The sequence below is a fragment of the Protomyctophum parallelum genome, assembly GCF_964188405.1.
Source record: "Protomyctophum parallelum genome assembly, chromosome: 15".
Lineage (NCBI taxonomy): Eukaryota > Metazoa > Chordata > Actinopteri > Myctophiformes > Myctophidae > Protomyctophum > Protomyctophum parallelum.
Window position 1 is genome coordinate 31,370,536 of NC_139710.1, and position 144,179 is coordinate 31,514,714.

The 144,179-nt window shown below is 43.8% G+C and overlaps 5 protein-coding genes across 8 annotated transcripts in view; 2 read left to right on the forward strand and 3 right to left on the reverse strand.

Annotated features, from left to right (window-relative positions):
• LOC310871801 (uncharacterized protein) overlaps positions 1 to 22,374 on the forward strand; it is a gene marked incomplete at its 5' end in the record, with an annotated part of 153,098 nt that extends 130,724 nt beyond the window's left edge. Inside the window, 17 exons of the mRNA XM_083783436.1 lie at positions 91 to 144; positions 260 to 313; positions 1,032 to 1,139; positions 1,687 to 1,794; positions 1,918 to 2,025; positions 2,155 to 2,208; positions 4,357 to 4,419; positions 10,264 to 10,317; positions 10,848 to 10,883; positions 13,631 to 13,648; positions 14,468 to 14,503; positions 14,613 to 14,639; positions 14,832 to 14,897; positions 17,385 to 17,562; positions 18,769 to 18,878; positions 20,809 to 21,027; positions 22,184 to 22,374. Of these exons, the coding sequence (XP_083639562.1) occupies positions 91 to 144; positions 260 to 313; positions 1,032 to 1,139; positions 1,687 to 1,794; positions 1,918 to 2,025; positions 2,155 to 2,208; positions 4,357 to 4,419; positions 10,264 to 10,317; positions 10,848 to 10,883; positions 13,631 to 13,648; positions 14,468 to 14,503; positions 14,613 to 14,639; positions 14,832 to 14,897; positions 17,385 to 17,562; positions 18,769 to 18,878; positions 20,809 to 21,027; positions 22,184 to 22,336 (1,446 nt within the window). The 3' untranslated portion in view covers positions 22,337 to 22,374. The remainder of the gene's footprint in view (positions 1 to 90; positions 145 to 259; positions 314 to 1,031; positions 1,140 to 1,686; positions 1,795 to 1,917; positions 2,026 to 2,154; positions 2,209 to 4,356; positions 4,420 to 10,263; positions 10,318 to 10,847; positions 10,884 to 13,630; positions 13,649 to 14,467; positions 14,504 to 14,612; positions 14,640 to 14,831; positions 14,898 to 17,384; positions 17,563 to 18,768; positions 18,879 to 20,808; positions 21,028 to 22,183) is intronic.
• Positions 22,375 to 29,927: 7,553 nt separating this feature from the next.
• Positions 29,928 to 40,415, reverse strand: LOC310872213 (3-oxoacyl-[acyl-carrier-protein] reductase FabG). The gene is made up of 8 exons (XM_083783958.1): positions 40,294 to 40,415; positions 39,727 to 39,897; positions 38,397 to 38,575; positions 36,613 to 36,706; positions 35,943 to 36,012; positions 35,713 to 35,749; positions 33,383 to 33,446; positions 29,928 to 30,217 (listed from the first exon to the last, which is right to left on the reverse strand). The coding sequence occupies exons 1-8, from the start codon at positions 40,315 to 40,317 to the stop codon at positions 30,059 to 30,061; spliced, it is 798 nt and encodes a 265-aa protein (XP_083640084.1). The 5' UTR covers positions 40,318 to 40,415; the 3' UTR covers positions 29,928 to 30,058.
• Positions 40,416 to 42,920: 2,505 nt separating this feature from the next.
• Positions 42,921 to 47,209, reverse strand: ppil3 (peptidylprolyl isomerase (cyclophilin)-like 3). Its single transcript, XM_083784712.1, has 6 exons — positions 47,178 to 47,209; positions 46,920 to 46,994; positions 45,570 to 45,663; positions 45,102 to 45,169; positions 43,611 to 43,729; positions 42,921 to 43,479 (listed from the first exon to the last, which is right to left on the reverse strand). Exons 1-6 carry the CDS (start codon positions 47,178 to 47,180, stop codon positions 43,353 to 43,355), a joined length of 486 nt encoding a protein of 161 aa, XP_083640838.1. The 5' UTR covers positions 47,181 to 47,209; the 3' UTR covers positions 42,921 to 43,352.
• A 7,523-nt stretch (positions 47,210 to 54,732) lies between these two features.
• On the reverse strand, positions 54,733 to 80,230 carry lrrc8ab (leucine rich repeat containing 8 VRAC subunit Ab). 4 transcript variants are annotated; one of them, XM_083784913.1, is made up of 9 exons: positions 80,083 to 80,230; positions 76,952 to 77,052; positions 69,205 to 69,349; positions 64,802 to 65,383; positions 61,421 to 61,770; positions 60,706 to 60,964; positions 60,075 to 60,268; positions 56,266 to 56,881; positions 54,733 to 55,176 (listed from the first exon to the last, which is right to left on the reverse strand). In XM_083784913.1, exons 3-9 carry the CDS (start codon positions 69,340 to 69,342, stop codon positions 54,901 to 54,903), a joined length of 2,415 nt encoding a protein of 804 aa, XP_083641039.1. In that variant the 5' UTR covers positions 69,343 to 69,349; positions 76,952 to 77,052; positions 80,083 to 80,230; the 3' UTR covers positions 54,733 to 54,900. The 4 variants fall into 4 exon arrangements, with proteins under 4 accessions (XP_083641039.1, XP_083641038.1, XP_083641041.1 ...); XM_083784912.1 differs by having other exon boundaries at positions 76,929 to 77,052; XM_083784915.1 differs by lacking the exons at positions 76,952 to 77,052; positions 80,083 to 80,230 and adding an exon at positions 76,482 to 76,501.
• A 1,214-nt stretch (positions 80,231 to 81,444) lies between these two features.
• hscb (HscB mitochondrial iron-sulfur cluster cochaperone) lies at positions 81,445 to 96,489 on the forward strand. The gene is made up of 7 exons (XM_083785015.1): positions 81,445 to 81,449; positions 87,292 to 87,634; positions 88,292 to 88,388; positions 91,022 to 91,111; positions 93,469 to 93,613; positions 95,143 to 95,190; positions 96,354 to 96,489. The coding sequence occupies exons 2-7, from the start codon at positions 87,366 to 87,368 to the stop codon at positions 96,446 to 96,448; spliced, it is 744 nt and encodes a 247-aa protein (XP_083641141.1). The 5' UTR covers positions 81,445 to 81,449; positions 87,292 to 87,365; the 3' UTR covers positions 96,449 to 96,489.
• The last annotated feature ends 47,690 nt before the right edge of the window (positions 96,490 to 144,179 follow it).

The window sequence follows — 144,179 nt, forward strand, 5'->3', positions numbered from 1 at the left end:
ATTTATTAATTTGTATTTGTATTTGACAGTGTAGATACCTGCTGCTGTCAGAACAATTACAAAAACAAACAATCATGACTATCATTTCAGGGACATCCTGGACCGAAGGCACATACAGGACCCAAAGGATCCAAAGGTGAACAAGTAAGGGCAACAATAATAGTACATTTTATTTGCGTCCGCCTAGTTCAGGTCATACGGAATGTTTTGATGCTGCTGTGATGTGAGCATGTTGGGTTCTGAACTGTCTTCTCTCCAGGGACAGAAAGGAAACCCAGGGTCGAGGGGCGCGACGGGAACCACAGGACCACCGGTCAGTGCAACACATGACTTTGATCATTTAAAAAAAGACTAAATGAAACAGAATAAAATGTGACTAAATTTGACTGAGGGACTGCCATTGGATTTTTTTTACATTTTAGTTTTTTTCATGTCATGTGAAAGCAGGGAATCATAGCTTCAAATTGGTTGTTCAGTTTGACCCACCAGTTCTGGAGATATGGCTTATAGAGTAATGTCTTGCAGAGAAACAGAGTTGAGAAAACAGGCTTGAAAGTTTCACTTCTGTGAACATTACACCTAGCTAACATGTTTAAGCATTTATTTCATATTTACATGTCGATTTCAGCTCTGGCATTTATTTCAGACATGCTCTAGTATGCGAAGAGTCTGCCTGTGCTATTAACCCGGTGCCAAAATTAAAATAGCTGTAATTTGCGCGATGGCAGTCTCTCAGTCAAATCTGGTCACAAATGGTGTAAAAAAAAAAAAAGGTCAACGTATTTTCTTGAACAAAATGTCTTTATTGTGATACCGATAAATAGGAACGTCAAGTATTACTATGTTGGTTCCATTGATCCAAGTTGGAACATCAATCAATTGATTAGTCATTCAAATAAACCCGTGCTTGTGGTCAGGTTAGGGTTGGAGGTACTGTAGGTTGTCGGTCTAATGACAGTCGGACCAATAGTAGTAATAATAATAATAGTCTAAACTAAAGCCTGTACGTGTTGTTGATTCCTTTTCCTCAGGGTACCGAGGGTCTTCCTGGCCCAAAGGGGGTGGTGGGCCGGGAAGGACTGGAGGGTCAGCATGGAGTGGACGGACAGCCTGGTAAAGACGGACACCGAGGAGTCCAGGTAAATGTGGGAGCAGTGGTGCTATTCCTCAGGTCAAAGGTCAAACCAGCGGTGGCTGTGGAGTCACCACAGTGGTGCTAAGGTCACTAAGGTCAAACCAACGGTGGCTGTGGAGTCACCACAGTGGTGCTAAGGTCACTAAGGTCAAACCAACGGTGGCTGTGGAGTCACCACAGTGGTGCTATTCACCACTAAGGTCAAACCTGGGAGTCACCACAGTGGTGCTATTCCCCACTAAGGTCAAACCACCACCACCCATCTCTCTGCCCCCGGTGGCGACTGTGGCTCAGGAGGTAGAGCAGGTCGTCCAATGATCCATGGGTCGGTGGTTCGAATCCCGGCTCCTCCTCCTGTCTACATGTCGAAGTGTCCTTGAGCAAGACACTGAACCCCAAATTGCCGGTGCTGGTTGGTACCTTGCATGGCTTCCGCCGCAATCAGTGTGTGAATGTGTGTGTGAATGGGTGAATGTAATGCACAATCTATGTAAAGCGCCTTTGGATAAAGGCGCTATATACTGTAAATGCACCATTTACCATTTATTCAGGGGGAGCAAGGAGCTGACGGAGAACTCGGCTTGCCCGGCAAACCCGGCCAGCGAGGTGACACCGGCGTGCCAGGACTCCCCGGGAGTCAGGGCTCCTTCGGACCCAAGGTGAGACATGTTGAAGTTCTGGTTAGAAATCGAGCTCTTATGTCTGACTGCGGCTGCCGACCGGAACACATCAAAATGGATTCCCACACTCCACCTCACTCAACTTAACCTCGCCCCATCCAGGGTGAGAGAGGACCGCAAGGCCAAACCGGACCCTCGGGAAACAGAGGCCATGTTGGTGTGATGGGCCTGCCAGGGGGGCAGGGGGACCAGGGACTCAAAGGGCAGCCGGTAAGTAATACTAGTTCAAATGCACCAATCGTAATCCATGATTATATTATTTTGTACAAAAAAAAAGGCATTATTTGGTAGTTAATTTGCGGAGGATGACGATATGCCTTTACTGTGTTTGTCTGTCAGGGTGATGCTGGTGGACAAGGACTTCCAGGGTTTCTGGGGATGTTTGGGCCAAAGGTACAGTACTATCTCCTACTGTACAGTACTATATCTCCTACCCACTGATAGTTAGTTATGTTTGGGCCAAAGGTACAATACTATCTCCTACTGTACAGTACTATATATCCTACCCACTGATAGTTAGTTATGTTTGGGCCAAAGGTACAGTACTATCTCCTACTGTACAGTACTATATCTCCTACCCACTGATAGTTAGTTATGTTTGGGCCAAAGGTACAGTACTATCTCCTACTGTACAGTACTACATCTCCTACCCACTGATAGTTAGTTATGTTTGGGCCAAAGGTACAGTACTATCTCCTACTGTACAGTACTATATCTCCTACCCACTGATAGTTAGTTATGTTTGGGCCAAAGGTACAGTACTATCTCCTACCGTACAGTACTATATCTCCTACCCACTGATAGTTAGTGCCAGCATTAGGATGCATTAAAACATTTATCATTAGTAAGAGATAGGCCAGTGTTTCTGAAGAAGCAGCGGCTGAAGGGGCACCGAGGTGTTCTTGGAGGTAGTTTGTGTTGCTTTCTTATTGTTTCATATAGTTTAACCCATTCTGACCTGAGATCAGATTCTAAAAATGTCTTCTATGTCAGTCGTTCTTCGATTTTTCAAAAATAGCAGACCTACAAGCTCGTGCGCTATGAGCTTGTAGATCTGCTATCTTTCAATAGCTAAAGCATAACATAATGCTAATACCAAAATGGGTTCCCGTTCAGAATGGGTTAATAGATTGATACTGATATGATACTGATGATTATTCAATGAGGTAATGAAGAAAACAGAATATATAAAAAAAAAAACTCCCCCATTTTCCTTCTATGTTCCCTCAGCCCAATGTTACTTTGTTATGACATAACAAATATTATAGGCTTTAAAATGTGCAAATAAATGTAACGTCCTACCCTGGATTTTGAAGCCAGGTCTTCCACATGTCTCAAATGTCTAACTAGCCTGGGGTGTTATTCAGGCAGTGCACCTTGTCAAGCAGTAATTCTAAAAACGGCCGATTCTAAAAACGCCTTTAAATCCTGACCTAAGGTTTCTGAAAAACTTCAAATATTGATATAGCAGAATCAAAATTTTTACATTTTTGAATACTGTACATACTGTACAGAACCCAAATATGGGTGCCCGGCCTGAGGGGGTAAGATACAAATAGGGGTTCCCGCCCAGAATGGGTTAAAACAGTTTCTGCACGTAAAACGTCCCTAAGCGTCTTAAGGATTAAAACCGAGCTGAGCCTTAAACGTCTAGGGACGTCCTAGCGCATCCTCAATGATATGGGGAGAGATAAGAATATTCAGAATTTTTCCTCTTTTTTCTTTGGCCCGTTCGCCTTTCGGCTGCCGTACGCTCTGGGCTCATATTAGCTTGCCATTGACTCCCATGTTAGCGCGGCGGAAAGAATGACTCGTATCTCCTAATCCAGGGCGCTCTCCGTGGTGATGAATCGATCGATATGCTGGCGCTTCATTTCTGCTCCTCATCCGTCTCTCCCGCAAAATATGAACGCTTTTTGGATCTTATATCGTATAAATTAAAATGATCGCAATGTAAGCTAGCAATGTAAAGTCAACTTTTTTTAGTAGATTGTTTCCGGGTCATGGCTTTCAGAGTAAAAGCGCTGAGACAACCCCGGCCACCCAGAGCTCCTATTTTGAAGCACTTCCGGCACTGATAGGGTTTTAAAGAAGAACAAAAACAGATTTCCAGGTAAATCATTCCATTGACAATTAATTCTAGTGGAATTCAAATCTCTGAAATGATCTAAGGCCGGAGATATTCATTGTTTTATGAAGGCTGTTGGATACTAACTATACTGAGTCGTGTGTCTGTGAAGACTTCATTAGTTTATTTACGACGCACGATATTAAGCCAATGTCTAACAAACAGTTGAGCCTTGCTGTGTGCAGTAGAATGTGGTTTAGGTGTTCCAAGTCAGTGTGTGGCGATGATTAAGAAGCAGCCATTATATTTCATCCATATGTGCAAAGTTTGCCTGCCAAGAAATGACATTTGCATCGAAACTAGACAACAGGAAAACAACAGCAATTCCCACATGATTTTTGCTGAATTGAACTTTTTATTATTTATTCTGTACTCCCGTTGAGCTGCTGTTGTGTTGTGTGTCTCTCCTCCAGGGGCCTCTAGGGGACTTTGGTACCGCAGGGATACAGGGGCCCAAAGGACCGCGCGGCTTGAGGGTAAGATACAGACTCTTGGACACATTCAGGCCTGACGTCGAAATTTAAAAGAATGTATTCTAAATCCTGACAGTTTTCTGAAATACCTCATGTTTCTATATCAGTGGTGCTCAATATTTCATGTCCAGGACCCCAACAATTATAATGTAATTGGCCCCCGTCCCGCATCTGAAAATATGTTGTTCCGGGGACCTCCGCAGAAGCAAAGATTTGAGTTAAACACGTATGCTGTGAAAGAATATATATTCAAAGATTTGCGCGACATTTTCAAGATTTTTCAATAATAGCAGACCTACAAGCTCGTAGGTCTGCTATTTTTGCCGGATGTGGCTGTAGCAGCTAGATGTAGCCCAAACACTCTAATCCATAAACAGGGGGGGGGGGACATTTTCGATGACGTCCCACTGTTGCGCAACATGGAGTGTTGCACAACAGTCACTCCCAGGCTGTGGAGCGATGCGATCAGCTTTGATATCAATAACCTCTGTCTTTTTGATCAATCTTCGTCCTGTGGAAGTTGAGGAATGAGACGAGCAGACGGAGAATGTGAGTCTCTGAACTTTACTTCCAACAAAACAACAACCATACACAGGTACATCACTTCCCTATATCACTTCCTACATCCTCCCGTTACCACCCAGTGCAATGGTGCTCAATCTGAGGTGAGGTCCCCATTCAGTGTCCACCACACAGGACCCCCCAGAACCTTCAGAATTGACATGCAGTGCAAAACATAATTGTACAATGCCCCAAACACAGTGTCTCTAGTGTCTTTCAGGAGGTCTGACCATGCGGCCATACCGGCTGTATTTCGCCGTCCCAGGGAATGTGGAAGGGGCAGGGGTAGTGGCATGGGCAGGCGGTCGTCCACGCCGACGACGAGGCTTCGTCGGCGGAACAGCAGGCGTAGCCACGGATGGGGGGGGCGGGACAGGGGCAGACTTTGGTGGACGACCCCGGCGTGGGGGCTGCGCCAGCTCCACCGGCTCGTCCGGAACCACATGAGCAGGTTTAAGACGATCCACTGAAATCTGCTCTTTATTGCCCCCCATGTCTACCACAAAGTACTTGGCCCCCGCCTCGAGGACTTGGAAGGCCCCTTCATAAGGAGCCTGCAGTGGAGAGCGGTGGGCATCGTGACGGATGAACACATACCGGGCCGCCATCAGGTCCTTTGGGATGTAGGAGCGGGGAAGGCAGTGATGTGCAGGAACAGGGGCAAAAGCTCTTCCCGCGCCCCGACCGGCAGAATGATGAGCTGCAGCGGACCAAGGGGCAGAAGGCTCAGCGAGGAACTCCCCCGGGACCCTCAGCGGCTGCCCAAAAACCAGCTCGGCTGACGAGGACTGCAGGTCTTCTTTGGGGGCCGAACGCAGGCCCAACATGACCCATGGCAACCGGTCGATCCAGTTGCTGTCTTTGAGCGTGGCCCGGAGAGAAGCCTTCATGGAACGGTGAAACCGCTCACACATCCCGTTGGCCTTAGGGTTGTACACCGTGGTGCGATGGAGTTTCACTCCCAGGCTCTCGGCCACGGCGCTCCACAGCTCTGAAGTGAACTGGGCCCCCCTGTCCGAAGTCAAGTCCAATGGGGTGCCGAAACGTGTCACCCAGCCGGAGATGAACGCACGGGCCACCTCTGCAGATGTGCTAGCCTTCAGGGGAACCGCCTCCGGCCACCTGGTGGTCCTGTCCACCATGGTGAGAAGATATGTGAATCCTTGGGACGGGGGAAGTGGGCCCACCAGGTCCACGTTGACGTGGTCAAACCGCCTCTCTGGAATGAAAAACGGCTCCAGGGGGGCCTTAGTGTGACGGTGTACCTTGGATCGCTGGCATGACACACAGGATGCTGCCCACCCCTTTACGTCCTTCCTGAGGCCCGGCCAGACGAACTTGGCCCCCACCAGCTTAACCGACGCCCTCACCCCTGGGTGTGAAAGGGAGTGAATGGCGTTGAAAACGCGGCGGCGCCAGCCAGTTGGGACCATGGAGCGGGGCTGGCCCATGGAGACGTCACAGAGGAGTGTAGCGCCACTGTCCTGAAACGCCACATCCTCCAGCCGCAGTCCCGTCACGGCCGTCCTGAACGCCTGGAGCTCCAAATCTGTGAGCTGGTCAGCGGCCAGTGCCACATAATCGATGCCCAGGTGCACAGGACTGATGTGCCCCCGGGAGAGGCAGTCCGCCACCCGGTTGTCTTTACCGGCCACATGCTGAATGTCCGTCGTGAACTCTGAGATGGCAGAGAGTTGGCGCTGCTGCCGCCCTGACCATGGCTCCGTAGTCTTGGCCATGGCAAAAGTCAGGGGCTTATGGTCCACAAACGCGGTGAACTCTCTTCCCTCCAGCAGGAATCGGAAGTGCCGTACAGCGAGGAAAAGGGCCAGCAGCTCCCTATCAAACGTGCTGTACTTCCTCTCTGTGTCCCGGAGCTTCTTGCTGAAAAAAGAGAGGGGCTGCCATGCACCGGCCACCCACTGCTCACAAACCGCTCCTACTGCGTAATCGGAAGCGTCGGTGGTCAGGGCTATAGGAGCAGCAGGGGACGGGTGGGCTAGCATGGCAGCTTTGGCGAGGGCCACCTTACTGCCCTCAAATGCCTGGACCCGCTCCGGGGACCAGCCCACATCCTCATTGTCCTTCTTCCCCTTCAACGCCTCGTACAAAGGATGCATGAGGTGGGCAGCGTGTGGTATGAACCGATTATAAAAGTTCACCATGCCCAGGTACTCCTGCAAAGGCTTGACTGTGAGGGGGCGGGGGAAAACAGCAATGGCCTCCACCTTGGTGGGCAACGGCACAGCCCCCTGGGGGGAAACGTGGTGGCCGAGGAAGTCTATAGCCAGCAGGCCGAAGTGGCATTTAGCCGGATTCACGATCAGCCCGTGCTCGTTGAGTCGCTCAAAAAGCTGCCGGAGATGTGCCTGGTGCTGGTGTGCCGACCCGCTAGCCACCAGAATGTCATCCAAATACGTGAATAGAAATGACATGCCGCGCAGCACAGAGTCCATCAGCCGCTGGAATGTCTGCGCTGCCCCTTTAAGGCCGAATGGCATCCGTAAAAATTCAAACAGCCCAAACGGAGTGATGACAGCAGTCTTAGGCACGTCCACCGGATGGACCGGCACCTGGTGGTAGCCACGCACCAAATCCACTTTAGAAAAAATGGTGGCCCCCGCCAGGTGGGCAGAGAAATCCTGTATGTGTGGTAATGTTATTCAAGCGGCGGAAATCACCACACGGCCGCCAATTCCCATCTGCCTTGGGGACCATGTGCAGAGGAGAGGCCCATGGGCTGTTAGATCGGTGCACAATCCCGAGCCGCTCCATTGTAGAGAACTCCTCCTTGGCTATTGCCAACTTGGCAGCATCAAGACGGCGCGCTCGTGCAAAAACGGGTGGCCCAACTGTGGGGATGTAATGCTCCACACCATGCTTAGCGACGGCAGCCGAGAAGGTGGGCACCGTCAGGGCAGGGAACTCAGCGAGGAGGCGCTGGTACACGTCCCCCGTGGCGAGCAAGTTGGCCAGGGCAAGCGGCCCTGGCCCCCCCAGTGTGCATGGATAGGTGGCAAAGGAAACAGCGTCAATCAGCCGACAGTTGGAAATGTCCACCAATAGCCTGTGAGCACACAAAAAATCAGCACCCAGTATAGGCACTGACACAGAGGCAATGACAAAGTCCCAGCAAAACTTACGTCCATGAAAACGCACCGTTACATCCCTAGTGCAAAACGTGCCAATAGGAGTGCCGTTAGCAGCGTCGAGCGGCGGCCCCTGTCCGTCTCCCAACGCGTCCGCTGATGATGCAGGCAGGATACTCAGCTGGGCGCCAGAATCCACAAGCAGGCGCCTACCCGACAACGTGTCCTCAATGAACAACAGCTTGTTGTTGCTGGTGCCAGCGCTCAAATCTGTTAATGAGCGCTGGCTCGTGTGTTACCCTGCTCCACCCAAGAGCATGGCTGAATGCACCGCTTCGCCTTGTGGCCAAAACGGCGATGATAATAACACAGTTCGCTACTATTACCATCCCTCCGACGTTCAGGCTGAGGCACCGCCGCCGCCACGTATTGTCGTGAGTCGCGGGACGCCAGTAGTACTCGGTCCGCCTCTTCTGCTAACGCGCGATAATCCTTGGTGCGCACCAGTGGAGAGGTGGCCAAAGCCGTGCGCACTGGGGTGGGAAGCTGCCGCAGGAAAAGTTGGATGAACAGGAATGTAGTGTCACCTGTACCGATCAGTGCCAGCATATTCTCCATTTGTTCCGTGGGTTTACTGTCTCCTAATCCATTCAGAGACAGTAGGCGCTCTGCGCGCTCTTCGTCGGATAGCTGAAACAACTGCAAGAGTTTATCTTTGATAGCCGCGTATTTGCCGGCCGCTGGAGGGTCCCTCAGAAGTCCCATCATTCGGCGGGTGGTGGTGGAATCCAAAGCCGCGACGACATGATAATATTTCGTCTCATCTACCGTGATCCCTCTGAGGTGAATCTGTGCCTCGATATGCTGGAACCCCGGGCCTGGATCGTGCTGCCAAAACTCTGGCAGTTTAACTGTCGCCGCATACACAGCGGGAGCCGGCGCAACAGCATCCATATTAATTAAATTACAAACGTCAAGGTCACCACTGTGGAAGTTGAGGAATGAGACGAGCAGACGGAGAATGTGAGTCTCTGAACTTTACTTCCAACAAAACAACAACCATACACAGGTACATCACTTCCCTATATCACTTCCTACATCCTCCCGTTACCACCCAGTGCAATGGTGCTCAATCTGAGGTGAGGTCCCCATTCAGTGTCCACCACAGTCCGTCCATTACACTCCATAGACATAGACCCTCTATTACCCAGATGCTCTGAGAAGCCAGTGTCTGTGATTTGTTTTTCCCCAGTCACATGATCCAAATGTGTGACGTATCTTACTTAGAGTGTCCAAAACAAAACCTTGTATGCTTTAAAAGTTAAAAGTTCTTGGGAGGGAAAGAGGGTCTTTATCAATGAACTCGGGTAACCCACGTGAATGGTGGTCAAAGTCTTAAACCTCCTAATATACATTTCGGCAATTTGACAATAGCCGACTTACAGGCTCACAACAGGTCCTCTGATCTGACATGTGTTGTGTTTCTCCTGCAGGGTATGGAGGGAGCCATGGGCCCGGTGGTCCTCTGATCTGACATGTGTTGTGTTTCTCCTGCAGGGTATGGAGGGAGCCATGGGCCCGGTGGTCCTCTGATCTGACATGTGTTGTGTTTCTCCTGCAGGGTATGGAGGGAGCCATGGGCCCGGTGGTCCTCTGATCTGACATGTGTTGTGTTTCTCCTACAGGGTATGGAGGGAGCCATGGGCCCGGTGGTCCTCTGATCTGACATGTGTTGTGTTTCTCCTGCAGGGTATGGAGGGAGCCATGGGCCCGGTGGTCCTCTGATCTGACATGTGTTGTGTTTCTCCTACAGGGTATGGAGGGAGCCATGGGCCCGGTGGTCCTCTGATCTGACATGTGTTGTGTTTCTCCTGCAGGGTATGGAGGGAGCCATGGGCCCGGTGGTCCTCTGATCTGACATGTGTTGTGTTTCTCCTGCAGGGTATGGAGGGAGCCATGGGCCCGGTGGTCCTCTGATCTGACATGTGTTGTGTTTCTCCTGCAGGGTATGGAGGGAGCCATGGGCCCGGTGGTCCTCTGATCTGACATGTGTTGTGTTTCTCCTACAGGGTATGGAGGGAGCCATGGGCCCGGTGGTCCTCTGATCTGACATGTGTTGTGTTTCTCCTGCAGGGTATGGAGGGAGCCATGGGCCCGGTGGTCCTCTGATCTGACATGTGTTGTGTTTCTCCTGCAGGGTATGGAGGGAGCCATGGGCCCGGTGGGCATCGTGGGACCAGGCGGTCACTCTGTATGCATCCTCCTATCTCATCCTTTATGCCACTAGCACTCAATCTTTTCCGTGTCACATTGATTTATAATTGGCTGCGGAGTGCCGTGGACCCCCATTTGAACACGTTTTGTGCCAGGGACACCCCCCCCCTCCCTTACAAAATAGCAGATGTACAAGCTCTTGCAAACTTGTGGATCTGCTTTTTTCTCACCCATTTTGACCTGAGGACAAATCTCCTCTAAATCCTGACGGTTTTCTGAAAAAAAACTCCTGTTTCTATATTAGTGGTTCTCAACCTTTTGCATGTCAAGGACATTCGCTCTGAAAGAACTGTATATTCTTTCAGAGCGAATACATTCAATGCATTCATTCTAGTAACTAGAACTAGTTACTAGAATGAATGTGATGCTCTGTTGACTCCTTTAGCGGGGGACCCCCCCCCCCCCCCCCCCCCCCAAGGACCCGTCTGTCTGTCTGTCTGTCTGTCTGTCTGTCTGTCTGTCTGGCAGCCATGCATTGATCATCTTTTCCTCCTCTCTATTCTTCAGGGACCCCACGGTGACAAGGGGACCCACGGAGATACGGTGCGTTTCACCTTTGACATGGGTCAAATGCGGAGAACAAATTTCACTGCGGTAACGTGTGACAAATCGTATGACTTTTTTCCATCATACGTCCTGGAGCAGCTGAAGCTCTGTCATGAGTCAAACGTGATGCGGAAGTGGACCCTCCTCCCCACTTCCGTTTCGTCTTTACAGCCGCGCACATTCAATTCTAATCATCTAAGCATATATTGCTTAGCAGAAAAGGAAATTTAAAAAAAGTCAAGATATTTTAAACACGGAAATAGCAGCTTCCTTACTCTGATTTCGGGAGGTGTAGTTCCAGACTCGATGTAGCATTCTGAGATTGTGGAATAGTTGTCTCTTGTCTACACGAGACTACCCCACGCCCATCTACATTCTGATGATATATATTTTTGTTTTTCTAACCCTGTAGCCCTTATATTTGAATTACAATCGACTGAATTATCTTAACCAGCTAGGTCCAATGTTATAGCCTACTCGTAAAATAGACGATCATGCTGATATGGAGACACAATGACCACAGTGCGTTATTGACCCAATGACCAGTTCCATGGAGACACATTGAGTTAATAAAATAAAATAAAGTCTAGAAGGAAAGAGCACCTCAGCACCCCCATTATTGTTATTAAAGCGATTAACTCAGTTAAATTGATTTGTTCAAAATGGAGCCAAATTCATGTTGTTTCCACTCGTAATCTCAGAGTCTAAAGGCTCATACATAGTCTGGATTGTCGGTGGTTAGGTGACCACCGAACTACAACATGACGTCACTGAGGTGACCACCGAACTACAACATGACGTTACTGAGGTGGACCACCGAACTACAACATGACGTCACTGAGGTGACCACCGAACTACAACATGACGTCACTGAGGTGACCACCGAACTACAACATGACGTCACTGAGGTGGACCACCGGACTACAACATGACGTCACTGAGGTGACCACCGAACTACAACATGACGTCACTGAGGTGACCACCGAACTACAACATGACGTCACTGAGGTGACCACCGAACTACAACATGACGTCACTGAGGTGACCACCGAACTACAACATGACGTCACTGAGGTGACCACCGAACTACAACATGACGTCACTGAGGTGACCACCGAACTACAACATGACGTCACTGAGGTGACCACCGAACTACAACATGACGTCACTGAGGTGACCACCGAACTACAACATGACGTCACGAGCCGCGGTGAAGAGCAAACCACCACCACCGCTCCAGCCCTTCTCTCTGTTTTTACTCACCACCGCTCAACGTTATTTCAGCTCCGGTGGTCAGCTCACCACCGGAGCGGTGGTCACCTCACCACCGGAGCGGTGGTCACCGAAAATCCAGACTATGAATAGGCCTTTACAGAGGATCCACGTATACATGGATGGAAGTCGTTACAGATGACTGTTGAGATGATGAAAGTGAGATGCTTTTGGCTGAGGAACAGAGAGTGCTCAGCATTGACGGAGCAGAGAAAGACTATTTTTTTCCCCCCCAGCGTTTCTTCATTTCTCATTATTGTGCAACCAGTGTTTGATGTCGTCCTCACTATGACACTTAGCTGCTGCACTGGAGCTCATTTCAGGTTGATGAATTAATGCTCGCCGCCTGCCGGTCTTTAAGCTTTCGAGAGTTCCAGCAAACCCTCCGGCGCACGCTGGCATAATTCACCCATACACGTAGCTCAATCTCACAGGGTCACAGTCACAGGGATCTCCTAATGTGGAAATAACGCATCGCAGCGCTGTGAATGAGCGCAGGCTACTTAACCCTTTTAGACCTGAGATCAGATTCTAAAAATCTGATTCTAAAAAATTAAAATCACACCCATGTGAACTGAACTCTCTCATTAGCAGCACTATCCCTCTCTGTTTCTGGCGCCCCCTACTGGTACTACTAAGTCATATATTCGTGCTCATGGCCACATAGGTAGGTAGACACATAAATAGACACGGACAGCTGTAGGAGTGGTTGCACCACTCAAAAACTAACTAGTGTTACTCACCGAAATCAACACTGATACACAACAGTAGTAATTAATTAATTTCTAATTATCTCAGTCAGCCTGACAGACCTGGAGGCGACAATCTGTTCAAGCTGCCAACACGTGGGCCCGTTGTGAGCTTGTAGATTAGTTATTTTCTCCGTGAGTAGAGGTGTGTGCCACGACGTTGTGGTCTAGATAGAAACTGAACGTACAGTGTGAGAATCTATTTAACCCATTTTGACCTGGGAACGATTCTACAAATGTAGAAACATCACATATTTCTATGTCAGTTGTTCTCAAACAGTTTCATGTCAAGAACCCCCAAGATTATATATGTAATTGGCCGCCGACCCCCCCATCTGAAAATATGTTGTTCCAAACTTCCAGGGAGCCCCCCAGAAGCAAAGATTTGAGTTAAAAACTTTCGCTCTGAAAGAAAATAATATTCAAAGATTTGCGCCACATTTTAACGATTTAAAAAAAATAGCAGACCTACAAGCTGAGCTTGTAGATCTGTTATTTTTCAATAGCTAAAGTAAAACATAATGCTTAAAACACCAAAAGGGGTTCCCGCCCAGAATGGGTTAATAATCCATTGGAATAGGGGGAATATACTGTACATACAGTAAACAACATATCCAGTGTACAGTATTTGCTGCAGAATGCTGTCACATGAATTCCATTGTTCTGGAACACAAAGGTCCACTTCTGAATATCGCTTTCCGTTTCTCTTCTGTTCTCCAACAGGGACTGCAAGGACCGAAGGTAAGCAGGGTTTTATTATTTTATTTTTTGCCAAATACGAGAATTATTTATTGGGTCTAAAATAAATCGGTAGTTCTCAAAACTTGTTTTCGTGCACATGAACCTCCAAATGGACCCCCATCTAATAATAATAATGGATTTTATTTATAATGCGCTTTACATTCCTCGGAATCTCAAAGTGCTACAGTAGTAGGCAAAAATATGAAACAATAGGTAAAAGCAGAAAAAAACAACACACAATTTAGCATCAAGAAACCATCAAAAAAAAACCAACAGTTATTGGTCAGGGAATAAAATCAGTGGGTTTGGGGGAAGGTAGGTCTTTAGTCCTTCCATCTGTGTGTTTTGTGCTACAGGGACCCCCCCCCTGTCAAGACTTGGCCCGGACGGTTAGCTCAACCATCTGGGCACCTAGGCTGTCAGACTACTTTCATCCTATGAATAAAGGCAGAAAAAGACCCCAAACATATCGTAAATAAAATAAAAATAAAACACTGTCAAGACTTAATAAATACTGTACAATGAATACATACAAATAGCAGATGAGCTTCTGTATCTGCTATAAGCATAAAATGATGGTTAAAGTGGTTATAATGATTGCGATGGCATATTAACTCATTTTTCTCAGGACCCCCTGGTATAACCCCCCCACACCCCCACCCATTTTGATCCGTGCCAAAGCGTAAGTAAGAGAAGGGAAAAAGAACACAGCGGTACTCCCTTTCCCTAAATAATGATCTTGGTTAAACAGCACATGCTTTTGTAGTCTTAACACAACGCTGTGTCATCATGTTTTTTTCTGTTTTTTCTTCTTCTTAGGGGCCTCCTGGTCCCCGTGGACCCCCCGGACCACCTGTGAGTTCCTCGTCGTTTTGCAAACATTTCAATAAAACCCACGTTCTGGTAAACAAAAATCCCACCAGACCTATAATAATGCTATACGTCTATGTCTATATTTCTCTAGGGACTTCCCAGCTCTCTGCCTTCATTAGTAAGTATGTTTCCATTTATTTCCATGTTTATGGGACTTCGGGGGGGTGTGTGTGTGTGTGTGTGTGTGTGTGGGGGGGGGGGGGGGGGGGGGGTTGGTAGGTTTAGAGGCAGCATATGAGACAAATGAGACAGAAATGGAGTGTTCTTCGTCGTGCCCCTAATTGCGTTGTTTTCTTTGTGCGGTCGGTAGAAGAGGGAGGCTCTGGGCGCTGCCTTTCAAGTCTTCATAGACTCCCACACGGCGCTGAGGTCAGAGGTGAGTCCCAGAAGAAGCTACGACGGCGCCGGCGCCGCCCGCGGCAACGGAGTCGCTCATATTAATCATGCTTAGTTACGACTCTGCTGATGTGATCCTTATTTGCGGACCCCCCTCGACAACGGGTTTCTGCTGCAACCCAATGGGGCTTATCCTCAAGTGAAAAAAATAAAGTAAAAAAACCTTGTATCTTGTATGATGATATAAAAAAAAACCCAGACACTTAATTTATGTGTACTTCACAACAGCTGTCTAGTAAGAACTCCTCCAGACATGTGTGTGTCTGGAGCTAATCTCACAAACGGCAAATGTCTTAGAGCTGCCAGTGGGCCAAGGAAGAAACTCCACACATGTCTTTCCCGCACAAGAACATATGTTTTAGATTGTTTGTTTGTTTGTTTGTTTGGCCGGGGGGGGAATTAAAAAACTTCAGTGCACTGTGCCTAAACATGTTGCGACCGCACGTCGCAACATGTTTAGGCACAATGCAAGGAATAAATGCAATCGCCATGTATCTGAAGGACGTCTGATCCAATCATTTTTAGATTTCTCCAGTTTAATCCTGCGTTTAGGTTTTGTTGTGTTCAAGATCTGATTTTAGGCATGTTTAAGCCTCCAGGGAAATCCGTGTTGAGGTTCTTAATCCACTGTTTTTCATTAAAACGTCTTTGTCCTACTGTCCAGTTGGGATTGTGTTGAAGTCCAGCGCATTTTAGAGCTTCAATGAGCCATGAAATGTTGCACAAATCTTGTGGTTGTCTTTTTTCCATTGTTAATATTGTATCTGTGTTGTCCCAGCCTTGTACCTATTGTTTTACCCGTTTCTCCGACATATTGTAAACCACATTTGTTACATGTGATTAAGTAAATGCAGTTGCTGGTTCTGGTTGTTATTCATTGTTTAATCTCTAACACGCGTTTTGTAGTTCTATTTTTGACTAATTGTTTGGGTTTGAAGTATTCTGGTCCCTCGCGTGCTGGTGTGTTGATTTCTTTTAGCTTGCTGTGTACTAGATAATCTTTAAGGTTTTTGTTTTTTCTGTATGCCGATATAATTTTATAATCTTTTAGAAGATCATCCGTTCGGTTCTCAAAATTCCTTTTTATTCTGTTGTTGGCTAGTGTACTCTGTGTTGAATAACTGGTTATCAGGGCCAATTTAGGGCCTGGATCTCGCACTGAGGTTAAAGTTAGACAATTCTACAAAATAATGCCTTCTAAATCCTGGCAGTTTTCTGGAAAAAACCCATGTTTCTATATGTCAAAAACCCCATGTTTCTATATGTAAAAAAACCCATGTTTCTATATGTCAAAAACCCCATGTTTCTATATGTCAAAAAAACCATGTTTCTATATGTAAAAAACCCCATGTTTCTATATGTCAAAAACCCCATGTTTCTATATGTCAAAAAACCCATGTTTCTATATGTCAAAAAACCCATGTTTCTATATGTCAAAAAACCCATGTTTCTATATGTCAAAAAACCCATGTTTCTATATGTCAAAAAACCCTTATGTTTCTATATGTCAGTGGTTCTCCAACAGTCGGAAATAATATCTGCATTTGGCCGCCGACCCCCATCTGAAAATATGTTGTTCGAGAAGCAAAGATTTTAGTTAAAAAGGTTCGCTCTGAAAGAAGATATATCCAAAATCTGCGTCACATTGTCACACTTTTTCAAAAAATAGCAGACCTACAAGCTCGTAGCGCGGCACCGAGCTTGTAGATCTGCTATTTTTCAATAGCTAAAGTATAACGCTACAAACACCAAAAGGGGGTTCCCCGTCTAGAATGAGTTAATTAAAGTGCTCAATTATTGCCGCGTGCGTGTCCAGTGAAATGCCAGATTGTTTGCTAATGCAATGAGCACTAACTATGAGACCTAGCAGAACATGTCTGTCTGTCTGTGTGTCACGCTGTAACACCACCCGCCCGCCACCAGAGGGTGCAGCTGTATCACACACAAAAACACACACTCAATTCAATTCAAAGGGCTTTATTGGCATGAGAAAACATACGTTTACATTGCCAAAGCAGAAAGAACAATACAACAATACAGCAATACAATCAAAACAAAAATGATGTACATTTGAAGATCAGGATCTTCAATAGATCAAATTCTATGTACCAAGGTCACTCGATGCAGGTACTGTATAGTGCAGGAATATACACAATGATTAGTCTTTAGGGTGGTTGTGTTCCATTTGATATCCTTCTCCTATCACAGCAACTCACAAATCTTGCTGCACACACACACACACACACACAAAACTTAAAAAAAAAAACTTAAAAATAAAAAAATATATATATATATTTTTTAAGAAAACGTACAAAAAAAACACACGCACACACACATACACACACTAAAAACAAAACATAACTTTAAAAAACCCACTAAATTTATGAGCTGCGTTCGCGTCTTACTTGTATTATTATGACTCTCCTCTTTGCATCCTTAATTGTTCTCTTGCATCCCAACAACCCAGAAGTACCAGAACCTGGAGAGGCCCATGTTGGACCAGGGAGCGGAGATCTTCAGGACCCTGCAACACCTCAGAACCCTGGTCCAGAGCCTCAGGAAGCCCCTCGGGAGCCGAGACAACCCGGCGCGCGTCTGCCGAGACCTCCAGGACTGTGAACAGACCGTCATCAGTGGGGGGAAAAGTACTGTTTCACTGAAGTTAAAAAGTATCAATACTGCATATGTAGATGTATTACTCCGTTAAGTAGAAGTACAAAATGTAGTAGGTTAAAAATATAAGTACAAAAGTCTTGGCATCAGAATGTACTTAAAGTACTAAAAGTAAAAGTGCTCATATTTTGCAGAATTTCAAAATGTGTACATTATCTTTTGAAAATAGCTGTTCTACAAGCTCGCATCGCGACACATTGTGATTTTTGACAATGTGTAAAACTAAGGACATTCTCTCTATGACTTCAGTTAGAAAATTAGCTAAATAAATCTGCAAAATAAATGCTTACCACTAGCTTTCTCCACACATGTGTTGATAAAGGTGTCTACTATCACATACACAATTGAAAATTCCCAAATTTCCATTATGCTTTAAGTAGCATGTCAAACTAGGGGGTTTTCATGATGCTGAATCCCAACTGTGCCCAAATGTGCTGACCTCATCACATTTGTGATGACGGCTATGGCAATTGTTAGTGTTTTTTGTGCAAAACTAATGCTTGCAATGGATTCAGCATCATGAAAACCCCCTAGTTTGACATGTCACATGCTACTTAAAGTATAATGAAATGTTGAATTCTTTGCCTTATATTGGTTGGTAATGGTACCCCAACTTTCAGCAGCTGTCACAAAGTTTCCCAAGGGAGTTGGGTTGGAACACATTTTTCTGTGATAGTAGACACCTTTATGAACACATCTGTGAAGAAAGCTAGTGGTAAGCATTTATTTTGCAGATTTGCCACACATTTAGCTAATTTTCCCTTATTAGTCCAAGGCCAATACTTAATTGAAATACTGTTTGAGGACCACTGATGTAGTTCTTGTAAAGCAGTGTTAGTTTTGTTGACTAAAACTATGATGAAAAATGTGTGTTGACTAGCGTTGTTCACAACGAACACTGAATAAAAAAGATGTGCTGTTTTTATAGTAGTATAAAACCGTATAAATCGGGCATTACGATGCCATCAAGGCCTGCCAAAAATACCTTTTAGTCGACTAAATCAACTGTACATTTAGTCGACTATTACAATCTTATATTTAGTCAACTAAAACTATACTAAACCATTTTGGCTGACTAAAATGCGACTAAAGGAACATCTAAATTAGCTGTCAAAATCAACTAAAGAGCGGTTTTAAAGAGCGGTTTTAACTCTTCCCCTCCCACTGCGCTTTGAAAGGCACTTATTGGATCGACCCGAATCTGGGCTGCTCCGCCGACACCATCGAGGTGACCTGTGACTTCAGTACCGGAGGACAGACCTGCCTGAAGCCCATCAGCGTCTCCAAGGTTAGGACCACCTGCTATAGAGCGTCGCAGTCCCGCCCCCTTTCATGACGACGCCAGGGCCCAGGAAATAGTTCCCAATGCATTTTCCCATAGACATTTCAAAAGGTATTTAATTTAAGACCTTTTAAGCGTCGTACGAAGCCAACTCGACTCGTGAAAAAAAGAAACACAATATTTTGGACCAAACAAATAATTACAAAGAAGAAAAACAACAAAAGAAAGTGTTGTAACCTGCCGTTTTCTTCTTCTTTCTAATTATTTGTTTGGCCCGAAACATTGTGTTTGTTGTCATGCTTTGTCACGAGTCTCACGACAAAGAGTTGGCTTTGTCCGCAGCGTAAACGTTTTTAAATAAATACTTTCTGAAAAGTCTATTAGGAAAATGAACTGGGATTTATTTTCCGGGTCTTTCTTTTACTTTTTTTAAAGTAAAAGAAAGAAAAAAACTAAAATACATAGTAGTATTATTTGCCTTGTGAGTGCCTTGGGGGTGAACTTGAACTTTTCTCTGTGATATGGGAGGTTTTCATTTAGGGTATCTGGGCAGCCTCACTACCCATTAGTAGAATCTGCTTCCAGATATTCTGCCACTATAACTACCATCTCCTTTTGAAGTTAGGGAGCTTAGCCTTAATTTGTAACTGGGCTGTCATATTATATATTCCATCTTATATATCTGTTTAACTTTCTGTAGACACTGATCAATAGTACCTGATTTATGAATTTTTTTGAACATGTCTTGAAAGTGAATTTAGAATTTTCAGATGGGGGAGGGGGGGGTGTCCAAATATATATGCATCTGGGAGTCCTTAATTGACATGACAACGTTTGAGAACTACTGATTTAGAACGCGTTATTTTGTAGAAATCGGGTCTTAATTGGTGAAACATGCGATGCTAGTTCTTTCAAATATTTATTTTGGTATCTCACTCATAATTGGACTTGGAAAAGGTTTGATAACCACTGCCTAAAGGCTCATTCATAGTCTGGATTTTCGGTGGTGAGGTGACCACCGCTCCGGTGGTGAGCTGACCACCGGAGCTGAAATAACGTTGAGCGGTGGTGAGTAAAAACAGAGAGAAGGGCTGGAGCGGTGGCGGTGGTTTGCTCTTCACTGCGGCTCAGTGACGTCATGTTGTAGTTCGGTGGTCACCTCAGTGACGTCATGTTGTAGTTCGGTGGTCACCTCAGTGACGTCATGTTGTAGTTTGGTGGTCACCTCAGTGACATCATGTTGTAGTTCGGTGGTCACCTCTGTGACGTCATGTTGTAGTTCGGTGGTCACCTCAGTGACGTCATGTTGTAGTTCGGTGGTCACCTCAGTGACGTCATGTTGTAGTTCGGTGGTCACCTCAGTGACGTCATGTTGTAGTTTGGTGGTCACCTCAGTGACGTCATGTTGTAGTTCGGTGGTCCACCTCAGTGACGTCATGTTGTAGTTCGGTGGTCACCTCAGTGACGTCATGTTGTAGTTCGGCGGTCACCTCAGTGACGTCATGTTGTAGTTCGGTGGTCACCCCAGTGACGTCATGTTGTAGTTCGGTGGTGTCCTCAGTGACGTCATGTTGTAGTTCGGTGGTCACCTCAGTGACATCATGTTGTAGTTCGGCGGTCACCTCAGTGACGTCATGTTGTAGTTCGGTGGTCACCTCAGTGACGTCATGTTGTAGTTCGGCGGTCACCTCAGTGACGTCATGTTGTAGTTCGGTGGTCACCTCAGTGACGTCATGTTGTAGTTCGGTGGTCACCTCAGTGACGTCATGTTGTAGTTTGGTGGTCACCTCAGTGACGTCATGTTGTAGTTCGGTGGTCACCTCAGTGACATCATGTTGTAGTTCGGTGGTCACCTCACCACCGAAAATCCAGACTATATGAGCCCTCACAGACGGACAAACAGAAGTGAACTGTGGCTCTCTCTCGCCCCCTATAGCTGCACATGGGAGTGGGCCGCATCCAGATGAACTTCCTGCACCTCCTGAGCTCCGAGGCGGTGCAGCACATCACCGTCCACTGCCTGAACACGGCGGTGTGGGCGGCGGGGGCCTCGCTGCAGCCCTCCGCCCAGGCGCTGAGCTTCAGGGCCTGGAGCGGGGAGGTGGTCCAGGCCGGAGACCTCCTGGAGCCCCTCGTACCCACCGATGATTGCTGGGTGGGTAATTATATGATGACCGTTATGATAATAATGATTGCTGGGTGGGTAATTATATGATGACCGTTATGATAATAATGATTGCTGGGTGGGTAATTATATGATGACCGTTATGATAATAATGATTGCTGGGTGGGTAATTTATATGATGACCGTTATGATAATAATGATTGCTGGGTGGGTAATTTATATGATGACCGTTATGATAATAATGATTGCTGGGTGGGTAATTATATGATGACCGTTATGATAATAATGATTGCTGGGTGGGTAATTTATATGATGACCGTTATGATAATAATGATTGCTGGGTGGGTAATTATATGATGACCGTTATGATAATAATGATTGCTGGGTGGGTAATTATATGATGACCATTATGATGATAATGACACTTCAGTGCCGTGGGTTGACCCTGTGGTGCAGGAGACATGTCCTGTAATGTAATGTAACGTAGTTCCCATCATGCAACACTTCAACCAGCACTCCCTGAGTCATCAAACTCCCATTCTGACCCCTGACCTCAATATTGAGCCGTATTATTCAAGTTCAAGTTCAATTGAAAGATATATTGAAAGGGATATTTCACATTCATACATTTTTGGGGTAATTTTAACCCACTTAATGCATGCATGTATATATGAGTGATATGTATGTAGGAGAATAATTGGAGGTATACGAATGAATTTTCGAGGGCAAAAACGGACTAATATTTATGTTGAATGTTCGTTTTAACGAACAATGGAAGGAATGTGAATGTAAAAAAAAAAAAAAAAGTTGTATAATTATATACAATATATTTATGTGAGTTTAAAATATGTTAAAGAAAATGTGACATGTACAAAGGACAGGCATCAATAAGCTTTGAGCTTCAACCGATGCCTTTTCCATCATCTATAAGAGAATGTGAATATTTAAGGTACTGATTTATGTTACTGTTGAGTTGATCGAAATAAACTAAACTAAACACTTGGATTTAATGGATTAAATAACCCCGGGGGCCCTCAAGGTGTTACTGTATTCCCACTGACAATGAATGGACAATTTAACGTCATAGTGTTGACGTCATGCTGATGTACGACGCGAAGAGCCTCACTTCACACGGCGCGGTGTCGTCGTGTGTATCTTGACAACATTCTCTTAAACGTTTCAACAGATCAAAGATGGCCGCTGGCATCAGACCCACTTCATCTTCCAGACCCAGGACCCCAACTTACTGCCCATCGTGGACGTGTTCAACCTGCCCGCCGCCACCGAGGAGGCGGGCGCACACTTCCACCTGGAGGTGGGACCCGTGTGCTTCTTATAGCCCTCCAGGTGACCCCCAGGGGCGAAAGGAGCGCTCCTCGAGAGAGGGACTGACAGACCGACTGCTTGGGGGACGGACGTGTCCCCCCCCCCCCCCCCCTGGGGGACGGACGTGTCCCCCTGGGGGACGGACGTGTGTCCCTCTGGGGGACGGACGTGTGTCCCTCTGGTCCCGGGTCTCGCCTCCGCATGATATGCTTGGACTGCAGAAACCAGAGGGGTGGAGCCAGAAAGAGAGAGAGAGAGAGACAGCACAGGCACACTTGAGCGTCACGAGATGCCAAAAGCCAGTCATGGCCGGCGTCTCTTCCTGGTTTTTAGACTGGCTGGTGGATGGAAATGAAGGCAGAATGCCGCGGCAAGCGTTTCCGGGGGAATCTGGCCGACACGGCGGCATTCTGCCGCGTGGGTGGAGCTTCATTTCCATCTAAAAAACACAAGTGTGCTTACACACCCAGAGAGAGAGGAGGGGGGAGGGGGAGGGGAGGGACTAATGGCACTAATGGAACATAAATAAGCTTCTTTTTTTTTTCAGAGACTTGTTTGGTTAAAATACAAGACCTGGAAACTAAGGTTAATACAAGACCTGGAAACTAAGGTTAATACAAGACCTGGAAACTAAGGTTAATACAAGACCTGGAAACTAAGGCCACAATACAAGACCTGGAAACTAAGGCCACAATACAAGACCTGGAAACTATAAGGCCACAATAGATACAAGACCTGGAAACTAAGGTTAATACAAGACCTGGAAACTAAGGTTAATACAAGACCTGTAAGCTAAGGTTAATACAAGACCTGGAAACTAAGGCCACAATACAAGACCTGGAAACTAAGGCCACGATACAAAACCTGGAAACTATAAGGCCACAATAGATACAAGACCTGGAAACTAAGGTTAATACAAGACCTGGAAACTAAGGTTAATACAAGACCTGGAAACTAAGGTTAATACAAGACCTGGAAACTAAGGCCACGATAGAAGGAAGTAAATATGAAACAGTCTGACTTCTGTCGTCTCTCTTTGGACCACATGGTGTAACATATTCACTGATAACCCTATTTTAAAAGAAGAAGAAGAAGAAGAAAAAGAAGAAAAATATGTGTGTGAATCAAGGAGAAATAGATCTGTACAGAAACAATGGAACAATTCAAATTTGCAAAATGCAACAATTGTTATTTTTTAATGTTATGTTATGTTATCTTTTTTGTTTGTTTAAAGAACTACTTCACCACTTTTCAACCTATCTTCATAGGTCCTCACTAATAATCATGAAAGAATGGCGCAATTTTTTTCTACTCAGTCTGTGTCTCATAGGAGGGCTGTGGGCAGTTTAGAAAACGTCTTCCAGTGACATCATCATTAGGCAGATTTTTTTACAAAAATGTTTAGATTGTCATTATCGTGAGAACGATGGCTTCCATTTTCGCATTGCAACTTTTCAGGACTAGAAAGCCTGCAGTTTCTATTAACTTGTATTCCCCATCGATGATGTCACTGGAAGACGGTTTCTGAACTGAACTCTACTCGGTCTGTGTCTCATAGGAGGGCTGTGGGCAGTTCAGAAACCGTCTTCCAGTGACATCATCGATGGGGAATACAAGTTAATAGAAACTGCAGGCTTTCTAGTCCTGAAAAGTTGCAATGCGAAAATGGAAGCCATCGTTCTCACGATAATGACAATCTAAACATTTTTGTAAAAAAATCTGCCTAATGATGATGTCACTGGAAGACGTTTTCTAAACTGCCCACAGCCCTCCTATGAGACACAGACCGAGTAGAATAAAACTGCGCCATTCTTTCATGATTATTAGTGAGGACCTATTATATGAAGATAGGTTGAAAAGTGGTGAAGTGGTCCTTTAAGTATTATTTATACTTGTATATGTACTGTATATTGTAATATAAAGTGCAATAGCTAATTGTTCCACGTCGAGTCTTTCAGAAAACAATTCGGGTGAACAAACAGGCAGATCTCATACAGTAGGCTAGCATTCATTCAGGCACAGTATCTTATATCTCATACAGTAGCATTCATTCAGGTACAGTATCTTATATCTCATACAGTAGCATTCATTCAGGCACAGTATCTTATATCTCATACAGTAGCATTCATTCAGGCACATTATCTTATATATCATACAGTAGCATTCATTCAGGCACAGTATCTTATATCTCATACAGTAGCATTCATTCAGGTACAGTATCTTATATCTCATACAGTAGCATTCATTCAGGTACAGTATCTTATATCTCATACAGTAGCATTCATTCAGGTACAGTATCTTATATCTCATACAGTAGCATTCATTCAGGCACAGTATCTTATATCTCATACAGTAGCATTCATTCAGGTACAGTATCTTATATCTCATACAGTAGCATTCATTCAGGTACAGTATCTTATATCTCATACAGTAGCATTCATTCAGGTACAGTATCTTATATCTCATACAGTAGCATTCATTCAGGTACAGTATCTTATATCTCATACAGTAGCATTCATTCAGGTACAGTATCTTATATCTCATACAGTAGCATTCATTCAGGTACAGTATCTTATATCTCATACAGTAGCATTCATTCAGGCACAGTATCTTATATCTCATACAGTAGCATTCATTCAGGCACAGTATCTTATATCTCATACAGTAGCATTCATTCAGGTACAGTATCTTATATCTCATACAGTAGCATTCATTCAGGTACAGTATCTTATATCTCATACAGTAGCATTCATTCAGGTACAGTATCTTATATCTCATACAGTAGCATTCATTCAGGTACAGTATCTTATATCTCATACAGTAGCATTCATTCAGGTACAGTATCTTATATCTCATACAGTAGCATTCATTCAGGCACAGTATCTTATATATTATAGTGTGTCCTCCAGGATACACCGTCTCTCCACTTGGACGTCTTTTGAACCTCTTATAATGCTTCATTTATTCTCCGTCGTGCGAACGATGGCACTCTGCGGAAATAGACGATGTATAAACTCACAAAGACGATGTACAAGCTCACAAAGACGATGTACAAGCTCACAACGTGAGTGACAACGTTGTTGTTCATCGGATATTCGTCTATTTTTAAAGGTTTTGGTTCAGAGTTTTGGACTTAAAAGCTGTAGGAAATACTTGTCATTAATATAGTGGCTGCAAAGGTATTGATTGATTGCCTAAAAGACCCGTGGTGGGGGTTCTGCTCTGGTTTTTGGTGAATATTAAGTAGTTCCGGACATTAAAACTGTTTGGTAGCCATAAACGTCTAGACGTCTAATTGCCAACTAAGTACCGGATGCCAATAATCCATATTTTGAAAATGTCTCTAATCTGGTGTACAGGTGATGACATGCACATTACATGCATAATAGAATTACAAATTATTTCTTTCTTTATAATGGGAGAATTGGAACTCAAAGCCTAAACTGGTGACCACCAGGTGGCGCTGAAAGGACCACACATTAAAAATAAATGAATCCACAATACTAATAATTTGTATTATTGTTGACCTATTCCTACTACATAAGATAAACTTTTCGTTCAACTTTGACCTCTGTCACATGGAACTATTGGTATGTGTCCAGTAACTATACGCCACCATAGTTCCATGTGACAGAGGGGTCAAAGTTGAACGAAAGTTGCGCTATATGGTAGAAATAGGTCAACAATACAAATGATGCTAGTTTTGTGGATTGATTTATTTTTAGTAATGCGTGGCCCCCACCAATTGACGGAACTTAGGAACTACTTAATATTCACCAAACACCAAATCAGAAATCCCACCACGGGACTCGGGTAATCAATTAATACCTTTGCAAATTCATATTTCCTACAGCTTTAAGACCTGAGGCTGATTCTAAACAAATGTCTTCTAAATCCTCACAGTTTCCTGATGTTTCTGTGTCAGTGGTGCTCAACCTTTTTCACGTCAAGGACCCCCAGAATTATCTGTATTTGGCCGCCGACCCCCATCTGAAAATATGTTCCAGGGACCCCTCACCCCAAGAAGCAAAGATTTGAGTTAAAAACGTTCGCTCTGAAAGAATATACTGTATATTCATAAGATTTGCGCCACATTTTCACAAGAAAAGGGGTTCCCGTCCTGAATGGGTTAAGTCAAAGAATCAAACGCAAATGTTTGGTCAAACCAAGTGACTTGTATTATAAATACTTGTATTGGAAAAGTACAAATACCTCAAAAGTACAGTACTTGCAAGCAAATGCAAATAGAGGCCAAATTCACTTTTATTTTCGTTTTTTGTAAAACTTAACATTTTATAACATTGGCAATATTTTCATGAATCTGTAACTAACTGTTTTTTTTACATGTTTTGATAACTTTAAATGTGTAAAATTATGCAAACTTTATTATATCCCGTGGAGGCTATTTAAAACAATATTTAAATTCCCTTTGGGTTTTCCCTCCTATTCAAATGATTTAAATGTTTTCATCAAGAATATTGTCTTGGTGACAGTCTGTGTTTGCTCCTTCGATCAAACTAATTAGGGGTGTTTTTACTGGTAGTACAAGAGTTTTCACTACATGGGGTTTGTGATATGAAATGTAAGTTCACCCTAATCACAGTAATCATGTCTTCAGTCATTTTCAAGTTACTGTAGTCACAGTGGCGTGCACAGACATTTAGAGGGGCAGGTGCTCAAGTGAAAAAAAGGGCACCTTGTGCAGCGCATTTTGGGGCGGGAACCCGCTCTAGCACCCCCTAGTGTCTATCTGCACGCCACTGTGTAGTCACTTCAGATGTCTGGAGTAGATTGTGATGAAATCCTATGTATTGAATCGAGAATCATTTTGAATAGAGAATAGTTTTGAATCTGGAAAAAAAATGCTCGTTTTTGAATCGGAATCGACACCTAAAGATTCACAGCCCTAAAACTGATGTTGGATAAAATGTGCAGGGATGATGGTTGCTTTGGCCCATATATATATATATATATATATATATATATATACAGTAGGAGTTCAGAGGGCCTTGTGTGTTAAACAGTCGTACATTCATACTTGTGTATACTATTTATTTTTTTACTTACATTTTAGCCCATTTTTTTCCCCCAGTGTCAATTATCTAATGTAATCCTGGGCGCTACACTTCCTCTGCCAACCTGGGGGGGGGGGGGGGGGGGGGAGCGGACTGACCTCATGCTTCCTTCTATGCATGAGGAGTCCAAGCTGCTTCTTTTCATCTGACGGGGGGAGTTTACCCAGCCGGACATAGCGCTTGGAAGGAACACATTATTCCAAGTTCCTTTCCCCTCCATCAGGCGCCCCGGCTGGCCAGGGGGAGGGAGTTTAGAGACCAGGATTACTGCATGTTTTTTGTGAGGGTACCTACCCTAGGGGACACGGGGATAACATGTGAGGGTACCTACCCTAGGGGACACGGGGGGAACATGTGAGGGTACCTACCCTAGGGGACACGGGGAGAACGAGGGTACCTACCCTAGGGGACACGGGGAGAACATGTGAGGGTACCTACCCTAGGGGACACGGGGAGAACATGTGAGGGTACCTACCCTAGGGGACACGGGGAGAACATGTGAGGGTACCTACCCTAGGGGACACGGGGAGAACATGTGAGGGTACCTACCCTAGGGGACACGGGGAGAACATGTGAGGGTACCTACCCTAGGGGACACGGGGATAACATGTGAGGGTACTTACCCTAGGGGACACGGGGATAACATGTGAGGGTACCTACCGTAGGGGACACGGGGAGAACGAGGGTACCTACCCTAGGGGACACGGGGAGAACATGTGAGGGTACCTACCCTAGGGGACACGGGGAGAACATGTGAGGGTACCTACCGTAGGGGACACGGGGAGAACGAGGGTACCTACCCTAGGGGACACGGGGAGAACATGTGAGGGTACCTACCCTAGGGGACACGGGGAGAACATGTGAGGGTACCTACCCTAGGGGACACGGGGATAACATGTGAGGGTACTTACCCTAGGGGAGAACATGTGAGGGTACCTACCATAGGGGACACGGGGTAGAACATGCAAACTCCACACAGAAAGGCCCTTTTGCCAACCCCGCCTCGGGTATGGGCACTGATGACGCAGAGGAGAGAACACACCCCCAGTGGGAATCGAACTCAGGACCGACTGGGCCACTGTGTTTATACTATTTCAGTACGACACGTCAGCTGTGCTGCAGTCCCGTCTTCATTTGTATTCTATGCTCAGCTCAGCAAGTCTAATGATTCAACAGACATTTCAATAAATGTCTGAAAACTAATTTGACAATAGTCAAAGACTGACACTTTTATTGATGTTTTGAGTCTTCATAGTAGCCGTGTCTAATGGAAAATATAAAAGTAATCAATAGACGCTCTCACCCCAGGAAAATAAACCCCAACGGCACTTGTTAAGAAAATACAATGCATTTAAATTGCTTTCATTTTTATTTCAACTTTATCTCCAGGCTATGTTGTGCAGCTGAAATACTGGATGTAACGCCTAAACAGCTGCCCCCTGCACAACTGAAGCAGAATTATTTCTTAACAATAATAATTCTACATTCCAATCTCCACAATTCAGGGACACGTTGTAATTCAGCTTTCACTCTCAAGGGTGTCTGGATGGCCTTATTTTAAATTTAACAAAGGTAGATACTGTACTGTAGACGGTGGTATTTGAATGTTTTCTGACTGTATATTATGTTGCATTAATGGCCACATGCAGGCTTGTATCTCTGTAGTGGGTGGGTGCAGTGGCGTGCACAGACGTTTAGAGGGGCAGGAGGTGCTCAAGTGAAAAAAAAGGGCATCTTGTGCAGCGTGTGGAACCGGCCGGTTGCCTCAATAGAGCGTCGCAGTCCCGCCCCCTCGAGAGACCCGGAAAAGAAATCGCCGTTCATTTTCCTCATAGGCATTTCTTTTCTTTTTTTTTTTTTTTTAAGATATTTTTTTGCGGCTTACGCCTTTTATTGATTTTTTTGAAGGGACAGACAGTAGGCTGACAGGAAACGGGAGAGAGATGGGGGGATGACATGCAGTAAAGGCCGTGTCGGGTCCGGGAGTCGAACCCGCGGCACACTGCGACTGGATTACCAGTCCGGTGCCCAGACCGTTACGCTACGGCCTGGGCCTCATAGGCATTTCTTAAAGTATTTATTTAAAGACGGTTACGCCGCGGACAAAGCCAACTCTGATCGTGACAAATCATGACAATGAACACAATATCTTGGGCCGATCAAATCATTAGAAAGAAGAAAATAAAGGCAGGAGACAACACTATTTGTTTTGTTTTTCTTCTTTTAAATTATTTGATCGGCCCAAAACATTGTGTTCATTGTCATGATTTGTCACGATCAGAGTTGGCTTTGTCCGCGGCGTAACCGTCTTTAAATAAATACTTTAAGAAAAGCCTATGGGGAAAATGCATTGGGTTTCATTTCCTGGGCCACTCGTTGTTCTGAAAGGGGGAGGGACTGCGACGCTCTATAGTTATAGATTTTGGGGCATAAATAATATATTAGAAGCTTCTTTTTTTTTATCAAGAATTGATCAATGTCACCATGGTCCACATACTATACACTGTACCAAAGAAAAGCGGGAAATAATTCAGACTGTCAAGGGCTCTAGCACCCCCTAGTGTCTATCTGTGCACGCCACTGAGTGGGAGGTGATGGCCACATGGAGGCTTGTATCTCTGCAGTGGGAGGTCATTTGGCCAAACATCATGCAGGCGTTTTCATCTGGGGCACATGGCGTGGCGCCCCCCGTCCACAGGCAGGTTGACCCCCGTGATGAAGCTGGCGGCGTCGGACGCCAGGAAGGCGATGGCGTGGGCGACCTCGTCCACCTCGCCCGGCCGTCCCAGGGCGTGCGTCTGCTTGCACTTCTCTAGGAACTGCATGGTGGGGGGGAAGAAAGAGTCGCATTGAGTACAAGAAAGCTCGTATAGAGGGTATGCGCGTGACATCATCATCAAACTAGGAAGTTATGCAGGAACGCCTACTGAGTGGCAAAAAACTACTACGACAGCCCATACATCCACACAGAAAAGTCCTATCTGATTTGCATTAAACGATGTTAAACTGCCACTCGATGTACCATTCACTTTAAGCATGCGCATACCCTCTATTCAATGATACAAATCACTTTCGTGGTAACTTGGATGTGTCGTTTAAATCAGGGATGATGCAACTCAGATGAGTATTTAGGAGAACTGGTGGTACTGTAGGCTTGAGTGTTTATTTATAATGGTAGATTAGTTGCTTTGCAGGCTGCAGTCTAGATCTAGACTCTCCCTGTAATATACAATATGATTTCCTTTTTTTTTGTAGCTAGTAATACGTAATATATTACCATTTTGAGTAACGTTTCCAACACTGGCCGGTTGTATGTGCGTGTTGGGGGAGTGGTCAGGTGTCTGGGTGGTTGTATGTGCGTGTTGGGGGAGTGGTCAGGTGTCTGGGTGGTTGTATGTGCGTGTTGGGGGAGTGGTCAGGTGTCTGGTGGTTGTATGTGCGTGTTGGGGGAGTGGTCAGATGTCTGGGTGGTTGTATGTGCGTGTTGGGGGAGTGGTCAGATGTCTGGGTGGTTGTATGTGCGTGTTGGGGGAGTGGTCAGATGTCTGGGTGGTTGTATGTGCGTCTTGGGGGAGTGGTCAGATGTCTGGGTGGTTGTATGTGCGTGTTGGGGGAGTGGTCAGGTGTCTGGTGGTTGTATGTGCGTGTTGGGGGAGTGGTCAGGTGTCTGGTTTGTATGTGCGTGTTGGGGGAGTGGTCAGATGTCTGGGTGGTTGTATGTGCGTGTTGGGGGAGTGGTCAGATGTCTGGTGGTTGTATGTGCGTGTTGGGGGAGTGGTCAGGTGTCTGGTGGTTGTATGTGCGTGTTGGGGGAGCGGTCAGGTGTCTGGTGGTTGTATGTGCGTGTTGGGGGAGCGGTCAGGTGTCTGGTGGTTGTATGTGCGTGTTGGGGGAGCGGTCAGGTGTCTGGTGGTTGTATGTGCGTGTTGGGGGAGTGGTCAGATGTCTGGGTGGTTGTATGTGCGTCTTGGGGGAGTGGTCAGGTGTCTGGTGGTTGTATGTGCGTGTTGGGGGAGTGGTCAGATGTCTGGTGGTTGTATGTGCGTGTTGGGGGAGTGGTCAGGTGTCTGGTGGTTGTATGTGCGTGTTGGGGGAGCGGTCAGGTGTCTGGTGGTTGTATGTGCGTGTTGGGGGAGTGGTCAGATGTCTGGTGGTTGTATGTGCGTCTTGGGGGAGTGGTCAGGTGTCTGGTTTGTATGTGCGTGTTGGGGGAGTGGTCAGGTGTCTGGTTTGTATGTGCGTCTTGGGGGAGTGGTCAGGTGTCTGGTGGTTGTATGTGCGTGTTGGGGGAGTGGTCAGATGTCTGGTGGTTGTATGTGCGTGTTGGGGGAGTGGTCAGGTGTCTGGTGGTTGTATGTGCGTGTTGGGGGAGCGGTCAGGTGTCTGGTGGTTGTATGTGCGTGTTGGGGGAGTGGTCAGATGTCTGGTGGTTGTATGTGCGTCTTGGGGGAGTGGTCAGGTGTCTGGTTTGTATGTGCGTGTTGGGGGAGTGGTCAGGTGTCTGGTGGTTGTATGTGCGTGTTGGGGGAGTGGTCAGGTGTCTGGTGGTTGTATGTGCGTGTTGGGGGAGTGGTCAGATGTCTGGTGGTTGAATGTGCGTGTTGGGGGAGTGGTCAGGTGTCTGGTTTGTATGTGCGTGTTGGGGGAGGGGTCAAATGTCTGGTGGTTGAATGTGCGTGTTGGGGGAGTGGTCAGATGTCTGGTGGTTGAATGTGCGTGTTGGGGGAGTGGTCAGATGTCTGGTGGTTGAATGTGCGTGTTGGGGGAGTGGTCAGGTGTCTGGTGGTTGTATGTGCGTGTTGGGGGAGTGGTCAGATGTCTGGTGGTTGTATGTGCGTGTTGGGGGAGTGGTCAGATGTCTGGTGGTTGAATGTGCGTGTTGGGGGAGTGGTCAGGTGTCTGGTTTGTATGTGCGTGTTGGGGGAGGGGTCAAATGTCTGGTGGTTGTATGTGCGTGTTGGGGGAGTGGTCAGATGTTTTGGTGGTTGTATGTGCGTGTTGGGGGAGTGGTCAGATGTTTTGGTGGTTGTATGTGCGTGTTGGGGGAGGGGTCAAATGTCTGGTGGTTGTATGTGCGTGTTGGGGGAGTGGTCAGGTGTCTGGTTTGTATGTGCGTGTTGGGGGAGGGGTCAAATGTCTGGTGGTTGTATGTGCGTCTTGGGGGAGTGGTCAGATGTTTTGGTGGTTGTATGTGCGTGTTGGGGGAGTGGTCAGATGTCTGGTGCAGTGTTGTTTTCCTCGACTAAAACTAAGACGAAAAATCACACACGTGTGAACTGAGTGGTGCAATTCCCCCCCCCCCCCCCCCCTCTCTCTCTCTCTCTATCTCTCTCTCTCATTAGAGTCACTGTTTCTGGCGCCCCCTACTGCTATTTTTAAGTCACATACTCATGCTCACACAGACACACAAACAAGTACGAGACAGACACACACACAGACACACAGACACACAAACACGTACGAGGACATTGCAAGCTGGTTGTAGGAGTGGTTGCACCACTCAAAAATGTTCGTCGACTACCTTTTCCACTGAAGAAAACTAAATGGAAACTAAATGAAAACTAAGCTACGATGACTAAGACTAAATATACTGACAATTTCGTCAACAAATAAAAACTAGACTAAAATGTTAGGAAGGGACTAGTGGACAACAGATCCAGTATAAGTAATTTTACACTCACAACGTGTCGCGCTGCGACGCGTTGTGAGCTTGTAGATCGGCTATTTTCAGCAAGTGTAAAATAAGTCATTATGATGGCAACAAGGCCCACAAAAATACATTTTAGTCGACTAAATCACCTGTAGATTTAGTCGACTAAAATCTTATGACATTTAGTCGACTAAAACTAGACTAACACTAATACATTCCAGGTGACTAAAATGTGACTAAGACTAAGTGAAAACTATTCAGGAGACTATGACTAAAACTAAAATAGAAATTTGCTGCCAAAAACAACACTGGTTTCTGGAACATTCAGCCTCACCTGAGCATACTGCTCCTCGTCCAGGCCCGCCCTCTTGTGGACCTCTGTGACGATCACACCTGGACTAAAGAGGCGGAGTAAAAAAAAAAACAGAACACACAGCATGTTGACTCATTATCGATCTGACCTTGAATCGTTCAAATAAAATAAACATAAAAAAAATACAAATAATTATATATAATTTTTTGCATTTATAGCCTATAGCGCCTTTATCCAAGGCATTTTACACAGACTATGCATTGCATTCATACACCGATGAAAGTAATGGAATAATCAGCCCCCCCTTCACGCATTAGAATGTTCTAATGCGTGAAGGGGGGCCGTTACGTTTTTCCTTTATTTGATTTGAATGTGAAATATTCCTTTAACCCAGAAGACCTGAGGCCGATTCTTCAAATACCTTCTAAATCGGTAGATCTCAAACTTTTCCGTGCCAACTACCCACAAAAGTATATACATTATAATTACTTAGCCGCGGGCCCCCATCTGAAAACGTTTTCTGCCACGGACCCCAGGAAGAGAAGATTTGTGTTGAATAATTAATTCACAATTATTAACTTTTTTTTCACACAACACAATGTACTTTCAGTGCGGCACAAGGTGAAGTGTAGTGAGCTTGTAGATCTGCTATTTTCGCTCCTAAAACCAGCAATGTCCGTGTGTATGTGTCACCTATGTATGTGTTGTTCATGTATGTGACGTTAATGAGCACCAGTATAGTACCAGTAGGGGGCGCCAGAAACAGAGTGCTGCTCTGTTGCCTGCTAATGAGAGAGAGAGAGAGAGAGAGAGAGAGAGAGCGGTGGGGGGGGGGGGGAGAGTTGCACCACTCAGTTCACATGGGTGTGATTTTTAAGAACCACTGGTCTAAACCACTGTTCTAAATCCTAAGAGGATTTTGAAAAACGTATTGTATGTTGCTCTCTCTATATACACATAGCTAAAATCTAACATCTCTCCTGGTTTAAATGGGTTATCAAGGCAAGCCCTATTTTCAAGATTGTTCAAATGTTTAAAAAAAAATAGATCTACCAGCTTGCATATAGTTTTGCTATTGCGTGTCAGTTGAGTTCATCTATAACTAGAAAAAGTGCCCTTCCGGGCACAGGTCTCCACCAGGTTATCCACAGATCCGTGCAGTTAGAGGTAAAAACACTTTTCGGCCAGTTATAGCGCCACCTTGAGGCTGAGTTGAAATTGTTCATGTGGCATTTCGTCCTCGGCCTAGTGGGAATGTGGGTGCACAATTTCACGGAAATCACGCGATGTGTTCATGATTTGCAGCATTTTGTTTGAAACTGAGCACTCCTGTGAACTTTGGAAGCCAATCTTAACCAATCAGGATGGAGTCATGTTAAATCTGAAAGACCCGTTTCGTTGAATGGCTCTAGAGAGACTGTGTACCAATTTGCGTGATGTTTGGACAAAATCTGTAGGTGTACTGTGCAAAAACTTGTTTTGCACAAAGCGGCCTCCTGGTGGCGCTATAACAGGCCGTTCTGGAAAGTTTGGGGCAGAGGTTCATGGTTGGCATCCAGGGAGTGTGTGTGCAAAATATGGCATTGAAAAACTTGTTTTGCACAAAGCGGCCTCCTGGTGGCACTATAACAGGCCGTTCTGGAAAGTTTGGGGCAGAGGTTCATGGTTGGCATCCAGGGAGTGTGTGTGCAAAATATGGCATCGACCGGGTTAACGGTGGCCGAGATTAGCTGTTCACGGACACACGGACACACGGACACACAAACGGACGGACACGCGGACGGACGGAGTGCAAAACATACTCTCCCCACATGCCTTCGGCCTGGTGGAGACAATGACATCATACCGGAAATACGGACATGACGAGGGTGGGGAGAAGTTAACCCATTTTGGGGCGGGAACCCCTTTTGGTGTTAAAATAATAGCAGATCTACAAGCTCATAGTTTGTATATCTGCTTTTTGTATCGTGAAAATGTGCCTCAAATCTTTGAATATATATTATTACAGACTTACAGAGTGAACAAATTGTTGCTACTGAGAGGTCCCTGGAACAACATATTTTCAGATGGGGGGCGGAGGCATTTTACATATAATTTTTGGGGTTCTTGACATGAAATATTGAGAACCACTGATACAGAAACATACGGTTTTTCAGAAAACTGTCAGGATTTTGAAGACATTTTTTAAATGTCGACGTCAGGCCAAAATGGGTTAAAGTGGTTAAATAATGATGTGCTCTCTAACACGTTAGAGAGCGCTTTCCCCTCAGCTTTTTATGACGGATGTGGATGTGTTGATCATCAAGCTGGGTTTGTGTGTCACCATCAAATATTGATAGTACTGTACTTACCAAACGGAGTTCACTCTCACTTGCATTGGAGCCAGCTCTGAAACATTAAGTAGTTGTATGACTTCCCATGCATTTATTTGAACTTCACCAATGAAAACGTGGAATTTACATGCACACACGCACGCACGCACGCATGCACGCACGCACACACACACACACACACACACACACACACGCACACACACACACACACACACACACACAGACACACAGAGAAATGGTTCACTCACCAAGTGCTACACAACTGGTGAATTGGTCAATGGCTGCCTTTGACATGCAATAGGCCAGGACTCCAGGGAACTGTGTCAAGAAAAACAAAATGACTATATCGTCGTCATGCTTTACAAAGTCCAACATTAATCTGTGTACATACTGTACGTGGGTACTGGGTATGGCTGGGCGTTATCAATATTATATATATCCATATTGTGACATGTGACTAGATATAAACTGGGATTTTGGATGTGTTTTTTCTTTTCCTGGTTTTAATCATGTGAGTCTTATTTTTATACATTTAAAAGAAATGGGGCAAATAGTGAAAATCCATCGTCTACATTAAGCTCGCAATACATTCAGCTTGTAGACTGACTAATGTTGATATTATTATTAAGTGTATTTCATTTTTTTATTTTGGGGGGCATTGTCACAAGTCAAATCTCAAAATATCATAACAGGCCCGGGGAACCAGGCGCTCCTGTCGCCCGTCCCCGAGTGCCCACCCTTAAGCTCCCCTCCTGGGCCTTAAGGGGTGGGGTCCCGCGGCCAAAAGAACCGCCCGCCCCTGGGACTCCTCTATACTTAGCGCGATTTCCGAACAGGCCCGATATTGTTTTTCTCCAAATCGCCCCAGGCCGTAAGGCAATAATACACAACTTCATTCCTTCAAACCATGACACCTACTGATCTCTGTCCAGTGATGCTGGACACATTGATGATGGAACCCTTGGTCTTGATCAGATGAGGAACACAGAGTTGTGTCAGTTGGTAAACAGATCTGGATCATAAAAGAACAAAGAATCGGTGGAAATAAATAAAAGGCCAGGAGAAATATAGCCAGGTGAGGTAAACATTGAAGATGCTTTGCTACAAAGCAGAATCTGCTAGAGCAGTAGAGCTACTTATACAGGTGTTGGAACTGTTATTTAAAGCATGCTTATAAAGTACGGGTGTAACGATAGATTTGAACAGCGATACGATACGTACTGTATCACGGTACATGGTTGACGATACGAATACATGGACAATAGAGCACCGAAGTCCTGACGTAACTCGCTCATCCCTTCGATTCCTTCTGGTTCACGGAAGTAATTTATCTATGGAGAATAACATGGGGTGATCTTAATATGGTCTACTATAAGCGTTGTGGTCCAAAAATAAACAAGCTGTCTCTGCGTTATTGTCAGGGAGGTGTCTCTGTATCGTTTGCAACAGTCAGTCACTCATATTATGATACAGTCTGCTTCTAGCGAAAATGTAACTAATTCAGCACATTAGCATTTTCTCTCAGTCAGTTGATTCTTCATATCCATATGAGTGAAGCGGCCGGGATGACATGTTTATTTTTCAAACACAGTTCTTATATGAGGCGATCTAAAATCCCCCTATGGGGATTATAATGCAAATAAAAAGTACATGAACCTGTGGATTTGCGCCCTCTACCGATAATGACGTCAGACTTTGGTGCTCTATGTTGGTTCATTAATGGCGACACGATACGATTCAATGATTTAAAATCGATACAGTAACTATGTATAGCAAATAAATAAAATCTGTGTGAATCGTGTGGAAAGTGCAGGTTTTTTAAGGGAAACATTCATGAATATGGATATAAATAAGTAAACACAGTGATTCTCTGGCAAATACAGTACATGACCACATTATGGACAAATCCGTACGTTGACATGAACACAGAGAATACACACATTTATCAATAGACCAGGTGTAGCTTTGAAAAGAATATATATTCAAAGATTTGTGCCGCATTTTTACGATTTTTCAAAAATAGCAGACCTACAAGTTCGGCGCGCTATGAGCTTGTAGATTTGCTATTTTTCAATAGCTAAAGTATAACATAATGCTTAGTTTTAAACATCAAAAGTGGTTCCCGACCCAAAATGGGTTAATATTGTTAAATACAACGTACTCAGTATTGATACAATCGATTGTTTGCATTGCAAAACGATACGATACAAAGTCAAATGATACGATGTGTTGCTGTTTACATATCAAATATACTTCAATACTTTAGATTTTTCTATGCAGTTACTGTATCGTTACACCCCTATTATAAAGTATTGAGTGGTGAACAAGAAGTGTGTACTACCCAGTAAAGGTTACAGACATATTGATCATGAACTGCAGTAGGTTTGGACAATATAATATACTGTATATTGACATTCTGATGTTAGACTAGATATTATACTTATATCGGAATGGTATAAGTGTCGTCTTTTTCAGTAACGTTGAGGTCATTATTTTCTTCTGTCAGTCAAAATGTGGTGATAATATCGATATTGAGGTATATTTAGTTGGTAATATTGTTCCGTGTGCGGCGCGCCGTTGTCCGTCTGGCCCGTGCCCACCTGCCCCGTGCCCACCTGCCCCGTGCCCACCTGCCCCGTGCCCTCCTGCCCCGTGCCCACCTGCCCTCCTGCCCCGTGCCCACATGCCCCGTGCCCACTGACCTGACGTTGACGTTCATGACCTTGTCATACTGAGCTAGGTCCTCCGTCTCGATGGTGCCCATGGTCAGGATGCCAGCGCTGTTGACCAGCACGTCCAAACGCCCGAAGCGAGCGATCGTGTCCTGGACTGTCTTCTTCACTGTGTCCTCGCTGGTCAGGTCTCCTGGGACTAGCAAGGGCTGGACAGTCACACACACACACACACACACACACACACATGCACACACACACACACACACACACACACACACACACACACACACACACACACAAACATCCTCAGGATGATTCACTGCTGCTTTGATTAATGATAGCGTGAGTTTGCCTGATTAAGTGACGTTTTTAATTGACAGAAATGACTGAACTGTGACTGTTGGCATTTGCAACGCTTGCCAAAAGAGCTGATCTACAAGTGTTATGTTCTGTGTAGTCTTGGTTTTGTTGTGTATTATTTGATATGTTCCCCTTCTCCTGGCTTATTATTTTTTTAATTGTATGCCTGGGGACAGGAAAGACAGAGGCCTCTATACTGTACCACGTACTGTACCAGAAGCACACTATACACTATGTTTGCCACTTATACATTTTTTAACAAAGCTTTGTTTATAGTAGTTAGTTACATATATAGGCAGGCTTTTGTATTACTACATGGTTACTATTTACTCGGTTTGGTTGTTTTGGCAACATCTAATCTGTGTCCCTTAATGGTAGTGGCTGATCTTTGTTACTGTATTCCCAGTGCATACATATTCTTTAGGAAATGTCATTGTATAATAAAATCATCAAAAGAAAAATAGTATAAATAAATAACTTAAAATAAGCACATTGATGTACCTACCTATGACTCTAAACTGTGTCTACTCCATTATTCGCATCTCTAGTGCTTGGCATCCCACTCAACTCATGTTTTTGATTGATTGATTGGAATATTTATTAACAGTTTGCAGAATTACAGTACATTTCAAGCACAAACTCAATACAAAGACTGTTGACTGTGAGTGGACGACCCAATTAAGCATTACACTTGTTTACAAGAGGGTCCACCTTATTGTTCAATTCATCAAAACATTTAGAGACGTACAAATAGACACTTCTATATAGTTAAAGAACAGAACAGGAATTCATCATAAAGGAGGTAAAAAGGTAAAATAAACATATACAGTGAGGGGGAAAAGGGGGTGGGTGGGATTCAGATTTTACGGGGGGCAGTTTTGCAATGCAAACACAGCTTTAATAACAACCTACCGGTATAGACCTTGTTTCGTAACAACAAGCTAACAACGGATGATCCACGTGCCATGCGTGGCTTTGGGGCAGAATAAAGGCTCACCTCGGCAGCCCCACACTCGGTGCATTGCCTGGCCACCTTGGCCAGGTTGTCCAGGTCGCGCCCGTTCAGCGCCAGCTGGGCGCCGAGCTTCGCGAACATGATGCTCGTCCCCGCGCCGATGCCCGAGCTGGCGCCCGTGATCAATGCCACCTTGCCGTTCAGAGAGGAAACCTGGAAACAATATGTACAATAATAAATAGACTGCGAATAATGTCTAGCTGTCACCCCAAAATAATCCAGAAGCATCTGGTAGGCTACAGTAGTACACAGTCATGTCATGTGGAGACATTGGTTATGAACCATGTACAGTCAAAACATATGTCGATGCTTTTCGTGATCAGTCATAGAACAGTGATCAATGTTTTCGTGGCAGCCTGATTGATTGATTGATTTATTAACAGTTTGCAGAATTACAGTACATTTCACGTACAACTCAATACAACAACCGTTAACAGCTGTGGACGACACCATAAAGCATTAAACACTTGTTTACAATAGGGCCCACCACTTTCAATTCATCAAAGCCTAACTATCAGGAAGGGAAGGTAATGATTATAATATTCTTACTTTAAAAGCGCTGTCCGTGGCCATGTCTACAGTACAGTACAGTACAGTCTATCAGTAAAGTTACAGTAGAACCCAGCTGTACTCAACCTCACAAACAACCGGCCGGTCCCGCATTGGTTACACGCAGGCACTGACGCAATGAAAGTGCGACCGTGTGCGAGTCTTTCATAATGGAACTACTTGAGAACACTGGGCACTGAAGTGGGCGGTGGGCCCATAGTGGGCCCCATAGACATTATATCTATGGTGGTGGGCCCATATATACTCTAAGGGTGGGCCCATGGGAGGAACATGGTTTATTACAGGTCTGATCTCAAATGTAAAACCTGTGATGAATTCCTGTTCTGTTCTTTGGCTATAATAGAAGTGTCTATTTGTACGTCTCTAAATGCTTTGATGAATTGAACAAGATGGACCCTCTTAAGTGTAGGCTAATGCTTAATTTATGGTGGGTCCACTCACAGTTAACAGTCTTTGTATTGAGTTTGTGCTTGAAATGTACTGTAATTCTGCAAACTGTTAATACATATTTCAATCAATCAATCAATTAATCGGATCCCCACACCCCTTTTCCCCTCACATGTATGTATGTTTATTTCTTCTTTTTTTTAACCTTCCCTATGATGATTTCCTGTTTAATTGTTATGATGAATTGAACATGGTGGGCCCTATTGTAAACAAGTCAAGTGTAATGCTTTATGGTGTTGTCCACAGTTACGTTTTGTTTGTGCTTGAAATGTACTGTAATTCTCTGTTGTAATCTGTTAATAAATGCATTAATCAATCAATCAATGTAAAACAGGGAATGGGCCCTGTTCTCATATAGAAGTATATAGTGCCCAGTTCTGAGAGAGGGTGTGATTATTTGTGACATGCTGCGAGTGACCAGTGATGTCCATTCTACTGCCCACACTGTGCTAAAGCCTGTGGGGCCCACAGGATTTAGCAGCTATGCAGCACAGCCATGACCCATGACCATATAGACCCCATGACCCAGACCAGGGCTTATTATTCCTCACCCTACACAGTGTCCTACCAGGTAAACAGGACCTTAACCGATTTAGGCCTGATCTTCAAAATCCTGTTTCTATATCAGTGGTGCTCAATATTTCATGTCAAGAACCCCAAAAAATATATGTAATATGCCTCCGCCCCCCCATCTGAAAATATGTTCTTCCAGGGACCTCCCTAGAAGCAAAGATTTGAGTTAAAATGTTCACTTTGGAAGTCTGTAATATTATATATTATTCAAAGATTTGAGTTAAAATGTTCACTCTGGAAGTCTGTAATATTATATATTCAAAGATTTGAGGCACATTTTCACGATTTTAAAAAAAAAGCAGACCTACAAGTTCATAGCGCGGCACTCGGTGCCGCGCTATGAGCTTGTAGATCTGCTATTTTTCAATAGTTAAAACACCAAAAGGGGTTCTACCATCCCTACCATCCCTTTTTGAATTTGGAATATTTTGAGTCATGTCTTAACACATACATATTGTATGAGATGAGAGTGCCTGGCTCAAACATGTTCAGATGTGGCTACAGCTATGGAAAGTTTGAGAACCCCAAACCACTGCAGTGCTTATGCAATGCTATCCTGGTTATCTTACTTTATGTCAATATGACTGTATAATAATCTATGTCATAGTTATAGCCATGTGATGTACACCCATTTTTTCCTTCACTGTATGTTTATTTTCCCTTTTTACCTCCTTTATGATGAATTCCTGTTCTGTTCTTTGACTATAATATAGTCAAAGAACAGAACAGGAATCTATATTATAGAAGTGTCTATTTGTACGTCTCTAAATGTTTTGATGAATTGAACAAGGTGGACCCTCTTGTAAACAAGTGTAATGCTTAATTGGGTCGTCCACTCACAGTTAAGTCTTTGTATTGAGTTTGTGCTTGAAATGTACTGTACTTCTGCAAACTGTTAATACATATTTCAATCAATGATCAGCACAGCCAAACTACATGAACAGTTTAATAGGGACAGATGGAAACCTTTTCGGGACCAGCTGATTGGTTGTGCCAACTTTGTGTGAACTTATTTGTCCTCCATTAGACCATGGCAGAACATCCTATCTTACAACCTTAGTTTAATCTCTACTCTTAACAAGTAACTGCCCTTCATCCGTTCTGCAGACTATAGTGCTGCTATGACACCTACATTTCCCCACAGGGAAAAAAATAAACTGAAATTGCCTGAAACCTGAAATTGCAAAAATGCTGTTTCTTGCAAAAGGGTGCAACTTTTACTACGGCCTTATCACTAGATGTATGTCTTGTCTTTCCCCTTCGAGCATTGATGTTTTTTTGCTCCAGACAAAGGAAATGTTCATTTTGTTGTTGCCTTATCCAGGGTACAGTATGACAAAACTAAAAACAAGCCTTACACACATTGTTGAGACAAATAGTGTCTCTATATCATCTCTGTCGGGTGGAAAACTGGTACTTTTCAGGATTCAAATTCATCAAAAGTCTACAGATCTACAAGCCCAAAGTGGGTCGCTTTGCGCTTCATTTCGAGCTTGTTGATCTGCTACTTTTGAGTGACACTAGTATGATCCAGTACTAATTTAAGAAAACACAAAAAGTTAGAATATGGAGATAAGAGGCCAAGCTGCAGCCAGACCACCTGAGAGGCTGAGACCAATTGATTTCATTTTCATCATAAAATTAAAGTAAAATATTTCTAAAAGTAACAGTGCATACAAGTAAAGACGGCTAGCCTCCTGCAGAGCCACGCCATAGAAATATGTCAATTATTGTAATACTTCTTTTTTACACGTTTAAATTATGGCACAGCTATTCACAATTATAATAACCGTATAAAAAAGCATCAAAACTTGCCTTTTTCTTTTACAGTTCATTAACACTGCCAGTAGAATAAAAGGAAAAAGGACATTTGCTATGATATAGAAAAGTGTGAATTTAATCTGATTTAACAAAGAATGGCACAGTGTATGAAATCATAACAAAGAACAAAACATCATAGTCCATGCCAGGGAGTCGAAGGAACATCGGCACACACCGGGGCGTCTATCCGTTGGCGTCTATCCGGCAAAAGGGTTTGCGTGAATCGTCACATCCTTAATCCGAGTTTCCGTTATAGGCCGGAACGTCTTCTCATTGACCGGCAGTTTCTCCAACTCATCCAGCGCCTCCAAGCCATCGATGATCCTAAACGATGAGATTATATTTAGTTCACAATATCCAACTGAATGAGATCATACCGAATGTGGGTGTCTGTTTCTAAATCAACACACAAACAATTTGGGGCACAATATCTACTAGGTTCCAACGTTCCATACTTTCCAAAGACGGTGTATTTCATATCCAGATGGGGCTGCTTGGCGTAGGTGAAGAAAAACTGGGAGCCATTAGTGTTGGGTCCATTGTTTGCCATTGACACCACTCCTCTGACATTATGCTGAAAAAGAGAAGTGAAGCTGTGACGTTGTCAAACATAAAGACACATTATTTACTTATGCACGTACATAATGTATTCATCAGGGTGCATACTTAGTTTAGACTAGTCATTGGTTAGACATGGGTTAAGGTTAGGTTTAGGTGTGCTGCCCCGTGGGAGGTTAGGTTTAGACTAGTCATTGGTTAGACATGGGTTAAGGTTAGGTTTAGGTGTGCTGCCCCGTGGGAGGTTAGGTTTAGACTAGTCATTGGTTAGACATGGGTTAAGGTTAGGTTTAGGTGTGCTGCCCCGTGGGAGGTTAGGTTTAGACTAGTCATTGGTTAGACATGGGTTAAGGTTAGGTTTAGGTGTGCTGCCCCGTGGGAGGTTAGGTTTGTGGTGAGGGTTTGAGATAGGTTGTAGGACTAATGACTGGTCTAAACTAAGTACTGCTCCCGTATTCATCTGTATGTTTATAGTAAGAGACGTCCTCTTCTTTTGTTGATTTGTCGAAGGCTTTATGCTAAAAGATGCTGGTGTTGGCTGCCTTATGTATTAGCTAGTGTATGCTGGTTTCTCTTTCTCCTGCACTGCTGTATCAAGCCCTGCACCAACTGAGAGACTATTTTTAAAGGTTGAGACATGTTGTGCACAGTCTGCACACCTGCATTGATTTATGTTTCAAACCCAGCCAGTTCTTCCCCTCCCTGGCTCCACCCCCATCCCTCCTTCCCCTGCCCTCCCCCCCATCCCTCATCCATACAAGCACTTCACAGTCAGGCACCCAACAGGACACACTAAGCTGCTAAATGGCACGCTGTTTTCGGCTTTGCCATCACATCAAGGGGACCGGTAGCAGCTGGCTTTTGTACAAATAAGGACCATGAACGGCCATTCAGCCAATATCTTGTGCCAGTCTTGTGTTTGTTCTAGGGCATTAAGCAACTAGTCGACTAGTAAATCCACTAGTCAACCTTGTTGGTACTAGTTGTCTAAAATAAAATAAATTTTGTTTCCCCTCCCCCCCCCCCCCCGATTTTGTAGGCCTCAAGATCAGATAGATTATCGTCACCAATGTACACCGTTTTTAAATGTACAAATATTTATTTCCAACAAAAAAATAAACTAGTTTACTAGTCGACTAGTAAACTAGGCAACTAGTGGAAATGACTGCCATAGGTTTTAGAAGACCTCAGGTCTAAAACGGGTAAACTATAATGTTATACTTTGGCTATTCAAACATAGCAGATATACAAGTTCATAGCTAATCGCTATGAAAGATATCGAATATATCTGAATCCTGAGTCATGGTCTAAGTGGGGAGGTCACAAAACTGACCCTGTTGTACCATAACATTTACGTATGACTTACATCGACTAAACCTGGTACTCACTTTTAAGTGTTCACTGTACTCGTCTTCAAATTTGCGTCCCCATATACTCGTTCCTCCTTTTCCAGTCCCTAGGTAATAGAAAACAACGATCAAAATACAGGATTGATTGATTGAATAGTTTATTAGACAGAATGTACAGTAAAAACAGCAACAGAGTACAGTCAAACACTCGGATCAAAAGGGATAGCAGTAGCACCAAAAAAAGGAAACAAATAAATATAAGTCAATACAGTCAGATATTCTACAATCTACATACATACAGATTATTTAATAAATACTTGGCCAAGGCACCGATTGAAACATACGGGCTGAGGTAACAATCGTCATAAATAATTTGTGAAAGATACGTGCAGGATCATTCTTTTTGTGTTGTGCACATGGCTGTGTCACGTCTGTAATAGTGATGATAGCTGCAGATCTACAACATACCAACACAATTCAACTGAATGAAAGTGAAGTAAACATTACCTGTAGGGTCTCCTGTTTGAACCATGAAGCCTTTGATATTCCTGTGAAAGACGCTGCCAGCGTAGAACCCACTGCCGCACAGTGCAAGAAAGTTCTGTTAACAGAAACATGTCATTATAGTAAGTATACCCAGTAGTACAACAGTGTCGCTCCCCCCCAGCGCACAGCATTGCATCGCGTCAATGACTTGTAGATCTGTTATTTTGGGGACAGACGCATCCTCATGTAACCAACTATACCAACTATGTGAAATGATTCAAATATTGAATAATATTGTTAAATGGGAAATGGCTCTGATATTTTAACAAAAAAACATGTGACCCTAGAGGGCTACAGTTTACACCATTTACAGTGATACGTTACGATTACACTAACAGACAGTTAGTTATAAAACAATTATATAGGGCTGCCAACGTTGGACTTAGCCCTAGAATGTCTCTGTTGTTACATACAGTTGTTAACACAATATTTCACATGCAGGAGCCATAGAACTCTTCCATAGACTTATGGTTGCAGCGGCAGAAAAGCAGCATAAATGTACTCTCTTAATAAAAAGACTTGGGAGTCAGATATGGTCTTTCATATCCATGTGAAAGTTCTGTCGTAAAATGTTTATTTGGGTCAAATATCTCCACGAGCTGCACCGACAGCTTTCTCTCCGGCTGACAGCTGGACTTCATTCATCAAAGATTCCTCTGATCACCACAAAAGTTTGGGGCACACAATTGGCAGGTGGTGTGATTAATTACCCAGCACCTATCGCAACCACCTGCCAATTGATTGTGTGCCCCAAACATTTGTGCTTCCCTGGTCAATTGGTGACGTTTATGGTGATCAGAGGAAGTTTTGGTAAATTCAGTCAAGCTGTCATTTTGGACCGTTTTAACAAGAGTGAAAGGTGGAGATATTTGACTAAACTACACGTTTTGTGCCAGACCTTTCACATGGATATGAAAGTAGAGGACAATATCTCACTCCACGTCTTTGGAATTATTGAATGGGTGAGTACAAACGGAGCATTTATCACATTTAATGCCCGCAACCAGAAGTGAACGAGGAGGGTGTTCTATGGCTCCTGTATGTGAAATACTGTAACAACTGTATATGTAACAACAGAGACATTCTAGGGGGAGGGGGGGTGATCGGTACAGATTCACCCATTAAAACGCAAAACGTAGGCCTATAGCCCAAACATTTAGATTCTCGTAGAGGCTTTTTTCGTCGGAATCGAAAAAAACCTCTACGAGAATCTAAATGTTTGGGCTAGGCCTATAGCTAGACAGAGATCACCGAAACAGTGGCAGCCCTGCTGAATTATTAGTAGTTATATCTAGAATATCTTCTACTCACCTCGCATGCTTTCGGGGTGCGTTCACAGAATAGCTCGATCTTTATGTCTCCCAGATCCGTGTGCAGTGTGACCGCCTGTAAATGACGTTCACACAATGGAAGCGTTACCATTTTAGATCATACATACAATATAATATAGCCAAGACAATGTATTTTATCATTATGTTGTAGGTGTTTCATGTGACCACAGCTGTTTTGGTAGTAATAATGAGTCCCATACATTAATACATTAAATTAATACATTCTGGAAAAACTTACCATTGTTTTGTTTTCAAGTTGCTGCCGCTTGAGTGCGCAGACGAAATAAGTCCGTCTAGGTACAGTTACTCCAAATGTTTAGTTCCGCTTAATAGGTGAAAGACACGATTGCTGTTGCTGAGTTTAAAGTGTATTATTTATTTATCTACTTTGAATTAATAATGTTCATCGAACTGTTGCCCTATAGTATGGTATAGTAAGTAGTATGGGAGTGCATAGGTCCAAAAACGTTATAATAAATTAAATGCCAAAACTTTAATAATAAATACGGCTATTAAATAAATAAATAATACAATTAAATAAGTACGTTTATTTATTTAATTGTATTATTTATTAATTTAATTGCATTTTGTTTCTTTCATTGCAGTAATTATTATTAAAGTTTTAGTAGGCCTTTTATTTTAAGCTATTTTTGTAGGAAAAAAAAACTTTTACTTTGGCACTTTAAGTATATTTATAGTATTCATTCAACCTTTATTTAAATTCTCAGAGAGATCATTGACGGTCGGGGACCGTCAATTACAATGATGCCGAGATTATACATGGATATAATATATAAACACAAGAACAAGGGAAAACAATGTTGACAATTGGTTAAAACAGGTGCATGTTGACAGTTAGACAGATAAGTAAGCCTGGGACCGAGGCTAGTTAGAACAGGTGCATACAGGTATGCACTGCAGAATCAGATAAGTAAATTCCTAAAATGTCCAATAGTTGAGACGAATATCATAATTCCATCATTTATTCTGACCCCTCCCCGAAAAGGCCTGTCTGTCCTGACTCCTTTTCCATAATTTATACATTATGGATAATAATAACTATGGACTTATTCGTCTCAACTGCTCATTAATTAAGTTCTTGTAGCAATGAAGAACTTCCAAGAATCAGGTGCATCAATCAATGCTGAAAGCAGCCGTTGTTCTGTGCACAGGTTTATAATCAGAAGTTTATTTAGCAACTTCATGTAAGTGACGGACAGGAAGGTATGATGAGACATATGTTCAAATACAGTCGACAATGACCTCATTTGTGCCGTCTATAAACAACATAGGCTACTGCAGCAATATGTTTAACACTTTTACACTGAAATGCAGACTTTTTAGCTTTCTTTGTTTTTTACTATTTTGTTCACAATGAGAAATAAAAAGTATAGAGATATCTTCATATCAGAACATATGGTGCTCAAAATAAAGAGGAAAAGGATGACACACCCCTAACAAACACACACACATTATGCAACAAAGATTCATCACTAGAGCCTCTGAAACAATAATACATCACATTCATGACACGATTAATAGTAAACCAAGAGTGTATTTCGTGTCATATCAGCAGTCAATTTTAAATAAGTTAATACAAACTACAAAATAATGTATAGAAAAGCATATCAAATGCATGTTTGCGTTAAACACGTACGCCAACAGCAACAAAAAATATACATGCAAAAAATGTCCAATTAAAACAAAAATGGTGTTGGCTAATTTCCTGAGAAAGTTTGTATTAATACTATAGCTGTCAAAACTGAAGTAAAAAAGGGGATTAAAATATAAAACAATAGGACCTACATTAAGGAAAGCTATTTTTTGCTTATGCAAAACACGCACATGACACACACACACACACACACACACACGTGTATTAATGTGAAAAAAGATGCAGTTGATTGTCTTCACTTATAATACGTAGTGTATTGTATTGCCGAGTACTGCTCATATTGGGACTATCTATTTACATGGCAATTATATTGATTACTCTGAGTTGTGAGCTTGTAGATCAGCTATTTTATTATTTTGTTTTTGTAGTTTTCGTCTGACATGCTCACACTATAGATACTGATAGATAATTTCTATCTGTTTATATTTTATGCTTGATTGACCATTTCCTTTGACCTTTTGACCCTTTTAATCTGGTAGTGACTTCGCGCTGTTAGTGTGAATCACTGTCTCACTGTCTCCCTACATGAATTTGGCCTTGCATAGCTGTCTTATCAGCCGGGTGCCATAGCAACCGGGCCGGCACCCCCTTCCCTGACAAATTTATCCTTTGAGGCCTAGATAGACCTCTGTGTTTTGTATTTTTCCATTCCAGTACTTTTCCATACTTTGAGTACGATACTCATCGGTCGTGCCACGTCGGCTTTGTACCATTCTCCATTTTGTATTGTAGAGTATAAATACTGTCTGCCATTTTGGAGGCAGTAGAGAGAACCCAACCATTCTACTAGACCCCACGGGGTCTAGGCTCTGTATTTGATTATTGTTGCTGTGTTTGTGAGTCCATGTTCCATTCTCTCTGAAACGATGATATAAAACGACTAAAAACCTCCCTCTGCTATGGACGTCTCTCTGTGGGGTAAAATAAGGTAATGTTTTTGGTATATGGAGTAATCCCTCTGTTCATGTTTGCTAATTTACTTAAAGTATTTTGGTCAAAGCTAAAGTTAAGTATAAGTATTGTAATGGGATTACTCCTAAAGTAAATGTACTCTGTGAGCATCCGGGCCAGTTTGGGCTTTTGCTTCGGAGACTCACAGCTTATAGCTCTTCGGCTAACGAGAGCTGTTATTATTATTTTTAGTTTACAGGGGCTTACAGTCCCCCCTGTCATTTTATCTCCTGATGGGATAAAATACTTATCAGATACGATAGATTATAATCATTATAATTGACATTCCATGTTGATCTGACCTAATTGAACCCTGTACACTCAAGACACTGCCCCCGCTGCCACCCTTAGATCTCCATATATGGAGCTGACTTGTTCTGTCATCCCATATATTGATCTGACCTCATCAAACCCTGTACACTAGTCAAGACACACTCCATATATGGCCAGTACAGAATTAATTCCATATTCGTCCCCCATGCGAAAGCACCGGTGCTTGCCCAGCAGTCTGCTGTCACCCAGGCGGATGCGTGCATGTGACCTCTCCCTTTGGGGAGAGGGCGCTTCTCGCCCTCAGGGCGTCTTACTCGTAATCATTATAATGTAAAATTTCATGTAAGCCATTTTATAGATGCGTTTCATCTCCTTACATACAGCTCTACCAGGAAAACATTAGTGTTTTAACCACTTAAACCCTACTCTACTTTGACTGAATATTCTACACGGTCACAACTTGTAGTGACTGGCTGTGAGCTTGTACAGTAGGCTGTACAGTATATTATATATGCTAGTTTCATATGCTCATGTGGCATAAAGGGGGTTAAAGGTGAACTAAGGCTTGCTCTGCATTAGTATCCATGGAAATACATTTACATCAGGCATTTGTCTTTTTTTTTTGTTTTGTTTTCTTAGCTTTTCAAAGAAAAACACCAACTGGAAGTAACAAAGAAAAAGTGCAAATGGCTCATGTGTTCTGATTAACAATCTAAATGGATTTATCTGTGCAAGCCTTCCCACCGATAACAACACACAAAGCCACATGTCACATCCTAATCGTAGCGTAACAATACAAGCTGTGTATATATTTTCCTTTTCTTGTTTAACCAAACTCTAATTGTGAGGAGGTAATGTAGTGCAAACCCATCCTCAAGGATGTCTAGCTAGTCTTAAAGCTGCAATCTGTAAATTATTTGAATGAATAAACATTGTTTTCACCCACCGAGTACGTTAGATTATATAACATCTGTCGGAGAAAATATGGAGATAGGTCATGCCTGACAGCAACGACCACCTCCGACCTCTGTAGTGGTTGGAGGTGGTGTCCTTATACTCTACTCAACTCAACTAGTACTCCTCCTCAACTAGTACTCCTCCTCAACTAGTCCATCTGTAGTGGTTGGAGGTGGTCTCCTTATTGAGACATGTAGACATCTGACTGACCAGAGCACTGGCTGGAGCTCAGAAGCACTAAGCAGGGACTTCATCTTAGCGTAGCAGCGGAGATGTGTTCTCTGAGGGAGAACAAGGATCCTGATTCTTATGGTAGGACTGCAGCTTTAAGACTCCCACGAAATCAGTGACATGAAATTGATAAACAGAACATGCCCATGCCTGTGACAAAAAAACATCACTATTTGCTTTTAAATATTGCACAAGATAACATTTAATTAGATTTTTTTCTTTCTGAAATTAGAGTACATAGTTTAATTCCAGCCATTATTCCTACACATGTGTTTCAACTCTCAGGTGGCGCATCTATTTATCTTATCCTTTTTCCTCAAAAAGATAAGTTGGTGTAAGTTGCATCAACATCTGTGATGCATTTGTTTTAGGGTAATTAAGTCAGTCTCTTGTGGATATACCATTTATGCTGTGTCAAATTAGACAAAACGACAGGCATTTCTTACCAGTGCTAGTAGTTTAGGATTTAAGCTTCAAACCACTTTGTTGTACACAGCAAAAATCCTATCCACTTAAATTAATACTGAGTTTTATTGGTGACTCTGCAGTGCATTAGTTCTCAGCAGCCAAATACAAAGGATTTTGGGCGTCCTTGACATGAAAAGGTTTGAAAACTATACTAGTGGTGGGCAAAGAAATCGATTCACTCAAATCACGATTTTTTAAAATGCCACGATCTCAAAATCGAATATTGAGAACCACTGCTGAGGTGTACAGAATGTGGTCATCACTAATGCACGGCAAATATATTGGACAGGCCGACGACAGCCTCCGACAGATCAAAGAGTAACCCATTTTATCCCAGAGGATGATTCTACAAATGCCTTCTAAATCATGACAGTTTTCTGATAAATGTATTTCTGTCATGTCAAGGACCCCCAGAATTATCTGAATTTGACTGCGGACCTCCCCCCCCCCCCCCCCCCATCTGAAAATATGTTGTTCCAGGGAAATGTTCGCTCTGAAAGAATATATATTCAAAGATAGCAGATCTACAATCGGCTATTTTTCAATAGCTAAAGTCTAACACAATGCTTAAAACACCAAGAGGGGTTCCCGTCCTGAATGGGTTAATACTGGCATGGTCAAGTGGACTATTGTGAACGTGACACTAGGATTAGAACATCATTCTAAACATGACAAAAATAAGTCAACATCAAAAGAGTGAGTTTGAAGTTAAGGCAAAATTTACATAACACTGTATATACGTTCTTTACAAGGTTCACCTACAAGCTATGGCTTCTTAACAGTGGTGGACGGTAAACTAAGTACATTTACCTGAATACTGTATTTTTCAGTACCTATGACTTTCACTCCATCACACTTCAAAGAAAAAAGGGAAAAACATTTATGAATGCCCATTATTTTTGAAGTCCCATTTCAAATATAGTGACAATAGCAGATCTACAAGCTCACAACGCATCATGTTGTGGGCTTGTACATCTGTTATTTTCACTATTTTATATATATTTTTTTTGCAATTTCTGGAAAATCTTTGGCATTTTGGGGGAAATGGCTCAATTTTAATACAGCAATACATTGATATACAAAATGAAAATGTACTGTGTAATTCATACTTTTGAATACTTTAGTATTCAAATACTCTACTACAAGTTTGACAGAGCAACTTTCACTTGTAGTGGAGTGATATTTGACTAAACTTTGACTTAACCCATTTAGACCTGATTCACCTTGAAAGAATATATTCAAACATTTGCGCCACATTTTTACGATTTTTCAAAAATAGCAGACCTACAAGCTCGTAGCGCGCCACTCGGTGGCGCGCCATGAGCTTGTAGATCTGCTATTTTTCAATAACTAAATTATAATATGATGTTTAAAACACCAAAATGGGTTAAGTCCTGGGGGTTGAGTACGGTGTCCACCACTGGCCTTTGTTCAACAATAAAGCCATGAACTCACCAGCATGCCTTTCCTGCCTGTGATCAAGTATGTTGGAATTAAAGTCAAGATGAAATGAAATCACATTAAAATCACCTATTTCAAAATATATAAGCCACACAAAATGTTAAAAAAAAAGAAGAAAAAGAAAAGTTAAAATCATGAAAACAAAATCAGACTTAGTTACTAGGCTTAAACTAACCATTCTCACCAAATAATATCACGCCATCCACCCATGGATCAATCTTGAGGGCGTGGTCACACGGTTACCAATTCATCCACCCATGGATCAATCTTGAGGGCGTGGTCACACGGTTACCAATTCTCTGCCACTGTGTGAGCCAAGGGATACATAAAATATTAAAGAATCATTTGATTCCGGTGGCAAAGCAAATTAGGGATCCTATAGTCTTAATTGATTAAAATAAAAAAGCATACATTTAAAAACCTAATAAATGGCTGATCGACAAGCTCAACGCGTTGGCATGTGGGCCTCAACCAAGAGCAAAGTGGCCAATTGCAATGTGACCGTGCCCAAATTCTCCATATTTGTTATGACACACCATTTACACTGTTCTAATCTAATTCCTCAGTGTTATGTCTCTCTTGTCTATCCTGTAGTTGTATGTTTCAGAAATAAATTATGGAAGTTAGATTAAAATGCCGTTTCATCTGGACTTCAGCTATTTTCTTAAAGTGGAATGTTGGGTGTTCATAAATACAAGCAGACGCTGGAACGGTTTCCTTTAACGTTTCTAACATCGGCCCCACCTATAGGAGGCTTATTGCATTGCACTTTGTTCAACTGAGAGCAACAACAGTGCATGTTCACTCCAGCTAAAACATGCATCAACATTGGCTGGATAATGTTTTTTTTAGGTAACGTTGTTGTGGCTGAAATGTGAAAGTGCAACTAAATAGTATAGTGAAAATTGCACGAAATTGTGGACTTGGATTAATAGCCTGTCGATGCTCTGTCCTAGTCACCCTCTGTGACTACAACATGCTACTGGAACAGACACACAAAGACTCATGGAGGATTTACATCTTCCAACTTGCAACTTGAAGATGGAGGCTCTTATGGCACAAAAAAAAGGTGTGGCAAGCTTGTAATTGCTATTCCATACACTTCAGATGAAGGGTAATGTGACAATGTTCTTGTGAAATTAATGCAGGCATGTATGAACAGGATCATATAGGCTACTATACTGTACCCTGTCGGTTACCGATATTGTGTCCATGGCGATTACACCCAACACAAGCCTCCGTCTGGAGGACAAAAGGATTTCTAAATATCACTTGAAACAACTAACGCCGGCACTGACTCGCCTCGTTCAAAGCCCAACGTTTGTTAGTTTTTTTTCTCTCCTTAGAAAACCTATTCAGTAAAATTGCTGTGTAGCATTTCATTAAAAAGGGAGAAGGGGAAAATAAAATACAAAACAACCTTAATAGAAAGGTGAACGTGTGTCGTGTTATATTAGGCTTCAATCCGATTTGAGAACGAACGAACACTGGCTGTGCGTCGCAGACTAGTCCGAGGGCCCTCTGACCTCAACTTAGGGGCCCCGTCTGGGGATTGTCCGGAGAGGGTCCGAGTCCCCTGTCGACACCATGGCGAGTCTTTGTGTGTGTGGGTCGGGAGGGTCCGATAGTCCCCTGTTGACACCGGGCGAGTCTTTGTGTGTGAGCGATGAGGGTCCCGAGTCCCCTGTCGACACCATGGCGAGTCTTTGTGTGTGTGGGTCGGGAGGTGGAGGGTCCGAGTCCCCTGTCGACACCATGGCGAGTCTGTGTGTGAGGGTCGGGAGGGTCCGAGTCCCCTGTCGACACCATGGAGAGTCTTTGTGTGTGAGGGTCGGGAGGGTCCGATAGTCCCCTGTCGACACCATGGCGAGTCTTTGTGTGTGAGGGAGTCGGGAGGTGGGAAAAGAAAGGTCAGACAGAAAAGCAACCATAATGCATTATTTTTTTAGGTCTGCTCCTTGTCGAGCTTCCAGAGCTGCTCCTTGACCTCCGTGGGCAGCGTGTTGAAGAGGTCCTCCTCCACCACCAGGCCTGTCCTCTTGAGCTGTCGGCACTCGCCCAGCTCCACGGGCAGGCACTCCAGCCGGTTCCCCCGGATCTCCAGCTGGGTCAGCCCGGTCAGCTCCCCGAAGCGTGAGGGCAGCGACTGCAGGCAGTTGTTCCCCAGGTTCAGAGTGCACAGCTTCCTGCACTGGAACAGCTCGTTGGGCAGGGTCTCGATCTGTGTGTGTGTGTGTGTGTGGGGGGGGGGGGGGGGGGGGAGAAGAAGAGGACAGATTATTAGATCCTGAAATCCTTATTATTGCGCCACAAGCAATGTCTTCCTGAATACTGAATATGGTAAAGAAATAGCGTGTATACATACGCTGTATATATTCTGTACATACATGTACAGAAAAGCTTTCCTTCAACCAACGGACAACAAATTCTGATATCACAATTAACTAAACTAGACTATCCTATCATTCCCGCTTACGATGGATCTTACATTTCAAGTAGAGATGTCCCGATACACTTTTTTCGCTCCCGATCCGATCCCGATACCTCAATTTCTGTGTTAGCCGATACCAGTGTTGTGATCTCATGTTGTGTTTACAGCTATCTAGCTATATATCTCGTGTTGTGTTTATAGCAGACTTACTCACTCAAATGTGCACTTTCAGTTTGGGCAACTCCAAAGCAAACTCCACATGCCCCAACATTGTATTTACTATTTACCTATCATAGTGTCATCCCTTACCCCTGTATCGGATCGGTGGTTAGACTGGCATATTCACAGATACCGATATGACCCGATATGACAAATAAGGGCCGATCCGATACTTTTCCCGATACCGATACAGTATCGGAATCTCTATATACAGAATCTCTAATTTCAAGGTGCTCTGGACAAAAATGTAAATGTTAAAGCACTCACCCTATTGGCCGTCACGGCCAGGTACTGCAGGTTAAATGTTAAAGCACTCACCCTATTGGCCGTCACGGCCAGGTACTGCAGGTTAAATGTTAAAGCACTCACCCTATTGGCCGTCACGGCCAGGTACTGCAGGTTAAATGTTAAAGCACTCACCCTATTGGCCGTCACGGCCAGGTACTGCAGGTTAAATGTTAAAGCACTCACCCTATTGGCCGTCACGGCCAGGTACTGCAGGTTAAAAAGCACTCACCCTGTTGGCCGTCACGGCCAGGTACTGCAGGTTAAATGTTAAAGCACTCACCCTATTGGCCGTCACGGCCAGGTACTGCAGGTTAAAAAGCACTCACCCTATTGGCCGTCACGGCCAGGTACTGCAGGTTAAAAAGCACTCACCCTGTTGGCCGTCACGGCCAGGTACTGCAGGTTGTGGAGGCAGCCGATGTCGGCGGGGATGCAGGTGAGGTTGTTGTGACTCAGGTCCAGGAAGCGCAGCTTGCGGCAGTAGAACAGCTGGCCGGGGATCTTGGCGATCTTGTTGCGGTTGAGGTAGAGCCGCTCCATGTTGGTGAGCGTGCCCACCTGGATGGGGATGTAGGCGATCTGGTTGTACCACAGCTTCAGGCAGACCAGCCGGTGGAGGTGCTGGAAGCTGATGATCTCCTCGATGGTCTTCAGGTTGTTGTCCTTCAGGTCGATCTCCTGCAGGTTGTGCAGGCTGAAGATGGAGTGCGGGATGCGCTCCAGGTCGCAGCGGATGAGCTCCAGCTCCGTCAGGTTGGCCATCTTCTTCAGGCTGTTGAGCACCATCAGCTTGGTCCCCTCGTTGTTGACCGAGAGCTTCTGGAGGTGCATGCCCACGTCCGTCACCACCTGGGGCAGCTTGGTGAGGTTGCTCTTCAGCCGGAGCACCTTGAGGCGCTTGAGCTCACGCAGCCCGTCGATGACAATGTAGCGGTTGTTCTCGGCGCTGAGGTTGCCCGTCAGGTGCAGCTCGCTGAGGTTCTTCAGGCTGTAGATAGATAGATAGATAGATTATTTATTTTTGTGTCGGGTTGTAGATAGATAGATTCTATCAAAGGCGCCCAGCCCACATGGACTTATCCCATTCTGACCTGAGATCAGATTCATACGAGGTTTCCACTGGACACACACTGGTCTGATTAACCCATTCTGACCTGAGATCAGATTAAAAAAATGTCAGTCGTTCTTCGATTTTTCAAAAATAGCAGAGTGGCGCGCTACAAGCTACAAGCTCGTAGCGCGCCACTCTGCTATTTTTCAATAGCTAAAGCACAACATGATGCTAACACCAAAATGGGTTCCCGTTCAGAATGGGTTAAAGGACACACCATATCATTGCTTCAATATTGCATTGTGTACAAGAAACAGGTTTCTTTTTTTTTTACACAAACAAAACATTCTGCCTTTTTTCCCATGCTTTGCATAAAAAGTCTGCTAAAGCAAAAATACCTTTCCTAAAACAAAATTCCAGTTTTTCATATAGTCCTCTAACCAGAAAAAGTTAGCACAGATGGTCATTTTACAAAATAATACATGACCGGACCTACCAGGTTTCCTGGAAAGGTCTGTTATCATCCCCCCGAACCCTCCAAACTGGGGTCCCACAGGGATCTGTACTTGGTCCCCTCCTTTTCTCACTATACACTAAATCCCTTGGCACTATCATCTCTGCTCACAATATATCCTATCACTGCTACGCCGATGACACACAACTGTTCCTATCCTTCCCCCCCTCTGCCATTCAGGTGGAAGAGCGCATCACTGCATGCCTGGCTGACATCTCACAGTGGATGTCCTCCAACCACCTCAAGCTGAACCCAGACAAGACTGAGCTTCTCTTCTTCCCAGCTTAGTCCTGCCCTATGCGGGAGCTAACTATTTCCGTAGACAACGCCCTGGTAACGTCTGTCCCAACAGCCAGGAATCTTGGTGTTGTCCTGGACAGTCAGCTCTCGTTCAAAGCTCACATCACAGCTGTCACTCGATCATGTAGGTTCACACTCTATAACATACGACGAATTAGACCGTTCCTCACCCAGGAATCAGCCCAGCTCCTAATCCAGACAACAGTCTTGTCAAAACTCGACTATTGTAACTCCCTCCTTACTGGCCTACCAGCATGTGCACTTAAGCCTCTCCAGCTGATCCAAAATGCAGCAGATCGCTTGGTCTTCAACCAGCCAAAATTCTCCCCCCTGCTCCGCTCCCTCCACTGGCTCCCGGTCGCTGCCCGCACAGAATACAAAACTCTGATGCTGGCATTCAAAGCAACCAAAGGTATGGCTCCCCCATATCTTGCAAGTATGATTGAACCTTACAAACCCTCCCGCGCACTCAGATCAGCCAACGCAGGGAAACTGGAAGTACCCTCACTAAAAACGCCGGGACAACGCTCCACACGTCCCAAACTCTTCTCCCTTCTGGCTCCAAAACTGTGGAATGCACTTCCCATTGCAGTCAGAACTGCAGCATCACTCCCAATCTTCCGCCGTAGCCTGAAAACCCACCTTTTCAGACTCCATCATGGCCCATAGCACTTACCCTAACCCCTTAGATTTCTGTTGGCTTAGATAGCATTTGACACAGACTTATAGCATGTTATGTAGACAGCACTATAATTGTATTGTATATAGTCATAGCACGCCATAGTACATATGTATAGCATAGTAGTAAATATGTATAGTTTATATGTATAGTGTATGTATAGTTTCATTATATAGATATTCCACTGTTACTTTCTTAGCTTACGCATGTTTCATGATAAATGCTTTTATGTTATGTATTCCCATGCTTTTGTTCTTGCTTAAATGTAAGTCGCTCTGGATTAAGAGCGTCTGCTAAATGCCTAAATTGTAAATTGTAAATTGTAATTCTTCATATAATGGGCAGTAAAAAAAATATATATTTCATTTTCAATTTCTTTCAAATCACACACTAGACACACTCTGTCCTCCTCAGGAGTACCAATGAATCTACCCGTTTCTAAAGCTAATGGTAAGGTCCCAGAATGAATCTACCAGTTTCTAAAGCTAGTGGTAAGGTCCCAGAATGAATCTACCCATTTCTAAAGCTAATGGTAAGGTCCCAGAATGAATCTACCCGTTTCTAACGCTAACGGTAAGGTCCCAGAATTAATCTACCCGTTTCTAAAGCTAGTGGTAAGGTCCCAGAATGAATCTACCCGTTTCTAAAGCTAATGGTAAGGTCCCAGAATTAATCTACCTGTTTCTAACGCTAGTGGTAAGGTCCCAGAATGAATCTACCTGTTTCTAACGCTAGTGGTAAGGTCCCAGAATGAATCTACCCGTTTCTAAAGCTAGTGGTAAGGTCCCAGAATGAATCTACCCGTTTATAAAGCTAATGGTAAGGTCCCAGAATGAATCTACCCGTTTCTAAAGCTAGTGGTAAGGTCCCAGAATGAATCTACCCGTTTCTAAAGCTAATGGTAAGGTCCCAGAATGAATCTACCCGTTTCTAAAGCTAATGGTAAGGTCCCAGAATGAATCTACCCGTTTCTAAAGCTAACGGTAAGGTCCCAGAATGAATCTACCCGTTTCTAAAGCCAGAATGCAGCTGTGCACAAAAAGATCTCTGACTTTTGGATATATTTTGTGTAACATAAGGCTCAGGGCCAGTGTTGTTTTCGTTGACTAAAACTAAGACGAAAAATGTTAGTCGACTACCTATTTTCACTGACAAAAATAAATGGAAACTAAATGAAAACTAAGCTACGATGACTAAAACTAAGACTAAATATACTGACAATTTCGTAGACAAATAAAAACTAGACTAAAAAGTTAGGAAGGGACTAGTGGACAAGAGATCCAGTATAAGTCATTTTACACTTGATTGCATGCTGGAAATAGCTGAGCTTGTAGATCGGCTATTTTCAGCAAGTGTAAAAAACACTCATTACGACGGCATCAAGACCCGCCTAAATACATTTTAGTCGACTAAATCAACAGTACATTTAGTCGACTAAAATCTTATGACATTTAGTCGACTAAAACTAGACTAACACTAAGACATTCCAGGTGACTAAAAAGTGACTAAAACTAAATGACGTTTCAGTCCAAAGACTATGACCAAACTAAAATAGAAATTTGCTGCCAAAAACAACACTGTTCAGGGCCATAATTATTTTTAATAAGACGATATGTTCTTATAGTTTTGGTTTGTACCTGTAGATCCACAGCGGGATCTCCTTGATGTCCGTGAACTTGATGTGCAGCGACTTCAGGTTCTCCCGCAGGAAGGCCAGTGCGGGCGCCTCGATCTTGGCGGGCGTGTGGTAGAGCCACATCTCCCGCAGGTTGACCAGCTGGGCGATGATGGGCGGGATGGTGACGTCGGGGATCAGCTCCAGTTTGAGGACCTGATTGATTGATTGATAATTTTATTAGACAATAAGATGCAAACAGTACAGGGTACAGTCAAGCACAGCATTGGTCCAAAAGGAACAGCACCGAAGAAAGACCTTAGCGGTCTTGTTTCCATTCGGGTCCCATGCATTCATTCACAATGACAACAGTGACAACAAAATATACATTTCTCAAACACACTAAATCTATATGTACAGGTTGGAATAAAAATACATTAAAAGGGGGGGGGGGGGGAGAGCCAATCACCTTCTCTCCCTTTGACCTGATGACAGTGACAGGTGAGTTTTCAGACCCTTTTTAAAGGAAACCAGTGATCTGCTTGTTTTGCGGGAAGGGGGCAGGGCATTCCACACTTGAGTGGCAGTGCTGTGAAATGTGAATTTACCCATATTTGTTCTGAAAATGGGTGGCACCAGATCATTATTATTACCTCCAGCTCCATCAGGTCGAACACTGTGTCGGGGATGCCCGACAGCATGAAGAGGTGCAGCTCCAGCTTCTCCTGGGAGTTCTTGGTGATGCGCTGCCGCAGCTTGTCCAGCGTCCACTCGTTGTTGAGGTTGAGCTGCCGCAGCTTGTTCTCGCTCACCTCCGACAGGAAGACGGCGAAGCGCTTGGAGTAGAGCGGGTCGTACTGGTCGATCATGTGCAGCATGAAGGCAAAGTCGTTCTTCACGTCGGGTATGTCGCTGTAGACAATTTACAAATTTACAATTTTAGGCATTTATCAGACGCTCTTAATCCAGAGCGACTTACATTAACCCATTTTGGGGCGGGAGAACCCCTTTTGGTGTTAGCATTACGTTATGCTTTAGCTATTTAAAAATCTACAAGCTCATAGCGCGCCACCGAGTGGCGCGCTACGAGCTTGTAGGTCTGCTATTTTTGAAAAATCGAAGAACGACCGACATAGAAACATAGCTTTTTCAGAAAACTGTCATTTTCAAACAGACATTTTTAGAATCTGATCTCAGGTCAGAATGGGTTAAGCAAGAACAAAAATACATATGTACATATGTACTATGACGTGCTATGACTACATACAATGCAATTCCAGTGCTGTCTACATAACATGCTATAAGTCTGTATCAAATCTAAGTCTACAGAAATGCTATCTAAGGGGGTATGGGGTAAGTGCTATGGACCTGTAGCTGCTCTCCTCGCGGATGGACTCGAAGGAGTACTTCTTCAGCGAGCGCCGCAGCATCCAGCAGAGCGTGTACATGCAGATGAGGCCGTACACCATGACCAGGCTGATGTAGAAGCAGGCCAGGATCTTGAACAGCGTGGCCAGCGGGTGGGCGCAGCGGTACATGCTGTAGCCCGTCAGGCTCTCGATGTCCACGCGGCAGTCCACGCTGAACTGGATGTTGTGCACGTAGTAGCCCGTGTAGCAGATGATCAGGATGAACTTGATGACCTTTATGATCGTCTGACGGATGTACAGGTTGTACACGATGTCTCCCTCCTCCACGTGTATGCGGAACTTCTTCACCTTTAAATAAATAAATAAAAATAATATATAAATAAAATAAATTATTTTGAAGTAACCATGTAGCACTGCCACATAATATTCATTAAGGATTTATTTTAAAGTGTCATTTAAAAGAGCATGGCTTAAAATATTCATTGAACACTATATCCATCCTTGTGTACTGTCCTATTTTCTTTGAGAGGTATATGTTTTGTGTTTGTTTATGTTTTGGAGGGTCAATGTCGGGAGGAGTTTTGATTGATTGACAGGCCGTGACGCCTCCGTGATTAAAACACACGGAAGTGGCCGGCTCTAGAGACTTGTGGAGACAGAGACACAAACGAGCAGGGAGTCCACGTGAGACCTGATGGTGTTTGCAGTGTAAACTGTCTGTATGCTATACGGTGGAATACAGCCAACTCACCGTTGTCAGGAGTAACCTGGCCGGGAACCGTCATCTGCTCCGGTGGGAGTTCTGTTTGTCTGACTGTTTGTGCCCAGCGAGGAATGCTGCTTGTCCGTTTGGAGGACCGTGGATTTACCGTTGGATTGTTTACGTTCGGGGATCACTACGTTTGGATTACTTTATTATTTGGGGTTGGAGCGTCAGGGAGACACGTGGATGTTTCATGGAACGATACGAACAATGACAATAGAGCGAGCGTGCGTGAGAGGCCCGGTGCGTGCGGTTCGGACATAATTATACGGACAATACTTAACCAGTCATGAATTCTATGTAACTGATTGTCAAGGAGTTTATTTTGCATTTAGATAAACTATTTATCTCAGACGTATTTCTCCGTATTTTGTACTACTTAGCCAAGACCCAATTCCTTCTCAAAATGCAATATGCACTGAACATCCCATTTTTGTACAACTTAAAAAATGTCTGTAAATCACTTGTGAACTATTATCCATGTTATGAATGTTAAATTTAGATGGGCACTGTTTGATTAAAAAAAACAAAGCATGCATGTTGTTAATGGGCCAAGAGAAATAATTTGAGCAGGGATGTAATGTCGCCATTCATTTTCAATTCACTTGCACCTTTAAACCAGTGGTTCTCAACCTGCGGGCCACTGGTCCATTGCAAGTGGGACCCACATTAACTGGCAAAACACATTTTAAAACATTTATATAAAAATATATATTTTAATCAATCCAAAATTGTTTACGGTGTTACAAAGAAACCTGCACCTGGCCACTTATGCTCCAAAGCATCAGATGGATGCTCTGGAGCCCATAGTCTGGAAAAGGTTGAGAACCACTGCATAAAGCACTTATGTGAAGAGCACTTGTTTTTTTATTAACATTTAATAAATGTTGACAAAGTCAATTATGCCTTCATTTCTTTAATGTGAATGCCTTTAGGATTTTAAGACAGGACAGCTCATGACAACCCTAGAATGAAGAAGAATCACCTTTTTAATAGCACTTGTTTTAAGATTATTTCACCTCAATTAAGTAAAATTACCTGTGGAAGAAGAACTGACAAGCTAGTTTTGAGTGTATTTTAATTAATACAGTGCTTGGGATAAGTTGTTACAAGCTAGGTATGAGAATATTTGACTTAATACAGTGCTTGGAATGAGTTTTAACCACTAATTTGAAGGGATTTGCAAGCTAGTTTTGAGTCCATTTCACTTGATGCAGTGCTTGGGATGAGTTTTAACCACTTATTTTAAGAGATTTATAAGCTATTTTTGAGTTTATCTCACTTAATCCAGTGCTTGAATGAGGTTTAAATCACTTATTTTAAGAGTTTTACAAGCTCTTTTTTAGTTTATCTCACTTAATCCAGTGCTTGAATGAAGCTTAAATCACTTATTTTAAGAGTTTTACAAGCTATTTTTGAGTTTATCTCACTTAATCCAGTGCTTGAATGAGGTTTAAATCACTTATTTTAAGAGTTTTACAAGCTAGTTTTTAGTTTATCTCACTTAATCCAGTGCTTGAATGAAGCTTAAATCACTTATTTAAAGAGTTTGCCACTTCCCTAATGGCTAGAGATTTTTTCTAATTACAAGAATTCTTACCAAGTAGAATTCTCTCACTGCACTGGCAGATTATTTCACTTGTTTTTAGTCCATTTCATCTCAAATTAATATTTTTTTTCTAATATCAAGACTGGCTTTTTTTGCAGTGTGTGTTGGAGTCAGTGACAGTAGCATACATTTACATTGCATGCTACATGGTTGAAACTTGTCACTTTTATCTATAAAGGAGGATCATTACTACCCCGTGAATTTTAGTAACTGTAACCGTTACAACCACTTCAAAGTCAAACGTAAATATACAAACACATATGCAGTAAAAAGTAAACGAGAATAAAAATATACACTATATTTGAAGCAACCACTTCAAATATAAAAGCACGCTTTAAAAAAAAGCTAAATCTATGTGGGCGTAACGTAACTAGTATAAGGTATATAAGCTAAATATGTATTTTCTGTTCATCATTGGTATACAAGAAGCACAACACTACAGAGAATCAATTTTCCTGTTGCTATTGTTCCTGTTTTTGTTTTTTTCTGTTCCTTTTTTTTCCCTTTTTTTAGTATTTGAATCATTAATAAGGTGTCCACTAGTCCCTTCCTAACATTTTAGTCTAGTTTTTATTTGTTGACGAAATTGTCAGTATATTTAGTCTTAGTTTTAGTCATCGTAGCTTAATTAGTTTTCATTTAGTTTCCATTTATTTTTGTCAGTGAAAATAGGTAGTCGACGAACATTTTTCGTCTTAGTGTTAGTCGACGGAAACAACACTGTAACTAACTAACTAACTAACCTTCTCGAACAGCGCCTTGGCCTGCTCGCCCTCCTTCTTGTCCAGTAAACTAACTAACTAACTAACCTTCTCGAACAGCGCCTTGGCCTGCTCGCCCTCCTTCTTGTCCAGTAAACTAACTAACTAACTAACCTTCTCGAACAGCGCCTTGGCCTGCTCGCCCTCCTTCTTGTCCAGTAAACTAACTAACTAACCAACCTTCTCGAACAGCGCCTTGGCCTGCTCGCCCTCCTTCTTGTCCAGTAAACTAACTAACTAACTAACCTTCTCGAACAGCGCCTTGGCCTGCTCGCCCTCCTTCTTGTCCAGGACGCCCGTCTCCGTCCGGTCCACTATCCCTTGCTCCAGGCGGGACTTGGTCCTCTGGAGCATGGGCACGCTGGCCTCCACGTCCTCGCTGCTGACCACCGACTCCTTGTGGTCCGACGCCGAGGAGCCGTTCATCTTCACGGGGGGCTTCCCCGGCCCGGGGTCGCCGCTCTCCTCAACCACCGTCTCCGACAGCGCCCGGGTGGTCCAGGGCGAGTCGAAGCACTTGAGCAGGATGGACACGAAGTGCTCCAGCTTGGAGGAGGTCCGGGGGAACTTGAACCAGAAGTTGGAGCAGGCCAGGAAGATGAGCGTGTGCAGCAGGACCAGGTAAGGGAAGTACTTGGCGAACCAGTGCAGGCGGTTCTCGTAGCACACGGCGTCCACGTAGTTGTACTGGTGGCGGTCCAGTTCGTACTGGATGCCCCGCGGCGGCTCCAGGTTCAGGGCGTTGGCGGACGCGTTGAAGAACCCCCGCCGGCAGGTCTGGTTCACCACCCACTTACAGGGCAGGCAGATCATCTTGTCCTGGGTGACCTGCAGGGGGTTGGTTTGTAATAAATAATTAACCCATTTTTGACCTGAGATCAGATTCTAAAAAAATGTCTTCTACATCCTGACAGTTTTCTGAAAAAGCTATGTTTCTATGTCAGTCGTTCTTCGACTTTTCAAAAATAGCTTGTAGATCTGCTATTTTTTTAAATAGCTAAAGCATAACATGATGCTAACACCAAAAGGGGTTCCGGTCCAAAATGGACTAAAATTAGTTTTAGTCACATTTTACATCACCTGAAATGTTTTTGACTAAAATGTATTTTGGTGGGCCTTGATGGCTGATGTTAGACTTGGTTGCACTCTGAAAATAGACACGCTATGAGCTTGTAGATCGGCTATTTTTTCAGCATGCAACCAAGCATAACATGACTTTTAGTGTTTAATAGTTCTAGTGGAACTCTTCTCCACTAGTCCCTCCCTAGCATTTAGTCTAGTTTATACGTGTTGACGAAATTGTCAATAATATATTCAGCCTTAGTTTTAGTCATCATAGCTTAGTTTTCATTTCACAGTTTTCCTCTGTGGAAAGAAGGTATTCGACGAACATTTCTCATCATGGTTTTAGTCGACGGAATCATCAACAACACCAGACTGACCTGCAGTGTGACAGAATCATCAACACTAGACTGACCTGCAGTGTGACAGAATCATCATCAACACTAGACTGACCTGCAGTGTGACAGAATCATCAACACTAGACTGACCTGCAGTGTGACAGAATCATCATCAACACTAGACTGACCTGCAGCGTGACAGAATCATCATCAACACTAGACTGACCTGCAGCGTGACAGAATCATCATCAACACTAGACTGACCTGCAGCGTGACAGAATCATCAACAACACTAGACTGACCTGCAGCGTGACAGAATCATCATCAACACTAGACTGACCTGCAGCGTGACAGAATCATCATCAACACTAGACTGACCTGCAGTGTGACAGAATCATCATCAACACTAGCCTGACCTGCAGCGTGACAGAATCATCATCAACACTAGCCTGACCTGCAGCGTGACAGAATCATCATCAACACTAGACTGACCTGCAGCGTGACAGAATCATCAACAACACTAGACTGACCTGCAGTGTGACAGAATCATCATCAACACTAGACTGACCTGCAGTGTGACAGAATCATCATCAACACTAGACTGACCTGCAGCGTGACAGAATCATCATCAACACTAGACTGACCTGCAGCGTGACAGAATCATCATCAACACTAGACTGACCTGCAGCGTGACAGAATCATCATCAACACTAGACTGACCTGCAGCGTGACAGAATCATCATCAACACTAGACTGACCTGCAGCGTGACAGAATCATCATCAACACTAGACTGACCTGCAGCGTGACAGAATCATCAACACTAGACTGACCTGCAGCGTGACAGAATCATCAACAACACTAGACTGACCTGCAGTGTGACAGAATCATCATCAACACTAGACTGACCTGCAGCGTGACAGAATCATCATCAACACTAGACTGACCTGCAGCGTGACAGAATCATCATCAACACTAGACTGACCTGCAGCGTGACAGAATCATCAACACTAGACTGACCTGCAGCGTGACAGAATCATCAACAACACTAGACTGACCTGCAGTGTGACAGAATCATCAACACTAGACTGACCTGCAGCGTGACAGAATCATCATCAACACTAGACTGACCTGCAGCGTGACAGAATCATCAACAACACTAGACTGACCTGCAGTGTGACAGAATCATCATCAACACTAGACTGACCTGCAGCGTGACAGAATCATCATCAACACTAGACTGACCTGCAGTGTGACAGAATCATCAACAACACTAGACTGACCTGCAGCGTGACAGAATCATCATCAACACTAGACTGACCTGCAGCGTGACAGAATCATCAACAACACTAGACTGACCTGCAGTGTGACAGAATCATCATCAACACTAGACTGACCTGCAGCGTGACAGAATCATCAACAACACTAGACTGACCTGCAGTGTGACAGAATCATCATCAACACTAGACTGACCTGCAGCGTGACAGAATCATCATCAACACTAGACTGACCTGCAGCGTGACAGAATCATCATCAACACTAGACTGACCTGCAGTGTGACAGAATCATCAACACTAGACTGACCTGCAGCGTGACAGAATCATCATCAACACTAGACTGACCTGCAGCGTGACAGAATCATCATCAACACTAGCCTGACCTGCAGTGTGACAGAATCATCATCAACACTAGACTGACCTGCAGCGTGACAGAATCATCAACACTAGACTGACCTGCAGCGTGACAGAATCATCATCAACACTAGACTGACCTGCAGCGTGACAGAATCATCAACAACACTAGACTGACCTGCAGTGTGACAGAATCATCATCAACACTAGACTGACCTGCAGTGTGACAGAATCATCATCAACACTAGACTGACCTGCAGCGTGACAGAATCATCAACACTAGACTGACCTGCAGCGTGACAGAATCATCATCAACACTAGACTGACCTGCAGTGTGACAGAATCATCATCAACACTAGACTGACCTGCAGTGTGACAGAATCATCATCAACACTAGACTGACCTGCAGTGTGACAGAATCATCAACACTAGACTGACCTGCAGCGTGACAGAATCATCATCAACACTAGACTGACCTGCAGTGTGACAGAATCATCATCAACACTAGACTGACCTGCAGCGTGACAGAATCATCATCAACACTAGACTGACCTGCAGTGTGACAGAATCATCATCAACACTAGACTGACCTGCAGTGTGACAGAATCATCATCAACACTAGACTGACCTGCAGCGTGACAGAATCATCATCAACACTAGACTGACCTGCAGTGTGACAGAATCATCATCAACACTAGACTGACCTGCAGCGTGACAGAATCATCAACAACACTAGACTGACCTGCAGTGTGACAGAATCATCATCAACACTAGACTGACCTGCAGTGTGACAGAATCATCATCAACACTAGACTGACCTGCAGCGTGACAGAATCATCAACACTAGACTGACCTGCAGCGTGACAGAATCATCAACACTAGACTGACCTGCAGCGTGACAGAATCATCATCAACACTAGACTGACCTGCAGCGTGACAGAATCATCATCAACACTAGACTGACCTGCAGCGTGACAGAATCATCATCAACACTAGACTGACCTGCAGTGTGACAGAATCATCATCAACACTAGACTGACCTGCAGTGTGACAGAATCATCATCAACACTAGACTAGTGTTGTTTTTGGCAGCAAATTTCTATTTTTGTTTTAGCAAATTTCTATTTTTGTTTTAGTCGTAGTCTCTTGAATAGTTTTCACTTAGTTTTAGTCACATTTTAGTCACCTGGAATGTTCTAGTGTTTAGTCTAGTTTTAGTCGACTAAATGTCATACGATTTTAGTCGACTAAATCTACAGTTGATTTAGTCGACTAAAATGTGTTTTGACAGGCCTTGATGTCGTTGTAATGACATATTTTACACTTTGGTTGCATGCTGAAACTAGCAGATATACAATCTCACAACACAACGCGTTGTGAGATTGTATATCTGCTATTTTCAGCATGCAACCCAGCATAAAACTGGATCTCTTGTCCACTAGTCCCTTACTAACATTTTAGTCTAGTTTTTATTTGTTGACGAAATTGTCAGTATATTTAGTTTTAGTCATCATAGATTCGTTTTTATTTGGTTATTTAGTTTTAGTCGGTGAAAAAATGTAGTCGACGAATATTTTTCGTCTTAGTTTTAGTCAACGAAAACAACAGTGCTAGACTGACCTGCAGCGTCCCTCCGAACACGGAGATCATGAGCATGACGATGGAGATGTAGTCGGTGAACACGTCCCACCATGGCTTCAGGATGCGGTACGCGGGCTGCGTGTCCACAAAGTACCGCAGCTCAGTGATGGGGATCATGGTTTACCTGCAGTGAGGACACAGGAGTACATGAGTATTAGCACAGTGGTAGGGGAGGACACAGGAGTACATGAGTATTAGTACAGTGGTAGGGGAGGACACAGGAGTACATGAGTATTAGTACAGTGGTAGGGGAGGACACAGGAGTACATGAGTATTAGTACAGTGGTAGGGGAGGACACAGGAGTACATGAGTATTAGTACAGTGGTAGAGGAGGACACAGGAGTACATGAGTATTAGTACAGTGGTAGGGGAGGACACAGGAGTACATGAGTATTAGTACAGTGGTAGGGGAGGACACAGGAGTACATGAGTATTAGTAGTGGAGGACACAGGAGTACATGAGTATTAGTACAGTGGTAGAGGAGGACACAGGAGTACATGAGTATTAGTACAGTGGTAGGGGAGGACACAGGAGTACATGAGTATTAGCACAGTGGTAGAGGAGGACACAGGAGTACATGAGTATTAGCACAGTGGTAGAGAAGGACACAGGAGTACATGAGTATTAGTACAGTGGTAGAGAAGGACACAGGAGTACATGAGTATTAGTACAGTGGTAGAGAAGGACACAGGAGTACATGAGTATTAGCACAGTGGTAGAGGAGGACACAGGAGTACATGAGTATTAGCACAGTGGTAGGGGAGGACACAGGAGTACATGAGTATTAGCACAGTGGTAGAGGAGGACACAGGAGTACATGAGTATTAGTACAGTGGTAGAGGAGGACACAGGAGTACATGAGTATTAGCACAGTGGTAGGGGAGGACACAGGAGTACATGAGTATTAGCACAGTGGTAGAGGAGGACACAGGAGTACATGAGTATTAGTACAGTGGTAGAGGAGGACACAGGAGTACATGAGTATTAGTACAGTGGTAGGGGAGGACACAGGAGTACATGAGTATTAGCACAGTGGTAGGGGAGGACACAGGAGTACATGAGTATTAGCACAGTGGTAGGGGAGGACACAGGAGTACATGAGTATTAGCACAGTGGTAGAGGAGGACACAGGAGTACATGAGTATTAGCACAGTGGTAGGGGAGGACACAGGAGTACATGAGTATTAGTACAGTGGTAGGGGAGGACACAGGAGTACATGAGTATTAGCACAGTGGTAGGGGAGGACACAGGAGTACATCAGTATTAGTAGGGGAGGACACAGGAGTACATGAGTATTAGTAGGGGAGGACACAGGAGTACATGAGTATTAGTAGGGGAGGACACAGGAGTACATGAGTATTAGTAGGGGAGGACACAGGAGTACATGAGTATTAGCACAGTGGTAGGGGAGGACACAGGAGTACATGAGTATTAGCACAGTGGTAGGGGAGGACACAGGAGTACATGAGTATTAGTAGGGGAGGACACAGGGGTACATGAGTATTAGTAGGGGAGGACACAGGAGTACATGAGTATTAGCACATTGGTAGGGGAGGACACAGGAGTACATGAGTATTAGCACAGTGGTAGGGGAGGACACAGGAGTACATGAGTATTAGTAGGGGAGGACACAGGAGTACATGAGTATTAGTAGGGGAGGACACAGGAGTACATGAGTATTAGTAGGGGAGGACACAGGAGTACATGAGTATTAGTAGGGGAGGACACAGGAGTACATGAGTATTAGTAGGGGAGGACACAGGAGTACATGAGTATTAGTAGGGGAGGACACAGGAGTACATGAGTAGTAGTAGTGGTGGTGCCTTCACTTAAAACGTTGACCCCCATTCGCAGGTTACCCGCGTTAACCCATTCTATACGGGAACCCCTTTTGGTGTTTTAACTAAGCATTATGTTATACTTTAGCTATTGAAAAATAGCAGATCTACAAGCTCATAGCACACTACGAGCTTGTAGGTCTGCTATTTTTTTGAAAAATCGTGATAATGCGGCACAAATCTTGGAATATATATTCTTTCAGAAGACTTTTTTTCTGGTCTGAATGGGTTAAAGACCTCTTTCCCTCCCAATCACGAGTTACATAAGTTGTCACTGTGTTTTAATTGTTTTTAGATTGTTTAAATGTACAGTAAGGCAATAGTTTACCATTTTTATTTTCTTTCAGTACTAGAGTAAATGTACTTTGTTAGTTTCCACCACTGATCAGTATTAATCAAGTACTACATTATTATAAATCATGTAAGATGATCAAAATGACATTCTAGGCTGAGGTAATTGGGGGAAGCTTGTAAGACCACTGTAACCTATTGCAAGGCAAGGCTGATCAATCAATCAATGCAATTATAGCTTATAAGGTCATCCGTCAGGTAGTTACACAGGGATCATTTGAAGGCTGACAGCTGTAATGACAGAGCCATTAGCATTCACAGAGACTTTACTAGGTACTGTAGACTATTGATTGTACGATGGTTGAACCAATCCAATTAATCTCACTCCACAACTGTGTAGATATCATATCATTATTATTGTATTATGAAATATGCATTCACCACCTTGTATAAAAGAAATAATGGATAGGATTCCATTCCTATCATTTATGTCACTCTTATGAGGAATTAATTGATATAGCTGCTGCAATGAAAAACTATAAAACGTAAGGGATGAACCGAATATTCGTCCAACAAAGCTATTCGACCGAATAGTGTCTGTTAAGGCTACGCTCCAGATAGCAGACGGTCGGCTGTCGGCCTGTTTGACAGCGTTGTGAGCTTGTCGGCAGGTAGCCTGGGGCAGGATCCGCCGGGAGAATCTAGACGCAGCTGCGCGACGAGAATAATTAATTCGAGTGACAGAGAGAGAGGAGTGTGTATGCGTGTGTGCGTCAAATTAACAAAGGTGCAGACGATCAGAAATCAGCAGAGAGTGATCGACGTTTGCGCGACTCTATGCCGAATTGAAGTGGACTCGGACCCAGACTTTATTTTCTCTCCCTGGAAATAAAAACCTCTGGGTTTCCGAGGCTAGTCGACCGTAGACTCCCGGCAACAAGCTCCCGGTCACCGCGGTCAGACGCGTCAGAAACCCGTTGATGAAGAACCGAACATGTTGGGTCGGCTGGCGAGCCTCGGTAGCCGATGCTATCCGTGTCGTAGTGTTGAGAGGCTAATACTGTAATACTGTAGAGTGAATCTCTAGTCTCGTCATGTTTCAGTGCCGACTACTGGTGTAGTGTGAACTAGATAACCATATTCTCAATTAGTGATGCACCGAATATTCGGCTGCAGAAAATGCATTTTCAGCCTATTCGGAAGAAAATATATCACCGAATAATGTATGCAATTAATGCATTCAAAAGAGCTGAATAAATGTTTTATGGACCCATAATTGTGATTTATTATTTAAGTAAAGTTTTTGCCATAACCATTTATTTTGCCATAAATCAGGTAGCTTTAAGGTACGGCCATGACGGCAATATTATTCATATTCGGTATTCGGCCAAGAATTTCCCTTTCGGTGCATCCCTATAATCTCAACTCCTGTACCAAGTAATCAACTCCAAAGCAAATCTGGCGATTAGAATGAATGCCGTGTTTTGTTTTGTTGCGGCCTTGCCTTGGGATGCAAAGGCTCCAGGGTTGTCAGATTGTGTGAGTGTAACAAGCCAACCAGGTCTATGAAAACAAGCCCAAATGAAACCATTTTGGGCGGGAACCCCTTTTGGTGTTTAACATTATGTTATAATTTAGCTATTGAAAAATAGCAGATCTACAAGCTTGTAGGTCTGCTATTTTTGAAAAATTGTGAAAATGTAGTGCAAATCTTTCAGAAAATTGTCATGATTTAGATTTACTTATTTATTAATTTCGACTTCAGGCCTGAATTGATTAAAGAAGCAACCAGTTTCACCACCAGTGGAGTCATGGTGATTTGTTTTCCCCTGTACCACGTGCAAGCGCGTGCATGTGCGCATCGCGGCATGCACACAGAACAGCTGCATAGCAAAATAGTGTAGGACAGTTTCAGACACAAAAGTAGACTTCAAATAGTCAGACAAACATCTTTACTGCACACTACTAGCGACTGGTTTGTGCTGATTATAAAGTAGACTTTGACTAGTCTGAACAAGTTTATTTGGTCCGGAGTCACCTTTAGAAAAGACTGTGCCCTCTCTCGTGGCTTCAAGCACGGTGTGCAAAGTCTGCACACATGCCTGTAGGTAGCTTTACAACAAAAGGTACGTCTCTGAGAGCAATGGTACAAAAAGTGGTAAAGAAAATAAATTATATATAATTGTAATCATATTCGGCCAACTGTTTCCTATATTTGGTATTCTAGGGGCAGGTGGCACAGTCGGTAGTGCTGTCGCCTCACAGCTAGAAGGTCCTGGGCTCGTTTTATTTTAGATTTGGGGATCTCCCCATTTACTGATGAAATTATAAGTATGGTGGTACTGTCTACCTGATTGTATTATGTTATGTGTTTTCTATATTCACTGACTTCCATCCCCCTTTTTGTATTGGAAATATGGCTTCCATTTGTATGCCTCAGCTCAGTCACAATAGTAAATAACATTCAGTACAGAAAACTACAATTACCAAGAAGTAGAGCTACAACCAGGGTGTGTACAGGTGTTTTGCACACTTTGCCACTGATCATAATAACGGGGCAGAATTTGAGTCATTGTGTATTCTCTGATGAAAGGTCTGATACACCCAAAGCACAATTTGAAACAATACAATGTACTATTACTAATGTACATCAAAATCTCTTTAATTAACTAGTTGGACTCATTGGTGATTCCTGCACCGTAGGCAAACATTCAGTCGGGTGGAGTGGTGCATTATCTTTACAAATAAATCACACCTGTGTGAAGTGAGGGGTGCTCTTATTATCGTCGTAAATCATCATGATGACGTAACATGTCGATTTGCTCGTCCACGTATGCCGTAAGTTAACCCATCTAGGCCTGACGTCGAAATAAAAAAAAACGTTCACTCTGAAAGAATGTATATTCAAAGATTTGTGCCGCGTTTTTACGGTTTTTCAAAAAAAGCAGATCTACAAGCAGATCTACTATTTTTCAATAGCTAAAGTATAACATAATGCTTAAAACACCAACAGGGGTACCCGTCCAGAATGGATTAATACCGATTTGCTCGTCCACATATGACGTAAATTTGTGCAAGACAATAATCTACACTAATAGCTGAATATAAAGGAAGGAAATAGACTGTTATTAATTTTCAATGGTAGTAATAATCAGTACGGGCAGTTTAACCAATCAAATGAAAGATCATACAAACAATGAATGAAATAGTTGGCCAATTATGGATGGAGAAAAAAAAAAGCATGAATTAAAAAAAGGACAAGAAAAGCTGTAACCATAAACCTGAAGAAATAGCTACAATCAGTCAAAATTCTCAAAAAATAACCTAGACCTATATGCCTAATGCCTATTGTCTATTTTTAAGAATGTATGTACTATAATGACATGCCCAAAACAGGGACGCCAGTTTTACTGTGGTTAAAATGTTGACAACACATCTAACTCTAAGACTACATTTGAGAGACAATGAAGTGTACAAAGCACCAATAATGGCATAGCTCTAAAATGTATATACTGAAAAGTCTGCATTACAATTTAAACAGGAAAGGTTTACATTAAACTTGAGAGCGTATTTCGTAGCTATACTCACAGACCTGGAATTAAAGTACAATCACTCTCCATTTATAAACGGCAGGCGGGACAAACGCGCTCTGCAAAGTTCTTGCTTAAGTTTCTTTCTGAACATTGACTCATAGATAAACACTCTCCCACATGCCCGCCTGGCCTGGCCTTGCATGACTGCCACTCCCTCCCAGTCCGTCCAGCACGCAGAGCCGTGCCGTGAGAGACCATCTGCCAAGAGATAGAAGATGTTCCGTTTTGGCTCGTTTGGCCCAAACAAAGCAGTGGTCACTCCGTGTGTCTTCATCTCGCCCGCCTTGTTCCCCTATTCTTAGCCATTTCCGTTTATAATACCCAAGGTATTGTCTGGCCACGGCGGCCTTGAGAAGCCCCACCCCCCCCCCCCCCCCCCTCCCCGACCCAAACCTCCGAGAGGAGATCCTGTTTACCTTACGGGAGCTGATGTCTCCAAGCTTTAATCCATTTTGGGTGGGAACCCCTTTTGGTGTTTTAAACATTGTGTTATAATTTAGCTATTGAAAAATGGCAGATCTACAAGCTCATAGTGCGCCGAGTGGCGTGCTACGAGCTTGTAGGTCTGCTATTTTTGAAAAATCCAAGAACGACTGACATAAACATAGCTTTTTCTGAAAACTGTCAGGATGTAGAAGACATTTTTTTAGAATCTGATCTCAAGTCAAAATGAGTTAATCTCTCTGGAAATGTCCACTGTCACCTTTTACTTCATCAAACTGCCCACACCCCCCTCCCGCTTCTGATATCATACGCGCGCACACGCACACGCACACGCACACGCACACTCACGCGCAAACACACACAACTTGGCACTCAACATTTTTTCCTCCATTAGGAAGACCGGCCTTTTCCTGTCATGTCGAGGAGTGTGATCGCTGGAGTCTAACTACCAGGCCTTGTTGTACTCTAAGACATATTTAAAGAGACCATTACAACATCAAAGCGATCCAAGTTAATCCAATGCAGTGGACCCGACCGACTCTTTGGTCGGTTTGTGCTAGTTTAGAACACGATTAAACCATGAGGACGATTCTTTACAAATGCCTTTACAAATCCTGACAGTTTTCTGAATAACCCCATGTTTCTATGTCAGTGGTTCTCAAACTATTTCACGTCAAGGAGCCCCAGAATTATATGTAATTGGCCGCTGAGCCCCATCTGAAAACATGTTGTTCCAGGGACCCCCCTAAAGCAGATATTTGCGTTAAAAAGTTCACCGTGAAAGAATATACATTCACAAGATTTGAGCCACATTTTCACGATTATTAAAAAAATAATAGCAGACCTACAAGCGTAATAGCAGACCTACAAGCTTGTAAATCTGTGCTATTTTTCCAACAGCTATAAAGTTTAAAATAATGGTTTTTAAAGTGGATTAAAAAAAAAAATATATATATATATATATATATATATATATATATATAAGGTGACACAGGCGTCGTCCTCGGGTATAAATGGGTTAAGTCAGCAGCTACACTGCTGTAAAACACAAAGAGACCCCTCACCAATATGGTTGTGCTATCTGTACCCCAGTGTTTGATGCTGTCCTCACCAATATGGTTGTGCTATCTGTACCCCAGTGTGTGATGCTGTCCTCACCAATATGGTTGTGCTATCTGTACCCCAGTGTTTGATGCTGTCCTCACCAATATGGTTGTGCTATCTGTACCCCAGTGTTTGATGCTGTCCTCACCAATATGGTTGTGCTATCTGTACCCCAGTGTTTGATGCTGTCCTCACCAATATGGTTGTGCTATCTGTACCCCAGTGTTTGATGCTGTCCTCACCAATATGGTTGTGCTATCTGTACCCCAGTGTTTGATGCTGTCCTCACCAATATGGTTGTGCTATCTGTACCCCAGTGTTTGATGCTGTCCTCACCAATATGGTTGTGCTATCTGTACCCCAGTGTTTGATGCTGTCCTCACCAATATGGTTGTGCTATCTGTACCCCAGTGTTTGATGCTGTCCTCACCAATATGGTTGTGCTATCTGTACCCCAGTGTTTGATGCTGTCCGTGATGGACATTCCACGTCCGGGTCCAAAAATCTTCGTGGGCCCTCGCCTCTCTCATCGCCACGGGTCTGGAGAGGCCGATCTGAAAATGCAGAGGGATATTTTAATACCCATATCTTAGTGGACTTAGTGTCTGTCTGGGGCAGCGGTGGCCGAACGGTTTGCGGAGCGGTATTGATATCGGAAGGTCGCTATAGTTCGTATCCCCGGACCGGCACGTTAAAATGACCACCGCTGAAGTGCCCTTCATGGACAAGGCATTGAACCTCTACCATGAAATGTTCTATGAGCAGGGCCTGGCTGTAAACAAGTTCTTGAGCTTAGTCCAGTTACTGGGTAAACATGGTAACTGTAGCTGTCCCAGTTATGGGTATGCTGTAATATTTTATTTGGCTTATTATTTTTCTGAAGCATATGGTAAATTGTATATTTCGGTATTTGTATGGTAAATGCATGGTGAGATAGTGCCATCTACTGTGCTCTGTATTTGTGGTCTGTTTCATGGGCAGGTTGAATTAGGCTCACCTAAGCAGCTAATCACCTCATTTCAATCACCTGTTGGGTTTGGGCATGTTTGGGCAGAACAAACAGAGCAGAGGTGAAGAGAGGAGCTCTTTCATGAGTCTCCACAAAATATAAGAAAGAAAATAATATAAAAAAGAACAAGAACTTAACTCCTAAAAGTCTGTGCAGAAGGCGCATACGGTATGTTCCCAGTTTTGTTTGGTGTCTGTAAAAGTTATATTGCCATTGTATCGTGTATTTGTTTGTGTTTGTGACATGTGGACATTTCATTGTGAGAATATGGACAATTCATGGTCATTTAAAAAGACAGCATGACTGACTGACAAGGGCATTCATAATTTCATGTGGTAATACTTCATTGTGGTTAAAAAAATTGATTTCTTTGCAGTTTTTCACGTTGTCGCTTGGGATAAATAAAAAGCCCTCGAGATATCAGTTGGGACGTTGTCTTATTTCTGCACCAGATGAAGATGGTTTAGGAGCAGTAGTTATTTACTTTTCATGCATCCTTTGTGTGGGCTTGGGTGGGAGGTGGGACGGGATTGTTTATTTAAGAACAATGGAAGGAAAGATACTGATTTTCATTATACACGGACACGGCATGCATCCTCTTTCAATATTACATTTCAGTTTAAGAATGACAAGGCATTACAGAAGATTATTCTAGCTTATTCAGACATGCTGGACAGGAGAGGCTGGGTCTTGTTTGTACCCCTGTAATAGTCGCTTTATTGCAAGCTAGATGTGTGCTGACTGTTAGCCCCTCTCAGAACCCTCCATAAAGCTTTTCTGAAATTTGGATGTCGCTTTATTCTAGGGTCCCTGTTCATAAATATATTTTCGTATGGGAATTTTGGAACGCGGACATAAATATGCTCCGTAACATCGTATCTGCGGCGTTTGACGGCCTTTTTTTGTTTGAGTTATTCTGAATTTGTGAACTATAAGTATCTATACATTCCGCTGCGAATATCTCCTGTGGCGCGGAAGCCGTTAAGTATTTTTAATCTTTGTTTGACCGATTTGGTCGCTTTATTTCTTCTTGTTTGTTTACCGTTTATTGTACCGCCTCCCGGTGTGCGGTTGGCTTGTGCCGGCTACGTCCCTGCCTCTGATCTGCTCTGTCATAGCTATAGCGCCACTAGCTAGCCAGATAGGCGGTACAATGAGGTGTCAATAAACAAGGAAGGAAGAGAAGAATCAAAGCGACCAAATCGGTCAAACAAAGATTAAAAATACTTAACGGCTTCCGCGCCACAGGAGATATTCGCAGCGGCATGTATGGGTACTTATACTTCACAGATTCAGAAGCCCTCACATGAAAAAAAGTCGTCAAAGAGCGCAGACAGGCGTTATCCACGTTGTTTATGTTTTATGTATGTCCGTGTACCAGGTGGCAGGATACTGCTGGAACAGGACCCCATGGTCTGGGTCTAAAAAATGTCAGAAACTTCAGTACCATTGGGTTCTGCTTGGAGGGCTAGCTGACTGTCAGATATGTAGGTACAGTAAAATACATTATCTTGGATCATCATGTCAGGCATGTATGTTTAGCTTCACCATGAGACAGAGCAACACAATCTCATCAGTAGCCTAAAATGTAGAACTCTCGTAGATATATGTATCGATTCTTGACTTTTTCCCCAATCAGAATCGATAAATAGCCTAACATCTACGAGAGTCTACATTTTAGGCTAGTCACTGCAGTTAAGTAACACTGCTCATCCATTTCATTTTCATTTATCATACTTTGTTTACATTAAACTTAACACCACATCCAGCCAGTCACTACTAATAGCCTCGGAACCCCATAGACAGCTGAGGCAGCAGCTGAGGCAGCAGCACAGCCAAGCCAATTCAGACAGCTATAACACAATTCAGACAGCTATAACACAATTCAGACAGCTATAACACAATTCAGACAGCTATAACACAATTCAGACAGCTATATAACACAATTCAGACAGCTATAACATTCAGACAGCTATAAGACAATTCAGACAGCTATAACACAATTCAGACAGCTATAACACATTTCAGACAGCTATATAACACAATTCAGACATTTATAACACAATTCAGACAGCTATATAACACAATTCAGACAGCTATATAACACAATTCAGACAGCTATATAACACAATTCTGACAGCTATATAACACAATTCAGACAGCTATATAACACAATTCAGACAGCTATATAACACAATTCAGACAGCTATATAACACAATTCAGACAGCTATATAACACAATTCAGACAGCTATATAACACTGCAATTCAGACAGCTATAACACAATTCAGACAGCTATAACAAAAAAAAAACGAAATTAGCCCACATGACAGTAGCATTCATGGCACCCCCAGCTACTAGAGAGCTAAAGCTGCCTTGGGCTCAACAACGCACTGTATAAGCTCTTATAGATAGCAAGCTGAAGCTAAGCTACGGTACTTTAGCTACAACAACCTGAACCAACCATTAACCAAACCACCACCGGCTTTCCTTTCCTGCCCCGGAGGCTTTGCGTGGAGACATTTAGTGTCACGTTCCTTTCAACCCGTTATATATTATATTATATTCGCCTTACCTCGATACGTCGGCGCGTGTTGTTGTGATCAAAGTGTGAATAAAATCATCACGCTTATCTTGGTAAGATGCTGTTAGCAGCTAAAGCTAAGGCTAGCTGTTGTGTTTGTTGTTGACGACTTTTTTTTCCTTCTCTGTTCAAGTGTTCATGTTACTATAGCAGGCGGTACTGTAAGTGGTGGCCTGGCTGCAGTTGGTCCCTCCCGCCGCCGGCGGCGCTGCTGTGGCTCTCGTCTGGGCTAGCCGCAAAATAGCAGATCTACAAGCTCACAACGCGTCGCTGTCGCGACGCGTTGTGAGCTTGTAGATCTGCTATTTTGGGCGCTATTCGCGACACCCACCGTACGAATCCCCTCCCACTCTGTCATCATAACATGGCTCCGTCCATGAGCAAATTTAGAACTTCCTGTCTGAGAGCTAGAAGATTTAAGACATCTGGTTGCCTTCAGAATAAAATAAGGTTTTTTAATTCGTTAATTAAATAACTATTACATTACATTATTAGTGTAGAAGTGTGTTCTTTTCGTTAAGACTCACCCAACAAGGATTGTAGTTTAGTTTTTAATGATTGAATTACTTAGTTTTACACAGAAACATAATGTGTGTCTTATAGCATCATATAGCATCATTTAAATGCTTAATTTGTCGTTTTAATGTGCAAATTAAACTTTTTTTCAATACTCTAGAGGGTACTCTTATTTTGAAGAGATCGTCCACCGGAAGTCTTAAATCTGTTCATTAGATCTGCTCACTAGACGCTGCCTCATAACATCCAGGCGGCTTCCTCCTTCCTTTTCCCCCACGTTGGTGCTTTCTTAATTTCTTTCTTTCTGACGTCATACATGAGAGAATATATTTATATATTTTTTTATAATTTCAGTTAGTTTACAGTGTCAAGTATGTCAGTGTACTGTAGTCTGAGGCTGGCGGCGTGTGCGTGCCATGGTTTACAACGCTCAAACAACAACAACAGACGAGGCTGTTTGCTGTTGATAAAAGCTGCCTCGTATTATGCAACTGCTGCAGGTAAAGGTTACATTCATTCAACTGCTGGTTACATTCATTACTGGTTACATACATTACTGGTTACATTCATTAATTACTGGTTACATACATTACTGGTTACATTAATTCATTACTGGTTACATTCATTCAACTGCTGGTTACATTCATTACTGGTTACATCCATTCATTACTGGTTACATTCATTCAACTGCTGGTTACATTCATTACTGGTTACATACATTACTGGTTACATTAATTCATTACTGGTTACATTCATTCAACTGCTGGTTACATTCATTACTGGTTACATACATTACTGGTTACATTCATTCATTACTGGTTACATTCATTCAACTGCTGCAGGTAAAGGTTACATGCATTTCACCTGATTTCACCTAGTAGGTCTTTGGTAATGATGTACTTTTGTTTATTGTTTATTGTTTATAAGGATCCCCATTAGCTTTTGCCTTGACAAAAGCTAGTCTTCCTGGGGTCCGACACAGTGTGCTGCCCTTGCAACACGTGCCTATGTGCAGCTAGACAGCTAGTTAACACTTTCTGAAATCCTCCAATAAAGAGACAAGGCTTGACTTTTCTTGAATTTACTGAAGTCTCCACAGGTAATTTTGTAAAACTGAAACAGTACAGAAATAAACATAAAAATTAATTAGCACACATGTACTGTAAATAAACAACAAAGGAATTACCACACAGGTAAATGTGTGTGAGTAATAGTAAGCCTTGTAGGCTATTTGCATTGAACTAGTAGGAACACAAAGTTGAAACACAGAAAGCACTGCAGCCACTGCTGCAGTAAGCTAAATGTTGTTAAGCTAATAGGAAAGTTGCAAACATCATTCATCATGAAATACAAACATCCCATTGATTAACTACAACTAAAATGTACTTACAGACAAATAATGTCCAAGGCAAAGGCATATAAGAAGAATTCTCAGCAGACCATGTGCACAGCTCACTGTTCTGAGGGGAAATGCTGACTCAACTGAGTTTCGTTTTACTGGGAAATGCTGGCCCTACTGAGTTTCGTTTCACTTTCTACTTCCACCACTGGAGGGCAGTAAAACTTGTTACAATACAATTCACCTTTTAATGTAACTTAATTAAATGACAGAATTATTAAACATGTACCAAACTGCCATTCCAAAGGCAGCACACTCCCCGCTTTGGTACAATAACATTGTATCACTATATCAACCTTAAGGGAAAGTCCTTGGATGCAAGTAATAACGTAAAAGTTCTTTCAAGAAGTCTGGCTGGGGAACTAAGAACTCTGAGACTGGCCTCAGAAACATCTTCACAATTCTGTTCTTCAGAGCATTGGTGAAGGTGTCAGTTGACATAGAAACAGCTCAGTGTGAGCTGCTCTGATAGACATGTTTGTTCATGATGGTCAGGGACATGGGTAGTGCTGATTTGTCGTCATCCTTGGACTACACCCAAGGTTGTCTGTCCTCTCTGTGGGACCTGCATCTTCCTTACAGGCTGTAGAGTTGGAACCACGATGCTGTATCATACCACTGTAGCCTTCAGTCACTTGGATGCTTTTTGGGTATGGGCTGAAACAGGATGTGTGACCCCTTTGCAGAACATTTGCTTTGTATACGTTGACCTCTGATTGTTTGTGGACTGTTTCCAAGCACACTTCACCCACGACGACCCATCCTAGGTCTAGTCGCTGTGCGTAAGGAGCATTGTGGGGCCCGTTTATTAGCTCACGCACCTTGTGCACCCTTAAGATGTCTCTTCCTAAGAGCAAGAGGATTGGAGCGCCTGGGTCCACAGGTTGCATCTTCTTGGCAATTGGCCGTAGGTGGGAGTGATGCTGTGCCACTTCTGGTGAGGGTATTGCTGTCCTATCATCAGGAACCATGTCGCACTCGATTAGAGTTGGTAAAGGAAGTTGTAATTTTCCATCAATAGACTCGATGATGAAGTTACTAGCTCTTCTACCTGACGTCTCTGTTGTCCCTGAACAGGTTCTCAGTGTATAATGAGATGAATTGGCCTCGACCTTGAAGAGGTCAAAGAACTCTGTCTTGGCAAGAGACTTGTTACTTTGCTCATCGAGCACCGCGTACATCTTAATAGCGCTCCCTTTTTGTCCTGCAGGATGTACTTTTACCAAACAGATCTTGGAGTAGGAGCGTGGGCTTTCTCCACTTACACATATCTTTGTGCAACTTGAGGTGACTGTACTCCCACTTGGCTCCCCGCTGTCTTGCTTGTCAGCCTGAATACTCTCTGAAGCCTCTTGAGGAGGAGGACCTGGATGCAAGGCAGTGGTGTGTTTGTCGCTATTACACTCAAAGCACATTATTGCCACCTTACAGTCTTTCGCCAAGTGTTGCGTGGACCCACAGCATCTGTAGCAAATTCTGTTCTCTCTCAGGTATTCTTTGCGTTCTTCCATGGGTTTTCCTCTGAATACTTTACACTTTTTCAGTGGGTGGGGCATCTTGTGTATAGGACATTGCATATTTGGTCCCTCCAATTTCTGTTGAACAGGTATGTTGTCACTATCATCCCGCGATTCTGCAACAACATCAGTCGTGTGTGCACTTACAGAGGCTTTCCAGCTGGACTTTGCAGGTTTCTCTGTTTGTGGTGTACAATAACTGTCGGATGTGGGAGAAAAGAAGCTAGGATCATTCCTCACCTTTGCCTGGTTTCTCACGAACCTAGAGAAGACACAAAAAGGTGGAAAAGTCACTGCATTCTCCTCTTTGTACTTGGATCCCAGAGCTCTCCATTTCTCCTGGAGGCTGTATGGGAGTTTCTCCACAATGGGTTTTACCCCACGAGGAGTATCCAAATATAAGAGGCCTGTTAGGTAACCATCCTCTTTGGCACATTCCAATTCCAAGAGAATGTCACCTAGTTCTCTTAGCTTGATATTGTCTCCGTTATTTAGTTTTGGAAAGTTGTCAATCTTTTTTAGCAGTGCATCTTCGATGACCTCTGGCGCCCCATAACATTCTTCCAGACGTTGCCAGACGGTGTAGAGGCCTGCTTCAGGTTTGAGAACATATACAGAGCGGATGGTTTTTGCCTGTTCTGATGACTCAGGCCCAAGCCATTTTGTCATCAGGTCCAATTCTTCCCTGGCTGACATGTTTAAGTCCTTAGTTGTACTGTGAAAGGACACTTTCCATGACATGTAATGTTCAGGTTGATCGTCAAATTGAAGAAGACCTGAACTGATCAATTCTCTGCGTATCAGGTATCTAGCAAAGTCTTGTGCACCTGGAGGCTCAGGTGAGTAGTAGTCTTTAAAAGGATTGCCTGAGTGTTGAGGAAGATTGAGGTATGTCTTGGTTGGTTGTGTGCTCTTTGTTGGCTCTTCTCTTTTAATTTCAACACTTCCATACTGTGGAAGTTGGTTAACATGGGTGCTTTTGTCAACAGCTGGATTAGCACCAGGGGTTCTTAAAGGCTTCTCGTCCCTCTCAGGTGAACTCACTGGTGAGTGCTTGGGAAGCTTCTGGACGTATTCTTTAGCACGTTGCACTGAGTTGAGAGGCTGCTGAAGAACCGGGGGCAATGGTGTTTGATTAGCATGTTGTGCTGGGATGACAGATTGTTGTAGAGCAGGGGGCATCAGTGTTTGATTAGCATGCTGCTGCACGTACTCTCTGGTAAGTTGTGCTGAGTTGAGAGCTTGTTGTAAAACAGGGTGTTCTTCTACGTCCTGGTATTCGTCCTCACTTTCACTCTCCACAGCTTCCTCATAGACTGCGGCTTCAGCAGAGGCAGCAGCAGCAGCCCTCTGAGACTGGAGAATATGGAAGGTGGCGTCAAGTTCAGCCTTTTGTTTGATCACTTCAGCTTCTTGTTTAGCAAATGCCACTTCAGCCTGAGCAGCCTTTGCTTTAGCCTGTGCTTTTACATATAAAGACGCTATTGAGGATCGTGATGACTGACTGGATGCCTTAGAGGATGCGTTAGATTTAGATTTGATTGAAGACTTGTGAGAGGACTTGTGCGAAGACTTGTGCGAAGACTTGTGTGAAGACTTGACAGAATCAGCTTGAGATGCCTCATGCTCCTCCTCTTGTTCTGTTAGTGCCGGGATTTCTGAATCCTCTTTCTCCTCTTCTTGTTCATCATTAACATTCATTGTGTATTTCTTTCCTGAGCGTAGACTCATGATTGCTGATTATGATCTTGTGCGGAGCCCGCTGTACTTGTTGTCTTTTTACTATGCTGCCCTTGCAACACGTGCCTATGTGCAGCTAGACAGCTAGTTAACACTTTCTGAAATCCTCCAATAAAGAGACAAGGCTTGACTTTTCTTGAATTTACTGAAGTCTCCACAGGTAATTTTGTAAAACTGAAACAGTACAGAAATAAACATAAAAATTAATTAGCACACATGTACTGTAAATAAACAACAAAGGAATTACCACACAGGTAAATGTGTGTGAGTAATAGTAAGCCTTGTAGGCTATTTGCATTGAACTAGTAGGAACACAAAGTTGAAACACAGAAAGCACTGCAGCCACTGCTGCAGTAAGCTAAATGTTGTTAAGCTAATAGGAAAGTTGCAAACATCATTCATCATGAAATACAAACATCCCATTGATTAACTACAACTAAAATGTACTTACAGACAAATAATGTCCAAGGCAAAGGCATATAAGAAGAATTCTCAGCAGACCATGTGCACAGCTCACTGTTCTGAGGGGAAATGCTGACTCAACTGAGTTTCGTTTTACTGGGAAATGCTGGCCCTACTGAGTTTCGTTTCACTTTCTACTTCCACCACTGGAGGGCAGTAAAACTTGTTACAATACAATTCACCTTTTAATGTAACTTAATTAAATGACAGAATTATTAAACATGTACCAAACTGCCATTCCAAAGGCAGCACACACAGACAAAGGCAATACTTACAATTGTTTACAAACACTATAACTCAAAATAAAACATAGTAAAATAAAATATAAAATAAGAAATAAAAAACAAAGAACAAAGAAAAACATAGCAACAAATCACTTTCAACAAATTATACATTTGAATTATTTACCCAGGGTTACTGCAGTATATGGTTTACATAAGGTTTTATTTTAACTTGATTTTAAAGATGAATTTTGTATTTGTATTGGTTATACACTTTGGTAAATGCATTCCAACCTATTACTTACTGCTCTATAGATAATAGAAGATTTAAGAATATTTGTTCTTGGTTTAGGTGCCACCAAAACACCCGAACTGGCTTGTCTAGTCATATGGTTATGTTCGTCTCTTACATGTGCTACCTGTTCAAAGAAATACTGTGGTTTTTTGTCCATTAATACATTTCTGAAAAACGTAAGAATACGTGAATGTAATCTATTCTCAACAGTAAGCCATGATAGATTTCTGTGCATTTCTGCAATGTGTGTCCTGTTGGAACACTGGAGAGCTAATCTGGCAGCTTTGTTTTGAGCTATTTGTAATTTATGTATGTCTGTTTTTGTAGCCGATGACCAGATGACTGGGCAATACTCAAGATGTGATAACACTAGAGCTTGAATTACTGTTTTCCTAGTGTTTAGTGTTATGTAGCTAGAACGTATATATGTCTGTGCATGTTCAAATAATCAATAATAATAATAATCAATCAATGCCCATTTATGTCCATGATGTTCCAACGCTCAAACTTATTCTGTAATTTTCAGAGTGGAAATATCCCGGTGGTATAACATCATGATTGATTGATTGAAGTGTATTAACAGTTTGCAGAATTACAGTACATTTCGAGCACAAACTCAATACAAAGACTGTTAACTGACAACTGTGAGGACGGTGGTCACCTCACCACCGGAGCGGTGGTCACCTCACCACCGGAGCGGTGGTCAGCTCACCACCGGAGCGGTGGTCAGCTCACCACCGGAGCGGTGGTCAGCTCACCACCGTAGCGGTGGTCACCTCACCACCGGAGCGGTGGTAAGCTCACCACCGGAGTGGTGAGGTCACCTCACCACCGGAGCGGTGAGGTCACCTCACCACCGGAGCGGTGAGGTCACCTCACCACCGGAGCGGTGGTCACCTCACCACCGGAGCGGTGGGGTCACCTCAACTACAGAGCGGTGATAAGCTCACCACGGGAGCGGTGGTCACCTCACCACTGAAAAATCCAGACTATGAATGAGCCTTTACTTAGTGCCCACTCTTCCTGTTACCGCCCCCACAATGTTTATAGGTGCCCACTCGACCTGCAGACCGACTACTGCACAGTGCAAGTCCATCACAGGCTCCTGCTCTCCCGAGGCGCCCATGACGGCGAGACACAGCAGCAGCTACACCACCACCAAGGCCCGGCCGCTGTTCTGGGATAGAGAGGTGATGTTCCAGTTCCACCACACCCACCTGGACCCCTCCTCAAGGGTCTACTGCTCAGCCCAGGCAACGAGTAGTACACGCTGTTGGAACTGTGAGCAGCCTCTTGGAGGAGGAGACGAGGAGACTCCTACCTTCTTCTGCCTGTCCTGCAAAGTGGTGCAGCCCCCGAGTGAAGACGTGTCGTACTTTACCATTATGGCGTGGTGAGTCATGTTGTTGTTTTATATATACTATAGCCCTAATACCCGTTGTGAGACGGACGCAGTACCCCCCCCCCCCTTGTGGCCGCGGGGGGTACTGCACCCTGGTGCGTTTTCGCATTTTTAATTCACTAATAAATTCATTATTAATCATTAATGTGTCAAATCGAAAAAAGGTTGGTGCAGGCAGTGAGGAGCTACGGCGGTGTTTCTGACACACAGACAGACTGACACACAGACAGACATTGATTGAATTATAGTATGATGATGATGATGATTATAGTATGATAGTATGATGATGATATATATATTATTTCTTTGTTTTTAGTCCAGTGCGTTTTTTTTGGTGTTCTCTGTTTGTGTCTTGCATAATTGACTATTTGGAATCACTGGCGGTTGGTGACTGACTGTGTTATTAATTATATTTTACGATTTTTGCCATTTACATATTTTCTGTGTGCCTATTCTTTACATTTTCCTGAGACATTGCCAAAGCATTTCCGGGGGTCCCCACTCCCAGCCAAAAACGTTGAGAACCCCTGCATTAGATACTATAAATGAAGTGCAATGGATATTATTATTATTATTATTATTATTATTATTATTATTATTATTATTATTATTATTGCTGGAAGCAGTAAACATGTGTTTCATTTACAGTAACCAGACCTTCACACTAGACACACAGCAGCTACAGAAGAGATACCTACAACTCCAGCGTTCTCTACATCCTGACAACTTCAGCCAAAAGACTCTGGTAGGATTCAAGAACATGTTTTTTCTTCCTGACCTCTTCTGAATTGGCAGAGCGACGTTATGATGGAACTCGAACTTGTAGGACACACACTAACCTTTTAAGTATGGGAAGCAGGGTGGGGAGGCCCGGATGGAATGGCTTAGCCTGGCTAATAAGCCAGACTCAAATCACACTGTCGTGTGGTATTTGAGTCTGGATCTTGTTTCCCGGGGGGCGGGTTCAAACATTTTCTTTTTGACGCAATTGGTCAGAGCTACTGTCAGTCAAAGGTCTCAAGCATTGAACGTCACTGTACCAAAGCCCGCCCATATTGCATACCGTGTCCCGTTTGGCCACACCGGTTCTCTGGTGTAGGAAATGGGCGTATACAATTGAGCCTCTCCAGACCGTAATCCGCCGGCAGGCAATTTTCTTTTTTGCCAACGGCTAATTCGGTCTGGCTTATTAGCCAGGCTAGGAATGGCTGGCAGATCAACAATATTTGGCGTCTGTCAGGCCTGTCAGCTCTTGTGAACACCGATGGTCTCAGGCGAAGGCCCTTCATGTAGAGCTGTTTCTTCAATAACACCAGCCACGTACTGCCATGTAAGCCTTGTATAAGTAAATGAGGTTTTGGTATGTGATGATGACGACCCCCCAAGGCCACATGAAGTCTAATTAAGAACAATGTCCAGAGGCGTTGATGATACATAAAACAATGACAATGTAAGCATAATTTGGGACAGGCTGTGAGGGAGGAGAGTGTTTAAGCTAACAACCGTTTTTTTTTTTCCTAAGGTGTTATTGTGTTGAATGATGAGCTTGCGTCTGTCATTATTATTCTATAACTGCATTCTGAGGTATGCTTTCAGCACCACACATACATACACATACAGTACTGTACATACACATACAGTACACACATACAGAACTGAATACCATTTTATGTAGGGATGTGCTGATGAGACAATTTGGCCGATATCGTTATCCGATATAATTAATTGCCATTATGGCCGATAACTGGGGTTTCCTGCAGACCTTTTTTGCCCTGGTACCGCACCGTGCCTAAAATCTCTGGCAGCACCGTGCCAAGACGAGCAAAGAAAAAAAAGTGGAGTGAAATATCTAATATTATACCGGTTGAAATAAGCTCTCAAGCTGTGCTGAAATGGGCATGACAGCACACCTAGACGTTTAATAGTAGAAGATTTGAGAACGGATAAATCAAGAATAAAAAAAATGTGTGTTAAGAAACTTCTCTTCTCTAACTTCTCTTCTATTTTATTTTGAGGGCAATAATAATTGATTAATCAGATTCTCTCCCTGGCCAGCACCAGGGCAAAGCTTTTTCCTGCAGGAAACACCGATATTAACCCATGTCGATATCTCATTCTGTATTTAAAAATATATAATTATTTGGCCATTCTGAAAAAGGCTGAATAAAAAAAAAAAGCACTAGGGATGCACCGTTATTGAAATGTTGGCTCATTATGGCTTAAGGCCAATACCGATGTGCAGATTAAACTCCCATCACTAATTTTATGTGTTAAAGTAACAACCTGTCCCAACTGTTTTCTGTCCAAGGCGCGATTCATACTCCTATTTTAGAGCCGAATAGAGCGTCGCAGTTGCGTCGCAGTCCCGCCAGCAGACAGATTTTTTCTTAATCGTGAAAATGCAGCACAAATCTTTGAATATATTCTTTCAGAGTGAACGTTTTTAACTCAAATCTTTGCTTCTGAGAGGTTCCTGGAACTGCATTTGTTCAGATGGGGGTTGGCGGCCAAATACAGATTTTTTTTGGGGTCCTTGACATGAAATATTGAACACCACTTACAGAAACATTGGTATTTTCAGGATTTCAAAGATTTCTTTTTAATTTCGATGTCAGGCCTAAATGGGTTAAGGTTCAAGTGTTTAATTAGGTAGTACTCAGACAAAATGTGTGGCTTCGTGGCTTGTAACTTGCAGATCTGCTTTTGTGTGACGCTGTGTGTTGGTATGATCAACCAGGGTCATTGATTTCAGAAAGAGAAGAATATAGCGATAAGGTTTCCTTTACTGCCCGACAACAACAAAACAAACTGCAGAGAACATAATCAATATAGCTGCAGTCCTTTTGGAATGGTTTCTCTTTCTCATAATAACACTTCAGAACTCAGGCTTGACATTTGAAAACAACGAAACAAACACTGTTGTTGGTGCAGTACTAGTTTCCAAGGACCAAACAACAAAGGAAAGAAAGAAAAGAAGAAGAATGTTTAATTCATGAGCAAAATAATAAATGTACAAATTACTTTTCGATTGATAAAATATGTAATTTTAACTAACTTCAATAAATGAAAAGAAAATGTTACTTAATTATACAATGAAAGATAAAATAATATATATTATACACATTAACAGAATTGTATTAACCCATTCTGTACGGGAACCCCTTTTGGTGTTTTAACTAAGCATTATGTTATACTTTAGCTATTGAAAAATAGCAGATCTACAAGCTCATAGCGCGCCACCGAGTTATTTCGACGTCAGGCCTAAATGAACAACTATTTATGTTGCCGGAAATGTAAAGCGAATGGTCCTTTTTGCAGAGGGAACAGGAGTATTCAGAGAAGCAGTCTGCTCTGTAAACAGAATGGTTTTATTTGCAGAGAGAACAGGAGTATTCAGAGAAGCAGTCTGCTCTGGTGAACAAAGCCTACCGGACCTTGCAGAAGCCTTTGAGTCGAGGCCTGTACATGGTGAGTCCTTATTTATTTTTACTCCACTAATCGTAGCTTCAAATTGACATATTGGTTGTTCAGTTTGACCCACCAGTTTTGGAGATATGGCTTATAGAGTAAATGTCTTGCAGAAAGCAGCGAGTCGAGAAAACAGACTTGAAAGGTTCACTTCTGTGTCTCTAACATTACACCTAGCTACATGTTTAAGCATTTATTTCATATTTACATGTCTTCTGTGGACTCTAACATTACACCTAGCTACATGTTTAAGCATTTATTTCATATTTACATGTATTCTGTGGACTCTAACATTACACCTATAGCTACATGTTTAAGCATTTATTTCATATTTATTTATGTCGAGTTCAGCTCTGACACTTATTTCAGACATGCTCTAGTATGTGAAGAGTCTGCCTGTGCTATTAACTCATTTTTTGAAAAGAAAAAATAAGTTTTCTCCACTGGTGAAAAGCTGGAATTTGCGCGATGGCAGGCTCTCAGTCAAATCTGGTCACACATGATAGTTTGGAATCAAATGGACCCTTGTGGGTCTGTAACTCTCGAGAGTGTTGGGTTCCATGTGTACACTCTCAGAGTTAAATTAACATCGGTCCCTGGCACATGTTTTCAAATTGTGCCGGGGCGTGTCATTCTGTGGGTCCTTGACATGAGTTTAATCGGGAACCTCTGGGTGTAAAGTGTGGTATTTATTTCCCCAGTTGGAGCTGGAGGGCGTGCACATTGAGGAGGGGACAGACCCTGGTCCTCTGGGTGTAGAGAGGAGGGGACAGACCCTGGACCTCTGGGGTTAAAGAGGAGGGGACAGACCCTGGACCTCTGGGGTTAAAGAGGAGGGGACAGACCCTGGTCCTCTGGGTGTAGAGAGGAGGGGACAGACCCTGGACCTCTGGGTGTAGAGAGGAGGGGACAGACCCTGGACCTCTGGGTGTAAAGTGTTGTATTTATTTCCCCAGTTGGAGCTGGAGGGCGTGCACATCGAGGAGGGGACAGACCATGGTCCTCTGGGTGTAGAGAGGAGGGGACAGACCCTGGACCTCTGGGTGTAAAGTGTGGTATTTATTTCCCCAGTTGGAGCTGGAGGGCGTGCACATCGAGGAGGGGACAGACCCTGGTCCTCTGGGTGTAGAGAGGAGGGGACAGACCCTGGACCTCTGGGGTTAAAGAGGAGGGGACAGACCCTGGACCTCTGGGGTTAAAGAGGAGGGGACAGACCCTGGTCCTCTGGGTGTAGAGAGGAGGGGACAGACCCTGGACCTCTGGGTGTAGAGAGGAGGGGACAGACCCTGGACCTCTGGGTGTAAAGTGTTGTATTTATTTCCCCAGTTGGAGCTGGAGGGCGTGCACATCGAGGAGGGGACAGACCATGGACCTCTGGGTGTAGAGAGGAGGGGACAGACCCTGGACCTCTGGGTGTAAAGTGTTGTATTTATTTCCCCAGTTGGAGCTGGAGGGCGTGCACATCGAGGAGGGGACAGACCATGGTCCTCTGGGTGTAGAGAGGAGGGGACAGACCCTGGACCTCTGGGTGTAAAGTGTGGTATTTATTTCCCCAGTTGGAGCTGGAGGGCGTGCACATCGAGGAGGGGACAGACCCTGGTCCTCTGGGTGTAGAGAGGAGGGGACAGACCCTGGACCTCTGGGGTTAAAGAGGAGGGGACAGACCCTGGACCTCTGGGGTTAAAGAGGAGGGGACAGACCCTGGTCCTCTGGGTGTAGAGAGGAGGGGACAGACCCTGGACCTCTGGGTGTAGAGAGGAGGGGACAGACCCTGGACCTCTGGGTGTAAAGTGTTGTATTTATTTCCCCAGTTGGAGCTGGAGGGCGTGCACATCGAGGAGGGGGACAGACCATGGACCTCTGGGTGTAGAGAGGAGGGGACAGACCCTGGACCTCTGGGTGTAAAGTGTTGTATTTATTTCCCCAGTTGGAGCTGGAGGGCGTGCACATCGAGGAGGGGACAGACCATGGTCCTCTGGGTGTAGAGAGGAGGGGACAGACCCTGGACCTCTGGGGTTAAAGAGGAGGGGACAGACCCTGGACCTCTGGGTGTAGAGAGGAGGGGACAGACCCTGGACCTCTGGGTGTAGAGAGGAGGGGACAGACCCTGGTCCTCTGGGTGTAGAGAGGAGGGGACAGACCCTGGACCTCTGGGTGTAGAGAGGAGGGGACAGACCCTGGTCCTCTGGGTGTAGAGAGGAGGGGACAGACCCTGGACCTCTGGGGTTAAAGAGGAGGGGACAGACCCTGGACCTCTGGGTGTAGAGAGGAGGGGACAGACCCTGGACCTCTGGGTGTAGAGAGGAGGGGACAGACCCTGGACCTCTGGGTGTAAAGTATGGTATTTGTGTCCCTAGTTGGAGCTGGAGGGCATGCACATCGAGGAGGGGACGGACCCCGGGGCCGACGCACACTTTCTCCTGGAGATCATGGAGATCAACGAAGCTGTGGACGAAGCCCAGAGCGTAGAGGACGCCAGCAGCATCGGCCAGAGCACTAAAGGTTAGGACATATATTATTTGCTGAAACAAACGGTGCGTGCAACAGTTTAACCTCTTAACCCATTTTGACCTGGGAACAATTCTACAAAATGTCTTCTAAATCCTGACAGTTTTCTGAAAAACCGTCATCTTAAAGTGAAAAACAAAGGCGGGTTTAGTGTGTTCCGCAGGCAAACTCTTAACTTAACACCCCCAACGCCCAAGACGAAGTATTGTCCAAAAGACAAAGTTTATTGATATGAAAACAGATCGCATGGCTCCACAGCCTGGGAGCGCCTGTTGGGCAGTCCTCCATGTTGCACAACAGTGAGACGTCATCGAAAATCTCCCTCCCCTGTTTAGCCGATGAAAACGAAAATCTTAAAACGTTAATAACTCGCGATCTAAATCATCCCGTCTAATTATGATCCTGGATTAGACGGCCCTCCGCTGTCCAGTCGATCGCCTTTAGAGTGGAGAGGCTATTGTTAGCTGCCACACACACATTCACAACACCATCCAAAAATAATATTCGATAATGTCACAAATGATCAATCCCACAAGTGAAAAGTGAAAATAGCCTATCTACAAGTTTGTAGATCTGCTATTTTCAACACATGACTAAGCATTTTATTTTCAACACTTGACTAAGCATTTTATTTTCAACACTTGACTAAGCATTTTATTTTCAACACTTGACTAAGCATTTTATTTTTTTGCAACAGTCGTTGGGGGGGGGGGGGGGGGGGGGGGGCAACATTCTCGATTAATCTCGGAAAACGTAATCGATAGAATAATTGCTACTAAGGCGCCTTTATCCAAGGCGCTTTACATAGATTGTGCATTACATTCACCCATTCACACACACATTCATACACCGATGGCAGCGGAAACCATGCAAGGCACCAACTAGCACATCGGGAGCAATTAGGGGTTCAGTGTCTTGCTCAAGGACACTTCGACAGTAACTCTGGGGGAGCTCGGGTTCGAACTGGCAACCTTACGGTTACCATCCAGGCACTCTACCCCTGAGCCACCGCCGCCCCAACATTGTATAGTTGCAGCATTAACCTATTTAGACCTGACGTAGAAATTTAAGAAATGTCTTCTGAATCCTGACAGTTTTCTGAAATACCTCATGTTTCTGTATCGGTGGTGATCAATATTTCATGTCAAGGACCCCTAGAATTATATGTAATTCGCCGCCGACCCCCATCTGAAAATATGTTGTTCCAGGGACCCCCCAGAAGCAAAGATTTTAGTTAAAAATGTTCACTCTGAAAGAATATAGATTCAAAGATTTGCGCCACATTTTCACGATTTTTCAAAAATAGCAGACCTACAAGCTCATAGCGCTATGAGCGGCACATAGTGCTATGAGCTTGTAGATCTGCTATCTTTCAATAGCTAAAGTATAACATAATGCTTAAAACGCCAAAAGGGGTTCCCGCCCAAAATATAGGTTAATATCATGACCCCGGTTCACCCCAAGGTTTGATGAAAGCTCAACATGACTTTAATCATTTATTCCTCACACTTTTTTATTTTCAGTGAAGCTGAACGACTTGACCAAGCAGATAGACACGGCCCTGTGTGAAGGTACTATACACTCCTCAGCAGTCTTGTTTTTGCCAGCAAATTTCTATTTTAGTCTCTTGAAATGTTTTCATTTAGTTTTTAATCACATTTGTGACCAACTCCAGCAGAATATGCCTCATCTCAACAGAATGAACATGCCTTAAATCAATAAATAAACTCGTTTTTTTTTTTATGTGATTTTCTTTTTTCTCCACACAGTTTGAATGTTGAAGAAGGTTTTCATTCGAACAGATTGTTCATTTGGGCAAATGAAATGTATACATTTATATGTCAAAGTGGGCTTGTTTTTTAACACTGTTTTGGGGGCAGAGAAGCGCAGTTCCGAGATTTGCATGTTGTTTTCAATTGGTCCTGGAATCTCTTTGTCCTCAGGTTTCACGCTCTGATCACCGCCCTTATGTTTGTAAACACAGAATTATTCTACATGGCTATAGTATGGAGGAGCATTTGGGTTATACTTTACAGAAAATAAACAAAACCACGTATAGCTACTCGCTGAAATACACTTCCCAGTCTGGAGTCTTTCACCAACAAACAGGCTAGAAGCTAGCTAGCCCAGTCACCTGGAATGTCTTAGTGTGAGTCTAGTTTTAGTCGACTAAATATCATAAGATTTTAGTCGACTAAATCTACAGTTGATTTAGTCGACTAAAATGTATTTAGGCGGGCCTTGATGCCGTCGTAATGACTGTTTTTACACTTGCTGAAAATAGCCGATCTACAAGCTCACAACACGGCACGCTGCGACGCGTTGTGAGCTTGTAGATCGGCTATTTTCAGCATGCAACCAAGTGTAAAATTACTTGTACTGGATCTCTTGTCCCACTAGTCCCTTCCTAACATTTTAGTCTAGTTTGTATTTGTCGACGAAATTGTCAGTATATTTAGTCTTAGTTTTAGTCGTCATAGCTTAGTTTCTATTTAGTTTTCGTCAGTGAAAAAAGGTAGTCGACGAACATTTTTTTGTCTTAGTTTTAGTCGACAGAAACAACACTGTTCCTCAACAGCTCCCACTCAGATTAATTGTACATTAGTATGTGAAGCCTTTCAATTTAGCAAAGCAATTCTATTGATCTGGTTTCCTTTTTGTCTCTTCTTTGTTTTAATCAGGAGTCATTCCATTGATCTGGTTTGTCTTTTTGTCTCTTCTTTGTTTTAATCAGGACAGCTTCAAGTTGCCAAAGACCTGCTGGTACGAATGAAGTACTTCACCAACATCCAAGACAAAGTGAAGGAAAAACTTTCAAAGCTCATGTAAAAGAAAGTTTTCCTTTGGTTGCAACTTTTCAAAAAACTTCCGACTGCTTAGAAAAAGAAAAAAAAAACTACATGCAAAGGGAATTATTATTCAGACTACAGAGTACAGTTTGATACTTGTTACAGAAATATTCAACGTGAGCCTCCCGGATTAAAGAATGACTCATTTTTACTCTTCCAGTGGACTTCAACTTAAAGGACAACTTTAGTTTTTTTTCAACCAAGGTTCATGTTTTAGGTTATTAGAGGAAGTAAAAGATGAGTATTACATTTTTTCCATTTGCTGCTTTCTTTCGTTTTAGGGATTTTAGCTCTTTTTGACAGGGGTGGGGAGGGGGGGAGGGGGGGGGGGCATTCGAGCATGGGGCTAAATATGTATTTATTTTTTACCAAATGTTATAGCGATTTACTATAGTCCTACTAGACACCAAGAAATTATATTTGACCACAAAGGTTCACAGGATCTACTGAATGTGTAGGTAGCCTACTGGGGGGAAGCCACACTGTGTGTCATAGGCTCAATATGTCAGTTTGACACATTCAGTAGATCCTGTGATCTTCTGTGGCCAGATGTAATTTCTTGGGGTTTATTAGGACTATAGTAAATAATAGAAAAATAAATCGATATAAAATGTTGTAAAGAAATACATATTTAGCCCCATGCTCGAATGCCCCCGCCCCCCCCCCCCCCTGTCAAAAACAGCTAAAATCCCTAAAACGAAAGAAAGCAGCACATGATAACAGCCTAAAACATGAACGTTGGTTGTAAAAAAAACTAAAGTTGTCCTTTAAATAAGCTGATTTGTTACATTACATTGAGACAAATAAAAAGTAGACATTGTGCAAAGTGTAATTGTAAGTGTAAATCTCATTTGAAACACACTAACTAACTAACATCATATTACACTAACTAACATATTCTAAATGTGTAAATCTCCTTTGAAACACACTAACTAACATAACTAACTAACTAACATCATATTCTTACTCACATCCAGTTTAGACCTAATGTGTGATTAACCAATTTTGGGCGGGAACCCCTTTTTGTTATACTTTAGCTATTGAAAAATAGCAGATCTACAAGCTCGTAGCGTGGCACCGAGTGTCGCGCTACGAGCTTGTAGGTCTGCTATTTTTTTAAAAGACGTGAAAATGTAGTGCAAATCTTTGAATATATATATATTCTTTCAGAGCGAACGTTTTTAACTCAAATCTTTGCTTCTGGGAGGGGAGGTCTCTGGATCAACATATTTTCAGATGGGGGTCTGCGGCCAATTACATATATTTTTGAGGGTCCTTGACATGAAAATGTTTGAGAACGACTGACATAGAAACATGAGGTATTTCAGAAAACTGTCAGGATTTAGAAGACATCTGTAGAATCGTTCCCAGGACTAAATGGGTTAAGTGTGACAGCGAGATCTCTAATTGCTGCTGATTAAAATGTAGGGGGGGTTCTCTCCGTACGAATACCAAACGACTCGCCCCGCAAAATGTTTTAACCCATTCTGGACGGGAACCCCTTTTGGTGTTTTAACTAAGCATTATGTTATACTTTAGCTATTGAAACATAGCAGATCTACAAGCTCATAGCGCAGCACCGAGTGGCGCGCTACGAGCTTGTAGGTCTGCTATTTTTTTTAAATCATGAAAATGCGGCACAAATCTTTGAATATATATTATTTCAGAAGACTTTTTATTTATTTCGACCTCGGGCCTAAATATTTCACAGAGACGGTGACGGCTTAATTAAGTTAATTTAGGACCTTCTAGCAGTTAATTTTGTTTTATTAATCACATTTCTTCCATGTAGCCCATGTTGTGTAATCATGGCATCATCATGCTATTATGCCCGTGGATATACAGAGTGACACATTAATATGATAATACCTTTTTAAATAATCACCAACATTAATTATGTTTATTTACAGCTAGGTAGAGAAGTGGGGCGAGATGGAAAAGGGGCGACCGTACCTGTTATTTACAGCTAGGTAGAGAAGTGGGGCGAGATGGAAAAGGGGCGACCGTACCTGTTATTTACAGCTAGGTAGAGAAGTGGGGCGAGATGGGAAAGGGGCGACCATACCTGTTATTTACAGCTAGGTAGAGAAGTGGGGCGAGATGGAAAAGGGGCGACCGTACCTGTTATTTACAGCTAGGTAGAGAAGTGGGGGGAGATGGAAAAGGGGCGACCGTACCTGTTATTTACAGCTAGGTAGAGAAGTGGGGCGAGATGGAAAAGGGGCGACCGTACCTGTTATTTACAGTTAGGTAGAGTAGTGGGGCGAGATGGGAAAGGGGCGACCGTACCTGTTACCCTCAGTACAGCCAGGAGGAACTTTAACAGTAGCAGTACCCCGGGCTACCTGACGGTGGAGACATAACACCTTCACATTAATGCAGCACAGACAGGGCAGCACATACTGTCTTGAAGCAAAAAGGATATATGTTATTGAAGCAGACAAACTTTTGAATTATTTGTGTTGGCTTTTATAATTATGTAACATTAATGTTATGAATGATAATCAGGAGGAGTCCTCTGAATGAAGATTGGTTGTTCAACCCATTTAGACCTGACCTTTAGACGATTATACAAATGTCTTCTAAATCCTGACAGTTTTCTGAAAAAGCTCATGTTTCTATGTCAGTGGTTCTCAAAATATTTCATGTCAAGGACCCCAAAAATTATATGTAATTGGCTGCCGACCCCCATCTGGAAATATGTTGTTCCAGGGACACCTCAGAAGCAAAGATTTGAGTTAAAAACTCAAATCTTTGAAATAATATATCATTTATTCAAAGATTTGCACCACCATTTTTCAAAAATAGCAGACCTACGAGCTTGTAGGCCTTTCTTTTTTTTTCAAGATTTTTATCCCACGATTTTGTAACCCATTCTTTCACCCAGTTTCAATTATCTAATTTAATCCTGGGCGCTACACTTCCTCTGCCAACCTGGGGGGGCAGCGGACTGACTTCATGCTTCTTTCTATGCATGAGGAGTCCAAGCTGCTTCTTTTCACCTGACGGGGGAATTTCCCCGGCCGGACGTAGTATGTGGAAGGAACACGTTATTCCGTCCAGTTCCTTTCCCCTCCCATCAGGCGCCCCGGCTGGCCAGGGGGAGGCAGTTTAGAGACCAGGATTACTGCATGTTTTTTTGTGTGAGGGTACCTACCTACCCTAGGGGACACAGGGAGAACATGCAAACTCCACTATGAATGCCTTCTAAATGAATAGTTCTCTTCACTTTCAACATGTTTCAAAAGGTTCAAAAGCAGCAGATGTACAAGCTCGCAGAGTGACACGAAGTCGCAGTTATACTTAATTAAAGATCTGTAAGCCAACTCAGATGGTGACAAATCATGACAACAAGCACAATGTTTTTGGACCGAAAAAATAATTAGAAGGAAAAATGGGCAGGGTATGACACTTTAGTTTTTGTTTGGCCCAAAATACTGTGTGTTTGTTGTCGTGATTTGTCACGTTCCCAGTTGGCTTTGTTTCGAGGCTTACAGGTCTTTAAATAAATACTTTTTTTATATGTTTATACAGGGAAATAATGCAGGAGAATTATTTCCTGGGCCTGTCGTCGTCATGAAAGGAGACTGCGATGCTCGTGTGTGTGTGTGTGTGTGTGTGTGTGTGTGTGATGGATGGAACTAATTGATGTGCCTGGAGGCACATCACAAACACTTTCCTGTGGGTTTTGTATGTGGGTAATTTGTGTTTTTATAGACATTTCAGTATTTCAAGGTGTCCATGTGCTCCATGATGTCATGCCCCACCACTGGCCGAACGGTTTGCGGAGCGGTCTTGATATCGGAAGCAAGATCGCTAGTTCGTATCCACGGACCGGCACGTTAAAATTACCACCGCTGAAGTGCCCTTGAGCAAGGCATTGAACCTCTACCATGAAATGTTCTATGAGCAGGGCCTGGCTGTAAACAAGTTCTTGAGCTTAGTCCAGTTACCCTGGGTAAACATAGTACCTTTCCTTTCCTTTGGACACTGCAGGGCTCACTTCCTTCCTGGACTACAATTACCATAATGCTTTTGTGCACTGTCCTTGTGGATTGGGGGAGGGCTGCCTTATGGAGACAACATGTAGTCCAAGGAAGCTCTGAGAAGGAAGGGAAGTGGTCACGTGACTGGGCTGCGCCATGACACTTTCATGGGAGCCAAACTCACACCGGAAGTGCAATGAATACATTGCAGTGAATGGAGCTGCCAGACGGGAAACGGTGGGAAGTCTCGCGATATTTGGTGCGTTCAGAAAGGTACGTTGTGCTCTACTTACATGTCTTCTGTTATTTTCCAGAAGTGATTACTTTACAAAAGGTCTCAATTGTTCATAAATAATGTTTGTTCATGAGCTGGTCACTGAGCTCTTATTGACTCCAGTGCATTCTGCCAAACTTCCGGGTATGAAAGTGTCCATGAAAGTGGCTTGACCACTTCACTTCCTTCTCAGAGCTTCCTTGATGTAGTCCAGGAAATAAGTGAGCCCAGTGTCCATCCATGACATCATGGAGCCCACGGACACTTTGAAATATACTGAAATATCTAAAAACCAAATATTACCCACATAAAAACCCACCAGGAAAGTGTTTCTTTCTTGTCTCCCAAACATCATTAAAATCAGATCTGGTTGAAAAAGGGGTGAACTAAGTGATGCAGACAGAAGGATAGTGATGTGTCTGGACTGTGTTTGATCCGCTAGGAGGAAGGTTGGCACACCACGTGTTAACCCATTCTGGGCGGGAACCCCTTTTGGTGTTTTAAAGCATGTTATACTTTAGCTATTGCAAAATAGCAGATCTACAAGTAGGTCTACTTGTAGGTCTGCTATTATTTTAAATCGCGGAAATGGGGCGCAAATCTTTGAATATATATTCTTTCAGAGTCACGTGTTCACACCATGCTGCAAACCGCTGTAACGTCACGTGTTCACACCATGCTGCAAACCGCTGTAACGTCACGTGTTCACACCATGCTCCAAACCGCTGTAACGTCACGTGTTCACACCATGCTCCAAACCGCTGTAACGTCACGTGTTCACACCATGCTGCAAACCGCTGTAACGTCACGTGTTCACACCATGCTCCAAACCGCTGTAACGTCACGTGTTCACACCATGCTCCAAACCGCTGTAACGTCACGTGTTCACACCATGCTCCAAACCGCTGTAACGTCACGTGTTCACACCATGCTCCAAACCGCTGTAACGTCACGTGTTCACACCATGCTGCAAACCGCTGTAACGTCACGTGTGCTGTTAGGATGCTCTTCTACTGAAGTTTTTTTTTTATTGATTGATTGATTTAATAACAGTTTGCAGAATTACAGTACATTTCAAGTACAACTCAATACAACAACTGTTAACAGTGAGTGGACGACACCATAAAGCATTACACTTGTTTACAACAGGGCACACCACTTTCAATTCATAAAAAAATTGCTCTCCCAACATCTTCATGTCAAGGACCCCCACGTTTATATGTATTTGGTTGCGGAAGTCGATACAGTAACTATTTAAAATACATTGACATTAATTTAAATTAAGTAATTGAATGCCACAGACGAAAAACAGTAAGTCCACACTATTTATCCATAATGTATAAATGATAGATAAGGGGTCAGGACAACGAGGCCTAGTCGTGGAGGGGTCAGTCTGAAATTTGGACTTAGACTGTTTTTCGTCTGTGGTACTCAACCCCCCCCCCCCCATTTTTCTTCTAAAAATTGCTAATTACCACGCACAAAAATGTAGTATTGATACAATCGATTATTTGCATAGCAAACCGATTCGATATACCGATTATTTCCATTGCAAAACGATACATAGTCAATGTGCTCAACCATTTTTCATGTCAAGGACCCCCAGAATTATCTGTATTTCGCCGCGGACCCCCATCTGAATATGTTGTTCCAGGGACCCCCCCCCCCCCCAGAAGCAAAGATTTTAGTTAAAAACATTTGCTCTGAAAGAATATATATTCAAAGATTTGCGCCACATTTTCACGATTTTTTAAAAATAGCAGACCTACAAGCTCCTAATTCGCACTACGAGCTTGTAGATCTGCTATTTTCCAATAGCTAAATTACAACATAATGCTTAAACACCAAAGGGGTTCCCCCCCCCCCCCCCCCAAAAAAAGAAAGACCCCCGGACGGCACTTTTGAGAAACCACTGCCATATTTAATGTGTAATATATAACTAAATGTGACAGAGTGCCACAGACACACATGTTAACACCAGCAGCTCCAAGCCTGCCTGTAACAATAGGGTGTTTGTTAGGAGGAGATGCTTATATACTCCTCTCTACTGAACCACTCCCTATGTAATACAGCCTGACTGGATGCATAGACTCCTCTCCTGAACCACTCCCTATGTAATACAGCCTGACTGGATGCATAGACTCCTCTCCTGAACCACTCCCTATGTAATACAGCCTGACTGGATGCATAGACTCCTCTCCTGAACCACTCCCTATGTAATACAGCCTGACTGGATGCATAGACTCCTCTCCTGAACCACTCCCTATGTAATACAGCCTGACTGGATGCATAGACTCCTCTCCTGAACCACTCCATATGTAATACAGCCTGGCTGGATGCTTATTGAGTCTGAGACAACAGAGTCACGTGCTCTGAGGTTTTGTCACTTTGGAGAAGCTCTTTCCCTAATCGTGGTGGAGAGACAGTGAATTAAACAGGACCTCTCCTCTCCCCCCCCCCCCCCCCCCCCCCCACCACACACAGACTAGCAGTAGCAGGCCTATTTATTATTCATGTTGTAATCGGAAGGAAGGGATCTAACAGTGCCTCTAAATTAATGAGAAATTGTCATCGACCGGCTCTGAGGCCACCAGCCTGTCTCCCAGGACTTTTTTGGTTTTGTTTGTTTTATCTTTCAAATTGAGTTTGAATAAAGGGAGTGTGGGGGACGTACGTTTCTGTGTACACAGTCCACAGTCCACCAGCATAAACTGACTGACGTGGAAGAGGGACAGCGTGGTGACAATGAACAGGGCCAATCACCACACTGTCTGTTTATAGATGAGCTGTGGTCTGTTTTAGCTGCTAGAGTGATGAGAACACGACAAACACAATGAATGAATGCACACCATGTCCTTTGGGTCTTTATTGCCCTGTTGGGGTGGTTGTCTTTATTGCCCTGGGGTGGTTGTCTTTATTGCCCTGTTGGGGTGGTTGTCTTTATTGCCCTGTTGGGGTGGTTGTCTTTATTGCCCTGCTGGGGTGGTTGTCTTTATTGCCCTGTTGGGGTGGTTGTCTTTATTGCCCTGTGGTGGTTGTCTTTATTGCCCTGTTGGGGTGGTTGTCTTTATTGCCCTGTTGGGGTGGTTGTCTTTATTGCCCTGGGGTGGTTGTCTTTATTGCCCTGTTGGGGTGGTTGTCTTTATTGCCCTGGGGTGGTTGTCTTTATTGCCCTGTTGGGGTGGTTGTCTTTATTGCCCTGTTGGGGTGGTTGTCTTTATTGCCCTGTTGGGGTGGTTGTCTTTATTGCCCTGTTGGGGTGGTTGTCTTTATTGCCCTGTTGGGGTGGTTGTCTTTATTGCCCTGTTGGGGTGGTTGTCTTTATTGCCCTGTTGGGGTGGTTGTCTTTATTGCCCTGGGGTGGTTGTCTTTATTGCCCTGTTGGGGTGGTTGTCTTTATTGCCCTGTTGGGGTGGTTGTCTTTATTGCCCTGTTGGGGTGGTTGTCTTTATTGCCCTGGGGTGGTTGTCTTTATTGCCCTGTTGGGGTGGTTGTCTTTATTGCCCTGGGGTGGTTGTCTTTATTGCCCTGTTGGGGTGGTTGTCTTTATTGCCCTGTTGGGGTGGTTGTCTTTATTGCCCTGTTGGGGTGGTTGTCTTTATTGCCCTGTTGGGGTGGTTGTCTTTATTGCCCTGTTGGGGTGGTTGTCTTTATTGCCCTGTTGGGGTGGTTGTCTTTATTGCCCTGGGGTGGTTGTCTTTATTGCCCTGTTGGGGTGGTTGTCTTTATTGCCCTGTTGGGGTGGTTGTCTTTATTGCCCTGTTGGGGTGGTTGTCTTTATTGCCCTGGGGTGGTTGTCTTTATTGCCCTGTTGGGGTGGTTGTCTTTATTGCCCTGTGGTGGTTGTCTTTATTGCCCTGGGGTGGTTGTCTTTATTGCCCTGTTGGGGTGGTTGTCTTTATTGCCCTGTTGGGGTGGTTGTCTTTATTGCCCTGGGGTGTTTGAAGCTGTGGAAGAAGTACTGTCAGATTATTTATTATTTTTACTGAAGGGACTTGTATTTGTCTGTCTTTTTTTTCTTCTACCGCCAAAAATAGCAGTTCTGGCTAAACTGTGCAGAGTCACATGTTTATGAAACGTTACCTGGCTGGTGGTCCCTCAACAAGACTCCACAACGCATAGAGAGAAACTTTACCTGGCCTCAACAAGACTCCACAACGCATAGAGAGAAACTTTACCTGGCCTCAACAAGACTCCACAACGCATAGCGAGAAACGTTACCTGGCTGGTGGTCCCTCAACAAGACTCCACAACGCATAGAGAGCCAGGTGGCTGCACAAAGAAGGTAAAAACGCATCACACTGGCACTGGCAGATTCTCTGATACATACATACATACATACAGTAGAGTATGTATGTATTGTGTTTCTTGTTTCGTGTTTCTTCACTAGTCCACCCATCGACTGATCTAATATACGGTAACCTTCCCCGTGCTTCTACACTAGTCCGATCCAGAAGAACACAGTTTTCCGGCCACTGCTACAGAGCTGACAATGAGGTTATATCTTCCCTTCTTCTCTGGAGTCCTGCCTCAAAGCAGACCAGAGGTAGAAAACTGTCGTTCCCTGATGTCATCGCTATAGGGACACATATGCAGGCATCAGTAAGCAGGAACTGGGGATGGCAATGAAGGACCGGGAAGTCTGGCGTGGTATGGTGAAATCCATGATCTCGACCACGGTCGAAAAATGATGATGATGATGATGATGATGATGAGAGTACCCGTTTCAACTTTCAACATTTCTCCCATACAGTGTCAAGCTGGTGCAGCTGGATGTAAAATAAGCTAATATAGGCATGTATACAGAAATGGAAGATATTGACTTACCGTCGAATATTAGCCAGTTTAACCCTATATATACTTCTATAGAAAGCTATATACCTCTACACCAAATCCCTTCACCGAGCATTGTGAGCTTGTAGATCTATTTTCATTGAATGTTCTTCCCAAAAAAAAAGCGACACTAGGATTGAAACAGTTAAACAGACCAAACACTGTGCAAGATTAATTCTAGTATTTTGCTTTGGCGACATATTTGTAGCTAGGTGTCCATATAGGAAGGAACTGTCCAAATGGACTGCTTCAGGGTACAGCTAGCGCCCCAGGACATTTTGGAAATTAATCAGTAACAACACTGTTGCATACATACAATACATACAGAAATATATTTCTGGTGCCCTGCACTGCCCACGACATTTTGGCACGGGTGTCGTGGTCAGACACTCATGAATACAAATAGTTCTTCAAATAATACTGTAAGTTGTAAAAAAAAAACATGTTGGCTCTGCGTGGAATTGTGATTGTGGAAAAATATACCAGAGAAAGATACTGTGTGGACATAGGGACAGACATAGGGACAGGTACGTGGACATAGGGACAGACATAGGGACAGGTACGTGGACATAGGGACAGACATAGGGACAGGTACGTGGACATAGGGACAGACATAGGGACAGGTACGTGGACATAGGGACAGACATAGGGACAGGTACGTGGACATAGAGACGGACATAGGGACAGGTATGTGGACATAGGGACAGACATAGGGACAGGTATGTGGACATAGGGACAGACATAGGGACAGGTACGTGGACATAGGGACAGACATATGGACAGGTACGTAGACATAGAGACGGACATAGGGACAGGTACGTGGACATAGGGACAAACATAGGGACAGGTACGTGGACATAGGGACAGACATAGGGACAGGTACGTGGACATAGGGACAGACATAGGGACAGGTACGTGGACATAGGGACAGACATAGGGACAGGTACGTGGACATAGAGACGGACATAGGGACAGGTACGTGGACATAGGGACAGACATAGGGACAGGTACGTGGACATAGGGACAGACATTGGGACAGGTACGTGGACATAGGGACAGACATAGGGACAGGTACGTGGACATAGGGACAGACATATGGACAGGTACGTAGACATAGAGACGGACATAGGGACAGGTACGTGGACATAGGGACAGACATAGGGACAGGTATGTGGACATAGGGACAGACATAGGGACAGGTACGTGGACATAGGGACAGACATATGGACAGGTACGTAGACATAGAGACGGACATAGGGACAGGTACGTGGACATAGGGACAGACATAGGGACAGGTACGTGGACATAGGGACAGACATAGGGACAGGTACGTGGACATAGGGACAGACATAGGGACAGGTACGTGGACATAGGGACAGACATAGGGACATGTACGTGGACATAGAGACGGACATAGGGACAGGTATGTGGACATAGGGACAGACATAGGGACAGGTATGTGGACATAGGGACAGACATAGGGACAGGTACGTGGACATAGGGACAGACATATGGACAGGTATGTAGACATAGAGACGGACATAGGGACAGGTACGTGGACATAGGGACAGACATAGGGACAGGTACGTGGACATAGGGACAGACATAGGGACAGGTACGTGGACATAGGGACAGACATAGGGACAGGTACGTGGACATAGGGACAGACATAGGGACAGGTACGTGGACATAGAGACGGACATAGGGACAGGTACGTGGACATAGGGACAGACATATGGACAGGTACGTGGACATAGGGACAGACATAGGGACAGGTACGTGGACATAGGGACAGACATATGGACAGGTACGTGGACATAGGGACAGACATAGGGACAGGTACGTGGACATAGGGACAGACATAGGGACAGGTACGTGGACATAGGGACAGACATAGGGACAGGTACGTGGACATAGGGACAGACATATGGACAGGTACGTGGACATAGGGACAGACATAGGGACAGGTACGTGGACATAGGGACAGACATATGGACAGGTACGAGGACATAGGGACAGACATAGGGACAGGTACGTGGACATAGGGACAGACATATGGACAGGTACGAGGACATAGGGACAGACATAGGGACAGGTACGAGGACATAGGGACAGACATATGGACAGGTACGTGGACATAGGGACAGACATAGGGACAGGTACGTGGACATAGGGACAGACATAGGGACAGGTACGTGGACATAGGGACAGACATAGGGACAGGTACGTGGACATAGGGACAGACATAGGGACAGGTACGTGGACATAGGGACAGACATAGGGACAGGTACGTGGACATAGGGACAGACATAGGGACAGGTACGTGGACATAGGGACAGACATAGGGACAGGTACGTGGACATAGGGACAGACATAGGGACAGGTACGTGGACATAGGGACAGACATAGGGACAGGTACGTGGACATAGGGACAGACATATGGACAGGTACGTGGACATAGGGACAGACATAGGGACAGGTACGTGGACATAGGGACAGACATAGGGACAGGTACGAGGACATAGGGACAGACATAGGGACAGGTACGTGGACATAGTGACAGACATATGGACAGGTACGTGGACATAGGGACAGGTACGTGGACATAGGGACAGGTACGTGGACATAGGGACAGGTATGTGGACATAGGGACAGACATAGGGACAGACATAGGGACAGGTACATGGACATAGGGACAGGTATGTGGACATAGGGATAGGGACAGACATAGGGACAGGTACGTGGACATAGGGACAGGTATGTGGACATAGGGACAGACATAGGGACAGACATAGGGACAGGTACGTGGACATAGGGACAGGTATGTGGACATAGGGATAGGGACAGACATAGGGACAGGTACGTGGACATAGGGACAGGTACGTGGACATAGGGACAGACATAGGGACAGACATAGGGACAGACATAGGGACAGACATAGGGACAGACATAGGGACATTGCTGTTCCTTGGAGTGGTTGCATCCACTCCAAAAAAGAACGGCGTTGACATAGGGACAGGTACGTGGACATAGGGACAGACATAGGGACAGGTACGTGGACATAGGGACAGACATAGGGACAGGTACGTGGACATAGAGACGGACATAGGGACAGGTACGTGGACATAGGGACAGACATAGGGACAGGTATGTGGACATAGGGACAGACATAGGGACAGGTATGTGGACATAGGGACAGACATAGGGACAGGTACGTGGACATAGGGACAGACATATGGACAGGTACGTAGACATAGAGACGGACATAGGGACAGGTACGTGGACATAGGGACAGACATAGGGACAGGTACGTGGACATAGGGACAGACATAGGGACAGGTACGTGGACATAGGGACAGACATAGGGACAGGTACGTGGACATAGGGACAGACATAGGGACAGGTACGTGGACATAGAGACGGACATAGGGACAGGTACGTGGACATAGGGACAGACATATGGACAGGTACGTGGACATAGGGACAGACATATGGACAGGTACGTGGACATAGGGACAGACATAGGGACAGGTACGTGGACATAGGGACAGACATATGGACAGGTACGTGGACATAGGGACAGACATAGGGACAGGTACGTGGACATAGGGACAGACATATGGACAGGTACGTGGACATAGGGACAGACATAGGGACAGGTACGTGGACATAGGGACAGGTACGTGGACATAGGGACAGACATAGGGACAGGTACGTGGACATAGGGACAGACATAGGGACAGGTACGTAGACATAGAGACGGACATAGGGACAGGTACGTGGACATAGGGACAGACATATGGACAGGTACGTGGACATAGGGACAGACATATGGACAGGTACGAGGACATAGGGACAGACATAGGGACAGGTACGTGGACATAGGGACAGACATAGGGACAGGTACGTGGACATAGGGACAGACATATGGACAGGTACGAGGACATAGGGACAGACATAGGGACAGGTACGTGGACATAGGGACAGACATATGGACAGGTACGAGGACATAGGGACAGACATAGGGACAGTTACGAGGACATAGGGACAGACATATGGACAGGTACGTGGACATAGGGACAGACATAGGGACAGGTACGTGGACATAGGGACAGACATAGGGACAGGTACGTGGACATAGGGACAGACATAGGGACAGGTACGTGGACATAGGGACAGACATAGGGACAGGTACGTGGACATAGGGACAGACATAGGGACAGGTACGTGGACATAGGGACAGACATAGGGACAGGTACGTGGACATAGGGACAGACATAGGGACAGGTACGTGGACATAGGGACAGACATATGGACAGGTACGTGGACATAGGGACAGGTACGAGGACATAGGGACAGACATAGGGACAGGTACGTGGACATAGTGACAGACATATGGACAGGTACGTGGACATAGGGACAGGTACGTGGACATAGGGACAGGTACGTGGACATAGGGACAGGTATGTGGACATAGGGACAGACATAGGGACAGACATAGGGACAGGTACGTGGACATAGGGACAGGTATGTGGACATAGGGATAGGGACAGACATAGGGACAGGTATGTGGACATAGGGACAGGTATGTGGACATAGGGACAGACATAGGGACAGACATAGGGACAGGTATGTGGACATAGGGACAGACATAGGGACAGACATAGGGACAGGTACGTGGACATAGGGACAGGTATGTGGACATAGGGATAGGGACAGACATAGGGACAGGTACGTGGACATAGGGACAGGTACATGGACATAGGGACAGACATAGGGACAGACATAGGGACAGACATAGGGACAGACATAGGGACATTGCTGTTCCTTGGAGTGGTTGCATCCACTCCAAAAAAGAACGGCGTTGACATATTACAGTGACATATTATTACAGTTGACATATTATGATATTACAGTGTGGTTTTTACCGGACATGCATCGATTGTATTTATGAAAAGATAAGTCCACAAAGCACAGCATAGCGAGGTCAGAGGTCAGGACTAATGGGGGGTGAGTCATGGGAGCACAGCATAGCGAGGTCAGAGGTCAGGACTAATGGGGGGTGAGTCATGGGAGCACAGCATAGCGAGGTCAGAGGTCAGGACTAATGGGGGGTGAGTCATGGGAGCACAGCATAGCGAGGTCAGAGGTCAGGACTAATGGGGGGTGAGTCATGGGAGCACAGCATAGCGAGGTCAGAGGTCAGGACTAATGGGGGGTGAGTCATGGGAGCACAGCATAGCGAGGTCAGAGGTCAGGACTAATGGGGGGTGAGTCATGGGAGCACAGCATAGCGAGGTCAGAGGTCAGGACTAATGGGGGGGTGAGTCATGGGAGCACAGCATAGCGAGGTCAGAGGTCAGGACTAATGGGGGGTGAGTCATGGGAGCACAGCATAGCGAGGTCAGAGGTCAGGACTAATGGGGGGGTGAGTCATGGGAGCACAGCATAGCGAGGTCAGAGGTCAGGACTAATGGGGGGTGAGTCATGGGAGCACAGCATAGCGAGGTCAGAGGTCAGGACTAATGGGGGGGTGAGTCATGGGAGCACAGCATAGCGAGGTCAGAGGTCAGGACTAATGGGGGGGTGAGTCATGGGAGCACAGCATAGCGAGGTCAGAGGTCAGGACTAATGGGGGGGTGAGTCATGGGAGCACAGCATAGCGAGGTCAGAGGTCAGGACTAATGGGGGGTGAGTCATGGGAGCACAGCATAGCGAGGTCAGAGGTCAGGACTAATGGGGGGGTGAGTCATGGGAGCACAGCATAGCGAGGTCAGAGGTCAGGACTAATGGGGGGTGAGTCATGGGAGCACAGCATAGCGAGGTCAGAGGTCAGGACTAATGGGGGGTGAGTCATGGGATGCCCACTGTGTTGTGTTGCGTCTCAGCACAGCAGCCCATGGTCTGTCTTCTCCTTGGCCTTTAGTCTGCCTGACTCAGACACACACTAGAAGATATCCTTCCACCCTCTTCCACACGCAGCGCAAGCCTCAAGGCTGTGTGTGTGTGTGTGTGTGTGTGTGTGTGTGTGTGTGTGTGTGTGTGTGTGTGTGTGTGTGTGTGTGTGTGTGTGTGTGTGTGTGTGTGTGTGTGTGTGTGTGTGTGTGTGTGTGTGTGTGTGTGTGTGTGTGTGTGTGTGTGTGTGTGTGTGCGCGTGTGTGCGTCACGAAAAAAACTAAAATAACCCATTCTGACCTGAGATCAGATTCAAAAAAATGTCTTCTACATCCTGACAGTTTTCTGAAAAAGCTATGTTTCTATGTCAGTGGTTCTTTCGATTTTTCGAAAAATAGTAGACCTACAAGCTCGTAGCGCGCCACTCGCGCTATGAGCTTGTAGATCTGCTATTTTTCAATAGCTAAAGCACAACGTAATGCTAACAAAACCCAAAATGGGATAAACAAAGCAATTGCCGTTAATTGAACTAAATAAATACAAACTAGAAGAGGAAAAGAAACGTATTGTTTGTGTGCATGTTTACAAAACTAACTGAAATGATAGACGATCTCTTTCCTTTTGGCCAGTTTATTTATAAGCTTAATCTGTATAACTGAATATTCTCGAGTTTCTTATTATTATATTACACAATACTTACTCTGGCCCGTGTTGTCATGTGCAGGACGGAAAAGGACAGAAAAAACTAACACTAACACTAAAATGAATACAAACTAAACAGGGAAAAAAAACCCGGTTATAACGTTGGTGCGTGTGTGTTCGTGTTGTTTTTGTCGACTAAAACTATGACGAAAAATGTCCGTCGACTACCATTTTTCACTGACGAAAACTAAATGTAAACTAAATGAAAACTAAGCCATGATGAATAAAACTGAGACTAAATGTATTGACAATTTTGTCAACAGATGAAAACTAGACTAAAATGTTAGAAAGGGACTAGTGGACAAGAGATCCAGTATAAGTCATTTAACAGTCATTGGAAATAGCTGATCTACAAGCATTACGACAGCATCAAGGCCCGCCGAAGCACATTTTGTTTGACTAAATCAACTGTAGTTTTAGTCGACTAAAATCTCATGACATTTAGTCGACTAAAACTAGACTAACACTAACACATTCCAGGTGACAAGTGCAAGTATAGCTGAATTAAATAGACATCTGTGAGGACCATTTACCCTGCATGGTCCTCACAAGAGAAATGGTCATTTCATGGTTAAGAATTAAGGGTTAGAAATGGCAAATTTCTTTTTTTAAATGGCGTTCATAATATGGACATCCTATACCTAAAAGGATGATGTCCAGTGTATAGTAATGCAAGTCGTGCGTGCGTGCGTGTGCGTGCGTACGTGCGTGCATGCTCTCCTTTCAACTGCGTAAAAATATCCATGCCTGTTCGGATTCCACGCTGCCTCTGATCCCACTCACATGCTGGTTTAGCTCAGAGAGGCTCCATCTCTCCTAACCCCGGCCGTCATAGTCCCAAAACGGTCCCTCTTTGAAAACCCGATCCTCCACACGCGGGTCAGTCAGGCAGGCGTGCGATTCTTCTAGCGTTTTAGCCGGGGCGTGCTGTGGTCTCTGGTGTGCTGGCCTTGACCTTGTGCTTTTATTAAAGCACCAATAGTCTACAAGGATTATATAGTTTCTCTGACTGTGTGTAATGTCAGTGTGCTCCCCCCCCCCCGCCCTCACATTGTAGATTGTCTTTTTTGTTTTGTTTTTTTAAGACAGCTTGGCGAGTGTAGCGTGATTCCACTGAATGTAGCGTGATTCTGTGATTCCACTCAATGTAGCGTGATTCCACTGAATGTAGCGTGATTCTGTGATTCCACTGAATGTAGCGTGATTCCACTGAATGTAGCGTGATTCTGTGATTCCACTGAATGTAGCGTGATTCCACTGAATGTAGCGTGATTCCACTGAATGTAGCGTGATTCCACTGAATGTAGCGTGATTCCACTAAATGTAGTGTGATTACACTGAATGCAGTGTGATTCCACTGAATGTAGCGTGATTCCACTGAATGTAGCGTGATTCTGTGATTCCACTGAATGTAGCGTGATTCCACTAAATGTAGTGTGATTCCACTGAATGCAGTGTGATTCCACTGAATGTAGCGTGATTCTGTGATTCCACTGAATGCAGTGTGATTCCACTAAATGTAGTGTGATTCCACTGAATGTAGCGTGATTCCACTGAATGTAGCGTGATTCCACTGAATGTAGCGTGATTCTGTGATTCCACTCAATGTAGCGTGATTCCACTGAATGTAGCGTGATTCTGTGATTCCACTGAATGTAGCGTGATTCCACTGAATGTAGCGTGATTCTGTGATTCCACTGAATGTAGCGTGATTCCACTGAATGTAGCGTGATTCCACTGAATGTAGCGTGATTCCACTGAATGTAGCGTGATTCCACTAAATGTAGTGTGATTACACTGAATGCAGTGTGATTCCACTGAATGTAGCGTGATTCCACTGAATGTAGCGTGATTCTGTGATTCCACTGAATGTAGCGTGATTCCACTAAATGTAGTGTGATTCCACTGAATGCAGTGTGATTCCACTGAATGTAGCGTGATTCTGTGATTCCACTGAATGCAGTGTGATTCCACTAAATGTAGTGTGATTCCACTGAATGTAGCGTGATTCCACTGAATGTAGCGTGATTCCACTGAATGTAGCGTGATTCCACTGAATGCAGTGTGATTCCACTGAATGTAGCGTGATTCCACTGAATGTAGCGTGATTCCACTGAATGTAGCATGATTCCACTGAATGTAGCATGATTCCACTGAATGTAGCGTAATTCCACTGAATGTAGTGTGATTCCACTGAATGTAGCGTGATTCCACTGAATGTAGCGTGATTCCACTGAATGTAGCGTGATTCCACTGAATGTAGCATGATTCCACTGAATGTAGCGTGATTCCACTGAATGTAGCGTGATTCCACTGAATGTAGCGTGATTCCACTAAATGTAGCGTGATTCCACTGAATGTAGCGTGATTCCACTGAATGTAGCATGATTCCACTGAATGTAGCGTGATTCCACTGAATGTAGCGTGATTCCACTGAATGTAGCGTGATTCCACTGAATGTAGCGTGATTCCACTGAATGCAGTGTGATTCCACTGAATGTAGCGTGATTCCACTGAATGCAGTGTGATTCCATTGAATGTAGCGTGATTCCACTGAATGTAGCGTGATTCCACTGAATGTAGCGTGATTCCACTGAATGCAGCGTGATTCCACTGAATGTAGCGTGATTCCACTGAATGTAGCGTGATTCCACTGAATGCAGTGTGATTCCACTGAATGTAGCGTGATTCCACTGAATGCAGTGTGATTCCACTGAATGTAGCGTGATTCCACTGAATGTTTTTTAGCGGTCTAGGCTTAGATTAGACGTTGAAACGGCGTCGTTTCAACGTCTATATATAGACGTTGAAAAAACGTTGTTTAATTAGATTAGACCAGTTGTTTCAACGTCTAATCTAAGCCTAGACTGCTGAAAAACTTTCATTTTTACACTATTTTTACCCCCGTTTTTAGACCAATTTCTTTGCCATTTAGACACCATTAGACTACAAAAATGCTCAGTGGGAGATGGTGACTCGTAACATTGGTAAACAGTTTGGGAAACAGTGGTCTATCTATGACAACAAAGCACTATTAATGTGTTCATTAATATCTCTACACAGTATCCGATATGACGTGGTAGGTAGAGTGTATATATCTGTAGACGGCACACCTTTTCATCTTTCCACTGTTGTCCTGCTTGTTATTTTTATACCCTTTGCTGTTTAGTCCATTTTGGGCGGGAACCCCTTTTGGTGTTTTAAGAATTATGTTAATACTTTAGCTATTGAAAAATAGCAGATCTACAAGCTCATAGCGTGCCACCGAGTGGCGCACTACGAGCTTGTAGGTCTGCTATTTTTGAAAAATCGTGAAAATGCGGCACAAACCTTGGGACTATTCTTTCAGAGCGACCGATTTTAACTCTAATCTTTGCTTCTGGGGTGGGGGTCCCTGGAATAACATATTTTCAGATGGGGGTCGGCAGCCAATTACATTATACACATTTTTGGAGTCCTTGACATGAAATATTGAGTGATATAGGCCTAGAAACATTCTATTATATATTTCAGAAAACTGTCAGGATTTCGAAGACTTTTTTTTTAATTTCGACGTCGGGCCTAAATGGGTTAGAAAAAGGGCCACAGCAATTTATCGGTGCCATTTCCCAGGTGTCTGCAACTGTGCTGTTGAACACCAATCATTGCTGGCAAACTCTGACCACATATACAGTAGGACCTGGGTTATTATAAAACTACAGGCGCACATACTGTACATGTCTCCATGGACATGGACATGGAATTGTCGGGGATGCAACAGATTATCAAAGTAATTGGTCACAAATAATCACCATAATAATTTAAGTAAATAATTGATTACAACCCATTTTGGGGCGGGAACCCCTTTTGGTGTTTTAACTAAGCATTATGTTATCCTTTAGCTATTGAAAAATGGCAGATCTACAAGCTCATAGCGCGCCACCAAGTGGCGCGCTACGAGCTTGTAGATCTGCTATTTTAGAAAAATCGTAAACGCAAATCGTAAACATTTCGACGTCAGGCCTAAATGGGTTAATAATTTCTAATTTCGTATTTTGGGAATGTCGTTGTGTGGTCGTAAACTGAAAAGCGTTTTTCACAACTTGCATTGTGATCTTTTACAGATCGGCTACTATATATCCACTTTGTCTGCATGACCTCGTTGTGCGGAAAAGCTTCAGTGGTTAATCAATGCATTGATATATTTAAAAAAACAAAATATATCATTGAGTGGCCCCTAGTGGCCACTCTATCCCTGATCCACCACCGCCCTACAAGACTCGCTTCGCACATAACCAATAGTTCTAGTGTTTCTTCCCTGATAAAAATGTATCGCTAACGTCAAATCCAAACACGACTCCTCCACTTCTACCACTCGGCTGCATCTCTGTGTGGTGAATTCCCAGAGGGGTGAGACTCACTGCGGCAGGCAGGCAGACAGGCAGACAGGCAGGCAGGCAGGCAGGCAGGCAGGCAGGCAGGCAGGCAGGCAGGCAGACAGGCAGGCAGGCAGGCAGGCAGGCAGACAGGCAGGCAGGCAGGCAGGCAGGCAGGCAGGCAGGCAGGCAGGCAGACAGGCAGGCAGGCAGACAGACAGACAGACAGACAGGCAGGCAGACAGGCAGTACCACTAAGCTTTTCATTCGGGCCCTGTAGAGAAGATTTCTGGTGAAATCTCTGCTCTTCTCAGCAATATAAAGTAGATAGCCGCACATTTAGAAATGGTGTGTGTGTGTGTGTGTGTGTGTGTGTGTGTGTGTGTGTGTGTGCGCGTGTGCATGTGCATATGGTGACTCAGGAGACCAGTGTCATATTATTATCGCATCCCTTTTGGCACATATCGTATCAGAGTGATTATCCATTTAAGACCTGAGGCCCATTCTAAAAATGTTTAAAAAAAAACTCCCAACTGTTTTCTGAAAAACGTTTTTGCTACTGTATATCAGTGGTTCTCAAACCGACCCTCAAAATGGTACAGTATGTACTAGTCCTTATACCCGTTGGAATTTACAGTATGAACACCATGCACACACACACACACACACACACACACACACACACGACCCTTCCAACACACGTCGATGCAAGACACAAACGTCACACACACACACACACACACACACACTGTGTGTGATGTTCGCTTCATGGCAGTCAGTAGGAGAGTCCGTCACTCGTATACGAGCTTGTAGATCTGCTATTTTTAAACTGGTCAAAGTGTGAGAGTGCAGCCAATGGGTTAATCTATCTGCCCCACCAAAGTATAGCAGTTGTCACATAATCCCCCTTATCTTTATCCCTCCTCGAAAACCTCTAAAAAAACCCCCCCTCAAATTATATCTGGATTAGATCCCGAACACGACACCAATCAGCTGTGCTCAGCGTTGGGTAGCCAGAGATGCCAGCAGTGCGTTATCTATCTATCATCCCCACAATATCCACTCCTTTCATATTCTGGTATTCGGTTGAAAGAAAAAGTAGAAAATCAACCCTTTTTCTTTTTCAATATTGTTCTAATGAAAACTGATCATAAACAACATTTCCAATCGATCAAAGCGATTGATTAAAGTGTCTGGCATTTTCAGTCTTTGAAATTACAGTATAGGCTACTAATTACAGTATAGGCTAAAAATTACAGTATAGGCTACTAATTACAGTATAGGCTACTAATTACAGTATAGGCTACTAATTGTTAGGCTATCCTTCAAATTCGACTTAAGAGAGTCTGATAAGAGAGTCATTAAAGTGGTGAAACAGATCTTGCTGCTTTAACCCATTCTGGGCGGCAACCCCTTTTGGTGTTTTAACTAAAGCATTATGTTATACTATAGCTATTGATTTTTTTTTTTTAGAAAAGTCGTGAAAATGCGGCACAAATCTTTGAATAATATATATTCTTTCAGAGGACTTTCGATGTCAGGCCTAAATGCTTTATTCACTAATTTGTGCTGCATGGGGACAGTGGGAACCCCTGGGAATCCCTCAAGGACCCCACTGTCCTTGAGGGGCAGTGGGGTCCCTCAAGGACCACCACCTGAGAACCCCTCAAGGACCCCCACTCGAGAACCACTGGCACTGCAGTGAACCTCGCCTCTTTCTCAGGCGGAGAAAGGAGGCACCAGAAATGCCACCATAAAAATGCTGGCGTGCATGAATTGAATTCAGTGTAAAGTCAGGCTTTATTTTTATAAAGTGAGCGGTCGGCCGGCCAGCCAGCCCGGTGGGTTGAAGGTTAGAGATGTCTGCGTTGTGGGATGGAAACAAACCCATCAGGCATTCACTTTGTGCCACAAGTTGAAGGCAATCCCCCTCCGTCCGTCTTTACTGGAGACGTCTCTCTGTCTCAATCCCCCTCCGTCCGTCTGTACTGGAGACGTCTCTGTCTCAATCCCCCTCCGTCTGTCTGTACTGGAGACGTCTCTCTGTCTCAATCCCCCTCCGTCTGTCTGTACTGGAGACGTCTCTCTGTCTCAATCCCCCTCCGTCTGTCTGTACTGGAGACGTCTCTCTGTCTCAATCCCCCTCCGTCTGTCTGTACTGGAGACGTCTCTCTGTCTCAATCCCCCTCCGTCTGTCTGTACTGGAGACGTCTCTGTCTCAATCCCCCTCTGTCTGTCTGTACTGGAGACGTCTCTCTGTCTCAATCCCCCTCCGTCTGTCTGTACTGGAGACGTCTCTCTGTCTCAATCCCCCTCCGTATGTCTGTACTGGAGACGTCTCTCTGTCTCAATCCCCCTCCGTCTGTCTGTACTGGAGACGTCTCTCTGTCTCAATCCCCCTCCGTCTGTCTGTACTGGACACGTCTCTCTGTCTCAATCCCCCTCCGTCTGTCTGTACTGGAGACGTCTCTCTGTCTCAATCCCCCTCCGTCTGTCTGTACTGGAGACGTCTCTCTGTCTCAATCCCCCTCCGTCTGTCTGTACTGGAGACGTCTCTCTGTCTCAATCCCCCTCCGTCTGTCTGTACTAGAGACGTCTCTCTGTCTCAATCCCCCTCTGTCTGTCTGTACTGGAGACGTCTCTCTGTCTCAATCCCCCTCCGTCTGTCTGTACTGGAGACGTCTCTCTGTCTCAATCCCCCTCCGTCTGTCTGTACTGGAGACGTCTCTCTGTCTCAATCCCCCTCCGTCTGTCTGTTCTATAGAGACGTCTCTCTTCACCTTGATGCGATCTGTCGTCCTGCTGCTGCAAATACTCCCTCCCTGCAGCCTATCTGACGGCAGACATGTTGTTCATGTCAGATCCATCCAGCCTCTCTCTCTCTCTCTCTCTCTCTCTCTCTCTCTCTCTCTCTCTCCTCTCTCTCTCTCTCTCCTCTCTCTCCCGTCTTTGAATAACTCGCATCATTACGACAATATGCCTAATTTACTTCTCGGTTTGCGAAGGGGCTGCTAGCTGGCGCTGCCAAAGAATCCAAACTTAAGCCACATGTAAAAGCGTCAAAATCCGGAGCTTATTTTAATTAATGAAAGGTTATTTTACCCATTATGGTATGAGACTTAGAGAAGCTCATAAGTGCAATATCTCTTGTGGCCAAGCAGGCGTTCCCCCCTCTTGAGAGAGTTTCTTCTCCCATATGGTTTGAAATCCTGAGTTGGACATGAAAGTTATGGATCACAGCATTAGAGAAGCTGTCCCTGGTGTGTGACTGGATAAAAGTAAGAGAGATTTTCAATTTGCAATGAAAACCCTCAAACCCTGTCTGCATGGATGGTGTTTAATGGGATGAGGAGCTCTCCAGGGGGGGGGGAAGCAAGCAAATTAGCATAAATGGGCACGGCCAAGCCTGATTTCCTGTCATTCAGGCATGAAACAAGCTTCCCCTAGAGGTTGTAAAAAACATTTTCTTTAGTCTCCGACGCTTAACTTTGTGTGTCCGTATATGTCTATTAGAGTACTGATGTGTGTCTGTGCATCCATATATATAACATATATATACTTAACTTTGTGTGTCCGTATATGTCTATTAGAGTACTGATGTGTGTCTGTGCATCCATATATATAACATATATATACTTAACTTTGTGTGTCCGTATATGTCTATTAGAGTACTGATGTGTGTCTGTGCATCCATATATATAACATATATATACTTAACTTTGTGTGTCCGTATATGTCTATTAGAGTACTGATGTGTGTCTGTGCATCCATATATATAACATATATATACTTAACTTTGTGTGTCCGTATATGTCTATTAGAGTACTGATGTGTGTCTGTGCATCCATATATATAACATATATATACTTAACTTTGTGTGTCCGTATATGTCTATTAGAGTACTGATGTGTGTCTGTGCATCCATATATATAACATATATATACTTAACTTTGTGTGTCCGTATATGTCTATTAGAGTACTGATGTGTGTCTGTGCATCCACAGAGTACTGATGTGTGTCTGTGCATCCACAGAGTACTGATGTGTGTCTGTGCATCCATACGGGCGGCTGTCTCAGGAGGTAGGGCAGGTCGTCCAATGATCTGTGGGTCGGTGGTTCGAATCCCGGCTCCTCCTCCTGTCTACATGTTGAAGTGTCCTTGGGCAAGACACTGAGCCACAAATTGCTCCCGATGTGCTGGTTGGTGCCTTGCATGGCTTCCGCCGCAAACGGTGTATGAATGGGTGAATGTAATGCACAATCTATGTAAAGCGCCTTGGATAAAGGCGCTATATAAATGCACCATTTACCATTCATACAGTGTATGTGAGTAGGGGAGAGCCGCCAAGGTTGTAACGCTTCACGGTTATAACATGGACGTTATCTCTTGATTGGTCAGCGCCACCATGACGCCATCGCGTCAGTATGTGTACAGCAACGTACTCTACGTGCCCAGGAAGTTTGAAGTGTTTACCTTCATCCCACGGGGAGCTATTGGCGAAAAACTGATTTTTCTCAATAAGCAAAATTTTTACACCTGGAGTATATGTGTGCTACAATTTTTTTCTTTGATGTTGGTGAATAAAAATCCACATGGATGTCTTCATGCTTATGTTCTTCATTAGTTTGCATCGTGTTTAGACGGAATGCACGTTCATTCTGGTCTGTAAGCAACGGCAAAGAAAACTTGCAAAAGTGGATCAATTGTAACACACGCCGGCTCCATTCAATACCATTATAGGTCATATTTACACAGTTGACATATTGGCTAATATTTTATGTTCTAAAATTGTATTGTATTGTGTAGTGTATTCTAAAATTATTGTAGGGTTGTATAACATTGTACAACTCAATAAATCAAACGTTTGTTTAATCAATGTATTTCCCCACTGAACTGACCAAAAAAAAAAGAAAGCCCAAACTGGTACACCCGATACTATTTAATATTTCCCTTATTTTTTATACATTTTCTTATCACATCCATGGTATGAAAACAATGCTAAGGAGTTGCTTCAATGAAATATAATTGCTTTAAGCTGAAAACGATATGTTTAATGATGTTTTTTAGCGTTACATTTATCATGCATGCCGTTACAATTAATCCGTCATGCGCAGCAATTGTAACACTGGAACAGCGTCCACGTTCGGTTTAATAACTCCCGACCTGTTTTATAAAAACAATTACTTGAAGTGGTTTATGGTAGCAGACATGTGTAGGTCCGTTGCCTGAAAATATTACATGTGTAGATAAACGGATCTCTGAGTAAAAAAATGAAACGTGCAAAATGTTACATCCTTGGCGGCTCTCCCCTACTGATGTGTGTCTGTCCCTTCCATAGACTGTAAAAGAAAATATGGACAAAGCGTTCTCCGGGTCTGATATGGACGTAAGATGAAGCCTGTCAGTCCTTGAAATGTAAATTGCCATCTTTCTAGATCCGTTTGGGCCTAGCTGGCCATTGGCTGGCCCAGACAACGAGGCGGGACTTCCCCCCCTTCTTCTTCGTTGGTTTTTATTTTGACTCGAGAGGGGGGTGGCTCCCGATCATAGACTGTAACGGTAGCCATGCCCCTCAGAACATACGCGACTTTATGGTCATTTTTTTAATAAATGGGACCATAATTTTCCAAAAATAATATTATGACGTGAGAAATGAGACTTTAAACTAGTGACTGGAAGCAGAAAGTATTCATGACCATGTTTATTAAGGTAATACAGTCTAGGTGAAGTTGGGCTTTTGGGTTTTTTGGGCCCAATGACAGCGCCACAACAGCCCATTATATGAACATTGAGGATGTCCCGATTTCCTTAGTGGCTTCACAAAATATCTGTCTGACTGCCCCCCTGGTCCATTCATACAGTGTCTATTTGAGTATGGACAGCTGTTGGAGTAGGATCTTTGACCCCTGCATGCGACCTGGTGATTGGAGCCAGAGAGTAAGACAGGTTTATGAACACTCCGTTCACTTCGTGGGGCTTCAGTCCAAGTCTTCTACATCAGTTCCCAAACTTCTTCATGTCAAGGACCCCCAAATTGACACTAATCATCCCGCGGACCCCCATTTGAAAAGACATGCCAGGGACCCCTATAAGAGAAGAATTCTGGGAGGAAAACAGAAACGGGGTGAGTTGTCTTGTTACCTGATTCTCGTTAGAGAAATTCAAAGTCCAGCCGTCTGCTGTCCAGCCTCTCCCACCCCTCTCTGGGGGAAATTCTGGGAGGAAAACAGAAACGGGGTGAGTTGTCTTGTTACCTGATTCTCAACCAGTTTCATTTAAAAGTAAAAATCAATGTTAATCTAACTCTTAGAGAGAAGAAAGTCTCTCTGCTCCTAATAACACAACGTATACCGTAGCTCAGGTTCACTGCAGGTCAGATAGACGGGATTCATTTTTAGTGGGAAGAGTTGAGACAGTAATTATTACAGTGTGTGTGTGTGTGTGTGTGTGTGAGTGTGTGAGTGTGAGTGTGGGGGGTAAGCACAAACAACATTAGTTTTTTTTTAATCTGCGAAAAGCTGAAACTGGTGTGATTGTGTTTTATTGGAATTCAGCAGAAATAATAAGCACCTGTGGCGATATATATCGCATTTGCTGGATATTGGGATATACTCACCGCATCTCTGTGCATTTGTTTGACTGTGAGTCTGTCGCTGGTTTCAGGTTCAGAGACCTTGTATCTCATATAGCAGTGTTGATTTCTGTCGACTAATACGACAAAAAAAACCTTTTTCACTGACGAAAACTAAATGGAAACTACATGAAAACTAAAGCTATGATGACTAAAACTGAGGCATTTTACGCTTGGTTGCATGCTGAAAATAGCCGATCTACAAGCTCCCAACGTGTCGCAGCGCGGCGCATTGTGAGCTTGTAGATCGGCTATTTTCAGCAAGTGTAAAATCAGTCATTACGATGCCAAAATACATGATACATGGTCTTAATTGCGACAACCGGTCGCATTTACTATGATCCCTGATTTACTGTATCATCACTGATGATGTCATAGTGATGTCCTGAGACCTGGGCACAATATACAGTATGGGGGCTTTCCCCATATATGGGGATTTAGAGTGACTGATCTGACGGACAAAACTCACGATTCCATAGTTGTTGTTGCAATGTGAGCTTGAGACTACCTAGCATCGGAAACCCAGACGTTTTTATGTCTGGGTCCGAGTCCACTTCAATACGGCATAGAGTAGTGCAAACGAGTCCACTTCAATACGGCATAGAGTAGTGCAAACGAGTCCACTTCAATACGGCATAGAGTAGTGCAAACGAGTCCACTTCAATACGGCATAGAGTAGTGCAAACGTCGATCACTCTCTGCTGATTTCTGATCGTCTGCACGTTTGTTAAATTGACGCACACCCTTACACACACACACACACACACACACACACACACACACACACACACACACACACACACACACACACACACACTTTTCTCTCTCTCTGTCGCTCTCTCTCTCTCTCGCTCTAATTAATTAATGAATAATTAATTAGAGCCTAATTGAGCCTAATGCGCCAAATTATTAGTCTCATGTCATTCTCCAGGCGGATCCTGCATGGAGCTGCCCTATGCCATAGAAAGCAGAGGTGGACCCCAGGCTATAGGGGGTCTGTGGTGGAGCTGCCCTATGCCATAGAAAGCAGAGGTGGACCCCAGGCTATAGGGGGTCTGTGGTGGAGCTGCCCTATGCCATAGAAAGCAGGTTGGCCCCAGGCTATAGTGACTATACCTAATACTTACATTGGATCCATTTAAGGCCTATTCATAGTCTGGATTTTCGGTGGTGAGGTGACCACCGCTCCGGTGGGTGAGGTGACCACCGGAGCTGAAATAACGTTGAGCGGTGGTGAGTAAAAACAGAGAGAAGGGCTGGAGCGGTGGCGGTGGTTTGCTCTTCACCGCGGCTCAGTGACGTCATGTTGTAGTTCGGTGGTCACCTCAGTGACGTCATGTTGTAGTTCGGTGGTCACCTCAGTGACGTCATGTTGTAGTTCGGTGGTCACCTCAGTGACGTCATGTTGTAGTTCGGTGGTCACCTCAGTGACATCATGTTGTAGTTCGGTGGTCACCTCAGTGACGTCATGTTGTAGTTCGGTGGTCACCTCAGTGACATCATGTTGTAGTTCGGTGGTCACCTCAGTGACGTCATGTTGTAGTTCGGTGGTCACCTCAGTAACGTCATGTTGTAGTTCGGTGGTCACCTCAGTGACATCATGTTGTAGTTCGGTGGTCACCTCAGTGACGTCATGTTGTAGTTCGGTGGTCACCTCAGTGACGTCATGTTGTAGTTCGGTGGTCACCTCAGTGACGTCATGTTGTAGTTCGGTGGTCACCTCAGTGACGTCATGTTGTAGTTCGGTAAATCCACCACCGTAAATCCAGACTATGTATGAGCCTTTAGAAGGCAGGTTCTTTTCGTCCGTTTCCTGAAAAGAAAACAGTTTTTTTGTTTTTTTGGTCATACAAGGTTTCCAACCGACAGCGACGATTGGCTCCATATTGAGATTGCTCGCCACGTTCTCTCTTCTTTTTATTTTTGCATGTTGGTATAGCCGCGAGGGGAATATATATGCAGTTAGCTGTTAGCTGTTATATAACCGCGAGGGGAATATATATGCAGTTAGCCGTTAGCTGTTATATAACCGCGAGGGGAATATATATGCAGTTAGCTATAGCTGGCACCACACACTAATTGGGGGGGGGCTGTTATACGTAAACAAACAACAAAAGCAGCCTCGGTGGCGCTCCCTCATCTTAACCCATTTTTGGCTGGAACCCCTTTTGGTGTTCTAATAAGCATTATGTTATACTTGAGCTATTGAAAAAAATAGCAGATCTACAAGCTTGTAGCGCGGCACCGAGTGCCGCGCTACGAGCTTGTAGATCTGCTATATATATTTTTTTTAATGTGGAACAAATCTTTGAATATTATATTCTCTCAGAGCGAACATTTTTAACTCAAATCTTTGCTTCTGTGGAACAACATATTTTGAGATGGGGTTCTTGCGGGTCAATTACATATAATTCTGGGGTGTCCTTGACATGAAAATGTTTGAGAACACCTGACATATAGAGGAACATGTGTTTTTTTTTCCTCCAGAAAACGGTCATGATTTTAGAAGGCATTAGAATATCATCCTCAGGTCTCAACGGGTTTATTCGCCGGGAGGCTGATATCTCTCACTTAACCCATTCTGACCTGAGATCAGATTCATACGAGGTTTCCACTGGACACACACTGGACTGATGAACACATTCTGACCTGAGATCAGATTCTAAAAATGTCAGTCGTTCTTCGATTTTTCAAAAATAGCAGACCTACAAGCTCGTAGCGCGCCACTCGGTGGCGCGCTATGAGCTTGTATATCTGCTATTTTTCAATAGCTAAAGCATAACATGATGCTAACACCAAAATGGGTTCAGAATGGGTTAACGACATTTCTCCCGTTTCTCCTGTTTCTCCCGTGCATCCCACTAAGTTCAACAACAACCTCACCTTTCCCCCCCCTCCCCCCCACACTGCAGCATCTCTGTCTATGACTGCAGCTGTTTCCATGACAACGGCAGCTCGCCCTCCGCCGCAACTTTAGAGAGCCATAAACACAAAAGCCCAATAATGCATTTTGATTGGTCTCTCTCTCCTCTTGTCTCTGTGATACTGATATCAGGGCCAAACCATGTGTGCATTGCGTGCCTGCGTGCGCATGCGCGTGTGCGTGTGCGCATGCGCGTGTGCGTGTGCGCATGCGCATGCGCGTGTGGGTGCGTGCGTGCGTGTGTGTGTGTGTGTGTGTGTGTGTGTGTGTGTGTGTGTGGTTAGAGTTATGCCTGATTTATACATTAATTATACTTTAGTTTTGTGCCGGTGTTGTGCGCCAAACATATCAGATCTACATATGCTCAGAACGTGACGCAAAAAATTACGCATTGTGAAACTCCTTAGTTAACGGTTTAAAAAAATAGGCTGAAGTTTCATGCATACAATCGCTGTTCCTAAAAATGTGACCCTTTCTGACCGGGGCTAAGGCCCTTTCCCAATTCCTTTTTTAACCCTACCCCTCAGCCCTTGCCCCTTCCCCTTCCCCCTACATAATGAGTGTCAAGGGGTAGGGAGATAAATCATCCCCCTAGGAATTGGAACGTCCCTAAATATTGAACGTCCCTTGTAGATATTGATATGTGATATAATATATTGATATACAACCTGTTCTCAGAAACTAGCTGATCTGCAAGCTCACTACAGGCCAGTGGTCCCCAAACTTTTTATGTCAAGGACCCCAAATTGACACTAATTAGCCCGCAGACCCCCATTTGATGGCATTTCTGTCTCTGGGACCCCCAATTTATATTGTAAAATCAATGTTAATTAGCTCTGAGAGTGTACAAACTATCATTTAGCCCATAACCCACTTTGAAAACCACTTTCCATAAGCTGTAGAGATGGAACGTAAATATAACATTGCTGTGGTTATGATGAAATAAATATATTGTAATTTTGTCTCATGTTGGTAGGCCACCATGCAGAATGTAATTCAGCTAGATATAGCTCATTCTGACACCTGCTCAACAGTTGTACCTGATTAATTGATTATTGTATTAACAGTTTGTATAGCATGGGTACAGATACAGGGTTAGAAAAAGGAAAAACTATTTACAGTATAGAAAGAAGGGGCTGTGGTCACTGAATGGGTAACGTTGTATGAATGCAACGCCGTATCATATCGTTAGTTCACGTGAGGTAACGTCAACCTTTGCTAGAGATTGCGATATTTTTGGCGATGCAGATTGTTAATACATTCAAATAATATTGGTTATTATAATATTTTTCCATAATAAAGGACATAAAAGGCTTCTTACCTCGTCCGCCTTTCAGCCCTCACTGCCCCTCAGTGATGTTGCTCCGTTTGAAGTCCCGTCGAGATATCCCTTCAAACGAAGGGGATTCTACCCCTCGCCCTCGGCCCTACCCCTCGCTCCAAAGACAATTGAGATAACCCTTCCCCCTCACGTGAACGGGCATAAGCAAGGGCAAGGGCTAAGGGCCAGGAAGAAGGGAGGAATTGGGATTGAGCCTAAGTGATTGGATTCTGTTTTTTTTCTTCATGTCATGTCATGTGAAAGCAGGGAATCATAGCTTCAAATTGACATTGTTTGTTCAGTTTGACCCACCAGTTTTGGAGGTATGACTTATAGAGAAATGTCTTGCAGAGAAACGGCGAGTTGAAGAAAAAATATTTGAAAGGTTCACTTCTGTGGTCTCTAACATTACACCTACAGTACATGTTTAAGCATTTATTTCACATTTACATGTCTTCTGTGGTCTCTAACATTACACCTATAGCTACATGTTTAAGATTTTATTTCACATTTACATGCCGATTAGTGCGATTACATGCTCCAGTATGTGTAGACTGTAGAGTCTGCCTGTGGTATTAACTTATTTTGGATCAAAAAAATTACTTCAGTTTTTCTCCTCTGGTGAAAAGGATGATGTCGCTATACGTCATGTTGTAGTATTGTTTTGTAGTCATCAGGATGATATCGTTACGTCATGTTGTAGTATTGTTTTGTAGTCATCAGGATGATATCGTTACGTCATGTTGTAGTATTGTTTTGTAGTCATCAGGATGCTATCGTTACGTCATGTTGTAGTATTGTTTTATAGTCATCAGGATGCTATCGTTACGTCATGTTGTAGTATTGTTTTGTAGTCATCAGGATGATATCGTTACGTCATGTTGTAGTATTGTTTTGTAGTCATCAGGATGATATTGTTACGTCATGTTGTAGTATTGTTTTGTAGTCATCAGGATGATATCGTTACGTCATGTTGTAGTATTGTTTTGTAGTCATCATGATGATATCGTTACGTCATGTTGTAGTATTGTTTTGTAGTCATCAGGATGATATCGTTATGTCATGTTGTAGTATTGTTTTGTAGTCATCAGGATGATATCGTTACATCATGTTGTAGTATTGTTTTGTAGTCATCAGGATGATATCGTTACGTCATGTTGTAGTATTGTTTTGTAGTCATCAGGATGATATTGTTACGTCATGTTGTAGTATTGTTTTGTAGTCATCAGGATGATATCGTTACGCCATGTTGTAGTATTGTTTTGTAGTCATCAGGATGATATTGTTACGTCATGTTGTAGTATTGTTTTGTAGTCATCAGGATGATATCGTTACGTCATGTTGTAGTATTGTTTTGTAGTCATCAGGATGATATTGTTACGTCATGTTGTAGTATTGTTTTGTAGTCATCAGGATGATATTGTTACGCCATGTTGTAGTATTATGTAGTCATCAGGATGATATCGTTACGTCATGTTGTAGTATTGTTTTGTAGTCATCAGGATGATATCGTTACGTCATGTTGTAGTATTGTTTGGTAGTCATGGGGGGAAGATAAATTATATAAAATTTAAAAAACGGTAATTGTTCTTTAAAATATATTTAAAAAAATTATATCGTGGAAAATCGTATTGTGAACCTCATATCGTGATACGAATCGTATCGTGAGTTGAGTGAATCATTACATGTCTACTTTAGGTAGTCGCACAGTCACAGAATATTTATCTACGATTGAGCCCCCGACCGTTGATAAACAACAGAATGAGCCCCAGACCGTTGATAAACAACAGAATGAGCCCCAGACCATTGATAAACAACATAATGAGACCCAGACCGTTGATAAACAACAGAATGAGCCACAGACCGTTGATAAACAACAGAATGAGCCCCAGACCGCTGATAAACAACAGAATGAGCCCCAGACTGTTGATAAACAACAGAATGAGACCCAGACCGTTGATAAACAACAGAATGAGCCCCAGACCGTTGATAAACAACAGAATGAGCCCCAGACCGCTGATAAACAACAGAATGAGCCCCAGACCGTTGATAAACAACAGAATGAGCCCCAGCAAAAAAGGCAAAAAAGAATATTTTCGTTTTTCAACGTCAAAAATGCAATCAAATCATTAACGACAGTTATTTAGTGTGACAATGGTTAACCCATTCTGACCTGAGATCTGATTCTAAAAATGTCTTCTACATCCTGACAGTTTTCATTCTGACCTGAGATCAGATTCTAAAAATGTCTTCTATGTCAGTCGCTCTTCGATTATTCAAAAATAGCAGACCTACAAGCTCGTAGCGCGCCACTCGGTGGGACACTATGAGCTTGTAGATCTGCTATTTTTCAATAGCTAAAGCACGACATGATGCTAACACCAAAATGGGTTAAACTGAAATGGAATGATCTTGACAGCCTCGTCGTGCACAGGAAGTGAGTAATAAGTGGCGATGCACGCCACGTTGTTGACGCGCTACACTTCTCAAATCAGAGCGTCTCTCTTGCCAATCACCGGAGCGGACCGGAGCGGACCGGAGTGGTGTGAAATTAATCACCCTCCGAGCTGTCGGCTGCCATCAGCCATGGAGTCGTCCGTCTTTTGAACCCGTGTCAGTAATTTGGCAATAACCGTGCTTTTGATTAATCCATTCTGGGCGGGAACCCCTTTTGGTTTAGCTATTGAAAAATAGCTTTGCCGTGCTACAAGACTTTTTTTTAACGTGTTTTTCAGAAAACTGTCAGGATTCAGAAGACATTATTTTGTAGAATGGTCCTCAGGTCTAGACGGGTTAATTTGCTGCCTGAAACTGTGCCAGCGGAGCAGCAGATCAGAGACAATGACAGATCGATGATGCCTTAAAGTCCTTTAATTCCCGCTGCACCCCAAACTTTAACGTGATTAAGGCTGTTGTAAAAGAGACAATAAAGACGTAAACAGTCATCCTAAATGTGATTATGTACGGTGTGAATCATCGGGCGCATCTTATCATGTGGTTTGAGGTTTGTAGATTATTGGCTGTTTTCTGTGCATAGTAGGTCAGTCAGGCTTAACCCATTTTGGGCGGAGAACCCCTTTTGGTGTTATAGCATTATGTTATGCTTTAGCTATTGAAAAATAGCAGATCTACAAGCTCATAGCGCGCGCTACGAGCTTGTAGGTCTGCTATTTTTGAAAAATCGTGAAAATGTGCCTCAAATTTGGAATGTATTTTTTTCAGAACGAACGTTTTTAACTCAAATCTTTGCTTCTGGAGGAGGGTCCCTGGAACCACATATTTTCAGATGGGGGTCTCGGAGGACCCTGTGATATATACAGTAGGCCTAGAAACATAGGTATTTCACAAAACTGTCAGGATTTAGAAGACTTTTTTTCAGGCCTAAATGGGTTAAAAGACCACTTCAGACAAGATGGTGCCCAGCAGAGCGACTATAGACAGTTGGAGATGGTTTTCTATATAGTTCTCTGTGTTTAATCAGATTACCTGTGCCCTCGCACTGCTTTAGCACAGCAGGAAGACAGACCTCAGGTTTCACAACAACGCTCACAAGAAGTGTTGCTATTATAGGAAAGATCCATCCCATTCAAATGTGCCACTCTGTGGCGCGCTATGAGCTTGTAGATCTGCTATTTTTCAATAGCTAAAGCATAACATAAAGCTTATAGTTAAAACACCAAAAGGGGTTCACCGCCCAGGATGGGTTAACCCATTTATCCCTCAGGACGATTCTACAAATGTCTTCTAAATCTTGACAGTATTCTTGGAAAAACCCTGTGTTTCTGTGTCAGTGGTTCTCAAACTATTTCATGTCAAGGACCCCCAAAAATGTATAAAGTACCCCCATCTGAACATATGTTGTTCCAGTGACCCCCCCCCCCCCCCCCCCCCTCCAGAAGCATTTTTGTTTAGTTAAAAGCGTTCACTTGGAAAGAATACATACATACATACACATATAGATATATTCAAAGATTTGCACACATTTTCAATTTTTTTTCTAAAATAGCTGATCTACAAGCTCGTAGCGCGGCACTCTGTGCCGCGCTATGAGCTTGTAGATCTGCTATTTGTCAATAGCTAAAGTAGTGTAACATTACATAATACTTAAAACACCAAAAGGGGTTCCCGTCCAAAATGGCGTTTAACTTTAAACACCCAAAAAATGACTTTATTTTTTTTAATCAATTACACATGCCACGAAGCCTTGAATTCATGTAGATTAATTTGTTATTGTCACATTCCTATTAAAAAGGCAATAATTTGATGACCGCCGGTCATTGCCGGTTAATGATTGGCTTTGGAATGACAAAAACATGCTTCATGGGGTGTATAATAATTAATAGAAAATATGCAATTGTTTGGTGCAGCTACTACAATTCTGAGGTACTTTATTAGTACTCTACTTTGCTTGAGTGTAACTATTTTGGAAGACGTTTGACACATTTGGCAACATTTTAGTACTTTAACTTTGGTTTTTAAATAGGCCTATATATTGATGCCACTATACTTTCGCACTTTTATTCAAGTAAAGTTTTGAATTGGCTATACTGGAACCTTAACTTGTAACAGACTGTTTACTTTAACTTATTACAGTAAAAACTAAAAGTAGTACTTCTCCCACCCCTGCAAGCAGGTCTGTTACCTTCAGGGAAAGCTTATACAGAGATCCATTCAACACATTGCCAAGATCTGACCTTGAGCTCCTTAGAATCTCAGACTTGATGGTGTCTTCTGTGAGTCTCAAGGGGACCGCCAGACTGGTAAACACCACGGTTTGGATATCTCTTATTCTTTTTCATTTGACAGCTACTAAAAACACATATTCTCCTCGGGCTGCTGCTCTGCTACTGTACTTATTTCGCACAGGCTTTTCAAAGTATGTTTCCACCGTAAAACTATCCGCTGAGAAATTGAAATGAATGCAGACCTGTGTTATTTTCCACACAATTGAATCAATTAAGCAGACATAATTTGGAATTCTAATTTGAGTATCGCTGGTGTTATTATTATTATTATTATTTCTAAGAGTACTGTATGGCATGATGAAAATTATCTTAATTACTGTATGTTGCAATTGGTCTCCTGTCTGGAGAAAATTCCCATTTATTTTCTTAACCACTTCCAACTTGGCATCCCTATTTTGGGCATGTTAATATAGGCAAAAAATATTAATAAATAAATAAATAAAAAACGTAGAAAGTACAAAATCACAATGCATCGCATCACTAATGGGGAAGGGGGAGGTTTTTTTTTTTTTTTTTACATTTTGATGAAGATAAAGATCCAAGCTAGTTCCGGTCACTCAGCTGTGGTATATATCAGCGTTCATAGTGTATATATCAGCGTTCATAGTGTATATATCAGCGTTCATAGTGTATATATCAGCGTTCATAGTGTATATATCAGCGTTCATAGTGTATGCAAAACGAGCAAAAAGAGTAAGAAGAGCAGCTGGTGAAGGCCAACTGTGTCCGAAACGCCGTGTAATGTCTATGTTTCACGAAAACAAAACACTTATAGGAGCAATGCTGTTGTGCATACTTTTATTCTTTTAAACTACTGTAGCACTATATATATATACCGTTCCAGTACTGCAGTACGGCAATCTTCTTTTAACCTATTCTGACCTGAGATCAGATTCATACGAGGTTTCCACTGGACACACACTGGTCTGATGAACCCATTCTGACCTGAGATCAGATTCTAAAAATGTCAGTCGTTCTTCGATTTTTTTCAAAAAATTGCAGACCTACAAGCTCGTAGCGCGCCACTCGGTGGCGCGCTATGAGCTTGTAGATCTGCTATTTTTCAATAGCTAAAGCATAACATGATGCTTACACCAAAATGGGTTCCCGTTCAGAATGGTCTAAGTTTTAACCTGCACTTATGTCTAACTGTGTGTACATGAAAAGGTTTTTCTTTTCTTTCCTTTCTTTTTGTCCAGTGTGCGTTGATGCACTTTCCTTGAAATTGCCCACAGAGGTTTAGGGCAGCGGAATGAACGCACCTCCTCAAACCACCAGTGTTGTTTTCGTCGACTAAAACTAAGACGAAAAATGTTCGTCGACTATACCTTTTCCACTGAAGAAAACTAAATGGAAACTAAATTGAAACTATGCTATGGTGACTAAAACTAAGACTAAATATAATGACAATTTCGTCAACAAATAAAAACTAGACTAAAATGTTAGGAAGGGACTAGTGGACAAGAGATCCAGTATAAGTCATTTTACACTTGGTTGCATGCTGAAAATAGCAGATCTACAAGCTCACAACGCTATGCAATGCAAATTCTGTTTGATAGAAGAATGAAGGCGCTCCTGTGAGTCGGAGCTGCCTCGACACACAATGTGTTGAAATACATTAAAATCTCTGTGATTGTAAAAATCACAGAGAAAAAAATGATCATTTGGAACCAAATGGACCCTTACGGGTCTGTAACTCTAAGAGTGTACAAATGGAACCAAATGGACCCTTATGGGTCTGTAACTCAGAGAGTATACAAATGGAATACAAATGGAACCAAATGGACCCTTATGGGTCTGTAACTCAGAGAGTATACAAATGGAATACAAATGGAACCAAATGGAACCAAATGGACCCTTATGGGTCTGTAACTCAGAGAGTATACAAATGGAATACAAAGAGAGTGTACATTTGTACACTCTCAGAGTTAAATTGGCATTGATTTTACAATATAAATTGGGGGTCCCAGAGATAGTCCGTAGACTAAGGCATGTCAAACTGGGGGGTCCTTGAAATTAAACGGGTTGAGAATCACCGCTATAGAGCCGTCAAAATCTTCTCTTATGGGGGGTCCCTCCCTGGCATTTATTTTTCAAATGGGGGGGGTCCATGGGCTCATTAGTGTCAATTTTGGGGGTTCTTGATGTTAAAAGGTTTGGGTACCACTAAGGCAACATTGCACTGGGGATAATACTTGAAAATCAGCCATTCGTGTTGCTGGGAGTCAGAGAGTTCTTATAATTGTCGCGCCACAGCTGGGAGATCTTCTTGTCTGGTGGTGGTTTCAATGTGAACAGTAAAGTACTGTATGCATCTTTTATATACCCATACCTGGAAGGTTAAAACACAACTACAAAAGCCTCCGGATTAGCATTTGAATGCCTGAACTGCGCGAACGTCACTGCTGGGACTGGAGGGGTGATGGATTTGATAAATGATGGGGTTTGCCAGCAGAATTCAACACTGTTGGAAGAAGGAGAATACCAGCACTCACAGAGTATAGTCCTTTAAGGTACTTTATTGTTTCATCTTTACATGGGAAGGTTATGCTGCAAGCAGCAACACAACATTGTGTTGCTGTCACACAATGCAATTGATCTGCATGTCAACAGACAAACCCTCCGAGCTATGGGGTCTGTGGCCTATCGCATATAGAAGGGGTTCTCAATGCTTTGGCCATGTCTCGTGACCCCTTATTTTATTACATTTTTTATATAATTTGGGGACCCCCAGAATAATTTGGCGACCCCCCCCCCCCCCCCCAGAACCCCTGACATACAGAACTGGGGGACTGGGCGCAGTGGTTCAGCGGTAGAGTGACCCAGATGGTAACCACAAGGTTCCCAGTTCGATCCCTGTGGGTTCACCCAGAGTTAGTGTCGAAGTGTCCTTGTCCTTGAGCAAGACTCTGAGCCCCTAATTGCTCCTGATGTGCTGGTTGGTGCCTTGCATGGTTTCCTCCGCCATCGGTGTGTGAATGGGTGAATGTAATGTAATGCACCATCTCGTAAAGCGCCTTGGATATAGATAGATAGATAGATAGATAGATAGATACTTTATTGATCCCAGAGGCGAAATTCAGATGGTCCCACAGCTCATACAGGCATACAATAAGGTTAAAATACAGCATAAAAATAAGTTTTTTCTTTTTTTGAGAACCACACATCAAATCATCGGCACAGGATGGAACACATCAGTTGAATGAACGCTGGCTGGAATGTTGGAGGCGTGAGTGATTTCTCCTCAGCAGAGGGTCTCCTGGGAGGTCCAATCATATATGGGTCCAATACCACCTCTCTATCACTCTCTCTGTCAGTGTTGTTTTCGTCGACTAAAACTAAGACGAAAAATGTTCGTCGACTACCTTTTTTCACTGACTAAAACTAAATAAAAACGAATCTATGGTGACTAAACCTAAGACTCAATATACTGACAATTTCGTCAACAAATAAAAACTAGACAAAAATGTTAGGAAGGGACTAGTGGACAAGAGGTCCAGTTTTATGCTGGGTTGCATGCTGAAAATAGTGCGATGCGTTGTTATTGTATATCTGCTATTTTCAGCATGCAACCAAAGTGTAAAATATGTCATAACAACGACATCAAGGCCTGTCAAAATACATTTTAGTCGACTAAATCAACTGTAGATTTAGTCGACTAAAATCGTATGACATTTAGTCGACTAAAACTAGACTAAACACTAGAACATTCCAGGTGACTAAAATGTGACTAAAACTAAGTGGAAACTATTCAAGAGACTATGACTAAAACTAAAATAGAAATGTGCTGCCAAAAACAACACTGCTCTCTGTCTATCTATCCTGGAAGATAGACAGCATCTCCATTAATTTGTGCATGCTGCATGGTGATATGCCGCGTGCGTGCGTGCGTGCGTGCGCGTGTGTGTGTGTGTGTGTGTGTGTGCGTGTGTGCGTGCGTGTGTGTGGGGGTGTTATGTTCCAGTTATACAGCATATCAGCACTCCATCCCGCCCCTCCACTGTATCCATGGCAACACCGCTGACCCCCTCCTCTGGTAAATGTCTTAAAGGGTGTGTGTGTGTGTGTGTGTGTGTGTGTGTGTGTGTGTGTGTGTGTGTGTGTGTGTGTGTGTGTGTGTGTGTGTGTGTGTGTGTGTGTGTGTGTGTGTGTGTGTGTGTGTGTGTGTGTGTGTGTGTGTGTGTGTGTGTGTGTGTGTGTGTGTGTGTGTGTGTGTGTGTGTGTGTGTGTGTGCGTGCACACGCTGTGTAATTTGACCTCATAGAATAGCTGTAATTGAATTAGTATAACTATTACATCCATTATCCACACAGCTCTCTCTTACATATCGTCTCTGTCAGGCAGAAACCTAATATCTCCATATTTCAACGTTTTAGTGTTTCTTCCCTACATGTACACTTTGTACAGTATGCCTTTCTTCATCAAACAATGGGTGTTGTGTCGCACAACAGCAGTGGAAATAGCTGATCTAAAAGCTCACAACTTGTTTTGCGATGTGAGGCGTCGTGAGCTTGTAGATCTTCTATCGTCATTATTTATTTTTATTTTTATTTTATTTTTGTGGTCCTTGACAGTAAATATTGACCACCACACGATACAGAAACATGAGGTATTTCAGAAAACTGAATACTTTTTTATTTTTATTTCAACGTCAGGCCTACATGGATTAAAGTGGTTAATTAAGTGAGTCTGTGGATTTTATAAATATTTCACCAATAGAAAGTTTAATTCCTTTTTTTCCCCCTGCCATTATTGAAGTGGAGACGGACAGGACAGAGGGATGGAGAGACAGGCAGAGACAGGACAGAGGGATGGAGAGACAGGCAGAGATAGGACAGAGGGATGGAGAGACAGACAGAGGGATGGAGAGACAGGACAGAGGGATGGAGAGACAGGACAGAGGGATGTAGAGACAGGACAGAGGGATGGAGAGACAGGACAGAGGGATGTAGAGACAGGACAGAGGGATGGAGAGACAGGACAGAGGGATGTAGAGACAGGACAGAGGGATGGAGAGACAGGACAGAGGGATGGAGAGACAGGACAGAGGGATGCAGAGACAGGACAGAGGGATGGAGAGACAGACAGAGGGATGGAGAGACAGGACAGAGGGATGGAGAGACAGACAGAGGGATGGAGAGACAGGACAGAGGGATGGAGAGACAGGACAGAGGGATGGAGAGACAGGACAGAGGGATGTAGAGACAGGACAGAGGGATGGAGAGACAGGACAGAGGGATGTAGAGACAGGACAGAGGGATGTAGAGACAGGACAGAGGGATGTAGAGACAGGACAGAGGGATGGAGAGACAGGACAGAGGGATGTAGAGACAGGCAGAGACAGGACAGAGGGATGGATAGACAGGACAGAGGGATGTAGAGACAGGACAGAGGGATGTAGAGACAGGACAGAGGGATGTAGAGACAGGACAGAGGGATGTAGAGACAGGACAGAGGGATGTAGAGACAGGACAGAGGGATGTAGAGACAGGACAGAGGGATGTAGAGACAGGACAGAGGGATGGAGAGACAGACAGAGGGATGTAGAGACAGGACAGAGGGATGTAGAGACAGGACAGAGGGATGGAGAGACAGGACAGAGGGATGTAGAGACAGGCAGAGACAGGACAGAGGGATGGATAGACAGGACAGAGGGATGGAGAGACAGGACAGAGGGATGGAGAGACAGGCAGAGACAGGACAGAGGGATGGAGAGACAGGGAGAGACAGGACAGAGGGATGGAGAGACAGGACAGAGGGATGGAGAGACAGGGAGAGACAGGACAGAGGGATGGAGAGACAGGCAGAGACAGGACAGAGGGATGGAGAGACAGGACAGAGGGATGGAGAGACAGGACAGAGGGATGGAGAGACAGGCAGAGACAGGACAGAGGGATGGAGAGACAGGCAGAGACAGGACAGAGGGATGGATAGACAGGCAGAGACAGGACAGAGGGATGGAGAGACAGACAGAGGGATGGAGAGACAGGGAGAGACAGGACAGAGGGATGGAGAGACAGGACAGAGGGATGGAGAGACAGGGAGAGACAGGACAGAGGGATGGAGAGACAGGACAGAGGGATGGAGAGACAGGGAGAGACAGGACAGAGGGATGGAGAGACAGGACAGAGGGATGGAGAGACAGGACAGAGGGATGGAGAGACAGGGAGAGACAGGACAGAGGGATGTAGAGACAGGCAGAGACAGGACAGAGGGATGGAGAGACAGGCAGAGACAGGACAGAGGGATGGAGAGACAGGCAGAGACAGGACAGAGGGATGTAGAGACAGGCAGAGACAGGACAGAGGGATGGAGAGACAGGCAGAGACAGGACAGAGGGATGGAGAGACAGACAGAGACAGGACAGAGGGATGGAGAGACAGGGAGAGACAGGACAGAGGGATGGAGAGACAGACAGAGACAGGACAGAGGGATGTAGAGACAGGCAGAGACAGGACAGAGGGATGTAGAGACAGGCAGAGATAGGACAGAGGGATGGAGAGACAGGCAGAGACAGGACAGAGGGATGGAGAGACAGGCAGAGACAGGACAGAGGGATGGAGAGACAGGGAGAGACAGGACAGAGGGATGTAGAGACAGGCAGAGATAGGACAGAGGGATGGAGAGACAGGCAGAGACAGGACAGAGGGATGGAGAGACAGGCAGAGACAGGACAGAGGGATGGAGAGACAGGACAGAGGGATGGAGAGACAGGACAGAGACAGGACAGAGGGATGGAGAGACAGGACAGAGGGATGGAGAGACAGGCAGAGACAGGACAGAGGGATGGAGAGACAGGCAGAGACAGGACAGAGGGATGGAGAGACAGGACAGATGGATGGAGAGACAGGACAGAGGGATGGAGAGACAGGACAGATGGATGGAGAGACAGGACATAGGGATGCAGAGACAGGACAGAGGGATGGAGAGACAGGCAGAGACATGGTCGTCATGAAGGGGACTCGAACACGCGACGCGCTGTCAGGCCCAGAGCCTATATGTGGCAAGAAAGTTATAATAAGAACTTGTTGATATAACTACAATGGATCCAAATTTGCACCACAGGTATATTTATTTACTTCTCAATTACTGTATTTAAGTATACACTTTTGGACTTCTACCCGGCGACAGTGACACATTTAGTGGTGTAAATTTACTCAATTACTGTATTTAAGTACGCCTTTCAGCTTACATCTGAAAGGCAAATATTGTACTTTTTACTCCACTAAATTATTTGACAACTTTAGTTACTAATGACTTTGTAGATTTGGATTATTATTTAAAAAAAACGGGCATTAACACTTCAGCATACTTTTGTAAATAGCTGATCTAATGAGCATTGTAGATCTATTTTCAAATCATTTTTATACAGTAAATTTTGAGTGAATTTTGAATACCCGGCTTCTATTTGTATTTCTACATTGTGGTATTTGGTACTTCATAAGTACAGAATGTGCAGTAGTCCTTCCACCACTGGATATAATTATATTCCATGCTGTGCTACAGTATACTGTACATTTTAACATTGGTGAGGCGGGCGGGCATCTAATGCAAGCATTCCAGACAGGCATATCATTCATGGAGTGATATGCCGTAGCTATTAACCCATTTTGGACTGAGGTCAATAAAAAAAAAAGGCTTCTGAATCCTAAAATAATGTCAGTGGTGCTCAACCTTTTTCATGTCAAGGACCCCCAGAGTTATTTGGGCCACGGACCCCCCCCCCCATCTAAAAATATGTAGTTCCAGGGACCCCTCCCCAGAAGCAAATATTTTAGTTAAAAATGTTCGCTCTGAAATATATATTCAATGATTTGCACCAAAAGGGGTTCCCGCCCGAAAAGCTTTAAAAAGACTGATTGTGGCTGGTTATACGTCATTGTTGTCAGATCCTATATCTGAGAGAGGAAAGAATAAGAATGAATGAAAAGAAAAGACAATGGGGGCGAATAAGAAAAATAAAATGAAGTTGAGATTGCGGTGACTTGAAGTTGCATTAAGTGAAGTTTTGCATAAGGGTAAAGTTTTGGATGTAATTTGTGGGGCCCTTGCTTTTACTGTTTATTTATTTGATGTATTGCCTTGCTTTTTGTTCTTGCTTGATGTAAATCGATCTGGATTTAGAGGGTCTGCTAAATGCCTGAATTGGAATTGGAATTGGAAGAAGTACTTTGAGTACTTTTCTAAAAAGTACATTGTAGAAATGCTCTGTTCCTGTGTTCAAAGTTTTACTTGAGTAAAAGTACAGAAGTGTTGACATTCAAACATAGAGTACTAACAGTAAGTACTCATTTATTATTTGAACTTTTCACAATGTGTCAAAAATCTATTTAAAAATAAAATACCAGATCAGCTACAAAGCTCACAACCTGATCCAGATCGGCTAGTTTTGAATAGCAAAAGTGTGAAGTGCAAAATAGTGCAAATATGTTTTGTTACTTTTGTAATAACACTCTAAAGCTGCAAGTTAACTGGCAGCGGTGGCCGAACGGTTTGCGGAGCGGTCTTGATATCGGAAGGTCGCTAGTTCGTATCCCCGGACCGGCGCGTTAAAATTACCACCGCTGAAGTGCCCTTGAACAAGGCATTGAACCCCTACCATGAAATGTTCTATGAGCAGGGCCTGGCTGTAAACAAGTTATTGAGCTTAGTCCAGTTACCCTGGGTAAACAGTACCTTTCCTTTCCTTATAGTCCAGTTACCCTGGGTAAACATAGTACCTTTCCTTTCCTTAGTTCAGTTACCCTGGGTAAACATAGTACCTTTCCTTTCCTTAGTCCAGTTACCCTGGGTAAACATAGTACCTTTCCTTTCCTTAGTCCAGTTACCCTGGGTAAACATAGTACCTTTCCTTTCCTTAGTCCAGTTACCCTGGGTAAACATAGTACCTTTCCTTTCCTTAGTCCAGTTACCCTGGGTAAACATATAGTACCTTTCCTTTCCTTAGTCCAGTTACCCTGGGTAAACATGGTACCTTTCCTTTCCTTAGTCCAGTTACCCTGGGTAAACAGTACCTTTCCTTTCCTTAGTCCAGTTGCCCTGGGTAAACATAGTACCTTTCCTTTCATTAGTCCAGTTGGCAGTTACCCTGGGTAAACATAGTACCTTTCCTTTCCTTAGTCCAGTTACCCTGGGTAAACATAGTACCTTTCCTTTCCTTAGTTACCCTGGGTAAACATAGTACCTTTCCTTTCCTTAGTCCAGTTACCCTGGGTAAACATGGTACCTTTCCTTTCCTTAGTCCAGTTACCCTGGGTAAACATAATACCTTTCCTTTCCTTAGTCCAGTTACCCTGGGTAAACATGGCACCTTTCCTTTCCTTAGTCCAGTTACCCTGGGTAAACATAGTACCTTTCCTTTCCTTAGTCCAGTTACCCTGGGTAAACATAGTACCTTTCCTTTCTTTAGTCCAGTTACCCTGGGTAAACATAGTACCTTTCCTTTCCTTAGTCCAGTTACCCTGGGTAAACATAGTACCTTTGCTTTGCTAACTGGAACGTTTTTCAAATAATGATAAGTGTATAGTCCAACAGACTCCTACTAAAAAAGTCCAGTATTTCCCCGCAACATGTAGTGTATAAAGTAAACATACCTGAAAGTTGCAGCACGGTACTTGAGTAAATTCTTAGTAACTTTCCAACCACAGCCTATCGGAGGAGTTAAGGGTGAGATTTGCAGAGCAGCGTGCAGATGTAACGGCTGAGTTGACATGAGTGGATCTTCCCCTGGTCAACACGCCGCTCAGATAGAGAAAGGAACTGCTCTGTGCCAGACAGTAACTGTGGGAAGCTTAACCCATTTAGACCTGAGAACCATTCTACAATTAATGCCTTCTAAATCCTGACAGTTTTCGGAAAAACCCTATGTTTCCATGCAGGTTCTCAAACATTTTCATGTCAAGAACCCCCAAAAAATATATGTAATTGGCCGCCGACCCCCCCCCCCATCTGAAAATATGTAGTTCCAGAGACCCTCCCAGAAGCAAAGATATGAGTTAAAAACGTTCACTCTGAACGATTTTTCAAAAATAGCAGACCTACAAGCTCATAGCTAAAGTATAACATATGCTTAAACACCAAAAGGGGTTCCCACCCCAAAATGGCTTAAGGATGTTGCCGGCTTCATTATGTCCCTAAGAAGCGTTTCGGCTCGCTGGTCAAAGGGTATTTTCTGCCCTCTGCCTGCGCCTGTTTTGGGGGGTGGTTGTGTAGAGATATACGGCTTTAGTTTGTTTGTCCGAGTGTGAAAAGCAACAACAGAAGGAAAAGAGGGGAATGGGAGAAAAAAAACTATAGTTGGCTTTCCTGGTTGGTTGTCACGTGGGTGACAGTTATCGGAAGACGGAAATTACTTGAAACCTGGCAGGGTTGAACTCTGAAGGAAATGTGTTCTGTGATGTCCACCGTCAGGTCGGACTCCCCCCCCCCCCCCCCCAGTGTATTCTCTGTCAAATGGCTCTTTTCGAAAGCGTAAGCCTTCCATAGCCTGACAATTCCCAGAACCTGGAAATCACGTTTCCAGGTACTGTACTTGCACGAGTACAATTCTGAGGTATTTTTTATTTATTGAGGTCTTTCCAATTTAGTTTACTTTTACTCCTTCTTCTTCTTCTTCTACATCTCAGAGGCAAATATTGTATTTTTTTAATTCTCATTATTATTTGAAAACTTTAGCCCTATAGTATATACATTTATTTCGACCATTTAAAAAAAGCCAAACTACAAGCTTGGTAGATCTAAAGCCAGGATGTAGAAGGCGTAGAGTCGGCATCAAATAGTATTTTCTTTGTATTTAGAAAACTGACCATGAGTAAAAGTATAGAGGTACTGTATTACAGGTACAGTATGTAGGTACTGTACGTAGGTGCTGTATGTAGGTACTACACTCTGGGACAAACTTTAAACTGGTTTACAACTGTTTTCTCTGAACTTGTATAAGAACAAATTGAAGGTTCTGATTGACCAAATCCCTTAATTATCATGTTTTGTATTCTCTTCTTGTCTCTAATCATATCTTAGACGTTTCAGAAAGTATTTATTTAACATGAGGATATGTACTGTCCATATATGGGCATTGAGTTATATTTAGTCCTGCCATAATAATGCCAGACTTGCATTCATGTTGAGGAAATGCAGGTTGAGATTGAGTATACTGTATATGTACAGTGATTCAAGGACCCTGTGGCAACTATTTGATACGATGTTTTGTATCTCTGCGACCCCAAGAAGAGGACACTTTCATTGTTTGATATGATTTAGTTCGATGTGATCTGCCATTTGGTCCAGCATTTCTTTACTCCTGTGTCTGTGTAAAACCAGCTCAGTGGCCTTAGTGGTTAAAGTGTCCGCCCTGAGACTGGGAGGTCGGGGGTTCGATCCCCGGCCGGGTCTTACCAAAGACTCTAAAAATGGGACCCAGTGCCTCCCTGCTTGACACTCAGCATCAAGGGTTGGTCCCTGCGACATACTAGCGTCATGTCCAGGGGGTGTACTTGTACATCAAGCTGCCTCACGCTACAGAAACAGGAGATAGGCTCCTGTCCCTATGGGCCTCATGGCTACATAAACAGGAGATAAGCTCCTGCCCCTATGGGCCTCATGGCTACATAAACAGGAGATAAGCTCCTGCCCCTATGGGCCTCATGGCTACAGAAACAGGAGATAGACTCCTGCCCCTATGGGCCTCATGGCTACAGCAACAGGAGATAGGCTCCTGCCCCTATGGGCCTCATGGCTACAGAAACAGGAGATAGGCTCCTGCCCCTATGGGCCTCATGGCTACAGAAACAGGAGATAGGCTCCTGCCCCTATGGGCCTCATGGCTACAGAAACAGGAGATAGACTCCTGCCCCTATGGGCCTCATGGCTACAGCAACAGGAGATAGGCTCCTGCCCCTATGGGCCTCATGGCTACAGAAACAGGAGATAGGCTCCTGCCCCTATGGGCCTCATGGCTACAGAAACAGGAGATAGGCTCCTGCCCCTATGGGCCTCATGGCTACAGAAACAGGAGATAGGCTCCTGCCCCTATGGGCCTCATGGCTA

Coding starts and splice junctions, on each gene's coding strand:
- LOC310872213 (XM_083783958.1), bottom strand. CDS start 40,317: ATGGCCACGGACAGCGCTTTTAAA. Junction 36,013..36,612: donor GCATCACTGGACAGAGATCA/GTAGGTGTCATG, acceptor TTCTTGACACAG/TTCCCTGGAGTCCTGGCCTA. Junction 33,447..35,712: donor GTGAGAGTGAACTCCGTTTG/GTAAGTACAGTA, acceptor CCGCCTCTTTAG/TCCAGGTGTGATCGTCACAG.
- ppil3 (XM_083784712.1), bottom strand. Junction 45,170..45,569: donor TCAAACAGGAGACCCTACAG/GTAATGTTTACT, acceptor TCTATTACCTAG/GGACTGGAAAAGGAGGAACG. Junction 43,480..43,610: donor AAATACACCGTCTTTGGAAA/GTATGGAACGTT, acceptor CTCATCGTTTAG/GATCATCGATGGCTTGGAGG.
- lrrc8ab (XM_083784913.1), bottom strand. CDS start 69,342: ATGATCCCCATCACTGAGCTGCGGTACTTTGTGGACACGCAGCCCGCG. Junction 60,269..60,705: donor TCGACCTGATGGAGCTGGAG/GTAATAATAATG, acceptor TCAATCAATCAG/GTCCTCAAACTGGAGCTGAT. Junction 56,882..60,074: donor ATCCCGCTGTGGATCTACAG/GTACAAACCAAA, acceptor ATCTATCTACAG/CCTGAAGAACCTCAGCGAGC.
- hscb (XM_083785015.1), top strand. CDS start 87,366: ATGACGGCGAGACACAGCAGCAGCTACACCACCACCAAGGCCCGGCCG. Junction 87,635..88,291: donor TACTTTACCATTATGGCGTG/GTGAGTCATGTT, acceptor TTTCATTTACAG/TAACCAGACCTTCACACTAG. Junction 91,112..93,468: donor TGAGTCGAGGCCTGTACATG/GTGAGTCCTTAT, acceptor TTGTGTCCCTAG/TTGGAGCTGGAGGGCATGCA.